Below are 144,179 nucleotides of genomic sequence, written 5' to 3'. Positions count from 1 at the left end.
CCGACTCCGTGGCCCTTCGCTGGCGAGGGCTAGAGGATGCTTGGCTACGAATGCGTGGGGCGCGAAACTGGGCATCGCTCGTTAGGTGTCACATGCGTGGTCGTAACCTACGGTGTGGCACTGGAGCCAGGGTGTGCGGATGACCCCTAGGGGAGGTCATGGTGCATACGGATTAATTGGATAATGGGTTGAGATGGATATGGGCCAAATGTGACTTTTGCCATGATATTTGGAAAGGATATGTTTTTGGGCCAAATGGGATTTTTGGCGTGCGTGGTAAAAATGTGGTTTAGCGGGACATGTGCATTGGCTTTTCTTGCATCCATGTTGTTTGAGTTTTATATGTTTTTATCTAGTGGTGTTTGAAGTTTACTTACCTGCGGCGCCATTTTTGGTTCCGTAGATTTTGGTGCAGGGTTCGAGGAGGAGGAGGAGGCTGAGCCCGAGGATGCGGCTCCGCCGGAGTTTTGAGTTGAAGTTGTGCTGTGTAGCTATTTTTAAAACTATTTTTGTGTTATGTAATATTTTATTTATGTATGTTTTAAACAGCTTATATTATATTAAGAAAAATTCTGGTACTTAGTTATATGACTTTTGTTATCCGCTGCATTTCCTTTTGCACATTTGTTGCTCTTACACACACTTGGCACTCGTCTTAGGGTGGTGACCCGGGTTGTCATCATCCGGACGTCTCGATTTCTCCGTGTCCGTGCGTGGGGATTTGGGGGCGTCACAGGTGGTATCAGAGCGGTTTGGCTCTGGATAAAACCACATGTCCCGTAGGTAGTACCAGAATGTTTTTAAGGTTGTGTTTTAAAATTTATTTTAAGTAATATTGCTTTTGGATATGTTTTAATTGTTTTATTTGTTTGAGCTTGTTTGCTTGTATGTTTTTATTTAGTTATATTTTTGAAAGTTGGTTTCTTTTGTTTTGTGTGATGTGGTGTTGGTCTTTGGTTCTGTTTTTGTTTGTTGTTGGTTTTATTTATTTTTGTTTTCTGAAAGGGGGTCAAAGGTTGTGGTGGCAGGAAAATGGGGAGGCCAAAGAAATCTACACAGGAGCCACGGGACAATACATCAAGAGATGACTCAATAGCCCAAGCCATACGGTAGATGACAGAGTTTATGCAGCAAAAGTTTAGGCCACAACAGACAGGGCCTTGGCCACAACCAGGGGGGCCTTGGCCACAACCAGGGGGACCTTGGCCACAACAAGGGGGTCCCTGGCCGCCACAAGGAGGGCCTTGTCCGCAACAAGAAGGACTTTGGCCGCAACCAGGAGGTCCTTGGCCATATCAGGGAGGGCCTTGGCTTTACCCGGGAGGATCGAGCAGCATGGTGCAAGCTGGATGCACCTATGAGCGCTTTCTGGCGCATAGGACCCCACACTTCACTGGAGAAGAGGATCCGCTTCAAGCTGGAAAGTGGATCAAAGACCTGGAAAGAACTTTTGAGGTGTGTGGTAGCACCGAGGCGCAACAGGTACTCCGCCAGCTATCTGTTGCAAGGCACCGCTTTTGATTAGTGGGATACTAAGAGGGTGATGCTAGAAGCAGAGTTGGGTTCATTCGCCACTGTAACCTGGCAACGCTTCAAGAAAGAATTTAATGACCGCTTCTTTCCCGCATCGGTAAGGAAGCAAAAGGCAAGAGAGTTCTCAAATTTGGTTCAAGGGGGCATGACAGTGGAACAGTACGCCCGAAGGTTTATAGAACTTGGGCGATTTGCTCCCCACCTTATCGCCACAAAGGAGATGCGAGCTGATCGTTTTCAGGAGGGACTACGCCCTGATATACGCCGTATGGTAGTCAGCCATCGGATATCCACTTTTCAGGAATTAGTGGATGTGGCCACCCTTGTGGAGCGAGAGAATAATCTGAGTATGGGCTCCCCTCCAGGACATAAGAGGTGAAGTTTTTCTGGTGAAGGAAGCAGCTCGGGTTCGCCTCAGAAATTTATTCAGCGGACCGGAACTCGACCTCAAGCGTCTTCAGGTGTTCGTATGGGAGGACGGGTGCCAATTTGTGGAGCATGTAATAGAGCTCATGAGGGCGAGTGTCGGCTGAGTGGTGGACCCCAGTGTTACCGGTGCGGCCAAGTGGGACATATTGCTCGGGAGTGCCCCGTCAGAGTTCAAGGAAGCCGTGGAGGTAGACGCGGTGGAAGGACGAATCCAAGGCAAGCAGTGCAAGCTCAGGTTTATGCTGTCACACCCGAAGAGGTGGATGATGAGGCACCAGCGACCCATGATGCTGGAGTAATTACAGGTATGGATTAATTTAATTTAATTTTATGTTGGATTTAATTTTGGTGTATTTGGTTTCTCCTGTGTTATTTTGGATTTCATGTGTTGTGTGTTTGGTTCAGGGAGAGTCTGTTTGTATGAGTTTTATGCTTGCACTTTGTTTGACTCCGGTGCTTCACAGTCATTTATATCTTCCACGTTTGCGCGGATGTGTAATTTGGTCACGGAACCTTTGCCAAAGTCATTGGTGGTGGCTTTACTCGATGGTGAAATGGTATGGTGCTCCAAGGTTGCGTTGGGATGCCCGTTAAATTTTGATGGAAGGTTTTTGGATGCTGATTTGGTTGTGTTTAAGCTATTGGGTTTTGATATCATCCTCGGAATGGATTGGCTATACCGATATTCTGCGAGTATTAATTGCAGAAGTCGGGTAATTACCTTTCAGCTTCGAGATGGTGATTGTCTGGATTTTGCAGGGAGTAAGTTAAAGGAAAAGCCGGTAATTATATTGGCAATTCAAGTAAGAAGAGAGATTGCATGGGGAGCGGATGCATTCTTAGTTCAGATGGTGTCCACGCCATCCGAGGAGAAGTCTTTGGTAGACATTCTAGTTGTGGAAGAATTTCCCGATGTGTTTGTGGATGACTTGCCCGGACTACCCCCTGTTTGGGAAATGGAGTTTGTTATAGACTTGGAACCTGGAGCGGCTCCTGTGCATAAAGCTCCTTATCGCATGGCACCGGCTGAATTAAAAGAGTTGAAGACTCAGTTGCAAGAGCTGGTAGATAGGGATTTATTCAGCCTAGTATTTCGCCGTGGGGTGCGCCAGTGTTGTTTGTTAAAAAGAAAGATGGGACCCTCCGTATGTGCATAGATTATCGGGAATTAAACAAGGTGACCATCAAAAATAAATATCCTCTCCCGCAGATCGACGATTTATTTGATCAGTTTCAAGGAGCAGCCGTGTTCTCGAAGATTGATTTGAGATCGGGATACTACCAGCTGAGGATCAGAGATAAGGATGTACCTAAAACTGCTTTCAGGTCGAGGTATGGGCATTATGAATTTAAGGTGATGCCGTTTGGATTAGCTAATGCCCCTGCTGCTTTCATGGATTTGATGAATCGAGTATTTTGACCTTATCTGGATTCCTTTGTGGTAGTTTTTATTGATGATATTCTGATTTATTCCCGAGATGTTGAAGAACATGTGTATCATCTTCGTTTGGCACTTGGGAAATTGAGAGAACACCAGTTATATGCCAAGCTTAGCAAGTGTGAATTCTGGCTGGAGGAAGTCAGATTTCTTGGGCATGTGATTTTCCGAGACGGAGTGGCTGTTGATCCTAGTAAGGTGGAAGCCATTTTGTCATGGCCGCGTTTGACTACAGTGCGCGAGATCCGGAGTTTCTTGGGGCTTGCTGGTTATTATCGAAGATTTGTGGAGGGATTTGCTCGCCTATCCGGACCTCTCACAGCTTTGACTCGAAAGAATGCAGAATTTGTTTGGTCAGATGAGTGTGAGAGAAGCTTTCAAGAATTAAAGAACAGGTTGACGACGGCACCAGTGTTACTGCTTCCACAACCGCATAAGCCATTCGTAGTCTTCAGTGATGCGTCTAAGTTTGGTTTGGGTTGTGTCCTTATGCAGGAAGGACGGGTTGTTGCCTATGCATCTCGTTAGCTAAAGGACCATGAGAAAAATTATCCGACGCACGATTTGGAATTGGCTGCGATTGTTTTTGCACTCAAGATCTGGCGGCACTTTTTGTATGGGAAAGCATGTGAGGTGTACACTGATCACAAGAGCTTGAAGCATTTGTTTTCCCAGAAAAATCTGAACATGAGGCAGAGGCGATGGCTAGAGCTAATCACTGACTACCAGTGTGAGATCAAGTACCATCCGGGGAAGGCCAATATAGTTGCTGATGCTTTGAGCCGAAAATCGCACTTGGAAGATGAAGCCGAGCCGTCAAAATTGGATTCTTTGCTTTGTGGGATGAGAAGGCTCCTTATGGAAAGTTCGCAGCAAGAAGAGATTCTATCTTCAGTTCTTGATGTTTGGGTAACTAATTTTGAAGAATTGAAGACTCTTCAAAGGAAGGATCCAAAGCTGCTGAATATCAGAAAAAGAGTCAGAAAATCTCGAGGGCCGTTGCATTATAGCATGGATAAAGATGGGATACTTCGGTTCTGAGATTGCAGAGTGGTCTCCAAAGATTCGGAATTCAAGGAGCGGATCATGGCAGAAGCTCATGCGACCCCTTATTCAGTTCATCCTGGCAGTACAAAGATGTACCGGGACTTGAAGAAAAATTACTGGTGGGATGGAATGAAGAGGGATATTGCCTTATATGTTGAGAAATGTCACACATGTCGTCAAGTGAAGGCCGAGCATCAAAGACCTGCTGGTATGCTCCAACCCCTCCCTATTCCTGAGTGGAAATGGGATGACATCACGATGGACTTTGTAGTGGGTTTGCCGAGAACGCCTAGTGGGAAAAATTCTGTTTGGGTGATTGTTGACCGGTTAACGAAGAGTGCTCATTTCCTGCCTGTTAATAACATCGACTCCTTGGGTAAGTTGACACGCTTGTACGTGAAAGAAATAGTGCGGCTGCACTGCATACCAAAGAGTATAGTATCGGATCGAGACCCAAGGTTCACGTCGCAGTTCTGGAAAAGTTTGCAGGCAGCTTTGGGTACTAAGTTGAAGTTCAGTACTGCTTACCACCCTCAGACAGACGGCCAATCGGAGCGCACCATTCAGACCCTTGAAGACATGTTGCGAGCGTGTGTCATGGAATTTCAAGGGAGTTGGGAAAACCATTTGCCGCTCGTAGAGTTTGCATATAATAACAGCTTCCATGCGACCATTCAGATGGCTCCCTATGAAGCTCTTTACGGGAGGAAGCATAGATCGCCCTTGTGTTGGGATGAAGTCGGGGAGAGTAAGATTATTGGACCCGAAATAATTCAAGAGATGCAAAGCCAAGTCCGGATCATCAGAGATAAAATGGCGGCAGCTCAGAGTCGCCAGAAAAGCTACGCTGATACTAGGAGGAGAGAGTTATCTTTTGAAGTTGGTGATTGGGTTTATCTCAAAGTCTCTCCCATGAGAGGTGTTAAGCGTTTTGGTAAGAAGAGGAAACTGGATCCGAGGTATGTCGGCCCTTTTCAGATTCTGGAGAAGGTAGGGTCCGTCGCCTATAGAGTTGCTTTGCCAGAGTATTTTGGAGATATTCATGATGTCTTCCACGTATCATCCTTGAAGAAGAGCTTTGGACAGCAAGCGCCACGCTTCGTCGATCCAGAGGGTATTCAGTTGCAACCGGATCTCACTTATGAGGTTGTTCCGTCGCAGATCATAGATTGGAAGGAGCAACAGTTGAGGTCCAAGACGATACCTTTGGTTAAGGTGGCATGGGGAGATCCGTTAGCTCAAGACTTCTCTTGGGAGTGAGTAGTGGACATGAGGGAGCAGTACCCATACTTGTTTGAGTAATGAAGGTACGTATCTTAATCTTGGTCACAGATGGTTTATGAGATTTTATGTGACTTGCTTTAAGTGGGTGGTTGTTCTTGCAAATTTTGAGGACGAAATTTGTTTTAAGAGGGGGAGGATGTGATGACCCGCTTTTGCATGTATTTTCACTGAATGGTTGTTTTTAATTTAATTAATATCTTGGTTTATTTATTTTAAATTATTGCGTTTTAAAATTGGTTTTTATTTGTTGGATGTTGTGTTTCATTTATTTATTTGTTTTACGATTTTTAATCTCGTTCTCGGCGGATTTGTTTTGTTGTCCGGAGTGAGGATTGGACCTCATTTCTTCCTACATCTCTTCTTTTCCCTTTTTCCTTTTTCTCTTTTTCTTTTTTCTTTCTTTTCTTTTTCTTCTTCCTTTTCTTTTTCTTCTTCCTGCGCGTCCCGTTCGTCTCTCTCTCTCTCTCTCTCCTCTCCCAAGCCGGTTGCAGCTCAGCCTCGACCCACCACCGTCCGGCCACCGTGGTCGACACCACCCCTGCTGGTCGAAACCCCTCCTGCCGGCGCACCACCCCACCGAACCCCAGCCTCATTCGGCCAGCCGTTTGGCCGGAAAACGCCTAAGAAGCCCCACGATTTTTGCCCCGATCCGCCGCCGTCGCTTCATCTCTGGCCACCACCTCTTCACCACTTCATCACTGGTTCCTTGCCGTCCTAACCCACTCATTTCCGGCCTCTAATAGCCACCGGAACAGCTCCCACGAGCTAACTTTCCATTTTGGGAAATCCGGCCATTAACCACCGTTTTCGCCGCCACCCACGGCCAAACTTCACTTCCACTAGCTTCATAATCATCCTTAGACCATTCCCTATTAATCCTAAGCCTTGGTTTGTCCCCGTTCAAAAGTAGGTATTTTACAACCCACGACCACAGTGAATTTTCACTGTTACGTTACTTTTTCTCCGCCGTTTGCAACGCCGAGTGTTTTCTAAAAATACCGTATAGCGCTGTAAGTATTTTTCAAACCCTACTTTCAGAGTTAAATATATTTTGCTCATTCAATAATTATTTATCTGTTGGTTGGCTGATTCCGGACTGAGTCCGAGGAGTTCGGGGGTCGGATGGATGGAAGACGGAGTTGCTTGTTTTATTGATTTATGGATGGTTGTTTATTTTTGTGCATTGATATTGCATTTACATGGTGCATGCACATGCATTTTTATTTAATTGAGAAAAGCCTGTTTTATTGGCTTAAGTGGATTTTCGGGTGCGTGTGTATCACGACCCCAAGCCGGGATGGGGTATTATCTCGGTGGAGCTCCTCTGGTCACTCCGGAGTGGAATAAACTGAGTGACGTCCCTTGAGTTGTCGCTGGGCAACGACGGGAGCGGGGGCTAGGGGATGCTTGGCTACGAACGTGCCGGGCGCGGAACCGGGCATCGCTCTACGCACCGACTCCGTGGCCCTTCGCTGGCGAGGGCTAGAGGATGCTTGGCTACGAACGCGCGGGGCGCAGAACTGGGCATCGCTCGTTAGGTGTCACATGCATGGTCGTAACCTACGGTGTGGCACTGGAGCCAGGGTGTGCGGATGACCCCTAGGGGAGGTCATGGTGCATACGGATTAATTGGATAATGGGTTGAGATGGATATGGGCCAAATGTGACTTTTGACATGATATTTGGAAAGGATATGTTTTTGGGCCAAATGGGATTTTTGGCGTGCGTGGTAAAAATGTGGTTTAGCGGGACATGTGCATTGGCTTTTCTTGCATCCATGTTGTTTGAGTTTTATATGTTTTTATCTAGTGGTGTTTGGAGTTTACTTACCTGCGGCGCCATTTTTGGTTCCGTAGATTTTGGTGCAGGGTTCGAGGAGGAGGAGGAGGCTGAGCCCGAGGATGCGGCTCCGCCGAAGTTTTGAGTTGAAGTTGTGTTGTGTAGCTATTTTTAAAACTATTTTTGTGTTATGTAATATTTTATTTATGTATGTTTTAAACAGCTTGTATTATATTAAGAAAAATTCTGGTACTTAGTTATATGACTTTCGTTATTCGCTGCATTTCCTTTTGCACATTTGTTGCTCTTACACACACTTGGCACTCGTCTTAGGGTGGTGACCCGGGTTGTCATCATCTGGACGTCTCGATTTCCCCATGTCCGTGCGTGGGGATTTGGGGGCGTTACAATCTCAAAACTAAGGATGATGATAATATGAAAGGTTGATGCAATGATGATGCGATAAGATCATGATGATATGAAGATGAGGATGTAACGAGATACATTGTGATAGTCAAGAAGATAATATCATGATTGTATGAAAAGATGATAACATGATAAATGGTGAGATGATGATGAGTTTGGTGATGTAAAGAAATGAAACGTGATATTTTGAAGATGATGTAATGATAAATAATATGAAAAGATGATGAGATAAATGATATGAAAAGATAATGAGCTAAGCCGAGCAAATCAGTATGGGTTTACCCAACAAGTTGGCCAACTATGCGATGGAGAGTAGGGCTGCTACCTGCTTCCATTCCACAGGAGGACGAGCTTGAGTTCTTCCATTTGAAAGTCTAGTGGGCGGGTGCCAAGTTAGGCCTTGAGCCCACAAGGCCTTTAGCATATATAAAAATAGACATATATATAATTATAAATAATAATATCATATATACTAGAAACAATTAGCCTTAACTATAAAAACCACTTTTTCTTTATCTCAATCTTTCTCTACTGCCATTTCTTTCATTTCCAGTGGCCATCACCCTCCACCATTCACTTCTCCCCCTCCCCCCTTCTCTTTTCCTCATTCGTTTTAGACTTTCATGCTTTAATGGCTACCATCCTATCTTCTCTCTCGTTGCTTCTCCTCCCAATTTTCCTTCTTCTCCTCTGCTTTTAAACCACCTATCAATTCTCTCCATTATCGTGGGTATTCATGGCCACACTGCAATCTAAGACATTTAGACTACAATTTGGCTGTGGGTTTCTACGACTCAATACCATGGTTTTTGTCATGGGTTGGTATGCGACATACTCACTGTGAATATGAGTGACAAGTTTGCAAGTTTAACAATCCACCATGACGACGATGGGCTATAAAGACCATGATCTCAAGGTCTGTGAAATATTTTTACTTGGTTTCATTTCTTCATTTCATTTTATTTGTAATTTAAGATTGTTGGTTTTTGTTTGGATTTTGTTTAGACTTTTTTTGTGAAAAATAAGGTGTTGAATGGGGTGGTTTGACAGTAGTGGCTCCAATCCACACGACCAGTATTACTTGGTTTCGTTTCTTTGTTTTGTTTTATCTACAATTTTATGAGTTTGTTTTGTTTTTTGTTGGGTTTGTGATGTTTTCAGATATGTAAGTTTTTTTTTGACATATATATATATATGCAAGATTATTGGCTTTTCTTCGGATGTTGTTTGGACCTTTTTTTTTTTAATAAAAAATGTGGTGTTGAATGGGGTGGTCTGAGGGTGGTGGCATCGCTCTCGGTATCCAAATAGGGGCACCCATGGTCGGCATTAAGCTCCCTTCCCGGTCCATGCGAGGGCATGTGCATGTAACAACTCTAATGAAAAACGGATACTTTCCAAAATGATAGTAAAAGCCCCTATGCCTATTTCTCTCTAATTATTTAGCCTATCTCTCAAATCACAAATAAGGGACAACATGGTTTATGTATAAAAGATATTTGCAAGATAAACCCAAATAATAGTAGTAATAGCAAATGCGAAAAGTAATACAAATATTTTTACAATACTTATTGTAATTTTATAAAGATAGCCATCTATTGGATAAAAGCAATAAATGGTATATATCAAACATGTAGTCTTGTAACTTAGAGATAACTTCATCTCTTAACAATCTGTCATCCCAAAATCTTATACAAACATTAAAAATAAATTAAGGAGAACAATATTACACAACGACAATACTAATAATTATAACAATAACGAAACTAAGGAGGATGATAATATGAAAAGATGATGCAATGATGATGTGATGAGATCATGATGGTATGAAAACATGATGACATGATAAATAGTGAGATGATGATGAGTGTGGAGATCCAAAGAGATGAAACCTGATATTATGAAGATGATGTAATGATAAATGATATGGAAAGATGGTGAGATAAATGATATGAAAAGATGATGAGCTAAGCTGAACAAATCGGTAAGGCTTTACCCAACAACTTGGCCAACTATGCGATGGAGTGTGGGGCCACTACTTGCTTGCATTCCACATGAGGATGAGCTTTTAATTCTTCGGCTTGAAAGTCTATTGGGTGGGTACCGGCTTGGGACTTTGGCCCACAAGACCAGTATAGATAAAAACATACATATATAGATAAATATAAATCATAATATCATATATACTAGAAACACAAAACCCTAACTATAAATACCACTTTTTCTCTCTCTTAATCTCACTCTATTGTAATTCCTTTCATTTCCAGTGTCCATCAGCCTCCATCTTTCACTTCTCCCCGCCCCCTTCTATTTTCCCCATTCATTTCAGACCTTCAAGCTTCAATGGACACTACCCTATCTTCTATCTTTTTTCTCCTCCTAATTTCCCTTCTTCTCCTCCACTTTTAAACCTGCTTGTCAATTTTCTCCATTATCGTGGGTACTCATGGCCATGCCACAGTCAATGACATTTAGACCACAATTTAGTTGTGGGCTTCTACGACTCAATACCAAGGTTTTTGTCGTGAGTCTTTATGCAACAGACTCACTGTGACTATGAGTGACGAGTGTGCAAGTTTAACAATCCACTACGACAACAATGGGCTATAAAGCAATGTTTTGAATACGTACCGGATGTCGTACTGATCAAGGCACTAGAATGAAATATTTCAGTTCGTGTACCGTTTTAGTATAGTCAATATATGAATAAATTATATATATAAATTATATTCTAAAATAATAGTCTATATATGAATAAATTATACATAAATACATATGTATATAAAGTATAAATAGTCTGATCTGAATTGGGGTTTAAAAAATGACTTTATAGTTTGAAGAAATGAAAAAAGAAGTTAAGTCTGAAATACTGGCCGGTACAGGCCTGTATAGGATGAAATATCGGCCGGTACAGCCAGTATTTGGGACGATACAAAACGGATATAATACCTGTACCAGACCAGTGGCAAGTGGTCTGGTACGGTATTTGAAACAGTGCTATAAAGATCAGTTACCCAAGACCACGATCTCTTGGTATGTGAACGATTATTACTTGGTTTCGTTCCTTTGTTTTGTTTTATCAACAATTTTGTGAGTTTATTTTGTTTTTCGTTGGGTTTGTGATGTTTTCAGATATGTAAGTTTGTTTTTTATTTTTTTTATTTTTTTTTATATATGTAAGATTGTTGGCTTTTCTTTAGATCTTGTTTGGAATTTTTCTTTTTAATAAAAAATGTGGTGTTTAATGGGGTGGTCTAAGGGTGGTGGCACCAATCCGCTCTCGGTATCACCCATAGTCGGCATTAAGCTCCCTTCCCGATCCTTGCGAGGGCATGTGCAAGTAACAACTCTAATGAAGAGTGGATGCTTTCCAAAATGATAGTAAAAGCCTCTGTGCCTATTTCTCTCTAATTATTTTGCCTATCTCTTGAGTCACAAATAAGGGACAACATAGTTTATATATAAAGGATATTTGCAAGATAAATCCCCAATAATAGTAGTAATAGGGAATGCAAAAAGCAATACAAATATTTTTACAATACTTATCTTAATTTTATAAAGATAGACATCTATTGGATAAAAGCAATAAATGGTATATATCAAATATGTAGTCCTGTAACTTTGAGATAACTTCATCATCTCTTAATCTGTCATCCCAAAATCTTTTACAAACATTAAAAATAAATTAAGGAAAACAATATTACACAACAACAAATACCAATAATGATGACAATAACGAAACTAATTAGGATGATCTCAAAACTAAGGAGGATGATAATATGAAAAGACATGATGCAATGATGATGTGATGAGATCGTGATGGTATGAAAAGACGATGACATGATAAATGGTGAGATGATGATGAGTGTGGAGATGTAAAGAGATGAAACGTGATATTATGAAGATGATGTAATGAGATTATGATGAAATGAAAAGATGATGTAATGATAAATGATATGGAAAGATGATGAGATAAATATATATGAAAAGATGATGAGCCAAGCTGAACAAATTGATAAGGGTTTACCCAGCAACTTGGCCAACTATGCGATGGAGTGTAGGGCTACTACCTGCTTGCATTCCACATGAGGAGGAGCTTTAATTCTTCTGCTTGAAAGTCTATTGGGAGGTTGCCAGCTTGGGACTTGGGCCCACACGACAAGTATAGATAAATATAAATCATAATATCATATATACTAGAAACACAAAACCCTAACTATAAATACCACTTTTTCTCTCTCTTAATGTCTCTCTATTGTAACTTCTTTCATTTCCAGTGTCCATCAGCCTCCACCTTTCACTTCTCCCCTGCCCCCTTCTCTTTTCCTCATTCATTTCAGACCTTCAAGCTTCAATGGCCACTACCCCGTCTTCTCTCTTTTTTCTTCTCCTCCCAATTTCCCTTCTTCTCCTCCACTTGTTAACTTGCTTGTCAATTTTCTCCATTATCATGGGTACTCATGGCCACACCATAGTCTACGACATTTAGACAACAATTTGGCCGTGGGCTTGTATGACTCAATACCACGATTTTTGTCGTGGGTTTGTATGCAACAGACTCACTATGACTATAAGTGACGAGCCTGCAACTTTAACAATCCACTATGACGACGATGGGCTATAAATATCAGTTACCCAAGACCATGATCTCTGGGTATGTGCACGGTTATTACTTGGTTTCGTTTCTTTGTTTTGTTTTATCTACAATTTTGTGAGTTTGTTTTGTTTTTCATTGGGTTTGTCATGTTTTTCGGATATGTAAGTTTTTTTATTTTTTTTAATATGTAAGATTGTTGGCTTTTCTTCAGATTTTGTCTGGACTTTTTTTTATAACAAAATGTGGTATTGAATAGGGTGGTCTGAGGGTGGTGGCACCAATCAGCTCTCGGTATCCAAATAGGGGCACCCACAGTGAGCATTAAGCCCCCTTCCCGGTCCATGCGAGAGCATGTGCATGTAACAACTCTAAGGAAGAGTGGATGCTTTCCAAAATGATAGTAAAAGCCCCTGTGCCAATTTCGCTCTAATTATTTAGCCTATCTCTCGAATCACAAATAAGGGACAACGTAGTTTATGTATAAAAAATATTTGCCAGATAAATCCCCAATAATAGTAGCAATAGGGAATGCAAAAAGCAATACAAGTATTTTTACAATACTTATCTTAATTTTAAAAAGATAGAGATCTATAGGATAAAAGCGATAAATGGTATATATCAAACATGTAGTCTTGTAACTTTGAGATAACTTCACCTCTTAACAATTTGTGATCCCAAAATCTTTTACAAACATTAAAAATAAATTAAGGAAAACAATATTACACAACAACAAATACCAATAATGATAACAATAACGAAACTAATGAGGATGATCTTAAAACAAAGAAGGATGATAATATGAAAAGATAATGCAATGATGATGTACTGAGATCATGATGGTATGAAAGTATGATAACATGATAAATGGTGAGATGATGATGAGTGTGGAGATTTAAAGAGATGAAACGTGATATTATGAAGATGATGTAATAACATCATGATGAAATGAAAAGATGATGTAATGATAAATGATATGGAAAGATGGTGAGATAAATGATATCAAAAAGATGATGAGCTTAGCTGAGAGAATCAGTAAGGTAGCGCCCAACAACTTGGCCAACTATGCGATGGAGACTAAGGCTGCTACCCGCTTGCATTCCACAAGTGGACAAGCTTTAGTTCTTCCATTTGAAAGTCCAGGGGGTGATGTCGGGTTGCCTTTGGGCCCACGCGGCCTTTAATATATATAAAAATATACATATATAAAAATATAAATCATAATATCATATATATTAGAAACACAAAACCCTAATTGGAAATACCACTTTCTCTCTCTCTCTCGATCTCTCTCTATTGCCATTTCTTTCATTTCCAACGTCGATCACCCTTCACCTTTCACTTCTCCCCCGCCCCCTTCTCTTTTCCTCATTCGATTTAGATTTTCACACTTCAATGGCCACCATCTTGTATTCTCTCTTTTTAGCATGGTTTTAGTTGTGGGTTTGTTTGCTACAAACTCACTGTGACTATGAGTGACGAGTGTGCAAGTTTAACAATCCACTACGACGACAATGGGCTATAAAGATCTCTTACCCAAGACCACGATCTCTGGGTATGTGCACGATTATTACTTGGTTTCATTTCTTTGTTTTATTTTATCTACAATTTTGTGAGTTGTGTTTTGTTTTTCGTTGGGGTTTGTGATGTTTTCTGATATGTAAGTTTGTTTGTTTTGATCAGTAAGATTGTTCATTTTCTTTTGGATTTTGTTTGGAACTTTTTGTAAAAAATGTGGTGTTGAATGGGGTGGTCTGATGGTGGTGGCAACAATCCACTCTCAGTATCGGGATATGGGCACCCACCTTCGGCGTTAAGCCTCCCTTCCGGTCCATACAAGGGCAAGTATATGAAACAACTCTAGTGAAGAGTGGATGCTTTGCAAGATGATAGTAAAAGGCCCTGCACCTATTTATCTCTAATTATTTAGCCTATCTCTCAAATCACAAATAAGGGACAACATAGTTTATGTATAAAATATATTTGCAAGATAAACCCCCAATAAGAGTAGTAATAGGTTATGTGGAAAGCAATACAAATATTTTTACAATACTTAATCTTAATTTTATAAAGATAGACATCTATTGGATAAAAGCAATAAATGGTGTATATCAAACCTGTAGTTTTGTTACTTCGAGATAACTTCATATCTTAAACAATCTATCATCACAAAATCTCTTGAAAATATTACACATAAATTAAGGTAAAGAATAGTATACAACAACAAATACCAATAATGATAATAATATTGAAACTAATGAGGATGATCTCAAAACTAAAGATGATGATAATATGAAAAGATGATGCAATGATGATGTGATGAGATCATGATGATATGAAAATGAAGATGTAACAAGATGGATCATGAATGTCATGAAGATGAGGATATGATGAGATCATGATGGTATTAAAATATGATGCGATGATAAATGGTGAGATGATGATGAGAATAGTGATGTAAAAAAATGAAACATGATATTATCAAGATGATGTAATGAGAGATCATGATGAAATGAAAAGATGTAATAATAAATGATATGATAGGATGATAAGATGATAAATGATACTAAAAGATGATCAGCTAAGCTGAGCAAATTGGTAAGAGTTTACCCAACAACTTGCCAACTATGCGATGGAGAGTAGGGCTGCTGCTCACTTGCAATCCACAGGTTGACGAGCTTTAATTCTTCCAATTTAAAGTCTAGGGGGTGGGTGCCTGGCTGGGCCTTGGGCTCACACGACCTTCAATAAATGTAAAAACATACAAATATATATATAAATATAAATCCTAATATCTTATATATTAGAAACACAAACTCTAACTACAAATACCACTTCTCTCTCTCTCTCTCTCTCTCTCTCTCTCTCTCTCTCTCTCTTCCTACTGCCATTTCTTTCATTTCCAGCACCCATCTCCGTCCACCTTTCACTTCTCCCCTACCCCCTTCTCTTAACAACCTCTCATCATAAGATCTCTTGCAAATATTAAAAATAAATTACAGAAAATACTAGTATACAACAACAAATGAGTAATGATAACAATAACGAAACTAATGCGGATGATCTCAAAACAAAAGATGATGATAATATAAAAAGATGATGCAATGATGATGTGATGAGATCATGATGATATGAAGATGAAGATGTAACGGTATAGATCGTGATAGTCACGAAGATGAGGTTGTGATGAGATAATGACGGTATGAAAATATGATGTGATGATAAATGGTGATATGATGATGAGTATGGTTGATGTAAAGAGAGTTAACGTGATGTTATGAAGATGGTGTAATGAGATCATGATGAAATAAAAAGGATAATGTATGATAAAGGATATGAAAAGATGATAAAATAATAAATGATATGAAAAGATTATGAGCTAATCCGAGCAAATCGGTAAGAGTTTACCCAACAACTTGCCAACTATGTGATGGAGAGTAGGGCTGCTACTCGCTTGCAATCCACAAGTCGACGAGCTTTAATTCTCTCGATTTAAAGTCCAGAGGGTGGGTGCTGGGATGGGCCTTGGGTTCACACGGCCTTCAATATATGTACAAACACACAAATATATATAAATATAAATCCTAATATCTTATATATTAGAAACACAAACCCTAATTACAAATACCACTTTTTCTCACAAACTCTTTCATTCCCATCACCATCACCCACCGTCGGCATTAAGCCCCCTTCCCAGTCCATGCGAGAGCAATTGCATGTAACAACTCTAATGAGAGTGGATGCTTTCCAAAATGATAGTAAAAGCCCTTTAGCCTATTTTTGTCTAATTATTTAACCTATCACTCAAATCATAAATAAAAGACAACATAGTTTTTGAATATAAGATATGTGCAAATACCACTTTTCTCTCAATCTCTCTATTGCCATTTCTTTCATTTCCAGTGGCCATCACCCTCCACCTTTAACTTCTCCTCCTCCCCCTTCTTTTTTCCACATTCGTTTCAAACTTTCACGCTTCAATGGCCACCATCATGTCTTCTCCCTTTTTTCTTCTCCACCCAGTTTCCCTTCCTCTCCTCCACTTTTAAACATGCTTGTCTATTCACTCCATTATCGTGGGTACTCATGGCTAAGCCGCAGTCTAAGACAGTAAGACCACAATTTTGCCGTGGGCTTCTACAACTTAATAACACAATTTTTGTCATGGGTATGTAGGGTAGAGACTCATTGTGAATATGAGTGATGAGTCTGCCAGTTTAACAGTCCACTATGATGACAATCTGCTGTAGAGATCAACTACCCAATACCATGATATTGGGGTCTGAGCACGATTATTACTTCGTTTCGTTTCTTTGTTTCATTTTATCTCTAATTTTTTGGGTTTGTTTTTGTTTTTCATTGGGTTTGTGATATTTTTCTGATATGTACGTTCATTTGTTTGGATTTGTAAGTTTGTTGGTTTTTGTTTGGACTTTTTTGCAAAAAATGTCTTGTTGAATGGGGTGGTTTGATAATGGTGGCACCAATTTGCTGCCAGTATCAAGATAGGGGCACCCACAGTCGATGTTAGGCCCCCTTCACGCTCCATGAGAGGGCATTTGTGCACATAACAACTAATGAAGAGTGGATGCTTTCCAAAATGATAAAAAGCCCATGTGCCTACACCCAGCGTCGCCGTTAAGCCCCCTTCCCGCTCCATGCGAGGGCATGTGTGCACATAACAACTCTAATGAAGAGTGAATACTTTCCAAAATAGTAAAAGCCCTTGTGCCTATTTCTCTCTAATTATTCAACCTATCTCTTAAATCACTAATAAGGGACAACATAGTTTATGTATAGAAGATATTTGCAAGATAAACCCCTAATAATAGAAGTAAAATGGATTGCAAAAAGCAATACAAATATTTTTACAAAACATATCTTAATTTTTTAAAATACTTATATTGGATAGTCATGAAGATGAGGATGTGATGTGATCATGATGGTATGAAAATAAGATGTGATGATAAATGGTGAGAAGATGATGAGTATGGTGATGTAAAGAGACTAAATGCGATGTTATGAAGATGATGTAATGAAATCAAGATGAAATGAAAATATAATGTAATGATAAATAATATGAAAAGATGATGAGATGATAAATGATATGAAAAGATTATAAACTAAGCCGAGCAAATCCATAAGAGTTTACTTGACAAATTGTCAACTATGTGATGGAGAGTAGGCCTGCAACGCACTTGCATTCCACAGATGGACGAGCTTTAATTCTCCCGATTGAAAGTCCTGGGGGCGAGTTTTGGGATGGGCTTTGAGCCCACACAGCCACTAATATATGTAAAAACAAACATATATATATATATATATGTATATATATAAATATAAATCATAATATCTTATATATTGGAAACACAAACCCTAACTACAAATACCACTTTTTCTCTTAATCTCTCTCTACTGCCATTTTTTTCTTTTTCAGCATGTGATAACCCGTTTTTACGTGTATTTTCACCGAAGGATTGTTTTTAATTTAATTAATATATTGGTTTATTTATTTTAAATTAATGTATTTTAAATTGGTTTTAATTTATTTGATATCGTGTTTAATTTATTTTAGTCGTTTTACGGTTTTTTAATATCGTTTTCGGCTGATTTGTTTTAGTTTCTGGAGTGAGGATTGAACCTCATTTCTTTTCTTTTCTCTTTTTATTTTTCCCTTTTTCCTTTTATTTTTCTTCTTTTCTTTCTTTTCTTTCTTTTTCTTCTTCTTTCTTCCCCGTTTCCCCTCTCCCTCTTGCCCCTTCTTTTTTACCTTACCGTCGCAGCCACTTCGGCCGCCCATCGCGCCGCTGTCCGGTGGCTGTGTTGTACACCACCCCCACTATTCTCTTCCCCTTCCACCAGAGATCATCCCCACCAATTTTCAGAGCCATCGGACCAGCCGTTAGCCGCCACGAGCCCCTGGAAGTCACTGCACCTGCTCTGTTTTTCCCCTGTCGCCGGTTGCTTTCGTAGCCCAGAATCGCCGCTCACCGACGGTGTGGCCTACACCACCCATCCAGTTTTCTTCCCCTCTCACTGGTGAACATCCCCACCAAGTTTCACCTCCATCCGAGCCACCGTTAGCCACCACGAGCTCCTCCAATCCATACGGTTTTTCACCGATTTCGGTGCCGTCGCACCACCTCCGGCCACCATCTCTTCACAGCTTCTTCCCCTACCTCTTGTCGACCTAAACCACCCATTTCTGGCCTCGATCCGTTGTCGGAGCAGCTCCCACGAGCTCAACTCCATTCAGTCCCTTTTTGGCCTTCGACCGCCATTTCCACCACCACCCACGGCCAAAACTCGTTCCCTTAACTTCATAAATATCTCAATGCCATTCCCTATCAATCCCAAGTTTTGGTTTGTCCCCGTTCGAAAATGGGTAATTTATTACCCACGGCCACAGTATAAATTATACTGTTACGTTGCTTTTCTTCTGCCGTTTGCAACGCCGCGAGCTTTCTAAAAATACCATATAGCGCTGTAAGTATTTTCCAAACCCTACTTTTAGATTTAAATATATTTTTCTCATTCAATAAATATTTATCTGTTGGTTGGCTGATTTCAGACTGAGTCCGAGGAGTTCGGGGGTCGGATGGATTGAGGAAGGAGTGCTTGGTTTTGGTTGTTTGTGATTGCTTGATTATTTGAGCCATGAGGCGTGAGTTGCATATTGTGTATGTGTGCATTTTGTTTTAATCGAGAAAATCCCGTTTTATTGGCGTAAATGGTTTTTTTGGGTGCGTGTGTCTCACGAGCCCAAGCCGGGATGGGTTATTATCTCGGTGGAGCTCCTCTGGTCACTCGGGAGTGGATAATACTGAGTGACATCCCCTGGGTTGTCGTAGGGCGACGACCGGATCGCACGATACGGTAACGCTATCGTGTCGACTTCGCGGTCCCTAAAGTGGCGGGGACTAGAGGATGGCCTGGCCAGGTACGCGTGGGGCGCGAGTCTGGGCATCGCTCGTTTATGTGTCACATGCGTAGTCGTTACCTGCGGTGTGGCACAGAGCCAGGGTGTGCGGATGATCCCTAGGGGAGATCATGGTGCATGCATAATTGGATCATTTTTATGGTTTTCGGATGTGGGCCATTTTCTGAAAAAATGGCGGGGTTTGATTTCGAGGCTTTTGATCCATTTTCTGGGAAAATGGTGGTTTGGGCCATTATCTGGGATAATGGCGAGCATGTGTTGAGGCTTTTGATCCATTTTCTAGGAAAATGGTGGTAGCGATTTTGGGCCATTATCTGGGATAATGGCGAGGAATGGTTTTAATGGTCATGTTTTTGGGCCAAATGGGTTTTTGGCGAGTGGTAAAATTATGATTTTATGGGACATGTGCATTGGTTTTTCTTTCATGCATATTGTTGAGTTTAATATGTTTTTATCTAGTAGTATTTAGATTTTACTTACCTGTGGCACCATTTTTGGTACCATAAATTTTGATGCAGAGATCGAGAAGGAGGAGGAGGCTGAGCCCGAGGATGCGGCTCCGCCGGAGGTCTGAGTTGAAGTTAATATCTTGTTGTTGCTTTGAATTATATTTGGATCTTGTAATATTTTATTATGTATGTTTTTGAATAGTTTTGTATTAAACTAAGAAAGATTCTGGTACTTAGTTTATGACTTTACCTTTCGCTGCGTGTTTCTTCGTGCACATTTGTCTTGCACACACTTGGCACTCGTCGATAGGATGGTGACCCGTGTTGTCACCATTCGGATGTCTCGATTTTTCCTTGTCTGTACGTGGGGATTTGGGGGCGTCACACAGCAGCCATCACCCTCCACCCTTCACTTCTCCTCCTCCCCTTTCTCTTTTCCACATTCATTTCAGACTTTCACGCTTCAAGGGCCACCATCCTGTGTTCTCTCCTTTTTCTTCTCCTCCCAATTTCCCTTGCTCTCTTCTGCTTTTAAACTCGCTTATCTATTTACTCCACTATCAAGAGTACTCATGGCCAAGCCGTAGTCTATGAGGGTAAGACCACAATTTTGCTAGGGGCTTGTACGACTTAAAAACACAACTTTCATCGTCAGTTTGTATGGTAGAGACTCCTTGCGGGTATGAGTGACGTGTCTGCAAGTTTAACAGACCACTATGATGACGATGCGCAGTAGAGATTAGCTACCCAATACCATGACCTCGCATTCTACGCACGATTATTAATTGGTTTCATTTCTTTGTTTTGTTTTATATCTAATTTTGTGAGTTTGATTTTGTTTTTTCATTCGATTTATGATAATTTTCTTATTTGTACATTTCTTTGTTTGTATCTATAAGATTGTTGCTTTTTGTTTGGACTTTTTCACAAAAAAATGTCGTGTTGAACGTGGGGTGGTTTGATGATGGCGGCACCAATTTGCTCTCGATATCAAGAAAGGGACACCCAACGTCGCCGTTAAGCCCCATTCCCGCTCCATGCGAGGGCATGAGTGCACGTAACAACTCTAACGAAGAGTGAATGCTTTCCAAAATGGTAAAAGCCCTTGTGCCTATTTCTCTCTAATTATTCAGTCTATCTCTCAAATCACAAATAAGAGACAACATAGTTTATGTAGAAAAGATATTTGCAAGATAAACCCCTAATAATAGTAGTAAAAAGGAATGCAAAAAGCAATACAAATATTTTTACAAAACATATCTTAATTTTATAAATACATATATTGGATTAAAGAAATAAATGGTATATATCAAACCTGTAAATATCACTTAACAACCTGCCATTACAAAATCTCCAGCAAATATAAAAAATAAACTAACCAAAATATATAATGACAAATACCAATAACGATAAAAATAATGAAACTAACGAGGATGATATCAAACCTAATGATGATGATAATATGAAAATATGATGCAATGATGATGTAATGAGATCATTAGAATATCAAGATGAAGATCTAATGAGATAGATCGTAATAAATAGTCATGAAGATGAGGATGTGATGTGATCAGGATAGTATGAAAATAAGATATAATGATAAATGGTGAGATGATGATGAGTATGGTGATGTAAAGAGACTAAATATGATGTTATGAAGTTGATGTAATGAGATCATGATGAAATGAAAAGATAATGTAATGATAAATGATATAAAAAGATGATGAAATCATATGAAAAGATAATGTGAGGATGTTGGATGGTTTTATAAGTTATTATCAACACAAATCATACAAGAAAATGTGAGGAGCACTCTTAACTAAGAGGAAGAACAAGAAGTATATGCTCATCAATCCAAAAGGGAGAAGAGAAATGAGCAAGCATATCTCAAATCTTTAACCCTGAGCAGACAAAACGGAGGAGATAAAAACGAGTACATACCATCAATCTTTAATCTGACTAGACAAATGATTTCGTGCTCGAGCACGTCTGATTCTCACGACCTCGGCTTAGATTAGAATCTAGAAGTCACCACTAGCATTGAAAACAATTAATCGAGAGGCAATTTTTTGCAACAGAGGTACATCGATTGAGCAAAATTGAGGGCAAAGACCAAACCAACACATGTGAGGATTAGCGAGGGATTTCACCGGAAGTCTCTCTCTATTCAAATTGGACAATGGAAATAAACTGACGGCTCGTAGATGTATAAAAGCTGAGTGCTTTATGAGTTTTTTTTTTCAACTGTTGCTAGAATGCTTTGCGTTTTGTTTTTAAACATTTTTAAAATAGAAATTGAATAATGGAAAAAGAATGGCTAAATTTCACCCTTTTCTTTGTCTGATTCAAAAGACCCACATTTAATTTGGAAAAATAAAAATAAAAAAAATTTATTTTAATTTTTTTATTTCCTGTTTAGAAAAAATTAAGAAACGTAAAATTGTGAGTTTATTATAAAATTAACAAAATGAAATTACACATTGTATCTCAAAACTATATTGAGCAACGAGTACCCAAATTTAAGATTCAATTGTTAAGCCTAAAGAATATCAAGTTAGAAGGAGGAAGAGAAATGATATTTATAGTCATAAAGTACGTAAGTGTCGCGTGGGATCTCTATGACAAAATTAATTTTTTAATAATAAACACATCTATTTCAAATTGAGTGTGCATAACTCATTACTATATCTAACATGAATTGGTAGAGATTTTAATTGATATTTCATCGTACTATCACGGGTGCTTGGATGTAGGCTCTTGAAGAGGAGAAGGGTTTGACTGTGTGCTGATTAGTAGCAAAAGGAGGTGTAGAGTTGCTGTAACGAATTTAACTGTCAAATAGGCTGCACGACTTGTAGTTTCTCGTTTGGTAATACGTTGCATTTTATTGTAAGAAGTGTGGGGGTCGTTTAGTTCTTTTAAGCTGTGTTTTAGCTTAGTGATACGGTGCATTTCATTTATAGATATTGTGAAGTGCATTTAACATTTGTAGTCTTGCGTTTTGGATTTCTTCATGTGCTGCATGCATATATGTAGTGCATGGCCTGTCACTACAGGAAATTGCCAACGAATAGCTGCAATTAAAGAGCCAAGTAAAAATTTTTTCGACTACTTTGAGAATTGCCAGAAATACACATTATTTTCGACAATAATAATAGCTGCAAATGAATAAAATTTTGTGGCAATAATTTTTGCCAAGATCCATCATCCATGGCTAAAATTATTTCCAGCTATATTTTTTTAGCCGGAAAAATATATTTTCGGCTACTTGTTCAAAGCTTAAAATAGATGCTAGCTAGTTGGAAGTGCCCAATTTATTTTTCGTCTATATATTTTTAGCCAGAAATAATTATTTGCAGCTTCTTTTTGTAGTCGGAAATAGTTACTGGCTTGATTGAAATGACCAATTTTATTTTCCGACCATATATTTTCCGCTGGAAACAATTATTTATAGTCGGAAATAGTTGCTGGCTTGGTTGGCTTGGCCAGATTTTTTCCGGCGTAATATTTTCACCGGAAATGTTTGAAACCTGAACATGTTGTTTTGGTTCATACGTTGTTTTTTCCTTGAAACTTAAAGGTACTTGCTTGTTAATGAACAAAAAAAATACTATATTTGGAGAAATTCAGTTTTTGCTTGAAACATCATTCATATAACCTCAAAGTACATATTTGAAATTAATCACTGCACTGCCATTGTTTTAAGTTCTACATAAAACCATCCAACATGTGAGGATGTTGGATGGTTTTATAAGTGATTATAAACACAAATCGGACAAGAAAATGTGAGGAGCATTCTTAACTAAGTGGAAGAACAAGAAGCATATGCTCATCAATCCAAAAAGGAGAAGAGAAAGGAGCAAACATATCTCAAATCTTTAACCCCGAGCAGACAAAACAGAGGAGATAAAAACGAGTACATACTATCAATCTCTAATCCAAGCAGACAAATGATTTCATGCTCGAGCACGTTTGATTCTCACGACCTCGGCTTAGATTAGAACCTAGAAGTCACCGCTAGCTTTGAAAACAATTAATTGAGAGGCAATTTTTTGCAACAGAGGTACACTGATTGAGCAAAATCGAGGGCAAAGACCAAACCAACACATGTGAGGATTAGTGAGGGATTTCACCGGAAGTCTCTCTCTATTCAAATTGGACAATGGAAATAAGCAGACGGCTCATAGATGTACAAAAGCTGAGGGCCTTGTGGGTTTTTTCCTTTTTTTTTTTTCAACCGTTACTGGAATCGTTTGCATTTTGTTTTCAAACATTTTTAAAATAGAAATTGAACAACGGAAAAAGAATGGCTAAATTTCTCTCTTTTCTTTGTCTGATTCAAAAGACCCACATTCAACCGGAAAAATATATTTGCGGCTGCTTATTCAATGCCAAAAATAGATGTTGGCTAGTTAGAAGTAGCCAATTTATTTTTCGGCTATATATTTTTAGCCGGAAATAATTATTTTAGCTACTTTTTGTAGCCGAAAATAGTTGCTGGCTTGGTTTAAGTGGCTAATTTTATTTTTTGGCCATATATTTTCCACCGGAAATAATAATTTGCAGCTACTTTTTGTAGCCAGAAATAGTTGCTGGCTTAGTTGGCTTGGCTAGATTTTTACCAATGGAATATTTTCATCGGAAAAGTTTGAAACCGGAACATGTTTTTTTGGTTCATACGTTATTTTTTCCCTGAAACTTAAAGGTACTTGCTTGTTAATGAACAAAAAAAATAATATATTTGGAGAAATTCAGTTTTTGCTTGAAACATCATTCATATAACCTCAAAGTACATATTTGAAATTCACCACTGCACTGCCATTGTTTTAAGTTTTACATAAAACCATCCAACATGTGAGGATGTTGGATGGTTTTATAAGTGATTATCAACACAAATCGGACAAGAAAATGTGAGGAGCACTCTTAACTAAGAGGAAGAACAAGAAGATATGCTCATCAATCCAAAAGGGAGAAGAGAAAGGAGCAAGCATATCTCAAATCTTTAATCCCGAGCAAACAAAACGGAGGAGATAAAAATGAGTACATACCATCAATCTTTAATTCGAGCAGACAAATGATTTCGTGCTTGAGCACGTCTGATTCTCACGACCTCGGCTTAGATTAGAACTTAGAAGTCACCTAGCATTGAAAACAATTAATCGAGAGGCAATTTTTTGCAACAGAGGTACGTCGATTGAGCAAAATCGAGGGCAAAGACCAAAAGAACACATGTGAGAATTAGCGAAGGATTTCACCCGAAGTCTTTCTCTATTCAAATTGGACAATGGAAATAGACTGATGGCTCGTGGATGTATAAAAGCTAATGGCTTTGTGGGTTTTTTCTTTTTTTTCAATTGTTGCTGGAATGGTTTGCATTTTGTTTTTAAACATTTCTAAAATAGAAATTGAACAACGGAAAAAGAATGGCTAAATTTCTCTCTTTTCTTTGTCTGATTTAAAAGACCCACATTTAGCCAGAAAAATATATTTGTGGCTACTTGTTCAAAGCCGGAAATAGTTGTTGGCTAGGTAGAAGTGGCCAATTTATTTTCCGGCTATATATTTTTAGCCAGAAATAATTATTTGCAGCTACTTTTGTAGTTGGAAATAGATGCTGGGATGGTTGAAGCGGCCAATTTTATTTTTCGGCCATATATTTTCTGTCAAAAATAATTATTTGCAGCTACTTTTTGTAGCCGGAAATAGTTTCTGGCTTGGCCAAGTTTCTTCCGGTGGAATATTTTCATCGCAAATGTTTGAAACCTGAACATATTTTTTTGGTTCATACGTTGTTTTTTCCCTAAAACCTAAAGGTACTTGCTTGTTAATGAACAAAAAAAAAATACTATATTTGAAGAAATTCAGTTTTTGCTTGAAATATCATTCATATGACCTCAAAGTACTTATTTGAGATTCACCATTGTGCAGCCATCGTTTAGTTCTTTTAAGTTGTGTTCTAGTTTAGTGATACGGTACGTTTTAATTATAGATATTCTGAAGTGCATTTAACGTTTGTAGTCTTGCGTTTTGGATTTCTTCATGTGCTATGTGCATATAAGTAGTGCATGGCCGGTCACTACAGTAAATTGCCAACAAATAGCCGCTATTAAAGAGCCAAGTAAAAATTTTAGCGGCTACTTTGAGAATTGCCAAAAATACACATTAGTTCTGACAATAATAATAGCCGCAAATGAATAAAATTTTGTCGCAATAATTTTTGCCAAGATCTATCATTCACTGCTAAAATTATTTCCAGCTATAGTTTTTTAGCTGGAAAAATATATTTGTGGCTACTTGTTTAAAGTCGGAAATAGTTGCTAGCTAGTTGGAACTGGCCAATTTATTTTTCGGCTATATATTTTTAGCTGGAAATAATTATTTGCAGCTACTTTTGTAATCGAAAAAAGTTGCTGGCATCGTTGAAGTGCCAATTTTATTTTCAGGCCATATATTTTCCGTCGAAAATAATTATTTGCAGCTACTTTTTGTAGCTAGAAATAGTTTCTGGCTTGGCCAAGTTTCTTCCAACAAAAATGTTTGAAACCTGAACATGTTTTTTTGGTTTATACGTTGTTTTTTCCCCGAAACTTAAAGGTACTTGCTTGTTAATGAACAAAAAAACAAATACTATATTTGGAGAAATTAAATTTTTCCAAATAACATCATTCATATAACCTCAAAGTATATATTTGAAATTTACCACTGCACAGCCATTGTTTTAAGTTTTACATAAAACCATCCAACATGTGAGGATGTTGGCTGGTTTTATAAGTGATTATCAACACACATCAGACAAGAAAATGTGAGGAGCACTCTTAACTAAGAGGAAGAACAAGAAGCATATGCTCATCAATCCAAAAGGGACAAGAGGAATGAGCAAACATATCTCAAATCTTTAATCCCGAGCAGACAAAACGGAGGAGATAAAAACGAATACATACCACATCAATCTTTAATTCGAGCAGACAAATGATTTCGTGCTCGAGCACATTTGATTCTCATGACCTCGGCTTAGATTAGAGCTTAGAAGTCACCCCTAGCACTGAAAACAATTAATCGAGAGGCAATCTTTTGCAACCGATATACACCTATTGAGCAAAATTGAGGGCAAAGACCAAACCAACACATGTGAGGATTAACGAGGGATTTCACCGGAAGTCTCTCTCTATTCAAATTTGACAATAGAAATAAACTGACGGCTCGTGGATGTATAAAAGCTAAGGGCTTTGTGGGTTTTTTCCTTTTTTTCAACCGTTGCTGAAATGGTTTGCGTTTTGTTTTTAAACATTTTTAAAACATAAATTGAACAACGGAAAAAGAATGGCTAAATTTCTCTCTTTTCTTTGTTTGATTCAAAAGACCCACATTCAACCGGAAAAATATATTTGCGGCTGCTTGTTCAATGCCAAAAATAGATGTTGGCTAGTTGGAAGTAGCCAATTTATTTTTCGGCTATATATTTTTAGCCGGAAATAATTATTTCAGCTACTTTTTGTAGTCGAAAATAGTTGCTGGCTTGGTTTAAGTGGCCAATTTTATTTTTTGGCCATATATTTTCTTTGTATAATCAAAAGACCAACATTTAATTTGGAAAAATAAAAATAAAAACTTTTTGTTTAATTTTTTTATTTTGTTTAGCGAAAATTAAGAAACGTAAAATTGTGGGTTTATTATAAAATTAACAAAATGAAATTACACGTTGTATCTCAAAATTTGGAAAAATAAAAATAAAAACTTTTTGTTTAATTTTTTTATTTTCTGTTTAAAGAAATTAAGAAACGTAAAATTGTGGGTTTATTATAAAATTAACAAAATGAAAGTACACGTTGTATCTCAAAACTATATTGAACAACGAGTACCCTAATTTAAGATTCAATTGTTAAGCGTAAAGAATAATAAGTTAGAAGGAGGAAGAGAATTGATATTTATAGTCATAAAGTACGTAAGTGTCGCGTGGGATCTCTACTATAAAATTAATTTTTTAATAATAAACACATCTATTTCAAATTGAGTGTGCTTAACTCATTACTATATCTAACATGAACTGGTAGAGATTTTAATTGATATTACATCTTACTGTCACGGGTGCTTGGAGGTAGGCTCTTGAAGAGGAGAAGGGTTTGACTGTGTGCTGATCAGTAGCAAAAGGTAGTGCAGAGTTGCTGTAACGAATGTAACTGTCAAATGGGCTGCACGACTTGTAGTTTCTCGTTTGGTAATACGTTGTGTTTTATTGTAAGAAGTGTGGGGGTCGTTTTATTTCTTTTAAGCTGTGTTTTAGTTTAGTGATACGGTGCGTTTTGTTTATAGATATTGTGAAGTGCATTTAACATTTGTTGTCTTGCGTTTTGGAAGTAGCTCATGGCCTATCACTATAGGAAATTGCCAACAAATAGCCGCTATTAAAGAGCCAAGTAAAAATTTTTGCGGCTACTTTGAGAATTGCCAGAAATACACACTATTTCCTTCACAATACTTTTTGCCAAGATCCATCATTCATGGCTAAAATTATTTCCAGCTATGTTTTTTTAGCTAGAAAAATATATTTGTGACTACTTGTTCAAAGCCGGATCACAACCTCAGCTTAGATTAGAACTTAGAAGTCACCGCTAGGATTGAAAACAATTAATCGAGAGGTAATTTTTTGCAATCGATATACAACGATTGAGCAAAATCGAGGGCAAAAACCAAACCAACACATGTGAAGATTAACAAGGGATTTCACCGAAAGTCTCTCTCTATCCAAATTGGACAATGGAAATAAACTGACGGCTCGTGGATGTATGAAAGCTAAGGGCTTTGTGCATTTTTTCTTTTCTTTTCAACCATTACTGGAATGGTTTGCGTTTTGTTTTTAAACAATTTTAAAATAGAAATTGAACAACGGAAAAAGAATGGCTAAATTTCTCTCTTTTCTTTGTCTGATTCAAAAGACCCACATTTAATTTGGAAAAATAAAAATAAAAACTTTTTGTTTAATCTTTTTATTTTCTGTTTAGCAAAACTTAAGAAACGTACACGTTGTATCTCAAAACTATATTGAACAACGAGTACCCTAATTTAAGATTCAATTGTGAAGCCTAAAGAATAATAAGTTAGAAGAAGGAAGAGAATTGCTATTTATAGTCATAAAGTACGTAAGTGTCGCGTGTGGGATCTCTACGACAAAATTAATTTTTTAATAATAAACACATCTATTTCAAATTGAGTGTGCATAACTCATTCATATATCTAACATGAACTGGTATAGATTTTAATTGATATTTCATCTTACTATCACGGGTGCTTGGAGGCAGGCTCTTGAAGAGGAGAAGGGTTTGACTGTGTGCTAATAAGTAGCAAAAGGAAGTGCAGAGTTGTTGTATTGAATTTAACTGTCAAATAGCCTGAACGACTTGTAGTCGCTCTTTTGGTAACGTTGCGTTTTATTGTAAGAAGTGTGGGGGTCGTTTAGTTCTTTTAAGTTGTGTTTTAGTTTAGTGATACGGTGCGTTTCATTTATAGATATTTTGAAGTGCATTTAACGTTTATAGTCTTGCGTTTTGAATTTCTTCATGTGTTGCGTGCATATAAGTAGTGCATGGCTTGTTACCATAGGAAATTGCCAACAAATAGCCGCTATTAAAGAGCCAAATAAAACTTTTTGCGGCTACTTTGAGAATTGCAAGAAATACACATTATTTCCGACAATAATAATAGCCGCAAATGAATAAAATTTTGTCGCAATAATTTTTGCCAAGATCCATCATCCATGGCTAAAATTATTTTAGGCTATTTGTTTTAGTTGGAAAAATATATTTGTGGCTACTTGTTCAAAGCCGAAAATAGTTGCTGGCTAGTTGGAAGTGGCCAATTTATTTTCCAGTTATATATTTTTTAGCCGGAAATAATTGTTTGCAGCTACTTTTTGTAGCTGGAAATAGTTTCTGGCTTGGTCAAATTTTTTCCGGCAGAGTATTTTCGCTGGAAATGTTTGAAACCTGAACATATTTTTTTGGTTCATACATTGTTTTTTCCCTGAAACTTAAAGATACTTGCTTGTAAATGAACAAAAAAAATACTATATTTGCATAAATTCAGTTTTTGCTTGAAACATCGATCATTCATATAATCTCAAAGTGCGCATTTGAAATTCACCACTACACTGCCATTGTTTTAAGTTTTACATAAAACCATCCAACATGTGAGGATGTTGGATGCTTTTATAAGTGATTATCAACACAAATCGGACATCAAAATGTGAGGAGCACTCTTAACTAAGAGGAAGAACAAGAAACATATGCTCATCAATCCAAAAGGGAGAAGAGAAAGGAGCAAGCATATCTCAAATCTTTAACTCCGAGCAGACAAAATTGAGGAGATAAAAACGATTACATACCATCAATCCTTAATTCAAGCAAACAAATGATTACATGCTCGAGCACGTCTGATTCTCACGACCTCAGCTTAGATTAGAGCTTAGAAGTCACCGCTAGCATTGAAAACAATTAATCGAGAGGCAATTTTTTGCAACAGAGGTACACCGATTGTGCAAAATCGAGGGCAAAGATCAAACCAACACATGTGAGGATTAACGAGGGATTTCACCAGAAGTCTCTCTCTATTCAAATTGGACAATAGAAATAAACTGACGGCTTGTGGATGTATAAAAGGTAAGGGCTTTGTGGGTTTTTTCTTTTTTTTTTTTCAACCATTGCTAGAATGGTTTGCATTTTGTTTTTAAACATTTTTAAAATAGAAATTGAACAACGGAAAAAGAATGGCTAAATTTCTCTATTTTCTTTGTCTGATTCAAATGACCTACATTTAATTTGGAAAAATAAAAATAAAAAACTTTTTGTTTAATTTTTTTATTTTCTGTTTAGCAAAAATTAAGAAACGTAAAATTGTGGGTTTATTATAAATTTAACAAAATGAAATTACACGTTGTATCTCAAAACTATATTGAACAGCGAGTAGCCTAATTTAAGATTCAATTGTTAAGCGTAAAGAATAATAAGTTAGAAGGAGGAAGAGAAATGATATTTATAGTCATAAAGTACGTAAGTGTCACGTGGGATCTCTACGACAAAATTAATTTTTTAATAATAAACACATCTATTTCAAATTGAGTGTGCATAACTCATTACTATATCTAACATGAACTGGTAGAGATTTTAATTGATATTACATCTTACTGTCATGGGTGCTTGGAGGCAGGCTCTTGAAGAGGAGAAGGGTTTGACTGTATGCTGATCAATAGCAAAAGGAAGTGCAAAGTTGCTATAACGAATTTAACTGTCGAATAGGTTGCACGACTTGTAGTTGCTCTTTTGATAATACGTTGTATTTTATTGTAAGAAGTGTGGGGGTCGTTTAGTTCTTTTAAGCTGTGTTTTAGTTTAGTGATATGGTGCGTTTCATTTATAGATATTGTGAAGTGCATTTAATGTTTGTAGTCTTGCGTTTTGGATTTCTTCATGTGCTGTGTGCATATAAGTAGTGCATGGCCTGTCACTACAGGAAATTGCCAACAAATAGCCACTATTAAAGAGCCAAGTAAAAATTTTTGCTACTACTTTGAGAATTGCTAGAAATACATATTATCTCCGACAATAATAATAGCCGCAAATGAATAAAATTTTGTCGCAATAATTTTTACCAAGATCCATCATCCATGGCTAAAATTATTTTCGGCTATATTTGTTTAGCTGGAAAAATATATTTGTGGCTACTTATTCAAAGCCGGAAATAGTTGCTGGCTAGTTGGAAGTGGCCAATTTATTTTCTGGCTATATATTTTTAGCTGGAAATAATTATTTGCAACTACTTTTTGTAGTGGCGTTCCTCCTTTGTATTCCAAGTTCTTGAGATGGGTGCTTCAATAGGTCTAAATTTTCATATAATCTAGATTTTTAAAACGAGTTCTCAACGGGTCTAGATTCTCCATCCATTGACTTGAGTTTGGCTTTCTTGGGTTTGTTTTTCCAATATTGTTGTTGGGTCTGAAATCGAGTCGATTGGGGTGCATATCATTTGGTATCAAAGTCCGGTTTCCAACCAGGTCTGATTCTATCTTTTATTTATTGAATCGTTAATTCTAGGGCTTCATTGTTCTAGGGTTACAAAAAAAAAAAAAGTGCAGAAATTCTTTTTCCTAGGGCTACCAAAAATTACTCTATCATTTTGGTTGCATATTCATCATCATAGGGTGACTAAATTCCTTATTTGAGGGCTGCCAAAATTTGCACCATTTAAAGTTTGAGATTTCTAGGTTTTCATGCATCTCTAAGTTTTTAAATTGCTTGGAGTGCTGTTTCGTTGATTCTCTTCTATTCCTATCAATTTCGTGTGTTTAAATTCAATTGTTTGATTTTTACAATTGAATATTGCTGTTTGTGATTAAATTGGTGAGAAAAGAAAAGAAAGGAAAATAAAATTTCAAAAAATAAAAATAAAAATAAAAAATAAAAAAAATTGATTGAGCCTTATCATCAAAAGGGCTGAATATATCGTTATAGTTGGTATCTTGTCTTGTGATTACTCTTTCCCTTATATCATTTCCTTGAGTCTCATGTCGTTTTTTTCTTTCCGTATTTTCTCTTGTTCTTGTTTCTTGGACCTAATTACTAGTTGGGATAAAACAAGATTGTATTGTCTTAATTGAGTTCAATTAGTACTTAAAGAACTTGAGTAGGAAAACTCTTAAGGTAAAAGGCAAGAGAGTATGAGATTATTATCAGGAAAAAGTAAATCAAAAGTGAAACACAAGTGAAGTGCCATTATTCGAGTGTAAACACGTAAGGGAGCGTCTGAGGTCTTTTTTCCACTAACATTCTTTTTTGTGCAGAGCATACGATATCTCATAAAAATGACTCATCACCAAAGGGGGCGGTAGATAACTCATTCTTTTTGTTGCAGTCTATACAACAAATGTTTGAACGGTTGAATGTGGCTTTGGGGGGAAGTGAGAGATAAGATGGATCAACGAGGTGTGGCTAGCACAACTTTAGTTGAGAAATTGAATTTGCCTACCTTGAAACACCCTAGACCATACAAATTGCAGTGGTTGAATAATTGTGAGGAGGTTAGGGTAAATAAGCAAGTGGTTGTATCTTTTTCAATTGGGAAGTACAAGAATAAGGTGCTTTGTGATGTTATGCCTATGCATGCTAGTCATATTTTGTTGGGGAGGCCGTGGCAGTGTGATAGGAGAGTGATCTATAATGGATTTAGAAACATGTATAGTTTTGAAAAAGATAGAAAAACAATCAAACTTGCTCCTTTAACTCCAACATAGGTCCATGAGGACCAACTAAAGTTAAAAAGTAAGGTTGATCAAAAAAGAAAGAGAGAAAGTGAAATTGATCAAAAAAGAAAAAGTGAAAGTGAGATTGAGAAAAAAAAAAATAGTGAGGCCAAAATCTCAAGAGAAGGAGAGAGTGAAAAGAATAAAGAGAGTGAATAAAAAACAAAGAGTGAAAAGAAAATATAGAGTGAAAAGAATATTGAGACTGAAGAAAAAAGGGAGAGTGAAAAGAAAAAAGAGAGTGAAAAGAGAAGAGATAGTGTAGAAAATGAGAGGAAAACAAAAAGAAAAGTAAGTTTTATGCTAAGGCAAGTTTTAATACTAATGAACTTGGTGTAGCTTTGCCTAGTATTGTTGTTTCTTTGTTGCAGGGATATGAGATCATGATTCCTAGTGGTGTGTTTAGTGGATTGTCACCTATTAGAGAGATAGAGCATTACATTGATTTTGTGCCAGGTGCGACAATCCCTACCCAGCCTTTCTTTGAAGAACATGAGTCCTTAACGCACTTGAAAGAACAACGAAAGTTGAAAAGAATGCATGCCAAGTGGGTGTAATTTATTGAGACATTTTCAAATGTAATCAAGTACACAAAAGGTAAAGAAACTTTTGTGGTTGATGCTTATGCAAGAAGGTATGTCTTTGTCATCATTATAGATGCAAAGTTATTGAGACTTGAATATGATAAGAACTTGTTTGCTAATGATGATGGCTTGGCTAGTGTGTATGGAGTACATGAGAAAGCATTGTTTTCTCATTTATATAGACTAGATTGGTACTTGTTTAGAGAAAAAGACTTTGTGTGCCTACTAGTCTTATGCATGAGTTGCTTGTGCATAGATGTGTTTTGTTGAGACATTTTGATATAAAAAGGACTTTAGACGTGTTGCATGACCATTGGTGGGAGTACTACTTGCCATTCATTAAGTTTGCAGATAGTTGGAGTGGTCACTTTGGTATAAAGAATATTTTAGGCATATTGCATGAACATTGGTGGGAGTATTGTTTCTCATTCATTGAGTTTACATATAGTTGGAGTGGTCACTTTGGTGAAAAGAAGAGTTTAGGCATATTGCATGAACACGTTTGGGAGTACGGTTTACCATTCATTGAGGTTGCATATAATTGAAGTCGTCATTTTGGTGTAAGGGAGATTTTAGATATGTTTCAAGAACGTTTGTTGGAGTATCATTTTCCTTTCACTGACTTGTTGCATGAACATTTGCGGGATTATCGTTTGCCCTTGTTAGAGTTTTCATATAATAAGACCATGCACACTATCATTTTTTATTCTCATATTGAAATTGTATATGGTTTTAATCCACTTACTCCTTTAGTATTGATGTTTTTGCTTGTTGATGACAAGAGTGGCTTGGATAGACCTTTTCATATTCTTGAGGAAATTAATGATATTTCATATCAAGTGAATTTTTTTAGGTAAGTACCATATTTCTATGACTTTCAATGTTTTTGATCTTTTTCCCTTTGATCCAAGTGGAGATTCGAGGTCGAATCCTTTTGAGGAGAGGGGAAATGATGGGCCTCAAGGTGGACCAAGTTGTAAAGATCATTTACAAGTTTCAGATGAGGCAATTACAAGATCAAGAGCTAGGAAGATCAAAGAAGCTATGCAAGGATGGGTGAAATCCACTTGAGACGTATTTAGCAAGAGCCCAACATTCAAGATGGGCTTGAGAGGAGGAGATCCAGTTTTCATCCATGCGATACACTATGGAAGACATGAATTGGGCCTATTGTTATTGAAACTCTTGGGCATGTTTATTTCATGAAAAGAGTTTATTTTATTAGTTTATAATAAGTGGGCTTGAGGATGTTTGGCCCACATATGTCTTATTTCTAATGAACTAGGGTTTTTGGGAAGGCCTTGTATTTTGGCCAAGGGCTTATTGGGAAAATTATTATTTTATGCGAACTAGGGTTTCAGAGGTTAATAGCGCAACACTATTCACACTACAATACTCGTGGCACTATTCCCTTAGGGTTTTTGGGGATTATTTATTTAAACCACTTGTGGCCTCATTTGAGAACGTTAGACAATATTAAATTTTCTTTGTGAGTTGAGTTTACTCTTGTTTTTGGTTGAACTTTTGAACTTATCAAAGGTAAATCACAATTTTTGTGGCGTTCCTCCTTTGTAATTCAGGTTCTTGAAACGAGTTCCTCAACAGGTATAGATTTTGATATAATCTAGGTTCTTGAAACGAGTTCTCAATGGATCTAGATTTTCCTTCCATTGACTTGAGTTTGGCTTTCTTGGGTTTGTTTTTCTAATATTGTTGTTGGGTCTTAAAGCAAGTTGATTTGGGTTCACATCATATTTTCTATGTTTTAGTTACTTATGCACTTGAGGAAGGGAATGACGTTATGTATGAATGTAGGTTTCCATCTGACATGTACATAAGTGACTGCATGAAATGAAAATGGCATGGAGTTCAAGTAAGTATTATGTTCATACTCTTTTAGAATTTTCTACATAATATGAAATAAAAATGAAAAGGTTTTATGAAAAATATTCTTTTATGTAATGAAGGAAACAAAAGGATGTTTTATGAAAGTAAGCTATGTATATACTATTTAAAGGTATTTGTATGTAAGGCCTTCTTTGGCAGCTCCTACTTATGCACCCAAGATAATAGTTATATGCATGTAAATGAATGTTATAGGTAATATCGATTGTCTTTATTTTCCATGAAATGAAATGTTAAGGTTTATGCTCGATACTTTGAAATGCTTTTTTAAATGATGCGATAAAAGTGTATTTAAATGAAGGTAGGAAAAGATATTTAAATGAGGCTACGAAATGAATTTTAAATGATTCCATGAAAGGAATGAATGTTTTAATGTATGAAAATACGTAATGACCATGACTAAATGAACTAAAATAGTACCAATGGACTGGATAGATTGCAATGTCAGATAAGTAGTACTGGTAGTACACCCAGTGCTGCCCCTTGACTAAAAGGGATTCCTAACCTTTGGGCACAGGTGGAATCCGGGTCCAGAAGACTGCTAACTTCGGACACACGGGACATAATTGTATGTACCGGCTAGAGGAAAAGTAATAATAGTTAACTTGAATGTTATTAATGGTTTAGCTTCTTTATAAATGAAATTGTTAAGTGTAGGAAATGTTTTATGAGAATTGAAAACCTTTTCAAAAGTAAAACTTCACCTTGTAATGTTTTCAAATGAAATGAATGCTTTATGTAAAGTATGTAGATGAATGTTGAATGCATGAATGAAAAACCAATGTTAGCATATTTTTATAGTATGAAGTAATGCTTACTGAGTATTCGATTCATTTTATTTTTATGTAGGTTCCTCTCTCTCTCGGAAACAAAATGAATAAGAAGCATCAGGACAAACATGGCCCAAGGGAAGAATCACATAAGCTTAGGCAGGTTTTTGTGAATGCACGAAAGTAAATTTTTGTAAAATGACTTTTAATTTAATTTAATGATTTATGATGTAAACTCTCTTTTAATTTATAGAATAGGTTTTAATTTTAAATGTAGAATCAAAATTGGGAAGGAAATGAAAATATTTTAAAAGATTTAGTAATTCCTGTCTTATTTTCTAAAATCCCACCACAAGAACGGGCATTACAGTTGCATCAAGCCACATTGATTGGGCAGAGGCAGAGTCATAGAGTATTGGCAAATCCCTTAGCATCAACAATGAGAAGAGAAAAATGCACCACGATCTGCAAAGCCTCATGGACAAGTAACAAGAAATGATCTGGAAGATAGGCGCATCTTTATCTATTGACCAGTTGCTCACTAGCACTGACTTACAATATAGTGTGGAGATCATGGCAGTACAACTCTCACCGATATTCAAAGTCCAGTTGGTCAAAATGTATGGCAAATCCAAGGATCCTATCAAACATTTAGAAACAATCAAAATCCACATGACTCTTTATGGTTTTTCTGGTGAGATCGCGTGCAAGGCATTTCCTTTAACCTTGGAAGGAGCCGCTCACGAATGGTTTGGAGCACTATAGCCTGGCTCTATAGATAGCTTTAGTTGAGTTGGGTAAGTAATTCCTTTCCCAATTTATGATGAGCAGAACGAGAAGGAGACCTGCTACGTATCTCCTCACCGTGAAGCAATCGGAGGACGAAAGCCTAAAAGCTTACCTCGCCCACTTCAACAAAGAAGACATGATGGTAGAAGACCAAGATGAAGAAAAGATCATGTTGATAGCCTTATTAGCTGGTAAGCTCAAACACATAGTCGCCCAGAACTCCTTACCCCCAAGGCGACAGTGAAAACTCTTGAATGAGAAGAACCCTGAGGGAAAATCATGATCGATCCCCTCACTGAAGTCAAGATTGGAACAATGCTCCCCTCTAGCCGAAAAGCATATGCCTGAAGGCCAGATACTGGGAAGTATTTAATGTTGAAAGATTAGCAAAACAACTAAAGTTGCAGCCAGTGATCCTCATATCCTTCAATGACGATGACTACAAGGGAGTGATCTATCCACATGATGACGCATTGGTGGTAACCATGCTAATAACTAATTACACCACATGGAGGATACTGATCGATAATGGGAGTTCGGATGACATCCTTCTTTGGGATGCCTTCATGAAGATAGTAATCGAACAAAGCAAACTGCACCCAACACCTACCCCCTGAAAGGATTTTCAGGAGAAGTAACGCAACCTATTAGATCTATAACCCTTGCCAGAATCAGCAATGCATGGCTTGCATGTTGCCACTGCAATGATGGATTTTTTGGTAGTCAGGACATGTTCATCTTACAATGCCATTATCGGATGGCCAACCCCGAATGCTCTAAAGGCTATCACCTCTGTTGTCTGCATGCCACCTGAAGATGAAATTCTCCACATACATAGGCATTGGCAAATTATACAGCGAATAAGTGCTTGTCAGAGAGTGCTATGTACAGGAGCTCAAAAATGGAGAGAAAGACGTCAAAATGGTTGAGCTTTCTACTTTGGGCCAATAAGGGCCACCCTCTCCTCTTGAAGTCATCATACATGAAGTTGAGACTGGAGATGAAAGGGCCCTAAAACAGGGTGAAATCGATGAACCTCTTGAACTAGGTGCCATGTGGCACCCATGCACAATGTCTTTTGCTTTTCCAAAGAAGGAGAAGGTGCATATAAGAAGGGAGAGGTCGACTAGTGAAGAGTCTTTTGTCACTTTTAAGATTTCCTCTCTTGTGTCACACGGCTACATCATCCTCATACTATTTTCTTACTTTTCTCACTATTTTCTTTGCATCCAAACATGACACATGCACCCACCACCTTCCTCCAACCAATATTTTGAGCAATTGAGAGAGTGGAGGCACCACCCAAGGGAAAGATGCAATTGACATAAGGACCACTCACCCATTTCGTACACACACACACACACGGACACCTAGAGGGAAAAGAGATGAAAAAGAAAGGGGATTAGATTCATGAGTTCTCTTGCACACACTTTCGGGATAGGCTAGAGTTTCTCCTCAAGGGAGAGAGAGACTGAACCATCATTAACATTGAGCATGTGAGCATGAGACCTTGAAAGGGAAGATGGATCACGACCACCATTTCTAGCTGAACTAGGGTTTCTTTCTCTATAGAGTTTTGGCTTAATAGTAAAGTTTGAAGGCCTAAAGAGCCTTTCTAGCTGTGAGAATGGATTTCATAAAACATGAGGGAATTAGCCCTAGACACAACACACACTCACATGTCACCACTTGAAATTAGGGTTTTTGTGTGTCCTTGTCTAATGATTTTAAATATGCATTTTCAGTTTGCTATTTGTAACTTGTTGGATTTTTGCAAGTGGACTCTCAACCTACCTTAGATAATATTCATATATTTGTTGCGTGAACTTTTCATTTTGATTGATTATTTTGTATGCTTGTTGTTGAGGAATAATCTTATTGATGGTAATTGGTTTTATATAATGAACTTGACATGCTTTTGATGATGATGTTTTTGGATTTGTCTTGGTTTAAGTGGTTGAATATAACATGTTGTTTCAAGTCTAAATGATTCGGCCATGACTTCACGAAAGCAGACTTGAATAATATTTCTCTGTATACAATGAGAGTTTTTGTACATATTGTGAACGGTGTATTTGAATGTTCTAATACTATGAACAGTGCACAATATTGGGTTTCATAGTTGCATGATTCATGACATTCATATTTTCATATGGTCCATGAAAACAAAAGTCGTTACAAGTTTAATGTCACATGCATTCGGGTTAAAAAGTGTTTTCAAAGAAAAGAGCTTGTACATTGTGATGCCCCCAAATCCCCACGCATGGACACGGGGAAATCGAGACGTCCAGATGATGACAACCTGGGTCACCACCCTAACGACGAGTGTCAAGTGTGTGTAAGAGCAACAAATGTGCAAAAGGAAACGCAGTGGATAACGAAAGTCATATAACTAAGTACTAGAATTTTTCTTAATCTAATACAAGCTGTTTAAAACATACATATATAAAATATTACATAACACAAATATAGTTTTAAAAACAGCTACAAAGCACAACTTCAACTCAAAACTCCGGCAGAGCCGCATCCTCGGGCTCAGCCTCCTCCTCCTCCTCGAACCCTGTACCAAAATCTATGGAACCAAAAATGGCGCCGCAGGTAAGTAAAATCCAAACACCACCAAATAAAAACATATAAAACTCAAACAATATGCATGAACTATGCCCAATGCACATGTCTCATAAACCACATCTCAAAACCCATAAAAACATATTATTTTCCACGTACGCCAAAAATCCCATTCGGCCCAAAAACATATCCTTTCCAAATATCACGCCAAAAGTCACATTTGGCCCATATCCATCTCAACCCATTATCCAATTAATCTGTATGCACCATGACCTCCCCTAGGGGTCATCCGCACACCCTGGCTCCAGTGTCACATCACAGGTTACGACCACGCATGTGACACCTAACGAGCGATGCCCAGTTCCGCACCCCGCGCGTTCGTAGCCAAGCATCCTCTAGCCCTCGCCAGCGAAGGGCCACGGAGTCGGTGCGTAGAGCGATGCCCGGTTCCACGCCAGGCTCATTCGTAGCCAAGCATCCTCTAGCCCTCGCTCCCGTTGTCGCCCAGCAACAACTCAGGGGACGTCACTCAGTTTATTCCGCTCTCGAGTGACCAGAGGAGCTCCACCGAGGTAATACCCCATCCCGGCTTGGGGTTGTGATACACACGCACCCAAAAATCCACTTACGCCAATAAAACATGCTTTTCTCAATTAAATAAAAATGCATGTGCATGCACTATGTAAATGCGATATCAATGCACAAAATAAACAACCATCCATAAATCAATAAAATAAGCAACTCTGTCCTCCATCCGTCTGACCCTCAGACTCCTCGGACTCAGTCCGGAATCAGCCAACCAACAGATAAATAATTATTGAATGAGCAAAATATATTTAAATCTAAAAGTAGGGTTTGGAAAATACTTACAGCACTATATGGTATTTTTAGAAAACAAGTGGCATTGCAAACGGCGGAAGGAAAGCAATGTAACAGTGCAAATTCACTGTGGCCGTGGGTTGTAAAATACCCACTTTTGAACGGGGACAAACCAAGGCTCGGGATTGATAGGGAATGGCCTTGAGATATTTATGAAGCTAAGGGAAATGAGTTTTGGCCGTGGTTGGTGGTGGAAATGGCAGTCGAAGGCCAAAAAGGGGCTGAACGGAGTTGAGCTCGTGGGAGCTGCTTCGGCAATGGATCGAGACCGAAAATAGGTGGTTTAGGTCGGCAAGAGGTAGGGAAAGAAGCTGTGAAGAGATGGTGCGACGGGGCCAAAAACGGTAAAAAACTGTATGGCTTGGAGCTCGTGGCGGCTAACGGTGGCTTGAATGGAGGTGAAACTTGGTGGGGATGTTCATCGGTGAGAGGGGAAGAAAACTAGGTGAGTGGTGTAGGCCACACCATCGGCGAGTGGCGGTTTTGGGTTGCGAAAGCAACCGGCGACAGGGGCAAAAACAGAGCAGGTGCAGTGACTTCCGGCGGCTCGCGGTGGCTAACGGCTGGTCCGATGGCTCTGAAAATTGGTGGGGATGATCTCTGATGGAAGGGGAAGAGAATGGTGGTAATGGTGCACTAAACGGTGGTTGGACGGCGGAGAACTGGGCGATCAAAGTGGCGGCGACGGGAAGGAGAAAAGAGAGAAGAGCTGCGCGGGAAGAGAGAAATCGGGAAGGAAAGAGGAAGAAAAAGGAAGAAAAGAAGAAAAGAAGAAAAAGAAAAAGGAAAAAGGGAAAAAGAAAAAGAAAAAAGAAAAGAAATGAGGTCCAATCCTCACTCCGGAAACTAAAAACAGATCCGCCGAAAACGATATTAAAAACTGTAAAACGACTAAAATAAATTAAACACCATCTCTAATAAATTAAAAACCAATTAAAACACATTAATTTAAAATAAATAAACTAATATATTAATTAAATTAAAAACAACCCTTCAGTGAAAATACACGTAAAAGCGGGTCATCACATCCTCCTCCCCTTAAAAACAAATTTCGTCTTCGAAATTTGCAAGATCAACTACCAACTTAAATCAAGCCACATAAAATCACATAAACCAATTGTGACCAAGATTAAGAAACGTACCGTCTTTACTCAAACAAGTATGGGTATTGTTCCCTCATGTCCGCTACTCCCTCCCAAGAGAAGTCTTGAGCTAACAGATCTCCCCATGCCACCTTAACCAAAGGTATCGTTTTGGACCTCAACTGTTGCTCCTTCCAATCCATGATCTGCGACGAAACAACTTCATAAGTGAGATCCGGTTGCAACTGAATACTCTCTGGGTTGACAAAGCGTGGCTCTTGTTGTCCAAATCTCTTCTTCAAGGACGATACGTGGAAGACATCATGAATATCCCCAAAATACTCTGGCAAAGCAACTCTATAGGCGACGGGCCTTACCTTCTCCAGAATCTGAAAAGGGCCGATATACCTCGGATCCAGTTTCCTCTTCTTACCAAAATGCTTAACACCTCTCATGGGAGAGACTTTGAGATAAACCCAATCACCTTCTTCAAAAGACAACTCTCTCCTCCTAGTGTCAGCGTAGCTTTTCTGACGACTCTGAGCTGCCGCCATTTTATCCCTGATGATCCGAACTTGGCTTTGCATCTCTTGAATTATTTCAGGTCCAATTATCCTACTCTCCCCAACTTCATCCCAACACAAGGGCGATCTGCACTTCCTCCCGTAAAGAGCTTCATAGGGAGCCATCTGGATGGTCGCATGGAAGCTGTTATTATATGCAAACTCTATGAGCGACAAATGGTTTTCCCAACTCCCTTGAAATTCCATGACACACGCTCGCAACATGTCTTCAAGGGTCTGAATGGTGCGCTCCGATTGGCTGTCTGTCTGTGGGTGGTAAGTAGTACTGAACTTCAACTTAGTATCCAAAGCTGCCTGCAAACTCTTCCAGAACTGCGACGTGAACCTTGGGTCTCGATCCGACACTATACTCTTAGGTATGCCGTGCAGCCGCACTATCTCTTTCATGTACAAGCGTGTCAACTTACCCAAGGAATCGGTGTTATTAACAGGCAAGAAATGAGCGCTCTTCGTTAACCGGTCAACAATCACCCATACAGAATTTTTCCCACTAGGCGTTCTCGACAAACCCACTATAAAGTCCATCGTGATGTCATCCCATTTCCACTCAGGAATAGGGAGGGGTTGGAGCATACCAGCGGGTCTTTGATGCTCGGCCTTCATTTGACAGCATGTGTGACATTTCTCAACATATAAGGCAATATCCCTCTTCATTCCATCCTACCAGTAATTTTTCTTCAAGTCCCGGTACATCTTTGTACTCCCGGGATGAACTGAATAAGGGCCGCATGAGCTTCTGCCATGATCCGCTCTTTGAATTCTGAATCTTTGGGGACCACTCTGCGATCTCAGAACCGAAGTATTCCATCTTTATCCATACTATAGTGCAACGGCCCTCGAGATTTTCTGACTCTTTTTCTGATATTCAGCAGCTTCGGATCCTTCCTTTGAAGAGTCTTCAATTCCTCAAAATCAGTTACCAGAACATCAAGAACTGAAGATAGAATCTCTTCTTGCTGCGAACTTTCCATAAGGAGCCTTCTCATCCCACAAAGCAAAGAATCCAATTCTGACGGCTAGGCTTCATCTTCCAAGTGTGATTTTCGGCTCAAAGCATCAACAACTATATTGGCCTTCCCCAGATGGTACTTGATCTCATACTGGTAGTCACTGATTAGCTCTAGCCATCGCCTCTGCCTCATGTTCATATTTTTCTGGGAAAACAAATGCTTCAAGCTCTTGTGATCAGTGTATACCTCGCATGCTTCCCCATACAAAAAGTGTCGCCAGATCTTGAGAGCAAAAACAATCGCAGCCAATTCCAAATCGTGCGTCGGATAATTCTTCTCATGGTCCTTTAGCTGACAAGATGCATAGGCAACAACCCGTCCTTCCTGCATAAGGACACAACCCAAACCAAACTTAGACGCGTCACTGAAGACTACGAATGGCTTATGCAGTTCTGGAAGCGCTAACACTGGTGTCATCGTCAATCTGTTCTTTAATTCTTGGAAGCTTCTGACCAAACAAATTCTGCATTCTTCCGAGTCAAAGCTGTGAGAGGTCCGGATAGGCGAGCAAATCCCTCCACAAATCTTCGGTAATAACCAGCAAGCCCCAAGAAACTCCGGATCTCACGCACTGTAGTCGAACGCGGCCATGACAAAATGGCCCACCTTACTAGGATCAACAGCCACTCCGTCTCGGGAAATCACATGCCCAAGAAATCTGACTTCCTCCAGCCAGAATTCACACTTGCTGAGCTTGACATATAACTGGTGTTCTCTCAATTTCCCAAGTACCAGACGAAGATGATACACATGTTCTTCAACATCTCGGGAATAAATCAGAATATCATCAATAAACACTACCACAAAGGAATCCAGATAAGGTCGAAATACTCGATTCATTAAATCCATGAAAGCAGCAGGGGCATTAGCTAACCCAAATGGCATCTCCTTAAATTCATAATGCCCATACCTCGACCTGAAAGTAGTTTTAGGCATATCCTTGTCTCTGATCCTCAGCTGGTAGTATCCCGACCTCAAATCAATCTTTGAGAACACAGCTGCTCCTTGAAACTGATCAAATAAATCGTCGACCCGCGGGAGAGGATATTTATTTTTGATGGTCACCTTGTTTAATTCCCGATAATCAATGCACATACGGAGGGTTCCATCTTTCTTTTTAACAAACAAAACTGGCGCACCCCACGGCGACGTACTAGGCTGAATAAATCCCTTATCTACCAGCTCTTGCAACTGAGTCTTCAACTCTTTTAATTCAGCCGGTGCCATGCGATAAGGAGCTTTATGTACAGGAGCCGCTCCAGGTTCCAACTCTATAACAAACTCCATTTCCTGAACAGGGGGTAGTCCGGGCAAGTCATCCACAAACACATGGGGAAATTCTTCCACAACTGGAATGTCTACCAAAGACTTCTTCTCGGACGGCGTAGACACCATCTGAACTAAGAATGCATCCGCTCCCCATGCAATCTCTCTTCTTACTTGAATTGCCGATATAATTACCGGCTTTTCTTTTAACTTACTCCCCGCAAATTCCAAACAATCACCATCTGGAAGCTGAAAGGTAATTACCCGACTTCTGCAATTAATACTCGCAGAATATCGGTATAGCCAATCCATCCCAAGGATGATATCAAAACCCAACAGCTTAAACACCACCAAATCAGCATCCAAGAACCTTCCATCAAAATTTAACAGGCATCCCAAAGCAACCTTGGAACACCACACCATTTCACCATCGGGTAGAGCCACTACCAATGACTTTGGCAAGGATTCCATGACCAAATTACACATCCGAGCAAACGTGGAAGATACAAATGACTGTGAAGCACCCGAATCAAACAAAGTGCAAGCATAAAACTCATATAAACGGACTCTTCCTGAACCAAACACATTAACCCATGAAATCCAAAAAAAACAAAGGAGAAACCAAATACACCAAAAATTAAATCCAACTTAAAATGAAATTAATCCATACCTGTAATTACTCCAGCATCATGGGTCGCTGGTGCCTCATCATCCACCTCTCCGGGTGTGACAGCATAAACCCGGGCTTGCACTGCTTGCCTTGGATTCGTCCTTCCACCGCGTCTACCTCCACGGCTTCCTTGAACTCTGACGGGGCACTCCCGAGCAATATGTCCCACTTGGCCGCACCGGTAACACTGGGGTCCACCACTCAGCTGACACTTGCCCTCATGAGCTCTATTACATGCTCCAAAAATTGGCACCCGTCCTCCCATACGAACACCTGAAGACACTTGAGGTCAAGTTCCGGTCTGCTGAATAAATTTCTAAGGTGAACCCGAGCTGCTTCCTTCACCAGAAAAACTTCGCCTTTTATGTCCTGGAGGGGAGCCCATACTTAGATTATTCTCCCGCTCTATAAGGGTGGCCACATCCACTAAGTCCTAAAAAGTGGATATCCGATGACTGACCACCATACGGCGTATATCAGGGCGTAGTCCCTCCTGGAAACGCTCAGCTCGCATCTCCTCTGTGGCGATAAGGTGGGGAGCAAATCGCCCAAGTTCTATAAACCTTCGGGCGTACTGTTCCATTGTCATGCCTCCTTGGACCAAATTTAAGAACTCTCTTGCCTTTTGTTTCCTTACCGATGCGGGAAAGAAGCGGTTGTTAAATTCTTTCTTGAAGCACTGCCAGGTTACAACGGCGAATGATCCCAACTCTGCTTCTAGCATCACCCTCTTGGTATCCCACCAATCAAAAGCGGTGCCTTGCAACAGATAGCTGGCGTAGAGTACCTGTTGCGCCTCGGTGCAACCACACACCTCAAAAGTTCTTTCCAGGTCTTTGATCCACTTTCCAGCTTGAAGCGGATCTTCTTCTTCAGTGAAGTGTGGGGTCCTATGCGCCAGAAAGCTCTCATAGGTGCATCCGGCTTGTACCATGCTGCTAGATCCTCCCGGGTGAAGCCAAGGCCCTCCCTGATATGGCCAAGGACCTCCTAGTTGCGGCCAAAGTCCTTCTTGTTGCGGCCAGGGACCCCCTTGTTGTGGCCAAGGTCCCCCTAGTTGTGGCCAAGGCCCTGTCTGCTGTGGCCTAAAATTTTGTTGCATAAACTCCGTCATCTGTCGTATGGCTTGGGCTATGGAGTCATCTCTTGACGTATTGTCCCGTGGTTCTTGAGTAGATTTCCTTGGTCTCACCATTTTTCTTGCCACAACACAACTCTTGACCCTCCTTTAAGAAAACAAATAAAAGCATCATAAAACCAAAAACCAAAAAAAAAAAAAAAACATTCTGGTACTATCTACGGGACATGTGGTTTTACCCAGAGCCAAACCGCTCTGATACCACCTGTGATGCCCCCAAATCCCCACGCACGGACACGGGGAAATCAAGACTTCTAGATCATGACAACCCAGGTCACCACCCTAACGACGAGTGCCAAGTGTGTGTAAGAGCAACAAATGTGCAAAAGGAAACGCAGCGGATAACGAAAGTCATATAACTAAGTACCAGAATTTTTCTTAATATAATACAAGCTATTTAAAACATACATAAATAAAATATTACATAACACAAATATAGTTTTAAAAACAGCTACAAAGCACAACTTCAACTCAAAACTCCGGCGGAGCCGCATCCTCGGGCTCAGCCTCCTCCTCCTCCTCGAACCCTGCACCAAAATCTACGGAATCAAAAATGGCGCCGCAGGTAAGTAAAATCCAAACACCACCAGATAAAAACATATAAAACTCAAACAATATGCATGAACTATGTCCAATGCACATGTCTCATAAACCACATCTCAAAACCCATAAAAACATATTATTTTCCACGCACGCCAAAAATCCCATTCGGCCCAAAAACATATCCTTTCCAAATATCACGCCAAAAGTCACATTTGGCCCATATCTATCTCAACCGATTATCCAATTAATCCGTATGCACCATGACCTCCCCTAGGGGTCATCCGCACACCCTGGCTCCAGTGCCACATCGCAGGTTACGACCACGCATGTGACACCTAACGAGTGATGCCCAGTTTCGCGCCCCGCCCGTTCGTAGCCAAGCATCCTCTAGCCCTCACCAGCGAAGGGCCAAGGAGTCGGTGCGTAGAGCGATGCCCGGTTCCGCGCCCGGCGCGTTCGTAGCCAAGCATCCTCTAGCCCTCGCTCCCATCATCGCCCAGCAACAATTCAGGGGACGTCACTCAGTTTATTCTGCTCCGAAGTGATCAGAGGAGCTCCATCGAGATAATACCCCATCCCAGCTTGGGGTCGTGATACACACGCACCCAAAAATCCACTTACGCCAATAAAACATGCTTGTCTCAATTAAATAAAAATGCATGTGCATGCACCATGTAAATGCGATATCAATGCACAAAATAAACAACCATCCATAAATCAATAAAACAAGCAACTCCATCCTCCATCCATCCGACCCCCGAACTCCTCGGATTCAGGCCGGAATCAACCAACCAACAGATAAATAAGTATTGAATGAGCAAAACATATTTAAATATAAAAGTAGGGTTTGAAAAATACTTACAGCGCTATACGGTATTTTTAGAAAACACGCGGCATTGCAAACGGCGGAAGGAAAGCAACGTAACAGTGCAAATTCACTGTGGTCGTGGGTTGTAAAATACCCACTTTTGAACGGGGACAAACCAAGGCTCGGGATTGATAGGGAATGGCCTTGAGATATTTATGAAGTTAAGGGAAATGAGTTTTGGCCGTGGGTGGTGGTGGAAATGGCGGTCGAAGGCCAAAAAGGGGCTGAACGGAGTTGAGCTCTTGGGAGCTGCTCCGGCAACGGATCGAGGCCGAAAATAGGTGGTTTAGGTCGGCAAGAGGTAGGGAAAGAAGCTGTGAAGAGATGGTGGCCGGAGGTGGTGCGACGGTGCCTGAAACGGTGAAAAGCCATATGGCTTGGAGGAGCTCGTGGCGGCTAATGGTGGCTCGGATGGAGGTGAAACTTGGTGGGGATGTTCACTGGTGAGAGGTGAAGAAAAGTGGGTGGGTGGTGTAGGCCACGCCGCCGGCGAGTGGCGGTTCTGGGCTGCGAAAGCAACCGGCGACAGGGGCAAAAACAGAGCAGGTGCAGTGACTTCCGGCGGCTCGCGGTGGCTAACGGCTGGTTCAATGGCTCTAAAAATTGGTGGGGATGATCTCTGGTGGAAGAGGAAGAGAATGGTGGTGGTGGTGCACTAAACGGTGGTCGAATGGCGGAGAACTAGGCGGTCAAAGTGGCAACGACGGGAAGGAGAAAAGAGAGAAGAGCTGCGCGGGGAGAGAGAAACCGGGAAGGAAAGAGGAAGAAAAAGGAAGAAAAGAAGAAAAAGAAAAAGGAAAAAGGGAAAAAGAAAAAGAGAAAAGAAAAGAAATGAGGTCCAATCCTCACTCTGGAAACCAAAAACAGATCCGCCGAAAACGATATTAAAAACCGTAAAACGACTAAAATAAATTAAACACCACCTCAAATAAATTAAAAACCAATTAAAACACATTAATTTAAAATAAATAAACTAATATATTAATTAAATTAAAAATAACCCATCAGTGAAAATACACGTAAAAGCGAGTCATGACATACATGTTTTATCATGAACCCAAATGCTAGGACGGGGGAATGTCTTAGTGGAACTCTTCTGTCCACTCTAGAGTTTTTAAAACAGTGTGCTAGCCCCTAGGTCGATGAAGTACAATCAGCAAACCTCCAATGGATCTTGTTGGAAACGATATGATAGGCCCCAAGGTGGAACTAGTCTTAGAGATCTTTTGCAAATTTCAGATGGGGCAATCACAGGATCGAGACCTAGGAAGAGCAAGGAAGTAATGTAAAGATTGGTGCAATCCACTTGGGATGTGTCTAGTAAGAGCCCAACATTCAAGATGGGCTTAAAGAAAATCCAATTTCATTCATGTGATACAACAAGCTATAGAAGACATGACTTGTGCCTATTGTTATTGAAGGCCTTGGACTTGTTTATTTCATTACAATGGCTTATTTTTTTAGTCATAGGAATTAATTTAGAATAATTGGGCTTGGGGATGTCCAGCCCACACATGTCTTATTTATTATGAATTTGGAATTTTGGGAAGGCCTTGTATTTTGGCCAATGGAATATTTGGAAAGTTATTATTTTATGTGAACTAGGGTTTTAGAAATACTGTAGCGTGGTACTGTTCATACTACAGTACCTTTGGCACTATTCACTTAGGATTTTTGGAGATTGTTTATTTAAACCACTTGTACCCTCATTTGAGAAGTTAGACAATATGAAATTTTCATTGTGAGTTGAGTTTACTCCTCTTGTTCTTGATTGAATTTCTGAACTTATCAAAGGTAATATCACAACATTTGTGGCATTCTTCCTTATAATCTGGGTTCTTGGGAGAAGTTCTTCAATGGGTCTAGATTTTAATATAATCTAGGTTCTTGAAACGAGATCTCAACGGGGTCTAAATTCTCTATTAATAGACCTGAGTTTGGCTTTCTTGGGTTTGTTTTTTTCCAATATTATTGTTAGGTCTCAAAGCGAGTCGATTGAGGTTCACATCATTTGGTATTCAGAGCTCAATTTTCAATCAGGTCTGATTCCATCTTTTATTTATTGCATCTTTAATTCTAGGGCTTCATTGTTCTAAGGTTGCAAAAAAAAAAGTGCCAAAATTCGTTTTTCCTAGGGCTACCAAATTACTCTATCATTTTGGTTTGATGTTCATCATCATAGGGTAGATAAATTCCTTGTTTGAGAGTTGTCAAAATTTGCACCATCTAGGGTTTGAAATTTCTAGAATTTCATTGATTTCCTTCTATTTCCTTGTCATTTTTTATGTGTTTGAATTTAATTGTTTGATTATTACAATTGAATATTTCTATTTGTGGTTGAATTGTTGAGAAAAGAAGAGAAAAGGGAAGAAAAGAAAGGAAAGGAAAAGAAACAAAAATAAAAGAAAACAAAACAAAAGAAAAGAAAAAGGAAAAAAATCTAAAAAAAAAAAAAACCAAATTTTTATTTTATTGATTGAGCCTTATCTTTAAATGGGTTGAATACATCTTTCTAGTTGGTATCTTGTTTCGTAATTACTCATTCCATCGTATAAATTCCTTAAGTCTCGTGTCATTTTATTCATTCTGTGTTTCTCTTGTTTTTGTTTCTTAGACCTAATTACTAGTTATAATAAAACAAGGTCGTATTGTCTTAATTGAGTTTAATTAGTTCTTAAAGAATTTGAGTGGGAAAATTCTTGAGGTAAAAGGCAAAAGAGTGTGACATCATTATCTGGAAAAAGTCAATTAAGAGTGAAACACAAGTGAAGTGTCATTATTCAAGCATAAACATGTAAGAGAGTGTATAAGATTTTTACCACTACCATTCTTTTTATGCAGCAGATTACGATGTCTCATAATAGTAACTCAACACTGAAGGAGGTGGCAGACAATTCATTGTTTGTGTTGCAGTCTATACAACAAAAGTTTGAAAGGTTAAATTTGACGTTGGAGGAAGTGAGGAATAGGATGGATCAACGAGGTGCATTGATTAGAAATCTGCAAAGTGCGAGAAATAAGAGGAGATGTGAGCCTAGTATTGAATATGAGTATAAGACTGAGAAATATGGTGAGTCCCTTATTATCAGGTGTGCTTTCAATAAACAAAGTAAGATGGATCATACAGAGTTGCAGAGAAAAAACATTTTCCATACTAGATGCTACAGCAATAGCAATGTATGTAGTATGATCATTGATGGAGGAAGTTGTACTAATGTGGCCAGCACTACTTTGTTGAGAAATTGAATTTACCTACCTCGAAACACCCTAAACCATACAAGTTGTAGTGGTTGAATGATTGTGGAGAGGTTAGGGTAAATAAACAAGTGCTAGTATATTTTTCAATTGGAAAGTATCAGGATGAGGTGCTCTGTGATGTTGTGCCTATGCATGTTGGCCATATTTTGTTGGGGAGGCCATGGTAGTATGATAGGAGGGTGATCCATGATGGGGTCAAGAACATATACAACTTTGTAAAAGATGGCAAAACAACCAAGCTTGCTCCTTTAACCACAAAACAGGTCCATGAGGACCAACTGAAGTTGAAAAGTAAGATTGATAAAAAAAAAAAGAGAGTGAAAGTGAGGTTGAGCAAAAAAGAAAGCGTGAGAGTGAGGAAGAAAGAAATTGTGAAACCTCAAGAAAAAGAGAGAATGAGTTGAAAAACTATTGTGAGGCCAAGAGTTCAAAAAAAGATGTTGAAAAATAAATTGAAAGAAAAGAGAGTGAAAAGGAAAAAAAGAGTGAAAGAAAAAAAAAAGAGTGAAAATGAAAAAGAGAGTGAAAGAAAAAAAAAAGAGTGAAAAGAAAAACAAGATTGAAAAGAAAAACGAGAGTGAGGAAAGTGAGAGAAAAACAAAGAGAGAAGTGAGTTTTTATGCTAGGGCAAATTTTAATACTAACGAACTTAACAAATCTTTGCATAGTATTGTTATCTCTTTGTTGCAGGGATATGAGGTCGTTTTGCCTAGCGATGTTCTTTGTGGATTGTCACTTATTAGAGGAATAAAGCATCAAATTAATTGTGTGACAACATTGGAGAATTGGCAACATTACCTTTAGCCAAAAGAATTCGTCCTGCATACCAAACATAAGTCCTTGATTCACTTGAAAGGACAAGGCAAGTTTAATAGAATGCATGCCAAGTGGGAGGAATGTAATGAGATTTTTTCCTATGCCATCAAATACACACATGGTAAGAAAAATTCTCTGGTTGTTGCAATATCAAGAAGGTATGTCCTTATCTTCATTTTGAATGTAAAGTTATTGAGATTTGAATATGATAAGAAATTACATGCTAGTGATGATGACTTTGATAGTGTGTATAGAGTATGTGAGAAAGTGTCGTTTGGTAAGTTCTATAAACTAGATTGGTACTTGTTTAGAAAGAATAGACTTTGTGTACCTAATAGCTCTTGCGTGAGTTGATTATGCTTGAAGCACGTGGATGTAGTTTAATGGATCATTTTGTTGTAAGGTGGACTTTAGACGTGTTACATGAGCATTTGTGGGAGTATCATTTACGATTCATTAAATTGTTTCATGAACATATCTTTTGGCCTAAGATAAGAAGAGACGTTAATCTCATTTGTGGCAAGCGCACTACATGTAAAAGGGCCAAACCTAAAATTTTGCCACATGGGTTGTATACACCCTTACTCGTTCCTTATGTGCCATGGGTAGCCATATTTATAGACTTTGTTTTGGGGCTACCTAGAACAAAATGGGTAGAGATTCTATTTTTGTAGTTGTGGATAGATTTATCAAAATGGAATATTTCATTCCATATCATAAATGATGAGACCCTCAATCGACTTGCTGGAAAAACAATCCCAAGAAAGCCAAACTCAGGTCTATGGATGGAAAATCTAGACCCGATGAGAACTCATTCAAAGGACCTAGATTATATTAAAATCTAGACTCGTTGAAGAACCCGTTTCAAGAACCTAGATTACAAAGGAGGAACACCACAAAGGTTTTGATTTACCTTTGATAAGTTCAAAAGTTCAAGAAGAACAAGAGGAGATAACTCAACTCTCAATGATAATTCCATATACTCTGCCTCTCAAATGAGGCTACAAGTGGTTTAAATAGATAATTTCCAAAAATCCTAAGTGAACAAAGTCTCAGGTACTGTAGCATGAATAGTGCCATGCGCCGCGCTATAGTAACTTCTGAAACCCTAGTGAGACATAAAATAATAACTTTCCAAATAAACCCTTGGCCAAAATACAAGGCCTTCCCAAGAAACACTAGTCCATTAGAAATAAGACATATGTGTGGGCTGGACATCCCCAAAAGCCAATTATTCTAGATTAATTCCTATGACTAATAAAATAAGTCATTTTAATGAAATAAATAAGTAAGTGGCCTTCAATAACAATAGGCCCAAATCGTGTCTTCCATAGCGTATCACATGGATGAAAACTGGATCTTCTCTCAAGCCCATCTTGAATATTGGGCTCTCGTTAAACATGTCTAAAGTGGATTTCACCCATCCTTGCATACCTTCCTTGATCTTCCTATCTCTTGATCTTGTAATTATCCCATCTAAAACTTGTAAAGGATATTTACAACTTGATCCACCTCGGAGCTCATCATTCCGCCTCTCTTCAAAAGGATTCGACCTCAAATCTCCACCTGGATCAAAGGAAAAAAGATTAGAAACATTGAAAGTAGTAGAAATATGGTACTTACCTAGAAGATCCATTTGTTATGAATTATTATTAATTTTCTCAAGAATGTGAAAAGGTCTATTCAAGTCACTCCTGTCATCAACAAGTAAAACATCAATACTAAAGGAGTAAGTGGATTAAAACCATATACAATTTTAAGATGAGAATATAAAATGGTAGTATGCATGGTCCTATTATATGAAAACTCTAACAAGGGCAAATGATACTCCCACAAACGTTTTTGAAACACATCTAAAACTCTCTTTACACCAAAATGACCACTCCAATTATATGTGACCTCAATGAATGGGAAACCGTACTCCCAAAAGTGTTCATGCAATATGCCTAAACTCTTCTTTACGCCAAAGTGACCATTCTAACTATATGTAAAATCAATGAATGACAAGTAATACTCCCACCAATGGTCATGCAACACGTCTAAAGTCATCTTTATACGAAAATGTCCCAACAAACCACACCCTTACACAAGCAACTCAAGCATGAGACTAGGAGGCTCCCAAGGTCTATTTTCTCTAAACAAATTCCAATCTAGTCTATAGCACTTACCAAACAATACTTTCTCATGTACTTCATACACACTTTTGAAGTTGTCATCATTAGCATGCAATTTCTTATCATATTCATATCTAAATAACTTTGCATCTAAAATGAAAACAATGACATACCTTCTTGATAATGCATCAACCATAAGATTTGTCTTACCATGCTTGTATTTGATTACATGAGGAAAAGTCTCAATATATTCCTCCCACTTAGCATGCATTCTAGTCAACAACTTACCTTGTTCCTTCAAGTGTGTCAAGGACTCATGTTCTTCAAAGAGAGGTCGGTTAGTAATTGTCGTACCTAGCACAAAATCAATGTAATGCTATATAAGTGGCAATCCACTAAATACACCAGTAGTGATATGAACCCCAATCGATTCGCTTTGAGACCCAACAACAATATTGGAAAACCAATCCAAGAAAGCCAAACTCAAGTCTATGGATGGAGAATCTAGACCCGATGAGAACTCGTTTCAAGAACCTAGATTATATTAAAATCTAGACCTGTTGAAGAACCCGTCTTAAGAACTCGGATTATAAGGAGGAACGCTGCAAAGGTTGTGATTTATCTGTGATAAGTTTAGAAGTTCAATTAAAAACAAAATGAGTAAACTCAACTCACCAATAAAATTCAATAATGTCTAACTTTCTCAAATGAGACTACAAGTGGTTTAAATAAACAATCTCCAAAAACACTAAGTGAGCCGCGAGTACTGTAGCATGAACAGTGCCATGCTACAGTAACTTCTAAAACTTAGTTCACATAAATTAATAACTTTCCAAATATGTCATTGGCCAAAATACAAGGCCTTTCCAAAAACCCTAGTTCATTATAAATAAGAGGTGTGGGCTGGACATCTCCCAAGCCTAATTATTCTAGATTAATTCCTATACTAATAAAATAAGCCCTTTTTAATTAAATAAATAAGTCTATGGTCTTCAATAACAATATGCCCAAGTCGTGTCTTCTATAGCTTGGATCAAGTGGATCAAAACTGGTTCTCATTTTTTCAAGCCCATCATGAGTGTTGGGCTCGTGCTAGCTTCATCCCATTTGGATTGCACTAATTATTGCATTGCTTCTCTGATCTTCGTGGCTTTTAATCTTGTAATTGATCCTTAAGACTTGGTTCACCTTGAGGCCCATCATTCCCCCTCTCCTCAAAAGGATTCAGCCTCGAATCTCCACTTGGATCAAAGGGAAAAAGATTAATAGCATTGAAAATAGCAAACACATGATACTTACCTGGAAGATCCACTAGATATGAAGTATCATTAATTTTATCAATAATTTGGAAATGTCCATCTATGTTACTTCTTTCATCAACAAGTAGTGGCACTAAATCAAAAGGAATAAGTGGTTAAAGCCAAAACAACTTCAAAAGATGAATGAGAAACAGTAGTATGCATGGTCGTATTATATGCAAACTCTAATAATGACAAATGATACTCTCGCAAATGTTCATGTAACAATTCAATGAAGGGAAAATGATACTCTTACAAACGTTTATGAAACATATCTAGAGTCTTCCTTACACCAAAATGACCACTCCAATTATATGCGACCTCAATGAATGGTAAACCGTACTCCCAAAAGTGTTCATGCAATACGCCTAAACTCTTCTTTACACCCAAATGACCACTCCAACTATATGCAAAGTCAATGAATGGGAAACAATACTCCCACCAATATTCATGCAATATGCCTAAAATATTCTTTATACCAAAGTGACCACTCTAACTATATGCAAACTTAATGAATGGCAAGTAGTACTCCTACCAATGGTCATGCAACACATCTAAAGTCCTATTTATATCAAAATGTCCCAACAAACCACATCCATGTACAACCAACTCACACATAAAAATAGTAGGCATACAAAGTCTTTTCTCTCTAAACAAGTACCAATCTAGTCTATATAAATGAGAAAACAATGATTTCTCACGTACTCCATACACACTAGCCAAGTCATCATCATTAACATACAAGTTCTTATCATATTCAAGTCTCAATAACTTTGCATCTATAATGATGACAAGGACATACCTTCTTGCTAAAGCATCAACCACAAAATTTTTCTTACCATGTGTGTATTTGATGACATGAAGAAAAGTCTCATTACATTTCTCCCACTTGGCATGCATTCTATTAAACTTACCTTATCCTTTCAAGTGAATCAAGGACTTATGTTTAGTATCTAGGACAAATTCTTTTAGCCAAAAGTAATGTTGCCAATTCTCCAATGCTGTCACACAATCAATTTGATGCTTTATTCCTCTAATAAGTGACAATCCACAAAGAACATTAAGTGAGTAGCAGGTACTGTAGCATGAACAGTGTAGCGCTATAGTAACTTCTAATTTAGTTCACATAAATTAATAACTTTCCAAATATGCCCTTGGCCAAAATACAAGGCCTTCCCAAAAACCCTAGTTCATTAAAAATAAGACGTGTGGGCTAGACATCCCCCAAGCCCCCAAGCCCAATTATTCTAGATTAATTCCTATGACTAATAAAATAAGCCATTTTCAATTAAATAAATAAGTTCATGTCCTTCAATAACAATATGCCCAAGTCATGTCTTCTATAGCTTGGATCAAGTGGATCAAAACTGGTTCTCCTTCTTTCAAGCCCATCATGAGTGTTGGGCTCTTGCTAGCTTCATCTCACTTGGATTGTACCAATTCTTGCATTGCTTCCTTGATCTTTGTGGCTCTTAATCTTGTAATTAATTCTTGGTCCGCCTTGGGGCCCATCGAGTAGGAATCATGATCTCATAGCCCTATAACAAAGAAAGAACAATACTAGGCAAAGAGTCATTAAATTCCTTAGTATAAAACCTCGCCTTAGCATAAAAACTCACTTCTCTTTTTGTTTTTCTCTCACTTTCTTCACTCTTGCTTTTCTTTTTACCCTTTTTTTTTCTTGAGGTTTTAACCTCACTCTCATTTCTTTTCTTTCTCATATTTCTCCCTCTCTCATTTTCTGCCTCAATATTTCTTTCTTTTTCAATCTCAATTTCTTTCATTCTTTTTTGATCAATCTCACTTTCACTCTTTCTTTCTTGATCAACCTTACTTTCACTCCTTTTTTGATCAACCTTACTTTTCAACTTTAGTTGGTCCTCATGGACCTGTGTTGGAGTTAAAGGAACAAGTTTAATTGTTTTTCCATCATTTTCAAAACTATACATGTTCCTAAACCTATCATAGATCACTCTCCTATCATATTGCCACGGCATCCCCAACAAAATATGGCCAACATATATAGGCACTACATCACAAAGTACCTCATCCTTGTACCTCCCAATTGAAAAAAAATACTATCACTTGCTTATTTACCCTAACCTCCCCACAATCATTCAACAACTACAATTTGTATGGTCTAGGGTGTTTCAAAGTAGGTAGTTCAATTTCTCAACTAAAGTAGTGCTAGTAACATTAATACAACTTCCTCCATCAATGATTATACTACATATCTTATTGATGTGACATCTAGTATGAAAAATATTCTCTCTCTGGTGCTCCATATCATACCTATGTGTATTGAAAGCACGCTTGGCAATAAGAAACTCACCATGCCCTCCATTCTTATCATACCTATTCTCAATACTAGGCTCACGTCTCCTCCTATCTCTCCCATTTTCTAGATTTCTAATTACTGCACCTCGTTGATCCATCCTATCCCTCACTTCCCCCAATACCATGTTCAATCGCTCAAATTGTTGTTGCATGGCTTGCAACAAAAAGGAATTATTTGACCCTTTGGTTATGAGTCACTTTAATGAGATATTGTTTGTGCTGCATAAAAAGATAATGTTAGTGAAAAAAAACTTCACACTCTATCTTACATATTTATACTCAAATAATGACCTACACTCGTGTTTCACTCTTAATTGACTTTTTCCTGATAATGATCTCTCACTCTCTTGCCTTTTACCTCAAGAGTTTTCCCACTCAAGTTCTTTCAGAACTAATTGAACTAAATTAAGACAATACGACATTGTCTTATTCCAACTAGTAATTAGGTCCAAGAAACAAAAACAAGAGAAAACACGAAAAGAATAAAATGACACAAGACTCAAGGAAATGATGCGAGGAAAAGAGTAATCACAAGATAATATACCAACTATAATGATATATGCAGCCCCTTTGATAATAAGGCTCAATAAAAAATAAAAATTCAGATTTCTATAACTTTTTTTTTTAATTTTTTTTGTTTTTCGAATTTCTTTTTTTTAATTTCTTTTTTTCGATTTTTTTTCTTTTCCTTTCTTTTCTTTTCCTTTCCTTTCTTTTCTTTTCTTTTCTATTCTTTTTTTTTTTCCTTTCTTTTCTTTTCTCACTGATTTAATCACAAACAACAATATTCAATTGTAACAATCAAACAATTGAATTCAGACACATAAAAATTGGCAAGGAAATGGAAGAGAATCAATGAAACGGCACTCCAAGCAATTGACAAACTTAGAGATGCAAGAAACCCCATAAATTTTCAACCCTATAGATGGTGCAAATTTTGACAGCCCTCAAACAATAAATTTAGCCACCTAATGTTGATAAACATTAAACCAAAATAATAGAGTAATCTGGCAGCCCTAGGAAAAACGAATTTCTACACTTTTTTTTTTTTTGCTACCCTAGAACAATGAAGCCCTAGAATTAAAATGCAATAGATAAAAGATAGAATTACGCCTGATTGGAACCTTGCTCTGATACCAAATAATGTAAACCCCAATTGACTTGCTTTGAAACCCAATAACAATATTGGGAAAACAACCCCAAAAAATTCAAACTCAGGTCTATGGATGGAGAATCTAGACCCGATGAGAACTCGTTCAAAGAACCTAGATTATATTAAAATCTAGACCCGTTGAAGAACCCGTCTCAAAAACCTAGATTACAAAGGAGGAACGCTACAAAAGTTTTGATTTATCTTTGATAAGTTCAAAAGTTCAATAAGAACAAGAGGAGATAACTCAACTTTCAGTGACAATTCCATATACTCTGCCTCTCAAATGAGGCTACAAGTGGTTTAAATAGACAATCCCCAAAAATCCTAAATGAACAAAGCCTCGGGTTCTGTAGTGTGAATAGTGCCACTTGCTGTGCTACAGTTACTTTTGAAAGCTTAGTGAGACATAAAACAATAACTTTCCAAATAAACCCTTGGCCAAAATACAAGGCCTTCCTAAAAAATCCTAGTCCATTAGAAATAAGACATATGTGTGGGCTGGACATCTCCAAAGCCCAATTATTCTAGATTAATTCCTATGACTAATATAATAAGTCATTTTAATGAAATAAATAAGTCAGTGGCCTTTAATAAGAATGGCCCAAGTCGTATCTTCCATAGTGTATCACATAGATGAAAACTGGATCTTCTCTCAAGCCCATCTTGAATATTGGGTTCTTGCTAAACACGTCTAAAGTGGATTTCACTCATCCTTGCATAGCTTCCTTGATCTTCCTAGCTCTTGATCTTGTAATTGCCCCATCTGAAACTTGCAAAAGATCTTTACGATTTGGTCCACCTTGGGGCCCATCAATAAAAATATGATGCCACAGAGAGATAGTGCGATTTGGTCCACCTTGGGGCCCATCAATAAAAATACGATTTGGTCCACCTTGGGGCCCATCAATAAAAACATAGCTGACTTGTTTTTCAGAGAGATAGTGCGACTTCATGGTGTGCCTAGGAGAATTGTTTTGGATAGGGATGATAAATTCCTTAGCTACTTTTGGAAGCTTTGGTGGGAAAAATTGGATACTAAACTTTTATTTTCTATTACTTGTCATCCACATACTAACGGCCAGACTGAGGTTGTTAATAAGACCTTAACTCAGCTCTTATGCACTTTTGTTCATAAGAATTTAAAAACTTGGGAGGATTGTTTTCCATTTATAGAGTTTGCATATAATAGGACCATGCATACTATTACTGCATATTGTCCTTTTGAAGTTGTTTACAGTTTTAATCCATTTACTACTTTAGATTTCATTCTTTTGCTTATTGATGACAGGAGTAACTTGGATAGACTTTTCCAAATGCTTGAGAAAATTAATGATAATTCATATCAAGTGTATCTTCCAGGTAAGTATCATGTTTCTGCTATTTTCAATGTTATTGATCTTTTTCCCTTTGATGCAAGTAGAGATTCAAGGTCGAATCCTTTTGAAGAGATGGGGAATGATAGGCTCCAAGGTGGACCGAACCTTAGAGGTCCTTTGGAAATTTCAGATAGGGCAATCACAGGATCGAGAGTTAGGAGGAGCAAGGAAGCAATGCAAATATTGGCCCAATTCACTTGGGACGTGTCTAGCAAGAGCCCAATATTCAAGATGGGCTTAAAGAAAATCCAGTTTCATTCATGTGATACAACAAGCTATGGAAGACATGACTTGTACTTGTTGTTATTGAAGGCCTTAGACTTGTTTGTTTCATTATAAGGGCTTATGTTTTTAGTCATAGGAATTAATCTAGAATAATTGGGCTTGGGGATGTCTAGCCCACACATATGTATTATGCTACAGTACCCGCATCACTATTCACTTAGGGTTTTTGAGGTTTGTTTATTTAAACCACTTGTAGCATCATTTGAGAAGTTAGACAATATTGAATTTTCATTGTGAGTTAAGTTTACTCCTCTTGTTCTTGATTGAACTTCTGAACTTATCAAAGGTAAATCACAATATTTATGGCATTCTTCCTTGTAATCTAGGTTCTTGAGACGGGTTCTTCAACGGGTCTAGATTTTAATATAATTCAGGTTCTTGAAACAAGATCTCAATGAGTCTAGATTCTCCATTCATAGACCTGAGTTTGACTTTCTTGGATTTGTTTTTTTTTTCAATATTGTTGTTGGATCTCAAAGCGAATTGATTGGGGTTCACATCAGGATACCTGAGCGGGATAGCACCAAAAGCCAATGGGTGCAACACATTGAAAATGCGGTGAAAGAAAAATATGCGAAGTACCGCATAGGTTAAAGATTATGATATAGTCACCACAGTCAAGTGGGCTGTTGGATGATACGGTAAATAGCAAGGAACACACGGTGCATAGGGGAGCCATGAGGTATCCAACCATATGTTATAAGAATTGAACAAGGCAATGTACTCAAAGATATGATATGTGAAATGACCAAGAACATGAGTTCAAATAATATCTTACATGTTTATGAACCAAAGATGAAAAGACATTTTCTTAAAAAAGTTAAAAGATTTATGTTACATGTTGTTTTTGAGAAGACAAAGTTGCATAAGTTAAGTTGTGAAGTCCCTAGCCCGCTTTTGAGATTGAATGGTGACTGAAGCATCGAAACGTGTAACACCAGGCTATAGTACATGATAGTTAAGATGTAATGCACCTAATTAATCTAGCAATATGCAATATATTGTAGTGAAAAATTATACTTAGGTCAAATGGTAAAATAGATATCATGGTAACGAAGCACAAAATCTCAAAATATCAAAGTTCATAAAATCTTCCAAAATAACATAATTGTTTCAAAAAGACTTCCAAAACACGGGACCATCATTTTACTGTCAGCAAAATATTCTCCTTTTTCTAAACCTTAATGGTCCCTTGCAAAACATCTAGGCCAATCCTACTTGACCTTGTCTTGGTTTAGAATCCTTAGCTCTTGAAGAGTTGTAAAATTGGTAAATGAATTGGTCTACAGTCTCCAACCTCTCCAAGATGGCTCCGATGAGCTTATGCAGCTCTGCGGGGTCTCCCTAGGTGTTTAGGGAGCTGGTCTCTTGCGCTTCCCCATAGTTTTCGTCTTAAGAATGGTAGTGTTTCTACCATAGTGAGATTTCAAGAAATCTCAGTAAATAAACAAATAACGTACTATAGTGAGATTTCAATAAATCTCAGTAAGTAAACAAATAACATACTATAGATATCATCAGCATAAGAGAGCAAAACCAAAATGAATGCATGGATGTGAACTTTTCTTATGCACTTTGACTTTTGAAAACATAGTGTGTAACAGAGTTTTTATAACTTTTTCATAAAACATCTTTTCATCATTTCATTCTTGAATATTAAACATATATATGAGCTCAGGTTCTAATTCATATAACATAGCATAGCATGTCTTTGAGCTCAAGGCCTTATTTTTGTACTTTGAATATGATTGGATACCTCATGGATCCCCCCTATGCACTGTGTGTTCCCCATTAGTTACTGCATCAACTATTGGCCCACTTTGACTAAGGTGATTATGTCTTATTCTTAATCATGCTTAGTACAACAGTTCACCTTTTTGCCTTCACCATATGGCACCCACTAGCTTTAGGTGCAACCTCACTCCGGTCTCCTTTCCTTTTAAAAGTCATTCGAGGCCTGTTGACTATACTTAGTAGACCTAGGGTTACCACTTTATTTTAATCACTCCTAAGTGGATAGAGGAGTTCCACTAGGGCATTTCACCATCCTAGCATTTGGGGTCATGAAAAAATTCTAAATGACTCTTTTCCTTTTTCTTTTTAAATTTTCTTTTTTTAAAAAAAAATGCACAATCCCAATACATATGACATGAACTATGAAACCTTGTACTTTCATGAGACATGTAATAATGCATGACAAGACTTAACATAAACCATACATCATGTAATCATGCTCAACCATATACATAGTAAGTTACGGTCTAAAAGTATTAGGACATGCGACCATGTTCTTAATAAAAAATTCCAAGGCATTTGAACAACAAACAAGGAACAAAACATTTATATCTTCACATGTACGATGTATGGCTGAAATATGCAAACCCTAATGTGCATGGATATTTGTTTTATGCACTTAGAACTTCAAACATATATTGATAACACATCATTCATGGTCATGGCCGAAACGTGTCAACAATTGAAATACACAATATGCAATCTTTTCATAAGCTTAGAATCTTCTAATGCATTCAATGTAATATTACCAATAAACATATATATATATATATAGCCGAATCATGCGTGTGAATATAAATAAGGAAAATGAAGTTTTTCATGGACTTGAACCTCTAATGGATTTGGCTGAGTATCAAGTATCCATAAACATATTAAATCATGCAAGTCCGAACCCTAGATATGGCATCACATCTCATTTTCATGATGTAAATCAAATAACAACAAACCAATCCAATAACATGGTAAGCAAATACTTAAGAAACCAAATATAGGAAATGATAAAAGTATTATCACCTCAAATACAAACACACAAACAAATAAACAAATGAGTTTACATAACATATACATAGGATATTTGAGAGTAATTAGAGGTTTACTTACAAAACAATCCATTGTCCAATAAAAATTAGCAAGCAGAAAAATACAGTAACATATTCATAAAAATCAATTCTTCATAAACCCCAATCCGTGCATGATTGAGTGAGTGAGTGCTCTAGGTTTTTCTTTAAGACAAGAAAAACCCTAATCTTCAAGGTTTTTCCATAGGTCCAAAACTCTAAATGATAAACACCCTAGGTTCCAAAAAAAAAATGCTAAGGTTGTGGCCTTCATTTCCTCTCAAAAGTATTCATCCTCAAAACTTAACCAAAAGATGGTTTGGATTCTAACTCTTTGAAGCAAAAAACTTGTGTGAAAATTTCTTCATAAAAACCAAAAGTATTCCTCTTTCCTTGGTCGTGTGTGTGTGTGTTGATCACTTGTTCATGAAGAACATGTGGAAAACCGAAGCATTCCCTCTCTTGGCTGTGTATGAGAAACAACAAAAGAAATGTTTCGTTCTTCCTTACCTCGTGGCTTTCCCTTGGTGATGACTCTGACTCTTGCAAATATTTAGAACAAAACTTGGTGAAAGATGGCTTCCTCTTCCCTTGGTAGAGAGTAGAGAGAAAGTGAGTGACCGAAATCTCCAAGCTTTCTTCAAAAAGTCCCACAAAGACTCTTGGTCTTTTGGTTCCCCCTTCTTCTAGGCGTGATCTCCCCCTTCTAGAAAATTTAAACTTGGTGCATGGATGCCAAATGGCATCACCACTGTGTGACTCTTCTCCTTCTCCGATTATTAGATTGTGTTGGGAACCAAAACCAATCTTTTGGACAAGTGGTGTGTAAGCCCTCCAAACTGAAAACCTAGTTCCTTCTTTAGCCTTCTTTAAGTATCTATGTCCATTGTATCAAGTGGCAAAAGGGGTAGTTTCAAAACCCTAGATCTTTCTTGAAGCTCTACCTGTGTGCTTGCTTTCCAAGTGGCAAGTAAAGAGTGAGTGAGTGAGGTGGCTACCGAAACACTTTAACTCCCAAGGGGATCCTTTATCTTCCCAAAGTTTTGGAGAAATGTGATTGGGCAATGTGGGTGGCATACACCCTTCCTAGTGTCGTCCATTTCATGAGTTTCCCACCAAGATTCTTCCAGAACCCTTAGACTTGTGGCTCTTCATTTCCCATGTAGATTTCACCCCTTCCCAAAGCAAAACCCTTCATCTTCTATCTTGCATGCATGACACATGGCAACTTCTTCTAGAAACTGAAACCTTTTCTCTTCCATGGTTACCTTGCCTTGCTCCTTGGTCTTCCCTAGGCTCCACTTTCCATAACCTCATCATTTCCCTTCTAGAAACCTTCCTTTACTAGTGACAAGGGTCATAATACCTCCTTTTACAAGCAAGCCTTCTTGCATGCATGACACATGGTAAGAAGGTGTGATGGGCCCCAAGGTGGACCAAGTCGTAAAGATCCTTTGTAAGTTTCAGATGGGGCAATTATAAGATCAAGAGCTAGGAAGATCAAGGAAGTTATGCAAGGATGGGTGAAATCCACTTTAGACGTGTTTAGCAAGAGCCCAATATTCAAGATGGGCTTGAGAGAAGATCCAGTTTTCATCCAGGTGATACGCTATGGAAGACATGACTTTGGCCTATTGTTATTGAAGGCCACTAACTTATTTATTTCATTAAAATGACTTATTTTATTAGTCATAGGAATTAATCTAGAATAATTGGGCTTTGGGGATGTCCAGCCCACACATATGTCTTATTTCAAATGGACTAGGGTTTTTTGGGAAGGCCTTGTATTTTGGCCAAGGGTTTATTTGGAAAGTTATTGTTTTATGTCTCACTAAGATTTCAGAAGTTACTGTAGCACGGTACGTGATACTATTCATGTTACAGTACCTGAGGCTTTGTTCACTTAGGGTTTTTGGGGATTGTCTATTTAAACCACTTGTAGCCTCATTTGAGAGGCAGAGTATATGGAATTGTCATTGAGAGTTGAGTTATCTCTTCTTGTTCTTCTTGAACTTTTGAACTTATCAAAGGTAAATCAAAACTTTTGTGGCGTTCCTCCTTTGTAATCTAGGTTTTTGAGACGGGTTATTCAACGGGTCTAGATTTTAATATAATCTAGGTTCTTTGAACGAGTTCTCATCAGGCCTAGATTCTCCATCCATAGACCTGAGTTTGGCTTTCTTGGGGTTGTTTTTCCAGTATTGTTGTTGGGTCTCAAAGCAAGTCGATTGGGGTTCACATGAAGGTGGGTGATCCTCTAGGGTAGGCATGTAAGATCAAGACCCTAAACTCTCCCTCCCTTTCCTCAATTCAATCCAAATACATCAATTCTTAGTATTAGGTTCCATTGGATGACATGTGGCTTCCAAAGAAATGGGTTGGGCTTGTGCCCTAATCCTATTGGGCTTCAACCCTAATTCCCCTATAGAGGCTGAATCACTCATAGGCTTGGGCCTTCCTCAAGGCCTCAGATACCTAGTGACCAAACCTAATTTCTAATTTGGTTACTCCACTTGGCTTGACCCAAAATAATACACCAAAAATAAACTAAGAGGCTTAGCTTAATCCTGGTCATCATGCTAGTTTTATGTCAAATATATGTCCATGCATTCATTTATGGTTTGCTCTTATATGTTTATGTTATCTATTGTATGTTGTGTGTTTACTTACTAAGATTTCTCAAAATCTCACTGTGGTAGTTTCCACTACCATTCTCGGGTGGGGAATGGTAGAAGTTGTTATAGGACAATAAGAGACTAACGATCAGAATGGTAGAAGTTGTTATAGGACAATAAGAGACTAACGATCATGGGGAAACGCAAGAGGCCAGCTCCTCAGATAGTCAAGGATGCCCCGAAGAGCCATGAAAGCTTGTCGGAGCAGTCCTTAGTGGACAGGCTGGAAGCCGCCAACTAATTTATCATTAAGGTGCTATAACTCTTTGAAGAGTTAAGAAGAATTTTGAACCAAGATAAGGTTGAATAGGAAAGACCTTGTAAGATTTGTATTTTGGGAAGGGACCAGAGAAGTAGTAGTTGAAAAAGAAATGAATTGGTTTTTTATATTATTTTGGATGGTCCCTTGCTTGGGAGACTTTTGAAAACATTTTTTTTTTTTTGGTGTACCTTTCTTGAGTTTAAAACTTTTGGGATGTTTAAACTTTGGTACCATGTTATTACATTTACTACCAGTCTTATTTAGTTTATGAAAATTTTCTACTGTGATTTACTGCATATTGTTAGATCATTAGGTTCATTGTATCTTATCTATCATAAATGTAGTATGTAGCCTTGAATTACATGTCCCGGCCCTTCAGTCAATGTCCAATCCCAAACAAGGGATGTGGGTGTCACAAAAGGAGTAAACAACTCAAAGAAATGTTTCTCTCCTTCCTCCTTTCAAGGGGTCGAGACCTTCTACAACCAATGAAAAGGCCGAATGTTTCCACTCACATCTAGCAGACAAAGGAGGAAACAAGTCAACAAAATTTTTTCCTCCTTACCCTCTTTCATGAGGTCAAGACCTTCTCTCACCAACCAAAAAGCCAAGTGTCTCCACTCGCTTCTGGGGAACAAAGGAGGAAACAACTCAATTAAGTGTTTCCCTCCTCGCCCCTTTTCACGTAGTTGAGACCTTCTCCCGCCTACCACAAAGCCGAGTCTCTCCACTTCCATCTAGATAACAAAGGAGGAAACAACTCATCAGAGCGTTTTCCTCCTTGCTCCCTTTAACACGGTTGAGACCTTCTCCCGCCAACTAAAAAGCCGAGTGTATCCACTCGCAACTAGCTAGAATAAGAGAAAACAACTCAATGGAGTATTTTCCATCCTCAATGCAAAACCCATACTTGCCCTTGGAAAGCAAAGGAGGGCACGACCTAATCCTACCCTTCGGCATAAATGATAAAGAGTGGGACCCGACAACAAAACTAATCTACTAAACAGCATGCCAAGCAAAGCCATCATTGTCCGATTTCATATATAAACCCCAAAAAAAAACTTCTCGCAGCAATCAAAATATTGTCCAAACTAACAACTAGAAAAATGTTACAAATGTCTTATTATGAAAAGGATAATCTAAGTAACAAAAAGAAGGGAAAGGTCAAGCATCCTGGTGATCAAGAGGGGGGAAGGAGACTGGTATCTTGTCCTTCCCTAGAGAGTCGAAGACTTGGCAAGCGACATGACTAGCCCTGATAGACTTCCACTTCAGCTTGCGTAAGTCCGATCTAGGGTGAGCGAGGAGATCTTCTCTCAGTTGCTTAAGGCCAAGCTAGTAGCCCATACCCTAAGCTATGTTCCTGATAATGTGAGTGGCTGCCAGCTAAGGAGAAAGGTGAACGACCTCATCCTAAGAAACCTCTAGTTCAGCATTCAACTCGGCCACCTTCAACTCTGAGTTTGCCAACCTCTTCATATAGCATGCAGTAACTTCATGCTACTACATGTAGTGCTGGTCGTGACCTTTAAGGACTTGCTTCACCTTTTCTAGTTGGACCTCTATGCTAACTTTCTCACCCTAAGCAATGCTAAGTTGAATGGTTAGTTCCTGCCAGTCTTCCTTAGATTTGGCCAAACTAGTAGCATAGTCGAAACTGGGCCGCCCATTCTCGTGTAGATCCTTGTCCATCCGTTGGGTCAAGCAGTGCTTCACACTCTTCCTCCTGAAGGTTTTCGTCATGGTGGCATCTATCCACCTCCTCTTGGGATCTCTCCAAGTCACATTGAATGCCACCCACCTATTCACAGAGAGAAGATACCTAATCCTCCAAGGCATGAGATTAAGATTCCACCTAAGATAGATTTTGTGCCATCTCCTCTTGATCAGCCCAGGCATCTAGATCAACACGATGTGCCCGACCCATAAAATATCACATTGACTGATTTTCCTCCTCCAAATAGATCTAGCTGTCCACTATCCAGGTTGCAAATGATCCACCCCCTAGACCACCAAAAAGGTCATTTACTTAGGAACAACGAGAAGCAAAAAACCAAAAGACAAGGAACTACAAGGAAAAATTGTTAGGGATAAAAAACCTCGGAGCTTATGCACATAGCCCAAACTACCTCATTCCTAGGGTCATCAGCTCAGGGGATGGTGCTAGCTAGACAAGAACTCGAAGGGCCAGGAAGGCCCAACACATCAAATATCCTCCCAATGAAAGGCACAAAACCACCCATTTTGCCCTTACCCCCTGCCAACAGGGAATTCAGCCAATGGCAAGGAGGGGATACAGGAGCAACGAAAGCACTATCCCCTGCTTGGTCAATTGAGCCCAAGGAGAGATTTCCATAAGGTGAGCTATTCGGGAGCACCGATGAGGTAATGTCTCCCCCTATTGGTGAAATTCTAAAGGGCGACTAAGGGATGGAGACACGACCATCGCTAAGATTTGTCCTGAGACTCTCTTCATGTAAGAATTTGGGGAAAAACAAAGAGATCTCTAGGTGCAGTAGAAATAATAACTAGATGTTTGTTGTAGTTCCACTTTGGGTGCAAGAAAACTAAGGTCTTGCTAGATTCTTGGTGTTCCTATGGAGTTTTGAAAAAGAAATGGAGTTGTTGTTGCTCCTTTGTCTTAGCTACTACACTATCAACTATTTGATTTTGGCTTTTCTTGTTATGAGGGTCATGAATGGCTAAAGATTTAGAATTTGTTGGTTCATTGACATGGACTGAGGGACTAAAAGTCGTTGAAACAGAGGCTAAATAAGGGAAGGAATATAGAAGACTGAACTCAAAATTGAGATTTACAAGGATTGAAATTCTGCTATTATGATGCCTTCTATTAATTCAAGTTCAATCCTAATAGCATTTGTAACTTGGAGCTTGAGATGGCTATATCTTGATGCTATGAAGAGAAAATGAGGAAGGAAGTGGCTAGGACTCATGAAAAGTAAAGGGACAGCTAAGAAAGTCACACGCAAGAGGCATGTACCAATTGGTTTGTTTTTTGTAAGGAAACCAAGAGGATGGCTCATTAGCACACATTGACTTATAACAGTTTGATGTACAATAATGGAGGTTTAAACCTAATATACAACAAACCAACATAAACCCATGGTTTCACCAATTTTGAAACCAATACAATCATTATACCTCACATTTTCCTATCACTTCACAACAACCGCCATGTCACAAACTACATCACAACTATACAATAACCTGATCACTTCACACAGCATATAATCATATCACAGTTCACCACAATGGAACACATTTCACACTTTACACAATAGTACAAAGTTCATAATTGCATCAACAATCATATTCAAGGTCAGTCCATAGAGCCACTTACAGTGTGGAGGGGATTTTTGGATGATCGAGGCATCTTGAGCTCTGCTGCTGACAATTGGCGTTCCAATCAATAGGTGACACAGTGCCGCACGGTTGGTGGTGTGGGTGACTAGGGCAAAGGATGAGAAACTGTGTGTGTGATGTTCCTTGTGGTTGTCCAAGGTAATGGAAAAAGGCAGACAATGGTAGAGGCTGGCCATGGACGGTGGTGCTCGGCTGAGGAGCAGAGTACTGTGGTGGTTTCAATTGTTGGCTGGGAAACTCACTATAGATGGCATGGTGGTTGCTCATGAGTGGGTAAGGGTTGAGAGGTGGCTGACAATAAGGCTTCTTGAAGGAAAACCAAGATGACGTGAGGGTGGAAGAAGATATGGTTGAGGGTGCAATGTAGCCTTTGTGGTTGTTGGGAAGGTTTCGATTCAGTCTCATAATGGTGTTCAATGGCTAGAGACTAGCTGTGTAATAGGCGGCTATGAGTGGCGGTTGAGGAAAGAGAGAAATAGAGAGGGACACAGATGATGAGAGAGTGAGGGGCCAAGAGAGGGAAAAGGGAGACCAAGAAAGTGATGCCAGTGATCTCATTTTCTTTCTCGTGGCTAGCAATGACAGTAACTAATGGTTGATGGTGAAGCTCTCATCGAGAGAGGGCCAGACAAGAGAATGAAAGAGAGGGAGAGAGAGTGAGATTTTATAGGGTGAGGGTGAAGCCGAGAGGCAGGATGGGTTGTCGCTGGTGAGGCACGACGATGGAGGTGGTGTTGTTGATGGTGGCAGATTTGGCTGGCTTGCAAGGAGGTGCTCTGTGGGGGCTAGGGAGGGAGACAAAGTATGGGGGGAGGGGGAAAAAGAAGAGATAGGAAAGAAGAAGAAGGATTAAGGTTTTGGGGCAAATAGATCCTAGCCCCATATTTATGCCTAACTTTAATCCAAGGGTACGTGGAGATTAAACATAGAGAAATAAGAGAGAAAGAAATAGAGAAAATAGAAAGAGAAGGGAAATACATTAAATAGAAAACTCAACTTTGTTTTCTCGATCCAAAATAATATTTTTCATCGTAATATAAATTGATGAATATTAAATAAATATTCCGAAAGATATAAAATCTTTTAAATAATTTCTTTATTTTTAAACTATATTATTTTCATGGCTCCAAAATTAAAGAGTCTTACTAGAAAATTAGACTTGATCTAATAATATTAAAATATCCCACTAAAATAATTTTAGACTCATAAAAATATTTAAAACATTGTAAAACACTTAGTTCAATTTAAAAAATCATCCGTTAAAGCTAAAAATATAGATTTAAGATTTAGAATATATAGACAAGACTCCAGATCAATCTAAAAAAAATAAGCAGTTGTCACAGTCGACTAACTAATGCACGTGTATACAAAGCCATAGACGCTATCCTTATTTGCTGAATTCGGTATCCAACTAATCATTGCAATTACTAATGGTTCCAACTGCTGAGTTTACTTTTTGATTCTCGGTAGGATACTCGAGACGTCAGGCATTATTACAACAAGACTGCTATATTGATCGACATTTGACTCTATTGTTTTCTTCAAGTTCTTGCCTAGTCGTCATCATGATTCTATTCCCTGCGAAAAACTGAACAAATCACATGCAATAACCCTAAGAATCTTTAGTGTGTTCAAATATTTTCTTAAACCGGATAACAGCCATTGACCTGTATTATAATTTTGTTTTAATTTCTATATTCATCATGAGCCACATTGGTGGTCCAAGAACAATCAGTAAAGTCACCATGCGGGCTCAGTCATTCGAACAAATTTTCATTAATTATATACTAATAATGCTCATCCTTCAATCATCACAGCACGCATCTCTCAAGAAATTATATATTTCTAGCCTCAAACCTCACGCTCTTCAATAAAGGGTTTAATTACGGTTCGTACTGATCTTCCGGAACAAAGGTAGCTAGATATAATGAAGGACGCAATTCTCATGACGATCTACTACTACATAGGTACATCTTGCAAGCACTAAGCGAAATCACTCTCTGCCTCTCCAAAAAGAATAAGAAAAGGAGTAATGGCAAGCACCCTTTGCACCAAAAGAGATGGTAATAGAGGAGCATGGACGGCTGAAGAGGACCAAAAACTGGCTCGAGTCATTGAAATCCAAGGTCCAAAGAGGTGGAAAATAGTTGCAGCTAAAGCAGGTAAACATATCAATTCTAACAGTTGCTACCAAAAAAGAACGATTCTCGAGTTAATGGTTCCACCTCCCAGCTAGCCTCGTCTATCTCTCTCTCTCTCTCTCTCTCTCTCTCTCTCTTAATTATCCTCTTATCGTTTTGATGGAGGAGTTCCGCTTTGTTTCAGGTCTAAATCGATGTGGGAAGAGTTGCAGGCTGAGATGGATGAATTATCTTAGACCCAATATTAAAAGGGGCAATATATCTGACCAAGAAGAGGATTTAATACTTAGGCTTCATAAACTCCTAGGAAACAGGCAAGTCTCTTGTTCATCTGCAAGCCAAGGTTTTTATATATATTTGCTTGCGACGTTTTAAAGTTTAATTTACTAATTTGGTGATCATTTAGGTGGTCTTTGATTGCTGGAAGACTACCGGGTCGAACTGATAATGAGATTAAGAATTACTGGAATTCTCGTTTGAGTAAGAAAATAAAGCGAAAGGAGAAACAAAACAAAATTCTCAGAGTGCAAATTGATCATCATCGAAACAATGGAATGGGGATGGGCAATATACTCAATAGATGGGAAGAGGGTACCTCCAAGGGATATGAGAACTCAAAAGCTAGTTTCAATGGAGATTACTTCTTTAATAGCTCTAGGGAGGAGGGGCCTTCAGATCAAGAGTGGATGAGCAAATTCCTAGAAATGGACGCAAGTTGGTTTAAGATTTTACATGATACATGAATTGTATTGTATTTAAATTGCTTCTTTAGCGGTGTATGAATCTGCTTGTGGTTTCTGTTGTCAACTGGAAGTTTGATAATCCAAGGACAAGTCCACTGCATGCATCATCTATTCTTTCTTTTGTGATGACAGCGAGTTGGCTGATCAGGTGGGTGAAAAGGGATATTGCGTGAGGCTAGAAATGGATTTTTATTTTTCTTCTTGGCGTGAGTCTAGGAATGGAATAGCATTGCACATAGGATTTTCCATTGATTTGCAAACCAGCTCCTTTCTTTCTTACTTCTTCTTTATCAGAAATGACATGCAGGAAGAGTATCCAAGTTTGTGCAGTAAACAATTGCCCACTTCACCCATTTTTTGTGCCATCAAAAATATGCATTCAATCCCTACACAGCTACACTTGATAAACGGGCCCTCTTATACCTCTCTTCTTTCTCTCTCTAACAGCCCATAACAGCCGCTTCTTCCTTCTGCCAATCTCAGCGGGGCAGGTGCTACTGATCCATCTCTCTCCTCTTCCTTTCTCTTTTCCCTTCCAATGCTTAAATACGATGTCTATTGAGCTTTTTTATTTTGTTTCTTTCGTCGTAAAATGAAAAATAATCGCTCTCTCCGCACAAACAATTTCTTAAGCCGTTAATTTGGTGGGCTCCGACACCTCCGACTCCAAGGCCCAATCGGCCCCAATCGAGTTTGGGGTCTAATTTTTAAAATACCTGTTTCAAGAATTGACAAAAAAAAAATTACCAAAACAAACACAATCACAATGCATTGAGTAAATTACATAATTACAAAATCTTAAGGTCGTGGTCCAATACTAGCTCTATAGAGCCGTCCAATCGATGAAGACTTAATTATATATAAAGAATAACACGGTAGTTGTAACACAGTTTTGAGATGTCGATTTTACAGAAAGACAAATTAAAAGAATAGTAAAAAGAACAAAGAAACTAAAAAAAATATTAAATAAGTAATAGAGAATAAAGATTAATTTTAAATATAAATTAAAGTAAAGCAAAGTGATTAACGAAAAAAGTACTCAAATTTGACAAATAGTAGAGCGTCAGGAATCCCTTGCACAAATCTGGTATTTTAATTATTCTTAATTCATTGGATAACTCAATTGGGAACTCAATTCTCAAAATTCTCAATCAGAAGGTATAGATTTATAAACCAAAATTAATCCAAATGTAACCTTTCGAAAAATCATTCACCACTTTTAAAATATATAAATTATTATCCCTATTGAGAAAATCCAGTGACAACAATATACTCAAGGAGTAATATTGCAGCAAAAAACTAAATCAATATAGATAAATAATTGATCCAAACATAATCAAAAAACTAATCCATTCAATAGAAAATGCATGACTGAATCCATAAACAAAATTAATTCTATGATTATTTAGAGAAGAAAACATCAACGATGTATTGAGAATGATAAAACAAAAGAGTTTTAGTAATTGAAGATCAAATACATAAATTAAAAATATCATCTAATGTGCAAGTTCATCCCTAACTCTACTTGAGAATTTAGTTACCCATAAATATACTAGACAATAAAAATCTCCAGAGAAAACTGAAACGAATAGTGGCTATGGAAGTGATTTTCTCCTCTCTTCAAATCTACCTCTTGTGCCTCTCTTCCCCATCTATTTTGTGCTAATGATATGCTTATATAGGGTACGAAAGAAACCCTAATATCCTCTTAATTTCCGTATAAAAAAATTGCCTAAATTTTAGCACTCATCTTAGCAGCCACGTAGGCTCTTCAAGAGTTCGAATTTGGAAATCCTTATTAGAGACAAAGTTATAACCCTTTACAACATATTTCTAATGCATCAAGAATCGCATCAATCCAATATGTGAGTGAAAAGTTATAGTCAAAAGACTAAAATATGTCCAGACTGTCTTCTAGCGAATTTCAAACTTGGATTTCTTGTGGTTTCATTTTGTGATTTCTTTTCCTTTTTCTTTTCTTCCAAATTGCTCTCAAACTCCATGAATGTCCTCCTTTGAATTTGACTGGGCTTGACTTGCTCTTTTATAAACTCTGAAATTAAATATAAAAAACTGCTTAAGAGTATCTCAATGAGAAACTCAATTTAAGAATAGACATTAATTCCTATGATTTCTATTCACATTTTAGCATTTTAATCCAATAATAGCGTATTTAGAGTACACTTTCACACACTCATCAAGACTCGAACCAAACTTCGCCCATCATTTTGGGCACAGGGATGCAAGAACCTAATGGAACAGAACCATAAAGCTAGGGAAACGATAGAAAGCTCTCACAAAGCCATGAACCGGAAATCTTTCTATAATAGAAATGGGTCGCAATCACAAACACAATGCCAAAAAAAAAAAAAAAAAGGAACTACCAAACAACCAGAAAAATAACAACCGCCACAATCACAAGTTCAGAACCAGTCAACCACCACAACTACAATCACCATCACCACCAAACAACTAGCACCCGTCCACCACAATCACAACCAACACTATCCAACTTCACCAAATTCCTCGACCAATTTAAAATGTAATATTGTATTGGAATAGAACAAAAAATATTAAATTAGTGATTAGAAATTGTCTATATCCTCTTCCAATTTTGTGATAAAACAAAAAATCTATCAGCACCATTAGCCTCTTCCAAGCATCTTGCATTGTTTTAAAAATTAAAAAAAGTTAGACAATACACTACTTGTACAACCGTAATAAGAACAAACATTATGACAAAAAATAAAAATTAAAAATTAAAAAAAAAAACAAGGAGAAAAACAATTAAGTAAGCTAATGGTATTTAATTTCTCACCAATAAAGGGGGGATCTCCATCCTATGGTGCGTTTGTCTCAGTCATTAGCAATTATTGTAGGGTTCACAGCTAGGTCTAAAAAATCATAAAAATTATAAGTTAAATAATTAAAACATTAAAAATATGTAAATAATCATTTAAAAGTAAAGTTATCAAATTCAAGCCTATTGCTCTTGGCATTAACAGTATCTAGTCCAATGGACATTTCGCTTCACCAATTCTGTGTGCAAACGAGGGCCTTTATGGTGGTCGGATGCAATGAACTCCGATAAACATCCAAAAAAGGAATGACTAGCATATCTCAAGCTATTCAAGAAAGGACTTGAAACTTGAAGGAATTAACCTTTCACAAGTTAATAAATCAAATGCATCAGTAGGTATCTCGACATCTTCCATAAAATAATGCTCAACCTTAAACCTACATTACATAATATTCCTCGATGTATGGATTTGATGATACCGTCACACCAAAATAGATTAACTCTCTGTATGTGTATCATCTAAGGAAGATGTCGAGCCGGTCGGGTGTGAAGAGTTACCACCTTTAGTTGAAGACTAACTATTGTTGTTGTAATGTCTATATAAGTCGTTAATATCACTGTTGAGCTCTCTAATAAACTCATCAGCGTTCTCATCCTTGTGGACGTCCCTAGTCCAAAATTTCATAATAACCAACTTATATTAGGGGTTAGGGATCGGAGCCACAAATAAGAATCTATTTATCTTCTCAACATTATCTCAATATTTATTATATTTGGATTTCATCCTCATGGCCATAGCATTCAACAGTCCCACAATTTCAACACAACTATGTTGCAAGAGGTCATAAAGCTCTGAGAGCTCGTCAAAGTACATGTTCTCAGTAGTATATTTAGTACCAGACATCCATAGAGTTATTTCAGATACTAACTTTGAAAATTGAACAAAAAACCTCACATTGGCCAATCAAATGTGTCCGGCGCACTGAGCCCCCTTCTCCCCCTACTGACTCCTTCAAACCATACCTTAAGCCCCCATTCTCGACGTCCATCAACTCAAACGCTCTTTGGTATTTTTGCACCACATCCAACATCATGTATGTAAAATTTCATCAAGTCAAAACGTCCAAACTCAACATACTAGGTGTTGAGATCTCAAACTGTTCAACTATTACTTAAACTTGGCAAGCCTTTAGGGGGAAGCCCTTACATATCTCACAAGATTGTGAACTTTGGTAATGGAATCATCAACTTCCTTCAATCCCACAACCTTTTCTGTCATCCAATCTGCAATATTTTAGACTACCTGTGTTTGACACCTACCCAACTCCACCCAAATACATGGAGGATCACCCAAATACATGGAGGATCCTGGTGTCATGTTGTTTCATCTAGTGGTGTGGGCTGGAGGAGTTGATTCTGAGCACCTTGATCTAACCACTCACGAGTTTCTCCTAACCCACAACCTTCTAAACCAATGTGGGAACACTTACAGCTTTTGGTCCATCCAGGCATTGGCTCCTTTAGGGCCACAGTACAACAAAATGAAAGTGTGAAGTTGAAGCTTCTTTTTTGTGTCCGACAAAGGGTAGGAGTTCCTGGTTGGGCAGGTCAACCGGCGTGACTATCCGATTCATGCCATCTGGTGGTTGTGGGCGACGACAAGAACTTCAGATTCTCGACGACTTCTAAGAAAGTCAGCTAGATTGATTGTTCGTGCCTGGGTGAAAGCCCACCCGAATGTTGTTTTCTTTGAGGGTCTATTGGATGAGGACAGCCTTCGACGATACTTGCCTCCCCTTGCCAACATGTGCTTTGCTGACTGGGTCATACCGATGCAGACGATCATTCCTCAGGTCTCTAGGCATTTTCCCAACCCGCCAGTAAAGGGGAAAGGGAAAAAGCCGAGGAGGGAATCTCCCGCCAAAAGTGGTTCTAACGACTTCTTGCATGTGCCTTCCCTAGGGCAATCATGTGTTGCAGCACTCGTTCGGTAGCCAAGCCTTCATTGAAGAGGGGAGAGGAGGCCATATTGTCTCCCAACATGACGCCTTCTTCTCCTTCCCCATGAGAGGTGGGCAGTGCCGATTCCTTTTAACAAGTTCGTGCTAATCTTCCAACGGCCAGTGTTACACAGCCCTAGGGGACTCTTCCAACCACTTCAGAAGTTTACCCTCCAACCCCCAACCATGCAATATGAGGATTGTGGAACTCTTGCCCAGAGAGGAGTTGCTCTCCTTGCACTTTTACGAGGTCCTTTTGGACCGTCATTTTCGAGAGTCTCAAATAGTGCCCCCTATCTCCTGACATTGACCTCGAGAGGGTTCTCTCATCCTTATCTAAGGAGCATCCTATAGGGGGGAGGATTTTCTTGATCAGGTTTCTATCCTGGGGTCTTCTATCACTTATTCACCTAAAGTTGAGGTTTTCTCGACCGAGCCCAATTTGGAGGGTGATAAGGGTGACAATGTTGTGTCTGGGAGGGAAATAGAGAGGGGCTATGGGGGGTTTAGTGGATGTACCCAAGATTAAGGTCGTGGCTGCATCGGTGGAGGTCAACGAAGTTTCAATTGTTGATGCCGATGCTGGGCTCCACTGCCCTTCACCTACACTGTAACACCCAGCCAAATTTCATTAGGATTAGTCCTTAAGCAAGTTTATGATCTTGGACATTAAATATTATTATTATTATATTATATTATTTACTTTATTTATTTATTTAAAATAGATAGATTTATTAAAACCATGACACTAGTGTCATTGTTTATTAAGCTTGGAGGATTAGTGGAGCAAGCCCATTAGTAATCTTAGTAAGGCCCTTAGTACTCTACAATGTGAATGGGCCAAGCTTTGGAAGCCTTAGACCAAGCCTCTTAAGCCCAAGTCTTGGTAGGTTAAGGTTGGCCCAAGTTCGAGGTAGAAGACCTTTTGGACCCAACTTAATGTAGATTTGACCCACGGCCTAGTTAGGTCAAAGTAATCTTTTCAAGTCCCATTTTGTGAATCTTGAGGCCTCTCATAATCCCTCAAAATTTGGAAATAAAGGCCTCCCATCAACCTACACCCAAAGCCCATAAAACCTCCACTCACACTCATGGCCCTTTAAAGCCCAACAAGACCTAATAAAGCCTTGTTTTGATTCTCTTCACTCTACAAATTGAAGCCCAATATACCATACCATGGGTTTTCTCAACCCATAGCTTACCCTTAGTAATTATTTTAACCCAAACTAAGTTTTGAAAATTGTTTATGACCATTAATCAACTTACCTAGATTAGTGATCTTTAGACCTTGTTTGATCTTAATTTTATTTCTTAATCTTTATAGCCCTCTTGATCTGAAATTTTCTCTTTCCATTATTTAAATACCTCATTCTTAGACCATATCAGAACCTTAGATAACCCTCCACAATGTCATTACGGGAAATGACATAGCAAACCCCAAACTACACCAATCGATACACATGTGTACCCTTTGTGTGCAATGGATTGTTTTGCCAATAAGCCCAATCTTTTTGTACCTTGTTCTCAAGGTTATTGTGGTCCTTAAACACCTCAAGAGATTCCTTTAAACCTAGACCATGTCTTGTATGAGTTTAGTTTCAAGAACCAAACCAAAACACCAAACCGATTGCACCTTGGGTGCTAGTTTGATGGAAACCAAGTTGGTTGAGTTTCAACCTCCCATCTTCCCTTGGCTAAGCCACCAACCCATGCCACCTCCTTCACCACCCAATTATCAAGAGATCCTCATGGTCATCATGAGCTTTGGACTCATTGTTCCCAGCCAAAGAAAACACAAACCAAAATCTACCCAAGGAAACCACCCATTGAAACCATTTGCTCATGTATGATGTTTATCTATTTTTCTTTCTTTTCCTCTACATCACGACCAGACCAATTTCTTTAGGCTCAATGTAGCACTTGACTTGATGAATTCACGGTGATTTTAGGCCACTATTCCCCCTGCACAAGATGACATAAGTTGATGAAGGCAATCTGTGAAATTTTCAGCACCTTACACCACCACCCAAACGAACCAATCCCCAAGAGCTTAGGCCAACGTCTAATTCCCTTTGGCTACCTATAAATAGCCCCTTCACCCCCTCATTTCCTCCACACCTCAAATCCAACTCCTCTTGAGCATTTGAGAGCCATCTCCTCCTCAGTTCTTGAGAGAAACCAAAAGTGTGTGTGAGCTAAGTGTTCTTGAAGATTTGGTGTTCTTGTGTTGGAAGCTTGAGTGGTTCACGAAATTTGTGATTTTTATTTCCATAAATCTTAGTTGGCATGTTGAGTCTTGTTTTCAAGTGTTAGAATAAATTTTGGTTAAGTTTAGATAAGATTACCATGCTTAATTCAATAGGGATTATTTGTGATTAAAGAAAATTGCATAAGCATGCATTCATAGGGATCAATAGTTAAAAACACACTAAGGCATCAACTAGATTGCATGCCACAGGTTGTGTGTATTTGAGCTAGAGTACATTTTTCAACAGAACATGCAAAATAATTTTTGTCATGATCCCAAAGACTATGATTGAAATTATCCTATTGGAACTCCCCTATCCACTTTGGAGTATTTAAAAATGGAGTGTTAACCCCTGAATTGATGAAGCACAGTCAATGGGATTTGAATGGATTCTTTTTAAAGAACGCCAGAGCGAAATCAATGTTATGACACTTAAGACTGATGGGTGTACATGTCATGAAGTTATGACATTATATTATATTACCAATGCATTGAGAATGAATCTGCAAACAACGTAGTTTTAGCGTGAATTGTACTACGGTCACCAGCAGGTACTCACAGTGCATATGGGGAACTGTGATGATACCACATATTATGATGTTATGATTAAGTATGAATTATTGATAATAATGAAACGTTATGATATTTTTGCCAGTTAAGTGGAAAAATGTTCTCTGTAAGAAAATGTATGTCTCAAGTTTTTTTCTGAAAATATTGAGGAATTTGAATGGGAAACATACACTGATTTTTCTTCATTTGTATGCATTTCATATTTATCATTTATCATTCATCATGCTTGATTTATATTTGTGCACGTTGATTATTTAACTTACTAAAATTTCAAGTAAATCTCACCCCTTGTGGACTCACTATCATTCCACTCGAAATGATAGAAGTTGTATCAGAACTCGAGGAAGACAGATTGGATGGAACGGTGGATCCAACTTATTGATGAGGATCTAGACCTCAAGAAAAGACTAGACTTTATCTTGATGTTCATAACACTAACCCTTTGTGCTCTAGAATGCATGAAGCAATTAATCTAGCTTTGGAGACTTTTTCTGATGATTAGTTGTACTGAGATTATGCTACCATTTGGTTTGGAACTCATGATAATTATTAATGAATTGGGATCCTTTTAGTTATTTTGGCATAAGTTTTATTTTATCACCTTTAATCTGCTGCGAATATTGCATTCTACTAGTTACACTTATAGAATGCATTGCATATTAACTGTTATGTACGGGGGTATGTAACCTTATGTTAAATGTCTCAACGCTCTAAATCTCCATTCCATCCCAAGCGGAGGTTGGGGGCATCACATACACCATCCCGACCTTGGTCTCGGTGAAAGTTGGAGCTAGGGCTAGAGTTGGCAAGGGTTGTGTAGTCCTGGCTACTTTGGTGGATGATGGTGCTTCTTTGTCCTTCACTGACATCATCCTGACCTTGGTGTCGATTGGGTTTGGTGCTGAGGGAAGGATGAGAGCGGTGAGGGAGATTGAAGGAGAAGTTCCTAAACGTGCCGCGACAGGTGAAGGCGAGGGCGAAGTTTGGGAAGGTCCATCCCTGCGGAGTTTGTGATGGGTGCTTGGACATCAGGGATAGATGGCACTGTGATCGGGAACCCTCTGAGGAGAGGAGTGATGTTGCTCAAAAGTTGGCTATGGGCAAGGCCTGCCTTGACCCTGTCTAGGAAATGGCTAGGAGGCTTAGGGAGCTCTTCTCTTGGGCCAACTATCAACTCGTTATACTTCCTTTCAAGTTTTCTTGGGGCATCTTCCTTTCATACTAACTTGAATTTTCATGGCAGAACGTAAAGGGCTAGCGGCATTCATTGTGGATGATCGAGAAAGGTTGGAAGGCGAAAACTAGGTGCACCCATCTTTAGCATGGTTGACATTGAGCCGTGCCAAGGAAGAGAGGGAGAGAAAGCAAGAGTTGGAGGAAACCGTTGTCAAGGTGCAATTCAGTTGGAAGTGTAGGCAAAGGAAGATACTCCAGCTTCATCGACGCAAGGCCCAACTTAAGTTTGACTTGGCAAGGCCTGAGGAGGAGGCCGGTTTGCATCAAGTTGAAGCGGCACTTATTAAGGAAGCAATGGACAACCTTCATGATTCTTTCGATCGCCAACAAGAGGAGTTGGAAAAGCGTCAAGCTGAAAATTCATGGTTGAAGAAGCAGCAAGACTCGATGCTGCTCGGTTGTACAAGTGGATCAAAGAGAAGTTCAAGGACGCTTCCTAGTCCCTCCAGGAAAAGAAAGACCTTCTCAAGGGTAAGTCCAAAAGGGTGACAAACTTGGAAGCTAAGAATGCATTGGCCATGCTAGGGAGGCTAGCTAGAAAAGTTGAGCAGCAGAGTTGGAGACATGGCTTGCTGAGGCCAGCCACTTGATAACCACCCATGAGGCTACTATCCAAGACCTACATTCTCATCTTGAGAGTGCCAAAATCTCCCTTCCCCAGCTGTGCAAGGAGTTGTCACAAGTCCGTTTGGTCCATGACAACGTATGGAATTATGGCTACTTGGAGGGCTTGGAGAGAATGAGGGATCATGTGCTCTCTCAGAGCAATTTGAGGGCATTGAAGGTGCAAGACCTCCCTCCTGACCTGGAGACCTTGAAGCAGGGTACCTCGATAGGGAAAAAGCTGATTTTAAGGGTTCTCTTGGACAACCTCACCGGTGATAACCTTGCCAACTAAACATTTTTCCTCTTGTATCAATGTATTTCTATTTTCCCCTATTTGTAATATACTTCGTAATAATATTAATGGAATTCCTTGTTTGTGCTTTTCTTTCTTCTTGGGTTCTTCTTTTTCTTCTTCACTTTTAGCTTTTCATTCATATGCTTCAGGGAGTGCACCGGGTGACGAGTGTAGGGGCGATGCCACTTGTGTGATGAACAATCGTAAGTAGAACTTATCCAGTTATTGCAATCATAAACTTGGATCGTCTCGATTTGTTGCCATCGGTTTGGGGGGTGGGACTCCTTGGGAGCCTATGCTGAATAGTGGAGAGAACGGGACCATATTCAGCAGGGAGAGAGGCCATGATGCCTTAGGCAAAACCCTCCTCTTTGGTCTCCCCGGGGGGTGTGAGTCACCGTGTAATTGAGAAGTTGTCTTGCTCTTTGCCGTAAGGCATGTAGGAGATGTTTAATCACGCTGGAAAAACTAAATAAGTTAATATAACTCATCAGCAACTACGAGTGTCACACTTGCGAACCTGAGTCGTTTTGCTAGAGATGTGGCGATATTCTTTTGGCTTCTCACTTGGTGGAGGAGTTCGGCGAGGATTCTGAGCCATTACTTGTTTGGCATTCCATTGTTGGAGATGGCGTCCTAGGAGTAGTGTTGAGCAGTTGAAGGACTAAACCCTCTCTCCACTGGGGGAGGAGTCGAGATGTCTTAGGTTAAGCCTACCACTTTGGTGCCCTTGAGGAGTTAACTTGCCAGATGGCTTAGGAGCCGATTTGCTCTTCGTCGTGACAAGGCTAGGGTAACTTGTTGGGAAATCGAGAGGTTAGACTTGCTTTCCCACGTGAGGGAGTTTGAGCCACTTGCCCACCTATTGAGCCTCACAGAGTGGTAAGTTATCGTGCAATTTGGGACTGGACCTACTCCCTCTCGTTGACGTCATAGGGAAGGTAAGTGTTGGGTCAGGCTGGTGTTGATCCCACTCTTCATCACTGTAGATATCAGAGAGTAAGTTGTTGGGCAGCCGAGGGGCTGGACTTGCTCTCTGTTGCAAGAGTGATAAGATGGCCTTAAGGTCCATCTCACCCTTTAGGGCCCCGTGGGGTGGTAAGTTACCCAGTAGTTTGGGACTGAACCTACTCCCGCCTGTCGACACTCATGAGGAAGGTAAATGTCAAGCAACTAAGGGCTGGCCCGCTCTCCGTCGCAAGAGGGATAGAGCAACCTTAGATATAACTCATCCCTTTGGTGCCTTGCAGGGAGGCAAGCAATCGACGATTGAAATAAAGTTGATGGAGATTATGTTGATGGAGATTGAGTTGATGGGGATTACGTCATTAGAGTAAAAAGTCAAGATATGGCTAGGCGAGACGTGTTTTATTCCTGTAAAGTCATATTTTTATTAATAGAGTTTACACTATTGGCATGGAAATGTAAATTTCAATTTTTAAAGTCTTGATTTTCATGTAACAAATCTCCAAATAACAAAATCATATACCTCAGATTCAAGTTCTAAATTGATATAAGTATAAAAGCTTGTGTGTCATGGCAAAAACATCATCCAAACACATCATCATAACCTAGAGCCTCTAGACTAAGCTTAAATCAAACTTTTGCTTATGCAACATAATTCTAACAAAGATATAAACCATAAATCTTCAAAAATAAACTCTTAACACATAGATCAAAGCTTTAAGCACCACATATATGAACATCAAAACCATAAGATCGGATTTCTAGAACCAAAATCACAATATAAGCCAAAATAGAAATTGTTTGGGGCCATCAATTTCTATCACATTGAAATCATGCAAAATTTTTTTATAAAAATAACAGCCTTATTTGAATCCAATCCTACCTTGCATATAAACATGTTAACATTTCACCATTTAACCATAGACTTCACAAAACATTCAAAGTTTCACCCAAAAATGAAAATGACATCATCGAGACCCTTGCATCATCAAGCTTACCTTTCACCAATCAAAAACCCATGAAAAATTTTCCAATACATATCCAATTAAACTAGACTCAATAATAAATAAAATACAAGAAGATTGAGCCATAGAAAATACTCATAAAGGGGCTGGAATGGTGAACACAAAAGCTGCTAGAAACCTTTCTCTTAATACTCTCTTCACTTGCTCTTGGGAAAGGAGGAAAATGAGCTAAGTGTGAAGGGAAAAAACAAGGGGTGTAGGGTATAAGGAAGAGCTGACATGGGGGGTGTTTGAATAACCTTTGGATGGGAGGGTGGCAACTGAAAAGGTGTAGGAAAAGGGATTGCACAGCAGCTGATTTTCTATTGTTGGTCTAGCAGAGTGAGGGGGCCAATGGGGGATTGGTTGGGCTTGCCATGAAGCCATTATTTTTGGTCAATAATGAGGTGGCATGACACCCTAAGTATGACCTTATTAGAGAGGGGAAGAGTTTCCAATAAGATTGCTAAAACGGGTGGTTTCTGTGGGACTAAGTGGGGCTCACCAAATAGGGTCTAGTTTGGGGTTTAGTTAGGATTTCGGTCTGTGCTTGGTTTAAATCAAAATTTTCTTGGTTAAATGAAATTACCAAGATGTAAGGGAGTGGTTAAGGGTGTAGAAGTGTATAATTGGGTTGGTTAATTACATGAGGAAGTGATTTAACTAAGTGATAAAACACTTAATCAGAACTTGGTGGTTTAGGGTTTGGAAACTAAGTTTAGGGTTTCATCCGTCACATGATATTTAGGATTTCAGTTATATTCTAATGGTTTTCATCAGGGTTAAAGCCCTCTTTTGGATGAATGAAATGGTGTTTGAGGCAAGAGGCATGGTGGCATGGCTTGAATCACACTTCATTTTATCACATTTGTCCTCCACTTGACATGTGTTCTAACACTATTCATATGAGTGGCTATGATCGTGCCATGTGTTCAACAAAAAGTAATCTTAGTGATCCATAGTGGATTTGGACATTCTACACGGAGATTTGATAGCTGTTTGAATCAGTTGTCATGTAGCGCTCTCCCTAGTGTTACTATTTATCTAAAAATTCTCTCAATTGTACTATAAAATCTTAAATATTCCTACTAGTCCAATACGCTTCTCGAAATTCCACTCCTAAGTATCTTAATTAAAATAGAAGGACACTCTTGCCCACTATTCACTCGAGAAACTCAAAATTTTTTTATTACATTGTAAAATTTTAAATATTCATATGAGTCTAATGGTACAATTCATTTCGTAAACCTATATTCCTAAGTGCCTTAGTTAAATAAAAGGCAATCCTAATTGATACCTTGATTCGCAAAATCTTTTCGAAATTTCTTTACTTTTTAAGGTCTAAAGAACTTCACATAAATAAAATATTCCTTTCTTTTAGCTTGTTACAGTTTAGATTTTAAATCTGGCTTTTGTGAGGTTTACATAAAACATAATTACTTTAATGAAGTGTCTTTATTAATTATTTGGTCATGAAAATATCTAAATGGGGAATGTTCCTTTTAGCTGAAATAATCTTTAAAAAAATGATTACCCTTATTGTTCGATGATTAAGGATAGAAATACACGCCAATTGCTTAATAAAGCCCAAATAATAATAATAATAATGTTTTATGTTCAATGTAATTTAATTTTTCCATCAAATTTGAATTAAGACTTTCATTGTTGGGCTGTATATTTTTGGTCAATTTGAGCCTATAAATAAACAAATGTCTTTGTTAAAAGTCGGCGGTCATTACTCATGAAATTAACTAGTCCTTAAGTCTGTGGGCTAGCCATTCTATCTTAAGCATGCACGCATTCTTATTTGATGTGCAAACTTACTGGCCAGCCCTGTTTATCTTGCCCAATCTGTCACAAAGAGGATAGAAATAATCACGAAAAACTTGCCTAAAAGGTGTTTCCAGGCTTGTTATTTATTTCCCGTCCCAATTTTTGTAAGATGTAGACCATACATTAGCGCTTTCAAAGCATGCCTAGTTCCTTCCCTCCCTACTTCTAATTCCCCAAAAGAAGTAGCAAGTCCTAAGACTGTTCATTGGGCATATCTTGACTAAAACTCGAGTTTTAAATCTGAGTTGAAAACCTGATTGGGTTAGCCAGGTTCATACTTGGGTCAAAACCTGGATGAATCCAAATTTTTAAAAACTCAAATTTCAGGTTGAACCTGTTTGTTTTTTTTAATATCTTCTATATATAAAAAATGTGTATGAAGCGGAAATTCTTGTTTTTCCGTCAATTTTACTTGTTTTTCGTTAAGCTCCCGTTAAGTCCCGCTTCTGTCCGTTTGTATTAAAAAACATTATAATAGAGAGAGTGAGAGGGAGGGAGAGCCTGAGAAAGAAACTCAAGCAGTAAGGAACGCCATCGTCCATGGTCGAACCAAGGTGCTGTACTTCGAGTCCATACTCGAACTTTACCGGTTAGCCCACGACAAAGGCATCAAGGTTGTTGTCGTTATAATAGAGAGAGGGAGATGGAGAGAGAGCCTGAGAAAGAAACTCGGGCGGTAAGGAACGCCATCGTCCATGGCTGAACCAAGGTGCTGTACTTCGAGTCCATCGCGAACCCCACGCTGGAAGTGGCCAACATACCCAAACTTTACCGGATAGCCCATGACAAAGGCATCAAGGTTGTTGTCAACAACACCTTTGCTCCCATGGTGGTCTCGCCAGCTCGACATCTACGTCGTGGTCCACAGTATCTCCAAGTTTATCAGCAGTGGGGTTGACATTATGCTTCCTCTGTTTTCAACAGGTTATTGCTTCGAATCCAGGGAAATGAAAATAAAATGGAGAGGAAGAGGGACGTAGCAGATGGAAACCCAATGAAAAATAGAGGAAAGAAACAAAATAAAATGAAGAAGGAGAAGAAGAGAAGCAGAAACTGCACAGATTGAAGGGGATGAAAACTGAAATGGAAAGGTGGTGCAGAAGCAACGGCGCGCAGGAGAAAGAAGGAGAAGAGAAGAAGAGATGAAGAAGCTTAAGGGTTTGACTAAACGACGCCGTTTGGGGGTTTTAGTGGGTTGGGTTGAAGGCTCGCGGGTTGGATTGGGGACCGAATGGGCTGGGCCCAAAAGAAAAATAAAACACAGTCAAATAGGTCCAGTCCGAAAATAGAAGAATCAAACAAAAGAAAAAGACACAATAAAAATAAATAAATAAGAGCTAAATAAAAATACTATACAACTCAATATTAATAAAATAAAATAATTAAAGTTCAACATTAAACTAATGTAAAGTAAAGAATAATTTAAATGCAAAACAATAATTAATATCAAGAAAGCACATCAAAATAAATTTCACAACTTCACATTTTTTATATTTGTAATGTGGTGTATAGTTGTGATCTCTTAAAAATATATTAGTGTGAAATAATTGAAATAGTCTGGTAAGTAAGAGAAATAAATCTCACATTGTTCATAATTTGTATTAATTTATCATATTTTGAATTTTTTGCATTTATATTCTTTACTTTTCTATTGATCATACACAAGCATTAAATTCATATCATGTAGGAGCATTTGTCATATTTAAAAAACATTGCAATACAGACTTCACAAAAACATGATTCAACTTAGTGCATTAATTAATTTTTTTATAAAAAATAAAACTAGACAAAAGGGCTTTACACATTACTCTAACCTAGTATATATAAAAGTTTGAAACCTGCAGCTTGGATAAAAAAAGGAATTAAGACATTGAATACCAATAAATGGTTCAATTTATTTTTCATGTTTCGGTCATTCTACGGTTTGGTTTTATTCTCCTGAACAAATCAGACTCAAACTTTCTTGACGATTGTTTTGAATGCATAGCTTGCATGTAGACTTTTGAAAAATAAAAATTCTATACACTATACTACTATCTTACTTGCATCTCACTTAAGTAAGATGTGACATATTTCCCATATTTGAATGATCATTTATTGCATACTTCTTTATCATCAAATAGTAATAAATGCACTACATCATATATCGTAAGATGCAAGTGAGATGGTAGTATGGTGTATAATATTACTTTTATTTTAAAACTGACTTTTTTTTTATTTTTTTTTAAAGGCCTGAACAAAAAAAAAAAAAAAAGAGGAAATATTAATATTTTTGGAAAACTACGTTAATTAATAAGTGAACGCATGCATTTAGTTTGATTAGTTGAATGCTGACGAGGTTATATACATTCATCTCACGCAAGGGTCTTTTTTCCAACATATATAATAGTTTTCTTCAGTCCAGCGTCTACCAAGGGCGTCCTTGCGGCCTTTATTAACATCCTCGTAAGACGAAACGACCTACATGGGGAGTGATTCACAAATCTTTAAACATTAACGATTGCTACCAACACAATCCAAGAAGGAAATTATTATAACAAGAGAAATGGTAACTGCATGTATTTAAAAAATCTATTAAAAAAAAAATTCTCTACTCGTAAGATATTAATATATTGAAAGATTATTAATCCCAATGAGTTGGCCAAGTGGTGAAGGTCTTATTTTTGGGATATCACTTTTTTTAATATCTAAGATTCAACATCTCATGAATGTAAACAATCGTTTGAGGTCATACTCCTTCATGAAAAGTTATCGATTTAACCGGTTTTGTATAGGAAAACTTTTGAGAGTGGGGTACTGCATCGGATTGGAGTTTACTCTACAAGATGATTTTGAATGATCCTATCTTAGAGAAGTTTCCCAATTAATAATAATAATAATAATAATAATATGATGAAAATTATGAAATTAATAAAATAAATCTTATATATTTTTATAAGTAAAATTATAAGTATATATAAACACTACTCGCGCAATCGTTGTTTCTCCTCCATATTTTTTGAAATGATGCCGACGTTATGACTTGGTTGAGAACCTTCCTGAAGTATTTGTGCCCACCTTGGTTTGTCAGGTTCCATGATGATTTCTACATGTTAAAGTAGGATGTTTTTGGATTTCAATAACAGTACTATGGTTGGGATCCATGATTCCATGTCATGTTCAGCCATATCCATTTTCGATTTGGATGCATTCAAAGTCCTTTTTGTATCAGCTCTTGGATTATTAATAAATTTCTCCATAGCCATGATTAATAAGAGGCTTTAGATGGATCTTCTAAGATATTTACTATTGAGAATGTTCACGAACTGGCTGCTACCCTTTGTCAGCGACTCCTATGTACTTATCGAACCCATCACTTACCCTATATATATATATATACACGTGTTTAGGCTTAATGGGTGTCATTGGATAATATAATAATATTAAAACATGTCAATTACTTTATCTTCACATCCATGATCAACAATCATGTCACGTCCAGAACATGTACGTACCTAGTTACATGTATACATACATATACCCATTCAATGAATACCAAAATTACCAGATTTTTCCATAAATCTTAGCATAAATAAAGTGAGAGGTTATTAATTACTATACTTTCAGTTTTAATAATTTTAGTTGCTTTGTTAGTAGACTGTTAATAGCTTATTAATTAAATATTCCCTATCAACTCTGATGATGATGGAGTCACATCATGTATAAGAAAGTTTTAAAAAATATTACGGAATTATAAATATTAAAAAAAATACCCCAATTGAAAGGTTCGAGTTGTGATCAAGGTTGCCTCGCGTATATCCGGATATCCCATCTAGAATTTAGATGAACAAACTCTGTATTTTATAATATATATATATATATATTTTAACCAAAATTCCAAATAAAATATACATTTATCTGCGGAAATTATTTTGTGCGCCGAAGAACTGAAAAAACTTGTAACTTGTCTTACACGAAAACAAGCAGCGCATTATACGCCATAATGAGTAGGGATGCAGCTGCAAGGCTGGGTAAAAGAATTTTGTCTTGAAAGTTGAAACACGCTTGCTTGGGAAACACAGAAAGGAAAAATACCCTGAAAAAGAATTGGCGGTAAGTCTCTCTAGCTTCCACAATGTAATAAATTAAGTAACTGGCGGTAAGTGACCGTCCCAAAGGTATTTTTTCTACTTCAATTGAACTTTTTGTTATAACTGGAAGATTGAGAGAGAGAGAGAGAGAGACGAACACAGAGACTGATCAGACAGAGAGATTTGAAGCATGACTTTCTGGGGTAAATTTTGCCTCATTTTATATTTTAGACCGAAAATGAAAAAGATTCTCATCTATTATATATATTTTCTGTACCGTTGTAGGGAAAAGGATAGTGCCAAATAAATATAGGACTGTCCGCAAATCTGACACTGGAAGAAGACTTCGCGTAACAAGGGTATGTAAATTGGCTTTTTTATTTTATTTTTTATTTTCCGTCTCGCATCCTTTGTTCTTTTATGCTCGTTCCAAGAAATGATTCGAAACATGAATATTATTATATAGGCAACTTTGGATTATTACCAAGAAAATTTTGAGAGTAGCCCTCGCAAGACTTCTGTTTGGTGCTATGTGGGCGACAAAGGCAGGGTCATCATATGTACGTTCACGGGTCATAAAGAGTCGATATCATTGGATTTAGAATTCGATCTTACTGAAAAGGTCAGATTTCTGGTTATGGGTAAACGGGCAGTTACTCTTTGTGGTTACTTTTTGGAGTGTGGCAATGATAACCAAGTCATGTATCCTTATTCTTTCTAAAATTATATATATATATATATATATATATACATATATATATATATGTTATTATTACCTTGGGAAACAAACTTCCTTCACTTTGAAATGATCTTCAGCGATGAAAATGCAGAAGAAGATATCGACTATACCGAAAGTGAGTCAATAGATGATGATGATTCTGAAAATGAGTATGATTTTTATGATAGTTTTATTGATGATAGCGATCTCATTGATAATCAGAATTTGCTGAATTATGAGGTTGGTATTCATGATGTCACTGCAACAATTTTTTTTTTCTTACCTTGAGCTACCCTGAATTTTGCTTGTTTTTTTTTTTTTTCATTTTTTGGTTGATTTACAGGAAAGGTTACGAAATAGTTTCTGAAGGACATTGTTCTTGATTAAGCTGGAGATGGAAGGAAAGTGGTAGTAGGAGGGTCAAGGGTGTGATGTTTGTAGTTTTGATGCATGACATGAGAGAGTTTATAGATGTTTAAATTGTTAATCGATGTGTACGTCTTGAACTACGAGGTAGTTTTTTTGTTTGTTTGACCTATTTAGCAATCCTACCAGTTTGGAACTGTGTTTTAATTGTTTTGTTTTGAGTGTAGAGTGCATGCATCTAGATTCTAGTCTTTGTGTTTACATCACTGTTGAAATTGAGAAATGTATTTTTTTGGCTCATTAAGCTAACATATATGACTAGGAATATCAATCCCTTCAAAACAGCCACATAAACCTACCCTCACTACCCATTTAGCTAAGTATAAACCTGGAACTCAGCCTTTCTTGGAATCCATCTGATATGCCAACTGGTATGCCGATTTAGGATGTTTCTAATATCTGCTGACCATTCATCTAATCTCCAGTTGCAGTGGTCTTGTTATGTTTGGGTTATGTCCTTGACGACAACCTTTGTGGATATATATGCCTTCTATCAGAACTTTGAAGTATTTGAGATTCAGACATCTTACATGCCATATAGGGCAGCTCTAATTTCGCTACACATGGATTGGTCGTAGCATCTTTACCCACCAATTCTCAATAATTTCTTAATAACACGAAGTCGACTAGAAGTTTATTGTGGACCCATCAAAATGCATAGTATTTTAATTCTTGAACTTTTTAAATCTTGAATAAGACACCATGTGATGTCTGATCTACATATTTAATTTTAGTCACATCAATTTATAAATTATGAAAAGTGCAATTGGCCACATTAAAAGTTAACTTGACCCAAGCCTGACCTTGGCTTTTTTATCCGAAAAATATTGTAGACTGATCAATTAATTGGCTAACATGATCATTATAAATATTATCTTGCAGAACATATTGTGGAGATTGAACTAAATTTTCTAAGATAGATGGTAAAATACATACTCAAAACATATATTAATTAAAACATATCAAAGTCCTCTTCTAATTAAGTTCCAAGCCAATATTGGTCAAAACGAACACAAGACTGAAATATGATGAGAAAATCCCATCCCAGATTAGAATAAACTTTTACTTTCGATAGCATCTTTAATGCTCAAACAATCCAAAAAAAAAAGGTGGTAGTGTGAAGGCCTGTGCTCCGACTCTGACAGAGATGAATCAGTGCCTTCCGACTACCGACTCCAACGTGAGTCAGAGCCCAAATCGTATTCCGACTTCGATCGATCGGATTTTTGACTTTCAATCGTAACTCCGACTTCTAAATGGGCCCATTCCGAACCCTAAATAAATAATAATAAATATAATTAATGTAAATTAATAATTAAGAAAATCCTAAATAATTGATAATAGAAATAAAAGTCCATTTCAAAATTTGATTAAACACTCTATAAGAATAAACATATTGATTTAACTAAAAGGAAAAATTGAATCTGCAACACTATCTTTAGTCATTCGAAGTACTTGAAATTAAGACAAAAAAAGTCTTCAATCAATAAAAAGAACCAAAATTGATTTAGAAAATTGAACACAGTAAAAGTAGAATTTAATTACCATTAATACCAATAAAGATTAAGTTAGTTCCATTATCAACTTATCCTTATTCATACTCCATCAGTCATTGGAAACTATACTAGAGTTCACAATTATATCTGTGACATGATAAAAACTATAAGTGAAATAGATTTATGAAATCATAAAAAGAATTAAATAATTAATAATAATAAAAACAAGTAAAATAAGGTTACCCTCTTCAAGCCTATAGCTCTCGTCATCAATGCCAATGTTATCTAGTCCAATGGGCGTATCACTGATCATGTTTTGTGTGCAAACGAGGGCCTCCATGGTTGAGGGTGACAATGAACTCCAGAAAGCATCCAACACTCGACCTCCAGTGCTAAATGCCGACTCAGATGTAACCGTAGTGATAGGAATGGCTAGCACATCTCGGATCCTTAGTGTATTTGGACATCTTTCATGGAGATTTGATAGCTATTTGAATCAATTGTCAGGTAGCGCTCTTCCTGGTGTTACAATTTACTCAAAAATTCTCTAAATTTTTTTATTATACCATAAAATCTTAAATATTCCCATGAGTCTATCATGCTTCTCGAAATTCTACTCCTAAGTGCGTAATTAAATAGAACGACACTCCTGTATACTATTCACCCACGAAACTCAAAATCTTTTATTACATTATAAAATCCTAAATATTCATGAGTCTAATGTTGTAATTCGTTTTGCAAACTTATATTCCGAAGTGCCTTAGTTAAAAGAAAGGCAACTTCATCATCAAAGTTGATCGGGATTTGACTACACTAACGGACTAAATTCTAATTGATCGTTCCATTCGTGAAATATTTTTGGAATTTCATGACCTTTTTTAAGGTCTAAAGAACTTCACCTAAATAATATAAAATATTTTTTTTTTCTTTCGGCTCATTACAATTTAGATTTTAAATCTAGCATTTGTGGGGTTTACATAAAAACATAATTGCTTTAAATGAAGTATCTTTATTAATTATTTGGTCATGAAAATATCTGAATAGGGAATGTTCCTTTTAGCATTTATTTATTTATTCATTTATTAAAAAACAAAAAAAAAAAAAGAGGATTGTGCTGATGAAATAATCTTTAAAAAAAGGATTAGAAGAGCACCCTTATTGTTCGATGATTAAGGATAGATATACACGCCAATTGCTTAATCAAGCCCAAAAACAAAAAAAGATAATGTTTTAATATCTTCGATGTAATTTCATTTTTCTATCAAATTTGAATTAAGACTTCTATAGTTTGGGCTGTATATTTTTGGTCAATTTGAGCCTACAAACAAACAAATGAATTTAATTGTTCAAAGTCATCAGGGGTCATTCTATGATCTTAAGCATGCACGCAATCTTATTTGATGTGCAAACTTACTGGGCAACCCTCTTATCCTGCCCAATCGGTAACAAATAGGATAGAAATAGTCATGAAAAACTTGCCTAAAAGGTGTTTCCAGGCTTCTCATTCATTTCTCATCCCAAATTCTGTAAGACGTAGACCATACATTTGCCCTTTCAGAGCATGCCTAGCTTCTCCCCTCCCTACTTCTAGTTCCCCAAAAGAAGTATATAGCAAGTTCTTAAGACCGTTTAATCAGGTTCCAACCCGGAAACATGCGTATATCTGGACTGAAACCCGAGTTTTAAATCTAGGCCGGAACCGAACCAGGTTAGCTCGAGTCAGAACTAGGCCAAAACTCTAATGAATCCGAATTTTTCAAAATCCGAATTCTTGATTGAATCTTTTTTTTTTTTTTTAATTTTATTTTATAAAAGCCTCACACCTATAGTTTGGATAAAGAAGGAATTAAGACATTCAACACCAATAAAATGGTTCAATTTATTTCTCATGTTTCGGTCTTTCTACGGTTCGATTTTATTCTCTTGAACAAATAAGACTCAAACTTTCTTGACGATCGTTTTGAATGCATAGCTTGTATGCAAACTTTTGATATGATCAGGCAATGATCGAGCACCGGTTTTATGCTTAATTGGTATATGTAGTACACCTCCTTCGTAAAACAGTAGAAGAATTCTTTTAAAATTGACTTTTTTAAAAAGGTTTGAACCAAAAAAAAGAAAAAGAAAATGTTAATATTTTTCAAAAACTACTGCATAATTTGTTTTCACACAAACAATCTCAACTCAACCCATCTCATCATTAATTACAACTCTTTCAAATCATTATAAAAAATAAAATAAACAATTCCATTTTTTTTAATTCTAAAATAAAACTAAAATAAACAATTCAACTTTTTCAAATTTCACGATAAAAATAATATTAAAAATATATATTTTAACAATATTTATTCAACTTTTAATTTTAATCTCGACTCATCTTATCGTATCTTATCTCATGGGTAAAAAAGGTTGCTAATTAAGTGAACTAATGCTTGCATTTAGTTTGATTAGTTGAATGCAGATGAGGTTATTCATATCACACAATGCTCTTTTTTCGAACATTAATAGTTTTCTTAGTCGGTGCAGCATCTATATCACTGGCGTCGTTGCCATTATTAACATCCTCGTAAGACGAAACGACTTACATAGGGAGTAATTCGCAAATCTTAAAACATTAACGTACGGTTGCTACCAACACAATACGAGAAGGAAATTATTATAACTAGAGTTATGATAACGGCATGTTTTTAAGAAAAATTTATAAAATAATTTAATGATAATTGTATTTAAGGAAAAAAAATTTACTTCTCTACTTAGAAAATAAAATTTGAATTTTAAAATTTGAAATTTAAATTAAAAGTGATAAAATGAATCTTGTATATATATTTTTATAAACAAAATTATAAGAATATATAGCACTACTTGCAATGGGTGTTTTTGGTCAGGGATCGGACCAAGCATCATGGGATATTGCGAGTGATTGATGCTTGCCACCAATCAATTAGCTAGAATCAATGTTATTTCCTTTCAATAAATTTGTGCTAGGATTATGCAAGTGTAATTTTCATTTCCCTAAGAATAGGTTATTGCCTATACCATCAAGAGCCGTTTGGCTATTTAATAGCTAGAGGGCACGAATAAAATTATCACATGATTATTACTCTCAACCTAGAGTTGACTTGGAGTCGTGGTTTTTCTCAAATTAAACTAATCTAAGGAGGCTTCGGAACCCTCGAAGTATCCTACAAACTTACCATCGTAGGTAGAAAACGCAAGGATGATCCTGTTAGCTTGTTCTCTACCCGTTCATAAACCCACCACGAGATCACAAACTACGGCACGTAACATTTTTCCTCAACATTATTTGAAATGATGCCGAGGTTATGACTTGGTTGAGAACCTTCCTTAAGTATTTGTGCCCACCACCTTGGTTTGTCATTTTTTATGATGAATTCTACGTGCGAAAGTAGGATGTTTTTGGATTTCAATAACACTATGGTCGGGATCCATGTGTTCAGCCATATCCATTTTCGATTTGGATGCATGCAAAGTCCTTTTTATATCAGCTCTTGGATTATTAATAAAAATCTCCATAACCATAAATATGAGGCTTTAGGTGGATCTTCTAAGATATTTACTACTGAGAATGTTCAAGAACTGACTGCTACCCTGTGTGAGGGAGTCCTAGGTACTTATTGAACCCATCACTTAAACTATATATATATATATATAACATACATACATACATACATACATGAGTTTAGGTTTAATGAGTCATTGGATAATATAATAATACACCAACATTTAAAAATATTATAACATGTCAATTACTTTATCTTCACATCCATGCATGATCAACAATTATGTCACGTCCAGAACATGTACCTAGTTTTTTTTTTCCTCAACAAGTAGATTTCATTAGAAACTTAGCAGAATTTAAACACCTGGTCTTTATGATGCAGTATAATAAAGGTACAAACAAACTAATTGAGAGGATCTTTCCCACTATGGAATTCCAAAAGATATTGAGGGATTATATTCAGGAGTATGCTGCCAAACACGTTGTTGGTTGCTGCCCATTGTGCAATAGAATATGCGCATTGATTCTGATATCAGTGTATTTTTGTTGACATCCATTCTTCAAAGTTTTGAAGTAGAAATCTTGTATCACTGATAGTGCCCTCCAATGTCCAATGTTTTATTCTTCTGTTGCAGAGAGGGCAGAGGATTTGACTTTCATCAAGTGTGATACAAGTCTTTAGTAAGGATCTCCATGGTAGAATATTATTGAAGACTCTCCACATGAAAAGTTTTATAAGCATGTCTTGGATTTTCAGGGACTAAAGTTTTCGCCTGGCTGAGGATTGTTCAGATATTGGTGTAATATTTGAGTGATTTACTACATCTATACACATATATACCTATTCAATGAATACCAAAATTATCAGATTTTTCCATAAATCTTAACATAAATAAAGTGAGAGGTTATTAATTACTGTACTTTCAATTTTAATAATTTTAGTTGCTTCGTTAGTAGACTGTTAATTGCTTATTAATTAGATATTCCCTATCAACTCGGATGATAATGGAGTGATATGTATAAAAAAAAATTTAAAAATATTTAAGGAATTTAAAGATTAAAAAAAGAAGCCCGAATTGATCAAAGGCTCGAGTTGTGACCAAGGTTGCCTCGGACGTCGCTACCTAGAGACTATGCATTTCCTCATGGCTAGCGCCGAAGAACTGAAAATACTCGTTCTTACACGAAAACAAACAGCGCATGCATGCACATTAAACCAAGGTCATAATGACGAGAGACGTTGCTGCAAGGCTGTGTAAAAGAATTTTGTCTTGAAAGTTGAAACTTGAAACACGCATGCTTGGGAAACACACAAAGGAAAAAAACCCAGAAAAAGAATTGGCGGTAAGTCTCTCTAGCTTCCACAACGTAATAAATTAATTGGCGGTAAGTGGCCGTCCCAAAGGTATTTTTTTCCCCCTCAATTGAACGTTTTGTTATAATGGAAGATTATGAGAGAGAGAGAGAGAGAGAGAGAGAGAGAGAGAGAGAGAGAGAGAGACTACACAAAGAATTTTGAGAATTTATATGGGGTTTGGTAGTAGAGAATTTTGGTTTGGGTTTGGTAGTAGAGAATTTTGAGATGAAAATTTTGAATTTTAAGATGAAATATTAAAATATTATATTTTAATATTATTCTTGTTTTGAGATTTAAAAAAGTTAAGAAAATGTTGAATTATTTATTATATTTTATATGTAAATTTAAGAAAATTGTAATAATAAAATAAGAATTTTGAAAGAGAGAGATAGAGAGAGAGAGATTTGAAGCATGACTTTCTGGGGTAAATTTTGCCTCATTTTATGTTTGAGACCAAAACTGAAAAAGATTCTTATCTATTATATATATTTTCTGTACTGTTTTAGGGAAAAGGATATAGCGCCAAATAAATATAGGATTGTCTGCAAATCTGACACTCAAAGAAGACTTCGCGTACCAAGGGTATGTAAATTGGTTTTTGTTTTCTTTTTTTAAATTCTCCGTCTCGCATCCTTTGTGCTTTTATGCTCGTTCCATGAAATGATTCAAAATATGAATATTATATAGGCAACTTTGGATTATTATCAAGACAAATTTGAGAGCGCCCTCGCAAGACTTCTCATGTTTGGTGCTATGTGGGCGACAAAGGTGGGGTCATCATATGTACGTTCACGGAACATAAAGATTAATATCGTTGGATTTAGAATTTGATCTTACTGAAAAGGTCAGATTTCTGGTTAAGGGTAAACGGGCAGTACGTAACTCTTTGTGGTTATTTTTTGGAGTGTGGCAATGATAACCAAGTCATGTATCCTTATTCATTCTAGAATTATATATATGTGTGTGTGTGTGTGTGTGTGTGTGTGTGTGTGTGTTCTTAATACCTTGGGAAACAAATTTCCTTCACTTTGAAATGATCTTCAGTGACGAACATGCACAAGAAGATATCAACCATACCGAAAGTGAGTCACTAGATGATGATGATTCTGAAAATGAGTAATGATAGTGATCTCACTGATAATCACAATTAATTTGCTGAAATATGAGGTTTTGGTATTCATGTACCACGACAACATTTTTTTTCCTTACCTTTGGCTGAATTTATCTTGTGTTCTTTTTTTTTTTTGGTTGATTTACAGGAAATGTTAGGAAATAGTTTCTGAAGGACATTGTTCTCGATGAAGCTGGAAATGGAAGGAAACTAGTACGTAGTAGGAGGGTCAAGGGTTTGATGTTTGTAGTTTTGATGCATGACATGAGAGAGTTTGTAGACCTTTAAAGTAATCGATGTGTACGTCCCGAACTACAAGGTAGTGTTTTTGTTTGTATGACCTATTTAGCAATCCTACCAGTTTGGAACTATGTTTTAATTGTTTTCTTTTGAGTGTAGATTGCATGCATCTAGATTCTAGTCTTTGTGTTTACGTCACTGTTGAAATTGAGAAATGTATTTTTTTGGCTCATTAAACTAACATATATGACTAGGAATATCAATCCCTTCAAAACAGCCACATAAACCTACCCTCTCTACCCATTTAGCTAAGTATAAGCCTGGAACTCAGCCTTTCTTGGAATCCATCTGATATGCCAACTGGTATGCCGATTTAGGATGTTTCTAATATCTTCTGACGATTCTGCTAATCTCCAGTTGCAGTGGTCTTGTTATGTTTGGGTTATGTCCTTGATGACAACCTCTGTGCAGGATATATGCCTTCTATTAGAACTTTGAAGTATTTGAGATTCAGACATCTTACATGCCATATAGGGCAGCTCTAATTTCCCTACACATGGATTGGTCGTAGCATCTTTACCCACCAATTCTCGATAATTTCTTAATAACATAAAGTCGACTCGAAGTGTATTGTAGACCCATCAAAAATGCATAGTATTTTAATTCTTGAACTTTTTAAATCACTACAACAGATTGAGCTTTTCGCGGCGACGTAAAATAGCGGGAAAAACCTTATAAATCCCCGCTATATACCTATCCCGGCGATTATCTAATCGCCGGAGCTTTGCCAGTACTATTCTTCCACTTTATCTATACCACGGCGAAACAAAAAAATCGCTGTGAAAAAGTCAATATATGGCAGCGATTTTTATATCACTGCCATATAGTTTCAAAACTGTAAAGTTCTATTCCAGTGATTACAAAACTGCTGCCAATTAATTTGGCAGCGATTTTTTAATCGCTGGAATATCAAGGCCTGGCGTCAAAATCATATGGCAGCGATAAAAAAAGTGCTGCCATATTATTTACCAGCGATTCAGTAGTCACTGCCATATACTGTCAATGGTTCCAAAAGATATGGCAGAGATACAAAAATCGCTGGCAAATTTTAAGGCAGCGCTTTTTGTATCGCTGCCATATGTTTTTGTAAAATGAAACTATATGGCAGCGATACTAAACTCGCTGCCATATAATTTGGCAGCGGTTTCTTCATCGCTGCCATATAGTTTTTATTTTACAAAATTATATGGCAGCGATTTTAGTATTGCTGCCATATTATGTAGCATCGATTTTTGTATCGCTACCATATGTTTTTGTACATGGAAACTATATGGTAGCGATAAAAAAGTCGCTGCCATATAATATGGCAGCGGTTTCTTAATCGCTGCCATATAGTTTCCATGTACAAAATTATATGGCAGCGATTTACTATCGCTGCCATATATGTTTCCTGTTAAAAACAATATGGCAGCGATACTAAAATCGCTGCCATAGGATTTAATGGCGACTCCATAATCGTCGAGATATCATTTTCTGTATCAAAATCATATGGCCTGCATATAAAACTCGCTGCGATATGATTTGGCAGTGACTAAAAATCGCTGCCAAATAATTTATTGTTAAAAAATTATATGGCAGCGAGTAAATAATTGCTGCAATAGGATTTTCTTGTATTGTGACTATCCTATTAAATGGTTTTTAAAATTATTAACGGCAATTAAAAAATCGCTGGAGAAACCTGAAAATTGAATTTTATATAACCTAGTAACCCAATATTCTTAATGGGTTACTAGGTCTCATTTGTACTTTCTCCATTCATCCAAATGCACCTGATAGACATGATCATTTAATTTTCCATACTTCAACAAAAATATTGCTAACCATTTCTATTCAATTCAAAATTTTCTTAGTATGCATCAAATGAATTAACCAACAATCATATAATATCTTTTTACATTGGGTGGTGCATTATACGAATCATTTTCCATTACAAACTGAGCTACTAATTCGCTTAAAAGATAAATATCACTAGTATAAGTTATTTCTAGATTCTCACTAAAACTAACAACTACCAGTAAAACATCTCATATTAGTTCAGGACTTTTCACCAACAGTCCCATCCAATAGTTCTACATATGACTTTTACAAAGAAAGGTGGTGAACACAAAGATAACGCCGCTCCCACAACTGTCAACCCAATCGGTGGTTGGCCATATCACTTGAAAATAACATGAGATATCCACAAGGGTTCAGAAATTGAGTCCACAGTTGTTTTTTTTTTTTTTCAAAACTTCACCCCACTTAGTTTAAGAAAATATAAATGCAGTGGATTTGTAACGAGCAGTGTTCCAGTATTAATCATAGAGGCACAAGGTAAATATTCTCAATTATATTATGTTGTTGAAAGTGTATTAAGTCTTGCAGAGATGAGATTTATTTGTTGTTAATGGTGAGACTAATAACTTACTAACATTTGTACATATAAATGATACTTTGGGCGATTCAAGACTTGGACAAAAAGTGGCTAAAAAGTCAGAAGCCAGTGAGTGCCCTTCATCTCATCCTATAATAAGCGGTTTGAGGAAGAATCTCGGCCAAAAAAGTAAATGATCCTAGCATTTGGATGACCAAAAAAAACCCTATTTTCATGTTGTTCTTTCCGATAGCTAGCTGCAGCATGCAATTACTAATTGATATGGGGGTTTCTATTGTATGCTAATATATATATTTACTCGGCTGTATTGGTCGTAATTATGCATGTACCCCTACAAGTTTCTCTAGTTTTTGTTTTGGATCACATTAACAGATAAAGCAAAAAATTAAAATCAGTTATGTACCTTAGCCAACTATTTTTTAAGTTCATGCCATGATAATTTCTAGTAGGATTGATGCGATTCAGGACAGGATGTTTTTCAGGCTCAAAGGCTGACATGAGTAGCATGCATGCTCGGTATATTGCTACCCAAGGGGCATGCCCTTATGGCTCTGATCTGCATATATCATGCCATATTAGAGGTGAGAAATGTTGATCTCGAACATATCAAACTAATGATCAATTCATATCCAAAGATGGGACAAACAAATAAAGTTCTCATTTCAAATATACCTCAAACCAGTACATATATAATTGTTAAAGAATCGACAAACCTCTAATATTGGCCTTTTCTAATTTTTTTTAAACGCTTTATTCCCATAAATTCACCATCTTGCATGGGCCAGGTACAAAATGGGCGCAGTAGTTAAGAAGTTGCTTAATATTCAAGGTATGTCATGGATGGATGGATCTATGGTGCATGTGCAATATGCTCGAAGAAGCACGAGAATTTTAGACTAGTCGTTGAAGAAATCTCGGACAAAAAATGATGAAACAAGACTCAATTTAAATAAGAAAAATGTTGATTCAATTTGTTAACTCACTCAAGGGCAGAATCGTTGAAGAAAGGCATGAGCATGGAGATAGCAATGGTTGTCAAAATAACCCTGATTGTGTCCTGCTTAGGCAAACCATACCCCTAAATTATTCCATACATGATGAATTAATTGAACTTTGTCCAATGACCAATCAGTTGTCGACTTCACGATATATTTAATCTAAACTGTGGGCAAAGTTCAGGCCTTATATCTAACCTAGAGTAGTGGTCAAACTTGATGGGTCGATTCCCAACATCCCATGACAATCTGGAAAACCACAATCCAGCTATTTGAGATTGGTTCTTAGATTAAATTAACCATTTTATGGAGGAGTCTCATATTGTTAATTAAGTAAAGCTTCAATATGCATGCAACAGTTATACTAACTTTGTTGGGGGGGAAAAACATTTCCTCTGAGACTCACAGAGCACCAGATAAGTCGGCAGCAAAATCAGCAAGCAGCAATTAAAAATGTGTAATTGCCATTTCAAGGTTTTTGTCCCTTTCCATTATGACAGGTGCACCACACCCGAAACTTAAGTTAACAAAAATGCAGTGAGGGTACTGTAACAGAACTTATTCACTGATGAATGCAATCAGGGTTGAAGCTTACCATCATTATTTGGGACATGTCGAAGAGCTTCATCATTTTGTACCTTGCCCAGACTTCCCTGCTGTAAAACACCAACAAAGGAATTATTTTCTGCCTAAATAGAGCATACATGAGACTCATCATTTGATCATAATCTATGGAGCTAAACACTTGGCACGATACAACCTACAGCACACGCTTGACAGCTAAGGAAAAGTGTATAACGAGCACATATTATAATTACTACTTCCACGGGGCTTCCTTAAATACTTTGTCATATCAAACATATTCTAGGAAAGCATTAACTGTACTTAAATATAAACACACGTTTTTTGCAGCCACATAAGTAAAACACCATTTCAAAGGCAACCTCTTGCCCCTATTTTGAATGAAGCCATTCAGATCCAGAAACATGTTTTAGTAGTAAAATTCCCAATGATAAATAACAATAAAAGCAACATTAGAACAAGTTATAATGATTACCTTCACTCTATTCCCCATGTGTTTAATTTTGGTAATTCAAACCAAATAAACAAGTTAGTCTAGTATCTAAAAGTAGGGCGTTCATATAATTTTTCAGGTCTGGTTTCTGTTAATATGTCTGAAGGAGACGGGATTAAGTTGACAAGTGACTTTAATGAGTACTATCTTAGCGATGGTGTTAGTAAATCTCTAACACCGTGGGTGACGCCTATTATACTTTAAATAAACCTACAACACTTGTTGGGTTTCTTCAGTCCTAAGATGGAGAAAGAAGCAAGATCTTTCTTGCCTAATAGAGGGGAAAAAACCTAAAACCTCTCTAATGCACAAATGGTTGATCTCTGTTGAATATCATTAACAGAGAGTGCTAGGAAAACCAGTGGCAACCTCGAGACATATAAATGAATACTTCCCTTCTTGTACATAATTTTGGTAATTCAATGCTCTTTGATCTTGCAATGCCTTGTTGTTGCAAATGAAACATCCTCCTTTTGACCAAAACCCTATGGAAGCTACTAGTTCTGTCATTTAAGATAATATGTAATATAACTTACATTTATAAATAACTGTATGATATACTTGAAGACAATAAATGAGATCTAGAAACATAATAGTATCAGCTGGGAGCTAAAAATGCAAATACAGAAATACCATTCCAGCTTATCTGATTCATTTGCAACTCTCTCCTCCAAAGAAGATTCAGTTTTGATTAAGTCTGAAATGAAAGATTGTACGCGTCGTCCTTGCTTCTCATCTCAACCTCTAAGTCAATAGAACTGGGTCTCATTACAAAACAGGTAGAGATGGATGAACAACCATAAATACTAATATACTTTATGGTAACAAGCCCCACCCTTTAAGAATATGTAACTTTTCTTTTTCCCCCATTTACATGAAGAAATATACAACCAATCCCACTTACCATGCACTTTTTCCAACTGCTTCCCTCACACTTTCAAGCTTTCACAAAAGTGTTACTCCTTTTTTTTCATCATTTTGTTGGAACCATATGATGCAAGGTGTCAGCCTCGTAAATGATAAACAGATTTGTTCCAATTTCCCCTGCCAAATGTAGCAATAAAACACCACCACTTCAAACCTCAAAAGTTGAAACCCACAAACTGCACTAAGCAAAAATTAATAGTTTAAAATTCATAGGACAGAAATCATACCTCCATAACTCAAACTGGCAATTCCTTTCACTTTATATTTATATAGATATAGTAATATCTATATATATAAAGATGGATATATTTATATAGATATAGTAATATATATATATATATATATGTATATATTGCCCAGTTGTGATATTGTCTAACAAAAAACCACCCAATCCAGTACAAAAAACCATTTGTGCATGTCACCCCCCTTATGGGTCGGGGGAATCGTTACACTGAGTCTGTCGATAAGACTCAGTGAATGAAGGATGATCCCTAAAGAAAGACTGAAGCAATCTATCAGTTTGCATCTGATGCTCCCTAAGAGCCCGCATCTCTGATCTCATTTCATCCAGCTGACTCTTATACGCTTCAGCATCTTTCTTATGTTGTTCAGAGTCTTTCTTGTGTCTTTCAATCTCAGACAGGTAGCATTGCATCTTAAGTTGGTCACGTTGTCTACTTGACTCGGGAATGACCATCTCCCTGAGTCCGTGCGCATATCCAGGTCGATGGCCAAGGACCTCCCTGAAGACAGTCGCTGCTGCCTCATTATTACGTTGCTCTGGTTCTAGGCCATCCAACCTACCTGTCATCTCCTTCTGCACATGCACAAAACAACGATTATTAACATAAGTTATGTCACCATATTATGCATTTATTATTATCAAAAGTAAACATTGTAGGGAGATGGACTGTATGGAATCTACTCATGTATGTATCTTCTGTAGCATCTGTCACAAACTTGTTCTTCTTCTTCGACCAGTGCGTCTCTATATAGAAATCAACCAAATTTCCATTCTCAGCGCGCTACATGTATGAGCAACACGTATAAGAAGTTTTTTTAGGTAGAAACTTAAGTTCATTGTGGTTGACATGTGCATGGAATTACAAAGCACATCGTGTTAATCAACCACTACCCAACTTTCTGGTAATAATATCACAAAAATGCAAAGGAAAATTGAGGCATCATGTAGAGGAACGTTTTTTTAGTTTGCATATGGGTTTGGAATGCGATCAAGTCTATTAAAATGAACACGATCAGTTGGGAGGCATTCTCATACCTTTTGCTCAAGGATTCAGACGAATGATTTACGTCCTGATGTGTGATTAATTGCCTGCTTCTTCCTATTCTCCCGGTTTTGAGATGAAATTTTCTGCAATGCACACGTTTTTTGGTTAGCTATGTTGAACAACCACTATATTTGCCTTTTTAGACATATTAATGGAAAGATTTATTACAGAAATTTGACGCGTTTAATATATACCTTAAATGCATTGCTGCCCCACCTGCCACACAACTTAACCCATACAAGAGGGTCCACCAAGCTTGTCCCACTAGCTAACGCCTCTTCATGGCTTTCAAAGGATTGGTAAATCTTGTGCAAATCGTGATGGAAGGAGTTAAAGTGCTTACGAAGTGCCTTCATCATCGTCAATCGATGGTTTTCTCATTCCCAGTCGAACACGAAGTCAGACTACAATTCAGAGCAAACTAGTATTAATGTTACGATTATGAGACATATAAACTTCAAACTCATCAATCGACTTGAATTGATATAACTTACCCGAACACGATCAATGAGCTCCTCCTTCATGGCTTCTGGGACATTGGTCCAATGCGCATAACTCATGTCACAATATTGTTTAACAATCCATGATACTCGTGTCGTGAACATAGAAGCATGCTCACAACAGGGGGCAGTCTCACCATCGTTTATCTTTAAAAGCACTTTCCCGTGCTTTCTCACCTTATCAAACTCGATGCATCTAGCGGGCCCACGAGTTCGTTTTCTTTGTTGCTGCGTTACTTCAGGTTCTGTGGGGGCGTCCGCAATTGTATTGAAAAACTCACTAGATTAGTATATGTAATTATAAGAAACATAATTATAACAAACACATATTTTGTCAATGCATTCAGTATATATCGAAAAATTCAATATACCAGTTTGTGGTATACTGGCGTCCTCCAATCTTGCGTCTTCTCTAGGAGGTGATTGTTCTCGCACCGGTGAGGCTTCCCGAATAGGCGATGGTGTGGGAATTGGGTTGGTAGATGGTGGGGGACTTGGGGGCTGTGTGGAGTCATCCGACGAGGATGATTACACTCCTCAGGGCTGTGATATGAGGCAATTTTCGCTCCCCGTACTCGGTTGTGGCAAGCCGAGTACGGTACACGGCGCTTAGCATGAATACCTCGCAGCCTCCCTCCGCCTCTAGAACTGGGTCCCGCTCAATCACCTGTGTGTGTATTATTACAAAATAATTTTAACAAATATTAGGTCCATTCTGTGAAAAAATCTGAATGTAATACGAGAGTGGTTCGAAATAAAATCAATTATCTACCAATTTCAACAGTATCTTAGTAGACTAACCCTTGCGTTATGATACACATATAATTAGAAAGGCCATGAAGAGATTAGTCTAAATTATATACCTTGATAATTAATAGTGCTCCTCATGCCGCCAGCTTGAATATGGGATTGCATCATAAATTGGTCTCGTAGGAGAAAGCAATTCTGACCAAAACTTGTCTGTGCAGTGGTTTTCCCTTAATGCGACATAGTATTGTTTTCCCCTCACCTAATCAAGCATAATTATAGAAATACACATCATAAGTCAACCAAATTTAGAGCAAATAAGAATATAAAAACATCAAAGTGATATTCTACATATTAGTTCAGTCATAGAAATGAAAAAGTATACTTAATGTGGATAAAAAAAAAAATTAATCAAAAAAGGTATTTCATACTTAATGGGTTTAATTTGTTGTACCAACCTTAATGCGAAGAAGTTCCTGGCATATTTTATAAATCTGACCCAACATCATCATTTGTGGATAGGTCCTCCTCATTTGAATATTCCCCCTCACTACACGCATCTTCAGAGCCAGAATTCATCATGTCATCATTAATAAAGTCGGATGAATCTATGCATTCACCATCCACATGCATGACTTCCCGTGCATCAATATGGCTAGGTGGTATATCAAGCTGATCCAGTGGAGTTGACACTGGATCAGAGTTATCACACTGCACTGGTTCATAATAATATGATGACTCATTTTCTTGATCGGCCTCATAGGTACTTGATTCGCCATCATTAATATCTGCGTTACTCCTCGACATGGACGGAATGTTGTATACATTCCTATTTGTATAGTTCTGCACAACACCCCAATTCCCTTTCACCCTTAAATCTCTTATGTAGAAACATTGATCAGCCTGACTTGCCAACACGAACGGTTCATCCTTATGCCAAGTCCTGCTCATGTTGACACTAATCATATGGTCATCCACCCGTACCCCTCGTTTTCGATCAACAACGTCAAACCAATCACATTCAAATAGGTACACCCGACGCCACTCCATGTAGCGTAACGCTATGATATTTTTAAGACAACCGTAAAAGTCTGCGTTATTTGTGGCCTCGTCCCCAGTTACCAAAACCCCAGAATTTTGTGTGTGCCGATGAAGTTCACAATCATTCGTATGAAACCACTTTCCATTTATTATGCAGGCATCATATGATGTAACCCAACGGTCAGGCCCGCAAGCCAACGCATACAGATCAGCAGACACTTTAAGTGGGTTCTTGGTACGATGTTCCTGGATCTATACCAGTATTGTTGAAGATTTACAAGTTTTTATTATTTTCATAATTCCAAAACATGTCAAATAAATTATAATGTCAACATAGATAAATATGGAGGAGAACTTACACAGTGCTTGAACCAAGTTGCAAACTCGGTTTGATGCGTGCTCACGATGCTGTTTGGGTGTTGCACCCTACATTTCTAGTAGTGTTCCCTACATTTGGAGCACATAATCGCAACGCATGTCATTTGTCGTTATGGGCATGCATATATAAAAACTTGTTAAGTTTGAATGGAAGTAGATTTTGCAGTAAAGAGATTGATGCTTACTGTATATAGGGTCCAATCTCCAGACAATTGTTGAGCACATACCAGATGGCTACCTTAAAGAGTTTATCTTCTAATTGCACATTGGAAGCTATACCCAAAGAATGAACTTTCTGGTTAAAAATTCAGAATCCATCTATAGTTTCCTCTTCATCAGCGTCAATGTTGCAGTCCGCTCGATTGAACTTCGTCTCAACATCTTGGAGGTATATGGAGCAAAATGTCAGGCATTCAGTGTGAATGTAGGCCTCGGCTATTGAACCTTCTGGTCGGGCCTTATTCTTAACATACCGCTTGAATTTGCCTAGATATCTCTCAAATGGGTACATCCACCTATATTGTGCTGGACCCCCAAGTATAGCCTCACGGGGCAAATGGACAGCTAGATGGACCATGACATCGAAAAGGGAGGGAGGGAATATCATCTCCAGTTTGCATAGAATGGTGACTATATCAGTTTGGAGCTGGGATAGGCGATTCACATCTAGTGTGCGAGCGCATAACTCTTTGAAGAAAGTGCTAAGTTCAGTCAAAGCCAAGGCAAAGTCACTTCTTAAAAACCCCCCTGCAGCAATTGGGAGTAGTCTTTGAAGGAAAACATGACAGTCGCGGCTTTTCAACCCAGTGATTTTGCAATCACGTGTAGAAACACAGTTCGAGATATTTGAAGAGAACCCGTCTGGAAATTTGATATCGCGTAGCCACTCACATAACTTCTTCCTTTCATCTCCATGTAATGTGTACAGTGCATGCGGCATTGTTACATGATCATCTTCACGCCTCAAATGTAATTCTTTTCTATAGCCCAATAACTCTAGGTCACGCCTTGAATTGATATTATCCTTAGTTTTTCCTGAACTGTTCATTAAAGTGAATAAGACGTTCTCCACAATATTCTTCTCAATATGCATAACATCTAAATTATGCAGAAGTCGAAGTGTTGACCAGTAAGGTAACGTGAAGAATATGCTGCACTTTGTCCAATTCAGCTCTTCGGCAGTACGTTTTCTCTTCCTAAGAGATTTGCCAAACGTCACATCCCCAATCATCTGCAATTGAGTTAGAATATCGTATCTTCCCATATCCCTTGGTGGCATGCGATGATCTTCTTTACCGTTGAACAACCCTTTCCTCCTCCACAAGTGATCTGGCTGTAAGAAACGTCGGTGTCCCATATAACAATGTTTTCGGCCATATTTCAACCAATTGGAGTCCGTGTCAGCATTACAAGATGGACAAGCTAATTTTCCCTTTGTTGACCAGCCAGAGAGATTCCCGTAGGCAGGAAAGTCATTGATTGTCCACAACAATGCAGCATGCAGCGTAAACGTCTCCCTACTTGAGGCATCATATGTAGGTACCCCATATTCCTAGAGTTCAAGCAACTCATCCAGCAATGGTTGCAAATAAACATCGATCTCATTCCCTGGTGACCTTGGCCCTGGAATAATCAGAGATGTTATAAAGAATTGGTCTTTCATTCATGACCATGGCGGCAAGTTATACGAGACAAGGATCACAGGCCAAATGCTATGAGGTTTAGCCAAGTTGTTGAAGGGAGTGAAGCCGTCACTTGCTAGTCCGAGCCTAACATTACGAGGATTCGCAGCGAACCAACTATGATGTTCATCAAATTTCTTCCAAGACTCAGAGTCAGCCGGATGTCTCATACTACTATCTTCTATTGCCCGATGCTCTTTATGCCATCTCATATCACCTGCTATCTTCGTAGACATAAAAAGATGCTGCAATCTCGATTTCAACGGAAAATGGCGCAATACTTTTTGAGGTATGACACGTGATCCATGTGTATTTGGCATCCACCTCGAAGCCTTACATACAGGACATTCATTAAGCGTGGCATATTCCTTCCAGAATAAGATGCAGTCATTGGGGCACGCATGGATTTTATGGTAATTGAAACCCAACCTGCGCTCCAAAGACTTTGACTCCTCATATGATTGTGGTAAGAGCGCATCAGGAAAGGAAGACCGCAACAGATCAAGGAGCATGTCAAATGATCTAATTGACCATCCATGGATAGATTTGATGTGTAATAACTTCACAATAAACGACAACTTTGTAAATGTTGTACACCCATTGAAAAGAGGACGTCGAGCATCCTTCAGTAGCTTGTCAAAAGACGTTGCTGGTGAATCTTTAGGAATTGGTGGCCTATTTGAGGATCCAATGTTCTCTTGTGGCACATCAACAAAGGTGCCTGCACGCATGTCATCCAACATCTGCTACATGTCATCGATGTAATCATCTTTGAGTATAACCTGATATTGTCGTCACTGACGTATTGTGTTGTATCCTCCTCCCCATGAAATATCCATTGTGTGTAATTTGGATTGATCCCTTTCATGAACAAATGGGTTTCCACCTCAAATATAGGCAGCCACAGATTGTTAAGGCATGTACGGCATGGACACCGAATGTGATTCCTTCCACTTGCATGAATTTGTGCTTGTGTCAGGAAATTTTTAACGCCTTCGGCGTATGCAGGTGATAATAGTCTATCGGGCTCATTCATCCAACTTTTGTCCATCTAAAAAAAGTGGGTGAGGAATAGAGTTAGACAAACAGAGACCATGATATTCAGGTAATTGATGAAGTACCGTTTGACAAACATGGAAAAATGAAGGCAAAATATATGACCTTTGGGCACATCACGCAATTGCATGACGGGTATAGTACATGAAGAAATGTAGAATTCATCCTCATATGTTTAGCAAGTGTATTTGTTGAAAGCTTTGCTCATACGAGAAAGGTGTGTATGTTACAAGTATCTATGAGTCCACAGTTGAGTTAGTGGAATGATTGAGGTTATGCGCAGTTGTAAAAAGCTTCATGAAGTATAAGAGAAGCCTCACACCCGATGGTATCACAATCTTGATTGAGTGATTAAATTTAGTTACCAATTAGATCCCTAAACGAACATAGCTTGGACCTCATGAATGGAGAATAAATGTTTAACTTGAAGTCTAAGCATTTTCGGGGGATAACTGGTATATCAAAGGGGGTTTCTAGTATTCTTTGGTTCATTGTTGTAATTGGATGTGTAAACATAGATGTACCTGAAGAAGATCTTTCAGGCACACTCACATCTTTCATGGCTTACCCCAGACTAAAAATTTATGTTTGTACTTCTAGGCCACTTCAAGCAATAATGTCCAAGAAGTTGTACAAATTCAAGCATGGACTTTCCCAACAAAAAGTAAAGGAGCAAGGCATTTAATCGTACTTTTTTCCACCCTAACTAAGAGCAATGCATTAAATATAAGCAAAGCTGTAACGTATTTAATAAACTTGAGTACAGTACAAACATGGCATGCACTGTACAACAATATTACAGCGAACAGTAAAATAGCTTTGTTCTGATCAAAAGGAAAAGGAGTATAAATTTGTTTTATGGGATTCAGCTGGTAAATGATAATGGGTGTTGGACTGTTGGGGTTTTTGGGGACAAACAGGCGGCTACACACGTTCGTTGTGTCAATAATTTAGAGCTTTATGATGGTACGGCCTGCATTTATTATATATATAAAAAAATCTCAAAGAAAAAGATAAAGAAGTTTCTAAGGTCTTTAAATGCTAGAGAGCTAGCCGGGGAGGAGACGAAGAGAAGAAGGAGAAGGTAGCTTGCAGCCGTGCATGACTCATGAGGATCAATTATCTTCCAGCTTCCTAGAGAACATCACCCACAAACACAATAGCTTTCAGCTATAAAAGATGGATGTAGCTGTCTAGCTGCTGCTCTTAGCTTGCATAGACATAGACAAAAAGCTTAAGCTTTAAGTACTTAGGGAGGCCAGCCTATATATCTAGACCATAACACTGTTACTTTATAGAAGGGGACCTCTCCTCCTCTTCTCCTGCTCTAAATGCAATTACTTGTTGGTTTTTACTTCTGCATTATTTTTAATGTTTTGTTTTTCGACTCTGGACTCTGATCACATCAAAGAAAGAAAGCAAGCAAGCAAAGCAAAGGGGCAGTCTTTGTCTGTGTTGACACGATTTTAAGTACGTACAGCTAGGCGAGCTGCCTGCCTTAGGCCCTCCAGTACCCCCATCCCTAAAAGAAACATTTATCTCTCCCCAAATCCCTATATCTATTCACATCAGTGCTGTGCAGGTCTTAACTAATTATTGCAACTACTGCTGCAACTTTCCTTCTGTTTTTAATGGACATTAATTAATGAATGCTCAAGTTGACAACCCTTTAATTATTTTCATCTATAATGTTGTTGCAATCAGGATTTTTATAGTAAAAAAAATTCTATAAAAATAAATTTATAATCATATTAATATATGTTAAATTATAAAATTATTTTTAAGCACACAAATTTATAGCAATTTGTAAATTTATTTATTTATAGTTGTAACATTTTTATAATTATCAATCTGTAAATTTCAGTTGATGTTAAAAAAAAGCAAAAAACCCCTAATCTGGTCAACCCTTTAATTTCTTCTTGAGTTAGCTGGTCAATAACTCAACCACAAACACAAATTTTAAATGCGCTCATGTGGCCCTTGGCCTGCCGCCCTTATCAGCACTAATGTCAAAAGAAGGTTAAACGACATTAACCTCAGGAATATAACCAACTTCTAATCAAGTACACCAATCAAGCAACTGAAAAGCAGTTTTCACAAGATGGCTTGTCCCTAGCATTGCTCTTTATTATCATCCATCAGTTCAACAAAACCAACAAGCAGAATGTTAATCATACTTCCATAAACAATTAAAAATAACCATTTCAAGGTATGTCCCAGGAACCTTTGCCTACTTTTTAACTTTGGATTTAGGCACTACCAAAATAGAAGAATGTGCATAACAGAACATATCAGTCCCCTTCCATTGGGAAATTACATCTGATAGTTTAGATTTGACCTTTAGCGATTAGCTGAAAGGGCAGTGCTTATTTCACAATTGGTTGTGAAATAAGCACTTTGTCACCTATTTTAGGTCCAACAAGGCAAAAATGCAAAACACTTTGTCCCATTACTGGCCCATAAAGGAAACATCAAGGGGAAAAAAAAAAGGCTGGAAGATTTCAAATAAATGGGTAGTGACCGTAATGTCCAAGTCACTTAAATCTGCACATGCTAAAATTTTAAACACAAAAGAAAGGGCAGTCACAATCGTCATAAGTGAGATGAATAATGTTATCTTAATATATAATGTTGGGGCATGCAATACAAAGATATTATGAGTTTAAACAAAACACCACTCAACTTACATATAGTGTTGGGACGGCTACAATAACAAGGCTAGAAAATTTAACAGAAGTCTGCACATGTTAAAATTAACTTACGATCACAAATAATAACAAAATCAACATAACTCACGGAGAATTGCAATCAAACTTCAGCTTCTAGGGCATGTCAGGAAAATAGATTCTTAAAGCATGAAAAAGTGAATTGAGCAACTTTCTTTTGGTTAGAAACGCTCCATTTTTTCCACACTGTTTATTCCATATATATGTCATACAAGAATTAATTAAAGGGTAGTCAATCAATATCCCACATTGTACAAAGAATTCATAGGAGAAAAACAAGCTAAAAAGACAGGCCATGTATATAAGTGTAAACATTGTATTGGTCGTTAATGTTTTATAAGTATATGTATGAGTCAAAATACTGCTTTAAACATGGAAGACAAACAATACAAAAACATTTTGAATGAGTAGATGTTTCGCTTTATACATGGTAGTCTTTAAACCCAAAAAGTCCATACAAAGTCCACTGGTTTAGAGCCCGGGATTTCAGCGATTTATTTCTTGTACTTTTCTGCCACTCACAGCAAATCAAGATAGAAAGTAAAACAAAAATACAAAATCATAGTTACCTATTTAGCAACAATAGTCGCGGCAAGATGTGCGTGATGTTAGACAGGCTATTGCTGCACAATGGCAATCTGCTACAAATTCAAACCTACAGCAAATCGAAACACACAATATTTCCAAGAAAGAGACAGGGCCTAAGCAACTAATTATTAAAACAATCTTAGTGCACATATTATACTGCAGGTGTTTCTCGGTTGTTAAAAGTTAAAAAGTGTTTCACAGGTGATCCCTAATCTCAGATTATACTGCTGTGGAAGTTTTGAATTAAGTTCATTGCCTGCTTAATATTCTCAAAGAATTAAAAACAGATGATTATATAAGTACAAAAAAAATCAGCACAGAATTTTATGGCCAGAATTTTTTATAATAGCATAGACAGCAATAATAAGTTATATGGTCACCACACACCCCCAGCAAAAAAAAAAAAAAAAAAACCATAAAAATAACATGCTTGTACTCACTGTTTGTAAATTAGCAATCTTTTTGACAAATGGTTTTTTTTTTTTGATAGGAGGAAACATATTATTGATCTGACAGAATCTTTTTGTGATCTTCAATCAATATCATCCTTCCTAATGCAATAGAACTAGTTCTCTTGACTTTGCAGGCAATGGTTGCTCGTGGAGACCTATCTTAGCGGAACTGCCAATCGAGGAAGTTCCTTTATTAGGGCCAAATCATATGTTAGCGATATGCATCACATCTTTGCTATGTAAAGTTTGAGACAAAGTTGCTCGACATAAATAGCTTTGATGTATGATCTATTCTTTTGGTGTGGGTTAAAAATGTTTGGGAATAGATTTAACAATCAGCCGGATGCTCAATTTAAACAAGTTAAAGCAAGAGCCCCCATACATCTTGATCCAAAAATGGAGTTGTCAGTTTTGCACTTTTACTTTAGTTTATAATAATTATATAAGAGATAAAAAATGTAGGATGTTTTTATTTTTATTTAATACAAATTTAATACATGTGCACTAAATTTTAGCAAAGAGATTTACTTAAGTTGGTAGTTTTTTACTCAAAACTCATGAAATGTTGCCAATGTAACTATTTACAGTATTACAAACTGCCATAGAGTACTTAAAGCATGCAATATTTGCAAGTAATAAATGTGTAACCTACTCTTAAAAAAAAACTCAAAAAATGTTATGCTATATTCGCCACTAATAAAAACTAAACTGACATAGGCTTCTAAATGCATGATGCAAAAGTGAGTACTCTTTTACTGATCTAAGTACTTATAAATGATTCAAAGACTCTTCTACATCATATTAGTGATCATGAACATAGAGCAATCAAAAGGGTAATTTGTCATCGTTTTTCCAAAACTCATATAGCATCCAAAAATGTCTAGTTGGAAAAAACTCTGTTGAACATTTTCCAGCTAACTAACTAATAGCGATTTTTTTTTTTTGATAGATAATATGGATGTTTATTCATAGTAAATAGGCATAGCCCAAGTACACGGGTAGTATACAAGAGAATAAACCTAATAACAATCTAAAGCAGAAACAGAACTAAACATCAACATTACAAATGTTGATATCCCTTAAAAGATAATTCGCCCAAAAGTTTAAAGTGTTGAGGGAAAAGTCCCCAAGTTCCATCCTTGTGCATTCACGATCTTCAAAACACCTCCCATTTCTCTCAAACCATTGACACCAGAATAAGCACAGGGGGATCATTCTCCACTCCTCTATACTTCGCCTACTTCCAGCTGCTCTTTGCCAGCAAACCAAAAAATCCACCACTTGAAAAGGCATGACCCAAACAATACCTAGTAGGTCGAATAACTCTTTCCACAAAGCCGTTGCCATTTCACAATGAAGAAACAAATGGTTGACAGACAGACATGATCATTTTTACACATGGTGCACCAGTCCATCACATAAAAGCCCCTTTTCCTTCCATTATCGGTAGTTAAAACTTTCTCAAGCGATGCCAACCAGCCAAAAAAATCAACTTTACTGGGCACTTTAGCTTTCCAAATACATTTTCAGGAAAATGTTATATTACCAAGACTAGTTAAGATATTGTAAGAAAACTCCAAAGAAAATCTGCTTTTAGAATCATGAGTCCACTGCAGAGTCCCATCCCTGGTCTGATCAATCTTAGAAGCAGAAAGGATAGCATTGAAATCAGCAGCTTCACTCACTTCTCAGTCCTGTAAGTCTCTAGAGAAATCCACATTCCAGTCTTACTTGTTATTAGAAAACAAGTAAGAACCAGCCTATAGAATCATGTTTTACTTCTCTGGTTGTACTGTGGACCTCTTGAACACTTCACATCCAACACACTTTGAAGAAACTAGAAAGGAACAGCTCTTGACTATCATGAAGATTTTATTAGTGACATTTGATGATATTATTTATGAGCACCCTCCATATGATTTAGTGCTAGTCTGCTAGAACTTTGCAGAAACCTCATTTCATTTCTCTCTTATTTGCTCCTATTGGTCTATTCATAGTGTTTAACTTATTGCCTACAGTTCAATTTTCAACTCAGCCTAACTTTTATTGTTTAGATTAATTAATGGAAAAATTTACATCTTAACCTGTTCTACTTATAACATAATAAATTACATAGCATTGATTTGTCCCAGTTTTGTCATCCTAAGTAACAACATGGGACCAAGTTGTAGATGCAAAACTAATAGTGGGTGTTGATACATATTAGCATATTTATCAAAACTGAATGAATATAAGCAAGTGTTGGTAGGATATGCCATTGTTTAAAGATTGCATGGACAATGTTGGAATTGCAGGTTTGTTTTTCCCAAAACTATTTCCTAGAATCTAGCTGCCAAACTAACCTCAAATGCAGAGATTCTATGAATGGGGTTTGCAGCAACAAGTACTAGAGATCAGACCTAAATATATTTGAGGTTGAACATAAGAAAATACCAACTACCATTATATGATAATCAACCAATGAATTGAACATGCACAGCATCGACATATATCAAAAAAATAAAATTAAAAATTAAAAAACATGCTCAAAGCCAAAAAAATCCAATTTGTGCATGTAATCCAACAATCAAAGTCACCCCTTTCCATGGTGCTATGTTCATGCATGTTTGGAAAAAAAAATTAACATATGGAAGAAATTACCCCTTTCCATGGACTGGCAAGCCTCGCACAAAGTAAGAACTGGGACTCTCTTGGCCTTTGTTTCTGACTAACAGCAAAATGGAAGAAATTACCCCGCTCTAGATCAGGACAGAGGTCGATTTTGGCTTTGATCACCGTCTGTACATATGCATTCAACAGAAGGGGGATTTAATTTTTGGTAGACGCAGTGCAAGGTTTAGAAAGTTTAAGATTTGAAGGGGGTAACATACAACCTAATGGGTAAGTCGAGAGTCCTCGGCACAGCTTTGGTTTTGGTTGGAAACGATGACCAAGCTTCTATTTGACGGCGAAAATGTAGTGGAGGCCAGAGAGGGAGCTTTGGGAGCGATTGGGAAAGGGGGATTATCGTCGCCGCCGTCGTATCGATTCGCAGGAAGGGATTTAGTCCATAATCGACTGAAACACAAACGTAGGGAGGAGGGGCACTGTGACTAACTCGAGGCCGCGGGGAGGGAAATAGATACTAAAATTGGTGTTTTGGTGCCTGGACTTTATTCATGGTATTGCAGCCAAAATTGTCGCCGCTAAAAGAATTATAATTGATGGGATAAGCAGAATGACACTTATCGCCACTATTCAGTGGATTTTCCCCAGCGATTAATAAGTCGCCGCTATATGCTCTATATTACGGCGAATTATATGGCAGCAGCACTAAAATCACTGGGAAAAGTCTAAATTCTTGTAGTGAATATTGAATAAGACACCACGTGATGTTTGATCTACATGTTTAATTTTAGACACATCAATTTATAAAATATAAACAGTGCAGTTGGCCACATTAAAAGTTTACTTGACCCAAGCTTGACCTTGCCTTTTTACCCGAAAAATGTTGTAGACTGATCAATTAATTGGCCAACATGATCATTATAAATATTCTCTGGCAGTACATATTGTGGAGATCGAACTAAATTTTCTAAGATAGATGGTATAATACATGCTGATAACATATATTAAAACATATCAAAGTCCTCTTCTAATTAAGTTCCAAGTCAATATTGGTCAAAACGAACACAAGTCTGAAATATGATGAGAACATCCCATCCCAGATTAGAATCAACTTTTACTTTAGAAAGCATCTTTAATGCTCAAACAATCCAAAAAACCAAGTTGGTAGTGTTTTCAAAACTGCTGAAGTCACCAAATAAGAGGCATTCATAGACTGGGAGCAAATACCGTACGTGTCATCATTTTCAATCATGATCGATACTGTGTGCCAAATTGAAATGAGAAAAGCTTAAAACCAGATGAGCTAACAAAGTGACTTTTACACCCTCTATTAAGATAAAGACACATCAGCAATTCATATAATTATCATAGATTAGAGAGTGCTGAATAAAAATCTCACAGCTTTCACTTTCCCTCTCTCCATCGCTCTCTCTCACTCAGCAAGCTCTCTCTCTTCTCAATCCCAAATCTCCCTAGGTCTCTCTCTCTCTCTCTCTCTCTCTCTCTCTCTCTCTCTCTCTCTCTCTATTGAAAAACCTTTCAGCCGAACTGCCAAATCGAGTCCCACATTACGTACCCATAAATGTTAAGAATTAATAGTTGCAATAGAGAAGGTTAAAATCTCTAGTGAATAACAATAGAGACTTGAAAATGATATTACATTTGTAGCAAAAAATGAGAAGGAAATAAGGACACAAGTAAAAATCCCCAAAGTCCAAAAAAAAAAAAATTAGCTTGATAAAAAAGCAAAAACATAAAAAAAGGGAAAGAGAAACTTCTATACCGGTCATGCCTAGAGACTTTACGTTTTTGTTGGACAAAGTCCTATACTGAAAAATTGCTTCTTACACGACTCTTTCTCCATTGCAAATCAGCCCCTCGCTTCTTGATAAGGAAAACTTAGAAGCTCTTAACCATTTTTTGTCGTTGCTGCCATAACCCCTCCCACCAAAGCCATTGTAAACCTAACATTCCTTCTGCTGCTAGAAAAGTTATAGAAAATTTATAAATTATCATTTTCCATTCTTGTATTTCACTGTGAGGGGAAAATGGCCTGAACCAGGACCCCCAGTAACCTCAGACCAAAGCATGTCTGGGGACTCGCGATGGCCCACCTGATGAAAGGCAAAGGAGCCCGGCGTGGGAGGGGCTTGTGCTGCCCTGTAACACACCTGCCCTTTGAAGGGCACCAAAGCCAAGGCCCCAAGTTGGCCAAGAAGCCTATTAGGAGCAATGGTCACCCCAAGGTCTCAATGATTGAGTTGAATTATTGCATATTTTATATATCAAAAATCAATATATTTTAATTATGTCATTACATTATTATTAGTTTTAGAAAGAAAAATAGTTAAGAAGTATAAATCTGAATTGTAGTTTAATTTGGTTTATACCATTGTTTATACTTAATTTTATAATTTACAATTTAATTGAGTAATATTTCTTCACATATATACATAACATATTTTTGATATTCAGTTTTTCTTTTTTATTTGTTTTTAATTTTTGTGTGTTATTTCTTTTTATTTTAGGCTTGTAAATAAATAGGATGCTAATAGGGAGAACCACATGCAAACCGAGAATATTGAGTAGAAAGATGAAGTTTAAATATGGGACCATCAAAAGTACTAAAAGTAAATGAAGTAGTGGGAAACATATGGGACGATTTATTTCTATAGGGCATTTCAAGGTTATTGATGGTAAAAGTAAATGAAAGTTAACATACGGGACCACCACGCACGCATGCTGGCTGAAGGCAAGGGAGTCTTTTGGTTGTATACACCATGCGGGCCCGAGTCCTTCGGGTTTGACGGAAGCAACTTAACGCGAGTTTTCTCTCAAAAACACATGCACGACAGGGGGCTTTTGGTCTATTATTGGACGCACACGGGACCTAGATGAGGATTGGATTCTTTTCATTTTGGGGTTCAAGGAACGGAGAGCAACACCTTTTGAAGAACAAGGGGTCCAAACTGCGGCTACTCCAGCCTCCTTCCCTGCTTTTCATCTTTATATCCATCCATTTGACTGGCTCTTTTTATTCCCTAATCTCTACTTAATTTTAGTTTGAACTTTTTAGTATATTTTTGAGATTTTTAATTTAGAATCACTTGGCTTGGATATTCTATTTCTTGCATATTTAATTTTGATGTAGTTATTTTTCTTGCCCTTTTAAGTTTCCATTTAATAGTGATTAAAATTGTCATGAATTGATTTTGAAAATTTTATGATTTGAATACAAGGATGAACCCTAAAATATTTATTTTAGGTCTTTTCATTTTTCAGCTCGTATTTAATCAATTATCTTCTAATTTAGCTTAGTTCTTGGCTTAGTTTTATTAATCTCATATTTCCATTGCATATTAGATTGATTAAAGGTTAATTAGAATTTAAATAATTTTAGTTTTATTAATTAATTTTGTGATTAATTAAGATTGTTTAGTTTAGTTAATTCCTTGATTTTTAGTTTCAATTTTTTGATCTCATACATTTCAATTCGACACTAAAAAATTAAAAATATGAATCTAGTCTACGACTAGTGCCCTTTTCATTTTCGTTACACTCTTCCACTCATTGCACTTATCACCGCTTTGATTTCCTCTTTGTGAATATTTTTACGTTTTACACGAGTTTGATTTTAAATAAACCTTCCTGATGAGATAATTTAGGAATTTTATTTCTAATCATTACATGACATCTTTCTGCATTTGGGATAACATTTGTGCTACTTATTTTTGAGCAAGCCACTCAGTAGGGAACCAAGGCCTGCCAAAAGGGTGCACAAGCATGTAACTGTTGCCGAGCACTGGCGGCTAGGCATGCTCAGTTGTGGGCGCACTGGCCAGAGACACACCACATTTAATGTGAGTTAGGAGACACGGACACGCAACGATGCACCCAAGCACTCCCTAAGATGGCATGACTTCAGCCTAACACTTTGCTGCAGCTGCAAGGGGTGGCAGGTTTGATCCAGGCATGACCTAACACCCCACAATCTCCTTTGGCAGCTCAACCCAAGTCGGGTATAAATACCTCGATCCCACCCACAAAAAAAGGTTTGATTCTTATACTCTTCTCTAAACCTACTTCATCCTAAAAGCTCTAACTAACTTAGGTATCGGAGGGTTCTCGAGCTCCCTCGAAGCCCAATCCCTTTTCTTCTTGCAGGTGCCTAAAGCCTTGGCCACCATGGGGTTGCTTGGGCTGCGAAATATGACATCAACGGGCACACTCCATATAAGCGTGTACTTCATATACCAGCAATGACACGGTCACAAGTTACGTGGCAATGGGAGAACTAAAACCGAATGATGGAGGCAAAGCTAGCAGAGATGGAGGAAATTTTAAAGAAACTAATGGAAGAAACAAGCACACTCCGCCAGGAGAACGCAGCGCTACGAAGGACCAATGAAGAGCTGGTGGGGGGGGGGGGGGGGAGGGGGAACCCAGGGGCAACAAGCACGTCAACTCTTGGCATGACCTGGCGAGAGCAACGATGGATGAGGAGAGACACAAAATGCACCTCGAACTCCAGGAGCTAGGGGATAAATATGAGTAGATACCTAGATGAGTCAGCGCACCATCCACGGTGGACTAGATGCTTGTCAACACCGACTTGTCGTACAGTGCAGAGTCATGGCGGTACCCCTCTGCCTAAGTTTAAAGTTTCTCATATGGAGCTGTATGACGGGACTAATGAGTCCCTGGAGCACCTGGATACATTCAAGACCCACATGACCTTACACTGTTTCCCCTGGGAGGTTGTCTATCGAGACTCCTTGACCTTAAAGGGAGCCACTCGAATCTGGTTTGCCAATATTGTGAAGGAACCCGAGTCGGGAGATGACAGGTCCCCAATACTGCGAATACCACCACATGATTGACTAGCATAGTGTTGTGGATTGCTATGCCTTGAAGAGAATGTTGGAAGAGGACCTGCTGAGTCAGAGGTGTCGATCCGAGGACCAACAAGAATGGCACCAAAGTACTCAACCAGAAACTAGCCCGAGGGGATGCAAAGCGAGGAGAGAGGTTTGAAGAAGCCAACGCCAAGGGTAGTAGGGCCGATCAGGGAGATTCACACAATCACAGGAGGATACCCGTGGCGAGGGGGGGGGGACCACCTCGTCGGCTCAAAGGGTGCAAACCTAGAGAGCACGCTACGAGGAAGTCCACTAGCGATTTCTAGGGGAGCCACAATAACTTTCAAAGAAAAAGACAAAGAGGGAATCCTTCACCCACATGGCGATGTGATAGTAGTGACAATGCAAGTGGAAAACTTTACGATCCAAAGAATCATGATCGATAACGGAAGATAGGCGGATATCCTATTCTGGAAAGCCTTCGTTAGAATGAGGATCAGCCCTGACCGGTTACGCCTGGCCCCCGTACCACTCAAAGGCTTCATGAGCGACATAGTATAGCCAATGGGGGTCATCACCTTGTCCATCCAAGCCAGGAAAGCCTCGAAACCGCAACAACCATGGTTGATTTCCTGGTGGTCATGGCTCCTTCCTCATACAACGCGATAGTCAGGCACCCAACCCTGAACAGTCTGAGGGCTGTAACCTCCACCTACCACCTCAAGATGAAGTTTCCCACTAACCTGGGATTGGGTGAGGTCCGTGGTGAACATGTCCTAGCTCTAGAATGCTACGCTTATGAGTTGAGGCACGAAGTGAAGGTAGTCGCAAGTGCTGGAGGAGTGGGGGAGGATACCAAACCACCTTTGCCCCCTACCTGGCCAAATGGGATAAGGAAGTTTGCGACGAAGGGGCCCTGTGGCAGGCTGAGCCCAACAAACCATTGGAACTTGTCTCGATCGATTGCCAGAGACTGGAGCGAACTATCCAAATCAGGACCAAGCTAGACCCCAGATTGAGGCAAGCCCTGAAATGCCTACTCATCGAGCACCAAGACGTCTTCGCTTGGAGTCAGGAAGAGATGCTCGAGATAGACAATTCCATCATTGAACACCAATTCTGCATCGATCCGATAGCCCAAAAAGTCAAGTAGAAACGACAAAGCTTGTGCTAAGAAATATGTGACGATAGTTGAGGAAGTAGATCGTCTTTGGCGGTAGGAATCATCCGAGAGGTACACTTCCCGGAATGGCTCTCCAATGTAGTCCTGGTGAAGAAGGCTAATGGGAAGTGGTGGATGTGTGTTGACTTCACCAACCTGAACAAAGTTTGCCCAAAGGACATCTTCCCTTAGCCCCGCATCGACTTGATTGTGGACTCGACTGTAGGGCACCTCCTCCTTAGCTTCATGGATGCCTCCTCTCGATACTATCAAATCAGAATGAGTCCGAAGGACAAAGAGAAGATAACCTTCATCACGAACCAAGGGCTATACTACTACAAAGATATGCCGTTCGGCCTTAAGAACATCGAGGCCACCTACCAGTGGTTGGTCAATCGAAAGTTCAAGCAACAGATTGGTTGGAATATGGAGGTGTACGTGGATGACCTGTTGGTGAAAAGCAAGAAGGCAGAGCTACACCTAGCAGACTTCTGAGAGGCCTTCATGGTTCTCCAACAATACCAGATGAAGCTCAACTCAACAAAGTGCATATTTGGGATAGAGTCTGGGAAGTTCTTGGCGGTCATGGTCTCTGAGTGAGGGATCAAAGCAAACCCCAAAAAGGTTGAAGCAATAATAGGGATGCTTTCCCCCCGCAACCTCCACGAGGTCCAAAGGCTAGCTGACCGAGTGGTGGCCCTCAATTGCTTCATCACTCTGTCGACCAACCAGTGTCTACCCTTTTTCAAGATTTTAAGGAAGGCCCAGGAATGGGATGTGGCCTACGAAGAAGCCTTTTTCGACCTGAAGAAGTACCTAGCCCATCCCTTGCTCCTCAACCAAATGAAACCAAGAGAGGATTTGTCTGTGTATTTGACCGTGTCCCCACACGCAACCTCGGCAGTGCTAGTCCGGGACATAGAGGAAGGACAAAGGCATGTTTATTACATGAGTCGGGCCTTCCTAGGAGCTAAAGCCAGGTACTTGCGAATGGAAATGTTGGTGTTCGCACTTGTGGTTGCAGTAAGAAGGATGAGGACGTACTTCCAAGCCCACCCACTAAAAGTAATAACCAACCTGCCCCTCAAAAAGATTCTGCAAAAGCCGAACACATCCGGCCAGCTTGCTAAGTGGGCAATTAGGTTCAGCGAATTTGACATCGAGTACCAACCCTGTGCTACGATCAAGGGACAAGTATTGGCTGACTTCATCATGGAATTCACCAGCTTCCCAGAAGAGATGCCGACTGCACCCCTAGGGAAAGCCTGACTGGTCTATGTAGACAGCTCGTCCTACCAGGCTGGTGGGGGTGTGGGGTGCACATAGTAATAGAGCAAGGGGAGGAACATAACTATGCGGTCAAGCTAGACTTTAGAGCAACCAACAATGAATAAGGCACTCTTGGCAGGGATGACGGTTGCTCAACTACTGGAAATCGAGGAGGTGGAAATAATAGCCGACTCCCAGGTGGCTGTTAGCCAGGTATTGGGGTAGTTCGCCATGAAAGGGGAAAATATGAAGAAGTACCTACAACTCGTCTACAGTGGGCGCGACCACTTCTAATACTTCCACATCTAGCAAGTCCTAAGGGGGGAAAACCAGAAGGCAGACTAATTGGAAAAAGTTGTGTCAGGGCAGGAAGAGCTCCCTCTCCCAGAGTAAATGGTGGTCAGAACAATTGACACCCCGCCCATTGGAAGCGAACAACTCATTGCCAACTTAGCATCCCCTAAACAGGTGGTAGATATCAGGGAATTCCTACAGAAGGGCAAGGTTGCAAGTTATGGGCAAGGTTGCAAGTTACCCAGCAATGCAGAAGGAGCACGAAAGGTTAGAAACAGAGTAGCCTGGTTCACCTTGTTGGATGGGGTCTTATACATGAGAGATTTTGAGGGAGCCACAGGAGGAAGATCCCTAGCTTCAAAGGTCACCCGAGCTAGGTACTATTCACCCCATTCCCTCAAAGATGCTGAAGACTTCGCAAGGAAATGCCCAAAGTGCCAAGAACACCGGCCAGTACTGCACGACCCCTAGAGGAATTAACGTCAATCACCACCCCTTGGCCCTTTGTCCAATGGGGCCTCGACCTTATCGGCCCATTCCCAGTGGCCAGAGGAGGAGCCAAGTTCGTGATGGTAGTGGCTGACTACTTCATGAAGTCAGGTGAAGCGGAAGCGTTAGCAAGCAGCACTTCTAGGACCATCACAAAGTTCCTGTGGAAATCGGTAATATGTAGGTTTGGCATTCCCCAAACCTTTGTGTCAGATAATGGGAAACAGTTCAACTGCTCCACTACTGAGAATGGTGTGCGGAACTTGGGATAAAAGTAAAGTACTCTTCGCCAGAACACCCACAAGCCAATGGTCAGGCTAAGGTGACCAACAAGGCTCTCCTCTCCACTCTAAAAAAGAAGCTCAAAGTGCATTAGGGGACATGGGCTGAAGAGCTCCTGGGTGTGCTTTGGGCATACCGAATGACTGTCTGGACCCCCATCGGAGAGACGCCATTTGCCCTCGCTTATGGAAACGAAGTAGTAATCCCAGTAGAAGTCAAGATGCCAACGTTTCGTGCACAACACTTTAATTCAGGCTCCAATAATTGAAGACTGGCAAAGGAACTGGATCTCCTAGAAGAAAGAAGGGAAGAAGGGACCACATGAACAGAAAGCAACAAGAGAAAGGCGTAATAGTATTTCAACAGGAGAGTCAGGCTGCTCTCCTTCAGAGTAGGTGACTTGGTACTGAAACAAACAGGGGTTACTACCCAGAAAAAGGAAAGCTCAGACCACGATGGGAAGGCCCGTATGTGGTAACCGCTAGTAACTGGCTCCGTTCTCATCATCTCAAGATCAGTGAGGGACTCGAGCTCCCTCACCCATGGAATTCCAAACACTTGAAGAAATGGGGGCCTTGCATACAAGATCGCAGGCCAGTTATGCTATAAGGGATCTTGCATATCGTTAAGTGTAAAGGGTCAGTCATACTCGATGGGGTGTTATCAGAAAGCTTATCAACTTGCCACAGTATCGACAAGCAGCCTGCACATCGCTGCTGTGATGACCCGCTTTCGTGTGTATTTTCGCTGAAGGGTTGTTTTTATTTTAATTAATATATTAGTTTATTTATTTTAATTTATTGCATTTTAAAATTATTTTTTTATTTATTTGATATTGTGTTTTATTTCTTTTAGTCGTTTTACTGTTTTTAATCTCGTTTCGGCGGATTTGTTTTGTTTTCCCGGAATGAGGATTAGACCTCATCTTTTTCCTACATCTCTTTTTCCCTTTTTCCTTTTTTTCCTTTTTCTCTTTTCTTTTTCTTATTTCTTTTTCTTTTCCTCTTTTTTCTTTCTTTTCTTTTCCTTCCTCCTTCTCCTCCCGATCGGCTCTCTCCCTCTCTCTCCTCACCCACGCCGTAAACCACCCAAACCCCCAACCCACCGCCGTGCGGCACACCGCCCCCACCGTTCGAACCCCCTCCCTCCGGCGCTCCTCCCCACCAAATCCCAGCCCCATCTGGCCAGCCGTTTGGCCGGAAAACGCCCTTAAAGCTCCCACGGTTTTTGCTCCGATCCGCCTCCGTCGCTCCACCTTCGGCCACCATTTCTTCACCACTTCATCACCGGTCCCTTGCCATCCTAACCCACCCATTTTCAACCTTTAATAGTCACCGGAACAGCTCCCACGAGCTAGCTTTCCATTTTGGGAAATCCGGCCTTTAACCTCCATTTCCGCCGCCACCCACGGCCAACCACCACTTCCAATAGCTTCATAATCATCCTTAGACCATTCTCTATCAATCCCAAGCCCTGGTTTGTCCCCGTTCAAAAGTGGGTATTTTACAACCCACAGACACAGTGAATTTTCACTGTTACGTTGCTTTTTCTCCGCCATTTGCAACACCGCAAGCTTTCTAAAAATACCATATAGCGCTGTAAGTATTTTCCAAATCCTATTTTCAGATTTAAAAATATATTGCTCATTCAATAATTTTATCTGCTGGTTGGTTGATTCCGGACTGAGTCCGAGGAGTTCGGGGGTCAGATGGATGGAGGACGGAGTTGCTTGTTTTATTGATTTATGGATGGTTGTTTATTTTTGTGCATTGATATGGCATTACATGGTGCATGCACGTGTGTTTTTGTTTAAGTGTGAAAAGCCTGTGTATTGGCGTAAGTGGACTTACGGGTGTGTGTGTATCACGACCCCAAGCCGGGATGGGGTATTATCCCGGTAGAGCTCCTCTGGTCACTCGGGAGGGGAATAAACTGAGTGATGTCCCCTGGGTTGTCGCTAGGCGACGACGGGAGCGAGGGCTAGGGGTTGCTTGGCTACGAACCGCCGGGCGCGGAACCAGGCATCGCTCTACGCACCGACTCCGTGGCCCTTCGCTGGCGAGGGCTAGAGGATACTTGGCTACGAACACACGGGGCGTGGAACTGGGCATCGCTCGTTAGGTGTCACATGCGTGGTGGTACTCTGCGGTGTGGCACTGGAGCCAGGGTGTGCGGATGACCCCTAGGGGAGGTCATGGCGCATACGGATAAAATGGATTTTGGTTTGAGACGGTTATAGAGGCCAAATGTGACTTTTGGCGTGTTTTTTGGAAAAGAGGTGTTTTTGGGCCAAATGGGATTTTTGGTGTGTGTGGAAAATTATGTTTTATGGGTTTTGCGCATTGGCATCACTTCATGCATATTGTTTGAGTTCTATATATTTTTATCTGGTGGTGTTTGGGTTTTGCTTACCTGCGGTACCTTTTTGGTTCCGTAGATTTTGGTGCAGGATTCGAAGAGGAGGAAGAGGCTGAGCCCGAGGATGCGGCTCCGCCGGAGTTTTGAGTCGAAGTTATGCTTTATAGTTTGGTTTAAAACTATATTCGTGTTCTGTAATATTTTATTTACGTATGTTTAAACAGCTTGTATTACGTTAAGAAAAATTCTGGTACTTAGTTATATGACTTTTGTTATCCGCTGCGTGTTTCTTCGTGCACATATGTTGCTTTTGCACACACTTGGCACTCGTCGATAGGGTGGTGACCCGGGTTGTCATCATCCGGATGTCTCGATTTCCCCGTGTCCGTGCATGGGGATTTGGGGGCGTCACAGCTGCCAATGAGGGGCATACATGATACAAGCAAGCATCGCAAAGAAAGATAATGGAATAGGAAAACATAAAAAGAAGAGTATTTTATTCATCAACTGCCAGAATAATTACAATGAAAGGGCTACATCATAACAATGAGAAACCATACAAAGAGAGACAAAAGTCAAAAATAGCTCAAAAGTCCAAGTCAGAGTCGGCAGGCTACGGACCATTGGAAGTAGGGCTCGGCAGGGTACGATACCGTCTACAAAGAAAAGGAGCGACTCTTGGAGTCCAAATAGCAACTCCAGAGAAGCACCATCACAGAACTACAGAGGGGAAGTAGGACAGGAATCTGCTCGAAGGGGGGCTAGGTCAACCTGAACTCTGTAGACTCCCCTAAATAGTAAGGGCAATGAAGAGCTCGAGTTGAAGGTAAGACCCTCCGCGGTCTCCATAAAGTCCACACCCCCCCCCCCCCGGCGGGTGGAGTGTGGCATGGGCCTCCCCTTCTACTCCTCCCTGGGTAGGAGAGGAAGTGTCTGGGTCTGAGTAGACTTAGAATGCCAGAAATCTCCCCTGATGCAAGGGCAACCAAGGATGTAATGAGGAACAGTGAACTGCATGAGGAGTTATGAGGCAAAGGAACCCATTGAACGGGCTGGCGGCATGCCTCCTTTTCCAAGCATCTCCTGGTAATGAAGAACAATACGACTTTAGGAAGGGCATCCGTTGGAGGTTCGAGGGAATTGCCATGCACATATCTTCGCTAAAGCTCACTACAAGATCTAGCATCACAAGGCCAACCCTGAGCCAGAGTGCCCATCGAAGCCAAGAAAGGCCAACGTGAACACAAAGGGGAAGAAGGGGAGACATAATTTTGGAATGCTTGAAAAGAATAAGGGGAGAATTGATGGCAAATAACGAAGATGGGGAGGCCTATATATAGGCTGGGAATGATGTCTCGCCTCCCAAAATTCATTGTACATGCATTTTTTAGGGCTCCGTCAAATCTGCATGCTAAGAAGAAAGGACAACCGAGGCCTTTCTTATGTCTTTTTTCTGATTTCTTGTATCTGTAAATTTGGTTTTCCTATTGGTTAATGAGAATGCTAAGTCTGTTTCAGGAAGCTTGCAAGAATAGTCTCCAACTACAATCACTTCAAAGCTCCCTTGAGGGAATGAATGAACCTCTCCCGAGGAAGCGCACCTTGCGAGGGAATGCTCCCCTAAGGGAATGAACAAACCTCCCTGAAAGAAATACACTTCGTGCGGGAAAGCTCCCCTGAGGGAATGAGAGAACCTCTCGCGAGGAATCACACCTTGAGCGAGAAAACTCTCCTAAGGAAATGCTCCCCTGAGGGAGTGAGTGAACCACCCCTGAGGAAATACACCTTGTGCGAGCAAACTCCCCTGAGGAAATGCTCTCCTGAGGGAATGAATGAACCTCCCTCGGGAAAACCCCCCAGAGATAATGCTCCCCTGAGGAAATGAACGAACCTCCCCTGAGGAAATACACATTGTGCAGGAAAAACACCCCTGAGGAAATGCTCTCCTGAGGGAATGAACGAACCTCCCTTGAGGAAATACACCTCACTCGGGAAAGCTCCCCTGAGATAATGCTCCCCTGAGTGAAAGAACGAACCTTCCCCAAGGAAATACACCATAGTAGTATGTATGATCCTATTATATGCAAACTCTATATTATATACAAACTCTATAAATGGCAAACAATCCTCTCAAGTATTTAAATTCTTATGAACAACAATGCGTAAAAACTGAGTTAAAATCATATTAACTACTTCAGTCTGACTATCAGTCTGTTGGTGATAAGTAGTGGAAAATAAGAGTTTAGTGTCTAATTTACCCCACAACACCTTTCAAAAGTAGCTAAGGAATTTAACATCCCTATCAGAAACAATGCTCCTGGGCACACCATGGAGTCGCACTATCTCCTTGAAAAACAAGTCAGCTATGTTTGTGGCATCATTTATTTTATAGCATAGAATAAAATGTGTCATCTTGCTAAATCTATCCACAACCACAAAAATAGAATCTCTACCCCTTTTAGTCCTAGGCAGCCCCAAAACAAAGTCCATAGATATGTCTACCCATGGCTCACTAGGAACGAGGGGTGTATATAAACCATGTGATAAAACCTTAGATTTGGCCTTTTTACATGTGATGCACCTGCCACAAATATGATTGATGTCTCTTTTCATCTTAGGTCAAAAGAAATATTCATGCAACATGTCTAAGGTTTTCTTGACACCAAGTGTCCCATTAATCCCCCACCATGTGCCTCACACTCTAATAACTCACGCATAGAATAACTAGGCACACACAATTTGTTTTCTTTAAACAAGTAACCATCATACTTGTAAAACTTGCCAAATGCTGCCTTATCACATGCCATTACACATCAGAAAAGTTAGCGTCATTGGCATACATGTCTTTCACATATTCAAACCCAAGCATTTTAGCACTCATAGAAGTAAGAAGTACATACCTCCAAGATAAAGCATCAGCAACAATATTCTCCTTACCTTGCTTGTAACGGATGACATATGGAAATGTCTTAATGTATTCCATCCATCTAGCATGCCTCTTATTCAACTTACCTTGACCCTTGAAATGCTTCAACGATTCATGATCGATGTAGATCACAAAGTCCCTAGTCCACAAGTAGTGCTGCAAAGTCTCTAATGCACGAATAAGAGCATAAAACTCTTTGTTATAAGTAGGATACTTCAGGGATGCCCCACTTAGCTTCTCACTAAAGAAGGTGATCGGCCGCCTATCCTGTATCAAAACGGCTCCAATCCCTATTCCTAAGGCATCACATTCAATCTCAAAAGTTTTGGAAAAATCAGGTAATGCTAACATGGGTGTAGAGCACAACCTTTCTTTAATAGTGGCAAAAGCATTCTCTTGATTAGCCCCCCAATGAAACCCAACATTCTTTTTAATTGACTTTAGTGAGTAGTGCAGCAATGGTGCTAAAGTCTTTAACAAAACGCCGATAAAAGCTAGCTAAACCATGAAAACTTCTTACCTTAGTGACGCTCTTTGGTGTTGGCCACTCCCAAATGGCATTGACTTTCTCTTCATCCACTTCAGTACCATTTGTACTAACAACATAACCAAGAAAAACAACTTTCTCCATGCAAAAGGTACATTTCTTGAAATTAGCATATAACTTTTGACATCTCAACACATTAAACACATATATCAAATGCTCAATATGTTCATTTAAGTCCTTGTTGTACACTAGGATATCATCAAAGTACACAACCATAAATTTACCTATGAATGCACGTAGGACATGGTTCATTAATCTCGTGAAAGTACTGGGTGCATTTGTAAGTCCAAATGGCATAACCAACCATTCATAAAGCTCATACTTAGTCTTAAAACCAGTTTTCCATTCATCACCCTCTTTCATTCTAATTTGATGGTACCCACTTTTAAGATTAATTTTACTGAAAATACATAAGCCATGCAATTCATTGAGCATATCATCTAATTTAGGAATGTGATGGTGATACTTTATCGTGATATTATTAACCGCCCTGCAATCAATGCACATCTGCCACGTCTCATCCTCCTTAGGCACTAGAAACACTGGTACTGCACATGGGCTCATGCTCTCCCTCAAGTATTCCTTGCTCATCAAATCCTCAACTTGCCTCTGAAACTCCTTTGTCTCCTCTGGATTACTTCTATAAGCTGGTCGGTTTGGAATAGTAGCCCCGGGCACAAAATCAATCTAGTGCTCAAAGCCTCTAATGGGTGGCAACTCATTAGGCATTTTTTCTGGGAATACATCCTCAAACTCTTGCAATAAAGAAACAGCCAAAGTAGGAAGAGGCTGGTTAGTTTCATCAAGATTAAGATAAGACTCTTTATAGACAAGAAAAATCATAAGGCAATCTGCTAAGAAAGCCCTCTTAACCTCACTCTCTCTTGCATACAAACTCACTTTTGTCTTTCCTTTTCTCTCAGCAGACTCTCTTTCTTTTTCACTCTTTCTTTTTTTCTCAATCTCTTTTTCACTCTTTCTTTTTTTTATCACTCTCATTTTCACTCTTTCTTTTTTGAGCAACCTCACTTTTCAGTTTCAATTGGTATTCATAGACCTGTCTTGGAGTTAAAGGAGCAAGCTTGATTGTTTTGCCCTCATTTACAAAGCTGTACATGTTTTTGAATCCATCATGTATCACTCTCTTATCATACTACCATGGCCTCCCCAACAAGATATGACCAGCATGAATAAGCACAATATCACAAAGCACTTCATCTTGATACTTTCCAATGGAAAAAGTAACTAACACTTGTCTATCCACCCTAACCTCCCTACAATCATTCAATCATTACAAATTGTATGGTTAAGAGTGTTTTAAGGTAGGTAAATTCAATTTCTCAACTAAAGTAGTGCTAGCAACATTAGTACAACTCCCCTTATCAATGATCATACTACATACCTTGCTATTGATGTTGCATCTAGTATGGAAAATGTTCTCCTTTTGTTACTCTGCATTGTCCATCTTAATTTGTGTGTTGAGAGCATGCCTGGCAACAAGGGACTCACCTGTTACGGGGTATTCTACTCTATCATCATCACTAGCATACTCCAATTCGAGTATCTCATCACTATCATCCTCACTTGCGGTCATCACCTCTCCTTTGTCACGAATAATTATCACATGTTTGTTTAGACATTAAGAAGCGATGTGCCCTCATCCATCTCCTTATGGTAGTCCTCCACACTCCTAGACCCCTATGTAAGATTTTGTAATTTCTGGTAAAGGTCCCTATAGTAGTGGTTAGGTACAAATCTTCGCCTCATGAGAGCTTTCAACTCTCCCCATGTCTTGACAGGACTCTCATAATTCCTCCCCCTATTGGTCACTAATTGATCCCATCAAATAATAGCATAATCAACGAACTCAATTACTGCCAACTTCACTTTCTTCTCCTTTGAATAGTTATGACAATCAAAGATCAACTCTATCTTCTTCTCCCACTTTAAATAAGCTTCAGGGTCTGTTCTACCTTGGAAAGATGGTATTTTCATTTTGATGGTCTCAAGGTCCCTATCTACTCCATCATGACCAAACAGCAATATTCAATTGTAACAATCAAACAATTGAACTCAAACACATAAAAATTGGCAAGGAAATAGAAGAGAATCAATGAAATGACACTCTAAACAATTGACAAACTTAGAGATGCAAGAAACCACAGAAATTTCGAATCCTATAGATGGCAGCCCTTAAACAAGAAATTTAGCCACCCAATGTTGATGAACACGAAACCAAAATGATAAAATAATCTGGCAACCCTAGGAAAAATGAATTTCTATACTTTTTTTTTTCTTTAACCCTAGAACAATGAAGCCCTAGAATTAAAGATGCAATAAATAAAAGATAGAATTACACCTGATTGGAAGAAACCTTGCTCTAAATATCAAATGATGTGAACTCCAATCGACTTGTTTTGAGACCCAACAACAATATTGGAAAAACAAACCCCAGAAAGCCAAACTCAGGTCTATGGATGGAGAATCTAGACCCGATGAGAACTCATTTCAAGAACCTAGATTATATTAAAATTTAGACCCGTTGAAAAACCCTTCTCAAGAAACCAAATTACAAAAGAAGAACGCCACAAAGGTTTTGATTTAACTTCGATAAGTTTAAAAGTTCAAGAAGAACAAGAGGAGATAACTCAACTCACAATAAAAATTTCATATTTTCTGCCCTCTCAAACAAGTGGTTTAAATAAACAATCCCCAAAAATCCTAAGTGAACAGTGCCTCAAGTATTGTAGCCTGAATAGTGCCATGCGCCGCACTACAGTAACTTCTAAAACCCTAGTGAGACATAAAATAATAACTTTTCAAATAAACACTTGGGCAAAATATAAGGCCTTCCCAAAAAATCCTAGTCCATTAGAAATAAAACATATGTGGGCCAAGCATCCTCAAGCCTACTACTTCTCACTAATCATAAAAAACCTTTAAACAAATTGAAAGCCTTAACAACAACAGGCCCTATCTCTAAGTCACGTCTTCCATAGCTTGTATCAATTGGATCAAAACTAGTTCTTCTTCCTGCAAGCCCATCTTGAGTGTTGGGCTCTTCCTAACTTCATCCTAAGTGGATTGCACTAATCCATACATTGCTTCCTTGATCTTCTTGGCTCTTGATCTTGTAATTGGCCCATCTGGAACTTGCAAAGGATCTTTAAGAATGGCTCCACCTTGGTTCTAATCACTAGTACAATCTCTGCAATTCCCTATAATTTCTTAGGAAATTCACCCGTGCATAAAACATGATGTCGTGTCCCACAGTGACCCGAATCACAACAATCACACTTAGAAACAAGGTTAATACCCATTGCCCGAATATTGTCATCCAGCGGCAAACAATTATATTTGGCCTTCCATACACATACTGAAATTTTTTTTGGTAATAATTCATGCCATACCCAGCCCATACCAGGTACATTTTCAAACTTCACACGAACAATCTCCCAAGCACTAGCCGAAGTGAACATTCCATTCTTATTTAGCATCCAGACTAATATATCCGCACCTCCTTTGCCCACAACAATGAGACAAGTAAGTTCATCAGCCTTTTCTACACCCACCAACTCAACTAGAAGTGTTATATCCCATCCAGCTTCAATCCATAAATCTTTGATACACAAATAATCATCACTGCTTGAGCATGAAGGCACAAAGGACCACTTGACATCCACCGATAAAACCAAAAAGACCTCTGCCCACCCTTCACCTTTAGTCTCACATTTTCAAGAACCATTGGAACCACCCCCATAATTGATTTCCAAAATCTAGAACCAACTGGGCGCATAGCAGCCAACTCCAAATGACTATTCTTCAAATACTTAGCCCCAAAAAATAGAGACCATAAATTATTAGAAGCCAACAACCTCCAAGCAAATTTCATATGAAGAGCTCTTTGAACCTCCAAAGAATCTCTCAAACTAAGACCCCCTTCCTTTGTCGGTTTACATAAACATCCCCATGCATGCCACTTTTTTCTATGGCGGCCCTCTGAGCCACCCCAGAAAAAGGATGCTAAAATCAAGCTGATTTTTTTATGAACCAAGCACAGACATACTTGTCAAGACATGCCGAAGTAAAACTTGCTAACCCCTATGAGACAACAAATTAACTTCCATCCTACTACTTTGTTCCGTATCTTGGTAACTAAACATTCTAAGTCCCAAACCTTGAGTCTACCCACAACAATAGGAACACCCAAATAAATAACTGGAAAAATTTCTTCCAAAAAACCTGATAGCCTCTTCAAAGCATTCTGCCTCCCCAAAGAAATACTTCAAGAAAAATAAGGCAGACTTTTCCTTACTAATTAACTGACCCGACCACCGCTCATAAATTCCCAAAACCTCAATAAGTCGTCTCAAAGAGGTCCTCTCTCCATTAAGAAAAATTAAGAAATCATCAGCATACAAAAAATGAGAAATCAAAGGAGCACCTGACGGATGAGAAAGACACTTAATCCTTCCCTCCTCAAAATTTCACTTCAAAAGTCGCAATAAGACTTCCTCCATAAGAACAAATAAAGATGGCGATAAGGGATCTCCCTGGCGAAGACCACAGGTTGATTTAAAAAACCCCTTGTACGTACCATTCATCATAACTGAATTGCACATAATTTGCCACCAAATTTTGGAAATGAGCTGAGAAACCAAAGATCCAAGAACATGCAAAAGAAAATTCCAATCAACCTGATCATAAGATTTAGACCTGTCAATCTTGACCATAAGAATCCCACCCACAGTTCTTTTATTTAACGAGTGCACCATTTCCTAAGCCAACAAGATGTTCTCAAAATTACTCCTCTCCTGAATAAAAGCACCATGCTCCTGTGAAATAGTCAACAGAAGGAAAGCCGTCAACCTGTGAACCAGAATTTTAGAAAAAATTTATACTAGATAGAGCATAAACTGATAGGTCTAAATTTATCAAAACTCTTAGGCTCCTATACTTTTGGAATAAGGACAATAAAAGAATAAGAATAAAACTAGGGGAGAGGATTTCCAGAGAAAAAATCCCTCGCCGCTTCCAGCAAATCCTCCTTCACCACATCCCAATAGCTAGTAAAAAAACCAGCCACAAATCTGTCTAAACCCAGACTGCTATACTTCAAAATAGACCAAAGAGCTTCTTTAACCTCATAAACAGATGGCTCTTTGCATAGAGATATGTTATCTGAATCTAAAATAACTTTGTCCACTAAATACAATACATCTATCCCCACATTGGACTGACCACTAGAGAGGAAGTCATGAAAAAAATTCACTGCCCCTTGATGCACCTATTCGGGTGTATAAAGTATAGAACCATCCGAAAGATGCATGGAAGAAACAAGATTCTTCTTCTTTTGATTGTTAATATCAGGATGAAAAAAACCTTGAGTTCTAATCACCATCAACTAACCAAGTTTTCTTTGCAATCTGAGCCAACCTTAAATCTTCTCTATGCTCCTAGGCTTCCAATTCCATATTTGTAGCAACATAATCGGCCTTCAAGCTTTTAGAGAAATTAAAATGCAGCTGCCTCTCCAATTCATCAAGCCTGCACTCTATCTCTTTAATTTGCAGACTAACTAGGCCAAAAACCAAGACATTCCAAGCATGCAATTCCTCCTTAGTCTTCTTAAGTTTTGCAACTAACTTAAAGAGACCAAATTCATGAACTGGTTCCCACCATATGGTCTCCACCCTTGCAAAAAAATCATGCTTACAAGTGCTTATATGTTTCAGCCAAGCATAGTGAATGATGTTTGTGAAAACTATTTTACCCTTTGTTAATCGTTGAATGACATTGTTCTTATGCATAAACCAATTATTCGCATGTTCTAAAATTTTCAAGACGTAACACGAGATGTATATTGTTTGTGTATGATTACATGCTTCTTGGCATACATGATTACATGCTTCATAAGAAGAATAAGTTTCATAAGTCCATGTTGCATGCATTGGATTTGTCCACTGTTTTCAAGAAAATGAGTAAGTAAACGTTTTGTCATACCCCAAATGCTAGGACAAGGGAATGCCTCAATGGAACTCCTCTGTCCACTCTAGAGTATTTAAAATAGAGTAGTAGTCCCTGGGTCGACTAAGTACAGTTGATGGACCTCAAATGGATCATTGTGGAAAGGATATTAGAGAGAGGTAGCGCCTAAATCTAGTGAGTGCAATGCGATGAAGGTGAAATATGCGAACTACTGCAATAAGTAAAATACATAGTTATCATGGTCAAGCGGGCCGTTGGATGATGCGGTAACAAGCGAGGATCAACCATATGTTATAAGAAATGAATAAGGCAATGAGCTCAAAGACATGATATGTGAATGACCAAGAACATGAGCTCAAATTATGTTATATGTTTATGAACCAAAGATGAAAAGACGGAAAGAAGTTTTCTTGAAAAAGTTAAAAGATTTCTTTTACATGTTATCTTTGAAAAGTCAATGTTGCATGAGTCAAGTTTTTATGTCAAAATACATGTCAATGCATTCATTTTGGTTTGCCCTCATATGCTTATGTTATCTATTGTATGTTTTTTGTTTACTTTCTTAGATTTCTCGAAATCTCACTATGTTAGGTGAGATTTCATTATGTTATATGTTTTAACAGACATGTTGTTTGTTTTCTTAAAGTGTTGCACTCTATAAGTGGGGATCCCAACCTCAACCAGGGGCATTGCCTCACGACTGTAAGTGAGGATGAAGGGAGTCTCTTTCATCGGGGTCCTCACCGTGATTCAATACAGCCATAGAACTTTAGGGAGTTATGCCTAAGTGCCCTTCTTATCACTAAGCTTCTTCTTGAGTATTCCTATCAGCATTTTGTTGGTCACCTCCACCTATCCGTTCGACTGGTGATGTCCAAAGGACGAGTACCAAAATTTAATCCCTAGTTCCTAGACCAGTCTCAGTAGTGGTCAGAATCAAATTGCCTCCCATGATCTCTCCTATGATGATGCAAGGGATGATGAATCTGTTGATGACTGTCTTTCATAGAAAGCTTGTGATGTGTTGCTCATCGTGATTGTTGCCAATACTTCGACCTCTACTCACTTTGTGAAATAGTTTATTGTCACGAATACAAATCTTACTCCTCCTTTGCCCAGGGGGAAGGGTCCTACTAGGTCAATTCCCCATTAGGCGAAGGGCCATGACAAAGTGATTGATATCAATTATTTTGATGGGCGATGGGATACTCTAGAGTACTTTTGGCATTTCTTGCACTTTCACATGTACTCCTTGGCATCTTGAGGAGTGCGCAGCTAGTAGTGCCCTGCCCTTATCACTTTTCCCGATAGCATCTTCCCTTGTGTCCTTCTGCCAGCATGTATCGGGCTTCTTCGAATGAGATACACCTCAGGAGAGGTGTGGAGTATCCCCTTCGATACAAGACTCCCTCGACTATAGTGTAATGCGCTACTCTGTTTCTAATCTTTCTAACTTCCCACCTATCATCGAGTACCTCATTGGCATCTATGTATTTGACAATATCCAACACACACTCCAAGGCTCTCGGCTTGACTTCCACCACCTCAATCCCCATGGTAGGTATCTTGAAGTATCTGATGTGTGTGCGCTCAACCTCTATTAGTGTTAAATAATTTTTCAATCTATCGCTCTTCGCCACGAATTCCCCCCGTACTATGTTGACCGCTACTTGGGAGTTGGCTCGCACCTCTACTTCCTCAGCGCCTAAAGACTTAGTGACCGTTAAGCTAGAGAACAATGCCTCATACTCTCCCTCATTATTTATAGTTTTGAATGCTAGCTTAATGGCATAATCATGTTCTTCACTTTTGTCTGTAACAATATGCATCCTCACTCCTCCTCTAGCCTGTGAAGATGAACTATTGACAAAGACTTGCTAGGACTTTACGGAATGTGCATGTTCAACCTCCTCTGGGAAGCCGGTGAATTCTACTACAAAAGCCGCCAACACTTGCCCTTTGACTAAATTCGGTGGTACATACTCGATGTGAAATTCACTCAACTCCGCGGCCAAGTTAGTGAGGTGGCCTAAGACATCTTGATGTGAACCCCAATCGACTCGCTTTGAGACCCAACAACAATATTGAAAAGCCAACCCAAGAAAGCCAAAATCAATCCTATGGATGGAGAATCTAGACACGTTGAGAACCCGTTTCAAGAACCTAGCTTATATTAAAATCTAGACCCGTTGAAGAACGAGTTTCAAGAACCCGGATTACAAGGAGGAATGCCACAAAGGTTATGATTTACCGTTGATAAGTTCAAAAGTTCAATCAAGAACAAGAGGAGTAAACTCAACTCACCAATAAAAATTCAATAATGTCTAACCTTTTCAAATGAGGTTACAAGTGGTTTAACTAACAATCCCTAAAAACCTTAAATGAATAGTGCTACGGGTACTGTAGCATAAACAATGCCTCACTACAGTAACTTCTAAAGCCCTAGTTCACATAAAATAATAACTTTCAAAATATGTCTTTGGCCAAAATACAAGGCCTACCCAAAAACCCTACCCAAAGGCTTCATGGAGGTCATCTGGGTGCTGCTTGAGAGCTCCACTCTTGACCAACAAATCGTCTACATAAACCTCCATGTTTCTTCCTATCTAATTTTAGAACATATCATTGACCTGCTGCTAGTAGGTGGCCCCCTGCGTTCTTCAGCCTAAATGGCATGGCTGAGTAAGAGTATAGACCTCAATTGGTGATGAACGTCTTCTCCTTATCGTCTGGGTTCATGCGGATTTGGTTGTACCCAGAATAGGCATCCATGAAGCTCAGCTTATAATGGTCCACCATTGAGTCAACAATTAGGCCGATGCAGGGAAGGGAGAAGTTGTCCTTCGAGTAAGCCTTATTCAGGTCGGTGAAGTCAATACACATCCTCTACTTGCTGATTTGCTTCCTCACTAACACCACGTTGAACAGTCAATCTGGATAGGGTGGCAATATGTGTGTGAGAACCCGAATTTTGCCAAGTCTCCATTCCTATTTTATTCGAAAGATTTATTTTTAGTTATTGAAAGATGATTTAAGTATTATGGGAAAGCCTTAAGGTATATTGTATTTTTGGACCCTAAAGAGTTCTAAAGTTAGAAAGCCATAAGAGATAGGAGAACAGAAAGCCCAATAAAGTCCATGTGGGTTTCAGCCAACAAGGTTAGCAATAGGGTTTGGAAGCCCAATGTGATTTTTGAAAATAAGTGTAGGTGCCACATGGCATAAGAAGAGCCATTTAGTCTTTTCTAGAAAGGAACCTAAGGAATTGACAAGTGTGACACTTGTCCAACATGTAGGAGGTTCTAGAAGGAGTAAGTGGAAGATGAGGTCATCAAGATTAGGGCTTACATGCCACATGCAGGGATCCTTTTATGAGACTGACACTTGTCAAGCATGTGTGGAGAAAGGGAATGAGACATTTGGAGTTCCAAGAAGATCTTACTTGGGAAGACAAAAAGGCTAGAGAGAGAGAAGCTTTTTGGAAGCTTTTGGAATAGCAAGAGAGAGAGAAGGGGGTGACGGCAAGAGTATTGGGAAGGCCAAGGGATTACTTAGGAAGGCCAAGAGATCACTTAGGAAGGCCAAAGATCACCTAGGGAAGAGCTAGGGTTTCGGCCAACACAAGGAACACACACACTCATTGCCACATGGCAACCATGCACATGAGGAAGAGTTCCAAGGAAGATTGGGTTTAGTGTTTTGACCCTTTTGCCAACAAGTACATTGAACCTAGACAAGTAAGGAAGGGCATAATGGAAAAATGAAGCAAGAGAGGGTTTAAGTTGGAGGAGGATGCCACTTTTGAAGAAGGCCTTTGGTTTTCCAAAGTCATCATTGGGAAGAGGAGATGACCCTTTGTGTAAGATGCCAAGTGGCATCCATGCACAAGCCTTTGGCATTTCAAGAAAAGGTGGAGACTCTATAAAAGGGCACTGCCATAAAGAGGAGAGGTCTTTTGCTCAAAGTTTCAACATTGTTTCTAAGGATTTTCGGCAACCACAATTTTCTCCCTAAGTTCTTAAATTTTCTCAAATTGTCTCACTAGCCAAACACTACCATTTTCTCATACCACCAAGAAACCACTCACCATATTTCAAGTAGGAGCTCATCACTTGAAGGTAAGGATCTTTTCACCCTTTCATGTTGTTCATACACAACCAAAGTGGAGGAACTCATTATCTTCATTTTGGTTTTAGGGTTTTTCTTACAATCACATACTTTCACTGTAGAAACTAGGGTTTTCTCTTCAAGGAAGAAGGAACCCGAAGTGTTCTTGGTATTTTGAACATAGAAACACAAGAGTTAGAGGGTTTTATGTTTCAGTTTTTACCTGGAAGAGAAACTCGGGTTTTGGACTTTCAAGGAGTTTCGGCCCTAGGGTTTTGTTTTGAGAAAAAGGATTTTGAAAATACCCCTACACTCATGTTCACTCATATTTTTGAAATCTAGGGCTTTTGTGTATTGATTTCTAATAGGCTACGTTGTATTTCAGATTTTGTTACTATTATCGTTAGACTTTTGTAAGTAAACTTCCAACTTACTTTGGATAACACTTGCATATATCTTGTGAACTTTTGTTTGATATTTTATTGATTGAATCTTGTTATATTGTGGTATATATATTCGGTTTTGATATGAATATGAAATGCCATGTTTGAATGATGATTTATTGAAGTGTATTTCGAATATGCCATGATTAGGGTTTCGATTTCAACATGTATATGTGTTATGTATGTTTGTTTTGATCTATGAACCTGTAAAGCATGTGAATAAGAGTTGTGATGATGAAAATCCATATTTGGAGGACTTGGATGTTTCAGCCAAGGAAATATTATGGGAATCTGAACCTGTTTTGGGTTTGGGTGAGTGTGATTCAAGTGTGTTTACATGTATTCATCATATAATTGCATGTTCTAGTATTTTCCAGCCTTATCATGAGATGTGCATTGTGAATTGGATCGTCATGTTTTGGGTTGCACTTGTTTGCATGGGTTTGATAAAGTTTAACGTCATGCATTCATGTCTCGTGCATTGGAGTCTATGTTTTTTAAAAGAAAAGAGTCAAAGTAGGTTTTATCACAACCTCAAATGTTAGGATAGGGAAATGCTCTAGTGAAACTCCATGTCCACTTTGGAGTGTTTAAAGTCGAGTGAAAACTCTTGGATCAATGAAATATAGTCAACAGGCCTCGAAAAGAAAAGGATACCAAAGCAAGGTTATACCTAAAACTAGTGGGTGCCATACAGTGAAGGCAAAGTAAGCGAACTGTCGTAAAAGAAAATGTTTATGATATGACGAAGTCACCTCAATCAAGTGGATCGTTGGTTGATGCAGTAACTAGCGGGGAAGGACTGTGCTTAGGGGAGCCGTGTGGTATCCATTCATGTGAATCATGAAATGAACAAGATATTTGAGTTCTATGTTATGATACGCTATGACATGTTTTGGTGCACTATGACATGCCATGATATGTTATGATATGCAATGATATGGTATGTTATATACCATGATATGTTATGATGTGATATGATCACAATATGAAAATGTTATGAAAAGATAAGAATGGCATGATATGTTATGACAAGAACAAGAACCCAAGCTTAAATAATATGAACATGTGTTAAGATGTTTAATGAAAAGTCTATGCTGCATATGTCAAAGTTTTTACATCGAAGTTCATGTTCATGCATCTATTTATGGATTGCAATTGTTTGTATTTTACTTGCATATGCATGTGATATCTCCTGTATATTGACTGTTTACTTGCTGAGATTTCTCAAAATCTTACTGTTGTAGTTTCCACTACCAATCCCCAATCAGAATAGTAAAAGTTATGATAGGAGTAGATGACAAAGTGAAAGAGGACGACACTCCCTCTGGATAGAATAGTGCCAAAAATGGAAGCAAACGCATCTGAGCCCTCTATCCAAGATCAGTTAGAAACCATTGACAAGACAATTACCAAAGTACTCCACCTTATTGGCAAGGACCGATTCCTTGAGAAGAAAGCAAAACCAGAAAGGCCATGGAGATTTAGATCTTCTTTTGAAAACAGTATTTTGATGGTCCCTTTGTTTCAGGAGTTGTTTAAAACAATTATCTATATGGGAAAAGTTCAACTATGAAAGTTTTAAACTTTTGGGATTTTACATTTAGTTCCATGATTTATTATTGCCAGCATCCTTAACTAGTTAAAAGAATCTTTTGCTGTGAATTATTGCAAACTACTAGATAATTGGTTCATTGCATCTTAATTGTCATGTACGAGGGGTATGTAGCCTTATTTTGCATTTCCTGACACTTTAGTCACTATCAAATTCCAAGTGGGGGTTGGGGGCTTCACAATGTGACATGATCTATTAACTCAATACGAACATAACTTGATAAATGCGGATTTAGATCAAAACAGGTTGACCTGTTAAAATACGACTACTTAATAGATCAATAACTCAAC

This window comes from Carya illinoinensis, chromosome 15 (assembly GCF_018687715.1).
Source record: "Carya illinoinensis cultivar Pawnee chromosome 15, C.illinoinensisPawnee_v1, whole genome shotgun sequence".
Lineage (NCBI taxonomy): Eukaryota > Viridiplantae > Streptophyta > Magnoliopsida > Fagales > Juglandaceae > Carya > Carya illinoinensis.
Note: the sequence above shows the minus strand (reverse complement) of the source record.